The sequence below is a fragment of the Pantherophis guttatus genome, chromosome 2 (assembly GCF_059756535.1).
Source record: "Pantherophis guttatus breed Tessera chromosome 2, ASM5975653v1, whole genome shotgun sequence".
In the NCBI taxonomy this organism is placed as follows: Eukaryota; Metazoa; Chordata; class Lepidosauria; order Squamata; family Colubridae; genus Pantherophis; species Pantherophis guttatus.
The window spans coordinates 230,146,206-230,290,384 of NC_142064.1; the positions used below are offsets into that span (position 1 = coordinate 230,146,206).

The following is a 144,179-nucleotide window of genomic DNA, read 5'->3' on the forward strand; positions in this document are numbered from 1 at the left end:
CATAGAAACAAATGGCTCCTAAGTGTACTAGGCATTTTCGTGCCACCTTGTTCTTCTCTCCTTATAATGTGTATGTGGGAAGTACTTGAGTATTTGATATTGTAGGCAGCACAATCATGCACAAATTTACACTTTGCCTTTGGTTGTCCCAAAGGTGCTTTTACAAGAGGCAACTGGACTTTGTTTTTTTCTTTGAAGACAATTCGCTTCTCATCCAAGAAACTTCTTCAGAGCTGAACCTTCTAAATAAATAAATAAATCTTATTGGGCATTTATAGAATTTGTATTGAATATTTGTATTTGTATTTTAAACTTTTGCAGTCCTGTTCCATTTTTTAACTGGTTAACATAACAATATTTTTATTGTCTTACATAACAAGACTCTGATTTGCTCACAAGCTTCAGCTGAGCATCCAATATACCCTGAACAAGGAAGAAAGGACTATCAGTGAACTATCCAAAGGCCATCTCACAAAGATGTGTATTCAAATTACAAGCCATTTTCACTGTCTGGGATGAAAGCTGAAGCAGAACCTGGCAACTGAGAGTCACCAATAATAGCCAGATCTTTTTAGGATAACACCATGAAATCCCATGTTCCTGATATTAAAGACCTGGTTAAGCAGCAGCAGCAGTAGTGGTACTAAACAAGTTATAATAAAATTGAGAGGAATGCACCACTCAATAAAAGCATGAACAATGGTATAAAAAGGTGTTTCTTGAGAACGCTGGTCCTGTAAATGTCTCTTTAGCCTGATGCTTCCTTTGTGAAATCTCCCATGTGGCATAGGGAGAATTTCATGCATCCAATATTCCAATTTATGCAAACCACCAGTCTGCATTAGTTTGAAAAGATGTAGCTGAAAAATGGAAACTGGAAGTGATTAGAGCTGTTCAGGAAGAGGTCTTGTATGTTACAGGCATAAAGGGGACAACACTTTTCTGCAGCCATGGAAGGATGATATGGTCAGGATTGTTCAGGGGGTAAAGAATTAGCATCAGGCAATGGTGGAAAGGCACGGTTCACTTTCACCAACTGATAGTTAATGACAGCAAATTCTCAACCAAACCTCAGCAACAGCTGCCACATCAACAGCTATTGGCAGAAAGGGCTATTTAGCTGCTGCTGCACCAGCTGTTACCAATTCATCTACTATTGTAGTGTCCTCACTGTAGTCAGTGGGATATGATTGCACTTTATTTATTTATTTATTTATTTATTTATTTATTTATTTATTTATTTATTTATTATTTCTATTTCTATACCGCCCTTCTCCCGAAGGACTCAGGGCGGTGTACAGCCTATTTAAAAACACAAAAACAAAAACAACAGTTAAAATTTAAAATCATTAAATAATTAGGCTCCAATTAAAATCCCAGGAATTTAAAAATACCCCAATTTAAAACGTTATGTTAATAGCCCGGCCTGGCGGAACAACAGGGTCTTCAGAGCGCAGCGAAACACCCGGAGGTCGGAGATCTTACGTATTTCCGGGGGCAGTTCATTCCACAGGGCTGGGGCTCCCACAGAGAAGGCCCTCCCCCTGGGTGTCGCCAGCCGACATAACTTGGCCGATGGCACCCTGAGGAGACCCTCTCTGTGGGAGCGGACTGGTCGGTGGGAGGCTATTGGTGGCAGAAGTCGGTCTCGAAGGTACCCGGGTCCTATGCCATGGAGCGCTTTAAAGGTGGTAACCAACACCTTGAATCGCACCCGGAAGACCACTGGGAGCCAATGCAGCTCGCGCAGGAGGGGTGTCACATGGGCGCAACGAGTTGCACCCATAACCACCCGCGCGGCCGCATTCTGGACCAGTTGGAGCCTCCGAATGCTCTTCAAGGGGAGCCCCATGTAGAGAGCATTACAGTAGTCCAACCGGGAGGTGACAAGGGCATGAGTGACCGTGCGCAAGGCGTCTCGATCCAGAAAGGGCTGCAACTGGCAAATCAGGCGAACCTGATAAAAGGCCCCCCTGGCCACGGCCGTCATGTGCTCTTCTAAAGACAGCCGTGCGTCCAGGAGGACACCCAGATTGCGAGCCCTCTCTGTGGGGGGCAAAGATTCACCCCCAATAGTCAGCGATGGCACCTGCTGACTATATCAGGGCGCCGGAAGCTACAGCCACTCGGTCTTGGAGGGGTTGAGTCTGAGCCTGTTCCTCCCCATCCAGGCCCACACGGCCTCCAGGCAGCGGGACATCACATCAAGGGCATCGTTGGGGTGGTCTGGAGTGGAGATGTACAGCTGCGTATCGTCAGCGTACAGATGACACTTCACCCCAAAACCACGGATGATCTCGCCCAGCGGCTTCACATAAATGTTGAACAGGAGAGGCGAGAGGACCGACCCTTGTGGCACTCCCCATGCGAGATGCCTCGAGGTCGACCTCTGTCCTCCTGCCAACACAAACTGCGAGCGGTCGGAGAGGAAGGAGGAGAACCACCGCAAAACGGTGCCCCCTATTCCTAACCCCCCCAACCGCTGCAGCATGATACCATGGTCGATGGTATCAAAAGCCGCTGAGAGGTCTAATAGGACTAGGACAGAGGAGCAACCCCTGTCCCGAGCCCTCCAGAGATCATCCACCAACACGACCAATGCCGTTTCTGTGCTGTACCCCTGCCTGAAGCCCGACTGGTACGGGTCCAGATAGATAGCTTCATCCAGGTGCCAGGGAAGTTGTCGTGCCACCACGCTCTCAACAACCTTCGCCACAAAACGAAGGTTGGAGACTGGACGATAGTTGGCTAATTCAGCCGGGTCCAGGGAAGGCTTCTTGAGGAGGGGCCTCACTACCGCCTCTTTCAAGGTGGCAGGAAAGGCACCCTCACTCAAAGAAGCACTTATGATCCCCTGGAGCCAGCCTCGTGTAAACTCCCAGGAGGCCAGCACCAACCAGGAGGGACACGGGTCCAATAAACACGTGGCGGCACTAGTCTTACCCAGGACCCTGTCCACATCCTCGGGAGTCACAGGATCAAACTCCTCCCAGATAACATTCTCAAGACCTGCCCTCGTCTCCTCCCGTGGACTCATCCAGTCGGAGTCCAGGCCATCCCGAATCCGAGAGACTTTATCATTCAGGAATTGCACAAAATCCTCAGCACGACCCTGCAAGGAATCTTCCCGCACTCCCCCCCGAAGAAGGGAGTGGGTCACCCTAAACAAGGCGGCTGGGCGGTTCTCTGCAGATGCGATAAGAGCGGAAAAGTGGTTAGACTTTGCCGCTTTTATTGCCACTAGGTAGGTCTTGATATAAGACCTCACCTGTGTCCGGTCGGAATCGGATTGACTAGTCCTCCAAATGCTCTCTAGGCGTCTTTTCCGACGCTTCATCTCTCTCAGCTCCTCAGAAAACCAAGGAGCCAGTTGAGATCGGCATCGGGTCAGAGGCCGCAAAGGCACGACGTGGTCCAAAGCTCAGGCGGCCGCCCTTTCCCAGGTGGCCACCAGCTCTTCAGTCGAGTCGTGTGTCAGGGTCTCAGGGAATGGCCCAAGTTCCGTCAGGAACCTTTCGGGGTCCATCAGGCGCCTGGGACGGAACCATCTAGTTGGCTCCGTCTCGGGGCGGGGGAAGGCGGTAGGAAAGTCTAGTTGGAGGAGCGAATGATCTGTCCATGACAAGGGTTTAATATCTAGGTCCCCTATACCAAGATCATTCAACCACTGACCAGAGACAAAAATCAGGTCCAGAGTGTGTCCCCCTATGTGAGTTGGGCCTTGAACTAACTGGGTCAGGTCCATGGCCGTCATGGAAGCCATGAACTCCCGAACCGCCTCTGACGCCTCACCCGCGGATGGAAGGTTGAAATCCCCCATGACAATAAGTCTGGGGGTATCAACCGCCACCCCGACAATGACGTCGAGTAGCTCGGGCAGGGTCGCTGCCACGTGGCAGGGAGCCAGGTACGTAGTCAGCAAACCCATCTGCACCCCACGGCCCCACTTCACACAAAGGGACTCACATCCGGCTATCTGAGGAACAGTGGTCTCCCTCGGACAAAGACTTTCCCTAATAATCACCGCCACTCCCCCACCCCTCCCCATGGCCCTTGGCTGATGAAATGCACGGAAACCTGGTGGGCACATCTCAACGAGGGGGACCCCCCCCCTCCTGGCCCAACCAGGTCTCCGTAATACCTGCCAGGTCTGCACCCCCCTCCAAAATAAGATCACAAATGAGGGGGGCTTTATTAACCACCGACCTGGCATTACACAACATCAGCCGCGGACCCTGGGCCTGAGACTCTACACAACCCAGGACACGAGTCACGCATTGGGGGCCGGAGTGCGAAATCGCTCGTAAACAGCATATGCGCACCCCCGACACTTGATATGACCCCCTGCGTCCGTCATACCTGCCCCTCCCACTCATTATTTCAATTTCGCAGCCCTTCCTGTCCTCCCCCTGCTCCCTGGTTAAATTTCCTTTCGCGACCCTCCTGCTGCAACTAATCGACCCATCATCCCGCTCAGTCACTATCTGGACCCCCCCAGGTCCGCTTTTACAACCCTCTCCCTCCCTCCCGGGTCCCCTTAAAATTTTCTTTAAAAATTTAACTAAAAAATCCCTCAACCCCCTCTTCGCTACATGGGCACCTGTTCTCTAGTTATCTGGGAAGGAGTTGTACAGCATCTATTGGGAATCCTGGGCAATTGAAAGCTAGATGTTGGCAGGATCCGATCTTGGTTATCTGGGAATTCCTGTCATGGCTGTCAATCAGCATCTCATGTTGAAAAGGTGTTCAGAAAGCCTTGTTGATGTATTCCATTGCACCTCCATGAATATGAGTCAATGGAGCAGTTGTAGCTCCTAAATGTGACTATCCCACTTCCTGAGTATCTCACAGTGCTAAGTCTACAATTAGCATGAGTACTTTCCCTCCTCTCCTGAAACATTGCTGCCGTTATTGTGTTGATTTTGGCTTGATCAGAATTTGTTCAACCTAAATCACAGTTCTAGTTGTGCAAACTCTCCTGGGTAGGGCCAAGCATCAGTTTCATAATTCTTAACATTATTATTAGAGCACAGGGTTTAACATAGGCCTAATCAGCCAATAGCTCAAATATCAAATGTGGCTTTTGGGGGGGGGGGGAGACAGAATGATCTCTCATTTGGCCTCCCAATTTCAATACTGGAAATAGGGCAGGAGGATTCTAAATGCTGAAAATGTCCCAATATAATTTTCTTGCTGTCCAATCCAGAGGTGTCTTTCCTTCATCTCTGATTCTCAGCCTTAAAGCAGACTCAATGCAGTCAGCTGAAAGTTTTCAAAAGTTAAAGAAACATAGTCAAGCAAAAATGTTCTTTGATTTGCCTGGGGCAGGTATAAAATTAAATTTCAACACTTAGTAAGTGGATTGGCTCCAAATGCATGCTGCTTCTGTTAAGATAGATAGGGAAAAAGGTGTGAATGGCCGTGAATTGCTAATGCTTTGCTTTCTTTTAAGAAGGGACAAGGCAATGGCTCTTTTCTCTTAGTCTAATGTGCTAAGATTAGAGCAAGGTGTGAAAATGGAGCTTGTCAAGTACAGGCTGTTTTTAAGAAGACAAATGTTCCAGCCTTGGGAATAAGGAGCCATGACTTTGAATTATGCCTGGTCTCCAAAATTTGCTTTACTTTTTCTGGATTTAGTGGCCTAATGGCCAGTCTCCCAAGTTACAATTATTGTATCACTGCTGCCTTCTTACAACAGTTGTTAAGGGGATATGTGTCCTACTTTCTGCTCCTTCTGCACCTGTTTCTCACAGCCCTGTTGCTTATCACTGCTGCTTCCATCATACTGACATAATTTCCTGTCTCTTGATTGGCACTTTAATTCTCTCTGTCCTGAATGGCCTATTTCACCAAGGCCCTCTCAGAAAACCTAGCACCTAGTCGCGAAAGGGTTTTGAGAGAGAAGTCTTCTCAGAAGATCAACTTTTGCAGCCACAAAAGAGAAATTTTTCCATAAGCCCCAGTCCTCAAGATTAAGTTTATATCAGGGATGGGCTGCTGGGGGTTCGCAACCTCTAACTAAAATTCTGTGCAGTTCAGAGAACCCCCAAATCCCACTCCTAGCTGGTCCCGCCCACCCCACCCCGCCCCGCCCCTCCCAGGAGTCCCCACATGGCCCATTTTGGATGCAGGTAAGTGCAGGGCATGCACGGAGGCCTACTGGATGGTCGGGAAGTTCCGGAGCCTGGGGAGACCGTTTTGCCCTCCCAGAGGCTTGAGGAAAGACTCTGGATCCCTGGGATGGCAAAAACACCCTCTCCCATGGTGCAGGAGGCCGACTAGGCCACACCCAACATGGCCACACCCATCCAGCAACTGGGCAGAGAATCCCTTGCTAAAATTGTTGAAGCCCACCCCTGGTTTATATTATAATGATTGCACTACAATGCAACTTCTTGAATTCCTGTCAGACTTAAAGAAGACTTGCTTAGTTTTGCAACTAATAAAATCAGTGGTCACTACCATGAAGACTGAATTCATCACATCTGTAATCCTTAGTTCCTAAAGCCCTGGGAGTTATATTTGCTCAGGAAGAAGTGTGAAGCATAATCAGGCCATTAAGCTCAAGAGCTCACCTTTATCAATACTACTTGAGGCAGGTTGAAATTTCAAATTGGCACCTACTGAATAGGCATGTGCAAAAACCTAACAGGATTCCCCCACCCCAAATGCTTTCATTTGAGGTTATGAATTAAGTCTGTCATTGGGTCTTTAGATACAAATAAGAAGGGTGTAATTGGCTAATGTTCTTTGCTGATTGTTTTCCTGCATTGTGGTCAGGCTCTTTGTCTCTTGTAATGTGCACCGATGAGCAAGATTGCTAAGCCTTGCATTACCTTCAGCGTCATTCCCTGTCTCAGCTTCTTTTATGTCTTTATCTTTGTTCTCTCTTGTGCTAATGGAATCTTACACTTCTCTGCTAGTCCTGCCAACTCAGCTGACAGCTCAACTCAGACCTCTGAATATAATCTCAGGGCTAAGCAGTCTGGACCCCTCTTTTGGGCCAAATCTTACTTTTATCTTATGCATTACAGGAGACAATGATTGAATGGGTGTCAAGCTAGTACATAAAAATGCAAACCTCATCACTGCCTATAAGAACAGGAGGAGATGATGGTGGCAAGGCTATGAATGCCACCTTCTCTGTGATTTGCCTATCACTTTGGTGCCATGTTGTACTGCCATGTCTGCTTCTGTCTCTGCTAATAAGCCAACAGGCCATAAACAAGCCATGTCCTGAAAAGCTAAGCACTGATGCCAGTGATGAAGAGGGCCTCCCCCAGGGTGACATCCTCCGATACCTCCTATACCAGTGGTTCTCAACCTGTGGGTCGCAACCCTTTTGGGGGTCGAACGACCCTTTCACAGGGGTCGCCTAAGACCATTGAAAAACACATATTTTCAATGGTTTTAGGAATAATTTTATGGTTGGGGGTCACCACAACATGAGGAACTGTATTAAAGAGTCGCGGCATTAGGAAGGTTGAGAACCACTGTCCTATACTATCTTTCTGACACTCCCAAAACCCAGTAATCAAAGATCACAAATTATATTATCAGGCAAAGTCAAGTCAATGGTCATTCTTCAGTGTCATGACAAGTCTGGAATCCCAGAAAAACAAGTTGAAAAGTAAGTTAATTTTTAAACTGATGTTGACATTGGAATAGGATATTTTCTGCACAATTGTGACTTATTCTAGATCATATTGCTGTTGTGCCATCTTTTACATATCACTTCCTGAATAATAATAAATAATAATAATAATAATAATAATAATAATAATAATAATAATAATAAAAAATACCTCAGTGAAATCCAGAGGCAACTTGAGAAATATACTGTTGTCTAAAGATTCTAGTATCTTAACCATTTTTATTCCATTCTGTCAGCAATGGAGCAACTTTGTAATTGCTTTGTAATCCCCATTACTGCTTATAAACAATAACTCCCTTTTTACAACCTGTAACATTCTTTTTCTGCAAATTGAATCTCAACTACGAATTAATCCATTTGCTGTTGAATTATAAATTTAGACGGAATCACACAGGCCTAGAGTTATACCTTTCACCCTAAAGTGGAATAGCAGCATAAATATGTTGGTCAGGCAACATTAGCACTATTTTTTAAGAAGCTTGATTTCCTTGGTTTCTCTGTGGGAATACCTGAGAATTAAAAACATGCTAAGGTGCTTCATCTAGCATATCAGGCTTAACATTTTTGGCATTTTGCAAAAATCATTTGCAAAGACCATCTGCCTTCTGAATCAAGAGAGTAAACTTTACCCCTTCCCTTTCCTAGGAGAACAGTCGTTAAGCTGAATCCATTTCTAATACATTCTATGAACTTTCTGCTCAACTCTTTGGGATATTACAGTAGCCTTTTTCAAATTGGAGCTTCATCATCAGTTTCACTGAAATGGCCTAACTGTTCTGCAGTTACTGTGCTTGGGAGAAAAAAAAAAAAACCCTTAATACATACACATATTAGTATGCAAATGAATCAAGACTCCAATTTCCCAAAGGTGCTTTTTCAAGAGGCAACTGGACTTTCTGGTTTTTCTTTGAAGATATTTTACTTCTTATCTAAAAAGCTTCTTCAGCTCTGAGACGTAAGACTCCAATAATACAAGGCAGTGATGAAATTGAGCTGGTTCTATCTGGCTCGGGCAAATCAGTAGAGCCGGCAGCAGGAAGTTCCACCCTCCCCCTCCCCTCCAAGATGTCATCACGTTCTGTTTTTGACCCTCTGCTCATACATGGAGGAGGCACACATGCTCACATTTGCGAACCGGTAGCAAAGGTAAGTAAATTTCACCCCTGATACAAGGTGATAATGCATTCCTGTTAATATGTGTTTCCCCATTGTGTGTCTGCTTACTATCTTCTCAGCCTTTCCTCTCCAATGGATGTAAATGCAAACATCCTTTCTCTTCTTGCTTATTATCCCAGCATGAGAATGAACATTTGAAAGGGTGGGGAGTTGGAAAAAGAACTGTACGATTTGTTGTTTTATCTGGCTTCTCATGAATTGAGTTCCAGAAATCTGTGACTTCAGTATCTGAGCAACTTTTACAAGTTGAAAGTATATATTAACTACTTGAAAAAAATACAGAGAATAAACTAACTATATCTGCATCACCACTCTACATTTGTTTTGACTTTCATGTACACATGTGAAGGGGGAATTATTATATTATTCTCTAAGCCAGTTTTTTGTGCAATCATGTAAACTATAACACAGATGTTCTATGGACAACAATATACAAATGTTTATAGTGGTGAAATTACATCCCAAATGGCATTGCCATGCTTTAATTTTCCATTAATTTACCAAGCAGCAGAAAAACAAAGATAGAAAAATGGTTTGTAATAGCAATCAATAAATACCAAACTAATGTTCCAAGAGTTTATGGGATCTTTAATTAAATTCTACCCACTATTCAATAGTTTAAAATCTGGGAAATATCCGCTGTCTTTAGCAATGTTCTGCATATATCAAAATAAATTCATGACTACATTGTTTTCCAAGGAAACATCTGGGTAAAATGCATTATAGTTAAAACTCCAAAAGATATATAGCTTTGAAGTCAACATATAAAATGTATCAGGCATTGTTGTTTGGGAAGCAAATTGCTAAATTATATATAATAGATCATATATTATTTAAAAAAACTCTAATATCATATTAGATATTGCCATTGATTAAGCAACTCTTTGTGGCAGCAATTCCTACCACTCTGTTTATGTATTGAAGATAAATAGAAAAATACCAACAACTTCATATGTAATCTCTGTCAGACAAGTCAATGGTTATGTTTATGTAGTTTTCTAGGATGAACTCAAGTACTCTACAGTATTTCCTATTATTAAGTTACTGATATCATTAGATGCTTGTTCATTTATCCATTAAAACCTGTGAAGAGGGATTGTACCAGTGGTGAAATGCTCCTGCTTTGGACCGGATCACCTGATCCAGTAGCGATGGAGGCGGGTGGTTCGGAGAACCGGTAGCAAAAATCCCTGCCTCCCCCCCCAATGCCCAGCTGAGCCGCACAATCATCAGAGACTTTTTTTTAACTTTTAAAAGCATTTTTTCTACAACTTCTTCTGCTGAAAAAATGCTTTTAAGTGTAAAAAAAAAAGCCTCTGATGATCCCATGGCTCAGCTTGGATCGTCAGAGGCATTTAAAAGAAAAAAAAACCCCTTTTTTTCTTTTAAAAGTCTCTGATGATCCCAGCTGAGTTTCCTGATCGGCAGAGGCTTTTTAAAAAAGCCTCTGCCGATCAGGCAATTCAGCTGGGATCGTCAGAGCCTTTTGAAAGCATTTTTTTGCAACCTCTTAACTGAAGAGGTTGTAGAAAAAATGGTTTTAAAAGTAAAAAAAAAAAATTGGCCATGCCTATCCAGTCACATTACCCTCCCCCCACCAAGCCACGGCCACAGAGCCGGTAGTAACACATTTTAGATTTTACCACTGCATTGTACTCCTTTAGAAGACCAGAGATAAAATAATTATGGAACACATATGATCTGGAACAGATATGAAGGAGAATATATGTAGCTCGGGTTATAATGGGTCCTTGGTGATCTCTGAGCTTGGTTGTTTTTCCTTGCAGATGTTTCATTACCCAAACTAGGTAACATCATCAGTGCTAATATGATATGAAGCTTGCCAGTTTAGTTTGGATATTCCTAGAATGATATCACTGGACATTTGTTATTTCCTGTTTTTTGTTTGTCAAGCTAGGTGGGAATATGGATCATTTAATATGAATTAACTATTCCTCAGAATGTAGGGTTGGACTGAGATAATACTAAAATGAGGAGATAAAATGAAAGAGAAAGAGAGGTAGAGAGATCCTAGAAGGCATAGTTGATTGTTAAAAATAGGCAAATGTTTTCATAAGTAAATAAATGAAGTTTATGAGTCAAGAAATGCCTCTTATTTTTGTCAAGCCTCACCTCACACAATTAAATTTAGACCAGTGATATGAATATAATTTTAATCTCTCTTTTTTCATTAGATTACAGAAAATAAATACAACAGATGAAATGACACTGAATTATAACAATATTTGATGGTAGAGTCAAATAAACGAAATTAGCAGAGTGGGAATAGAAATGAAACTCCCTCATTCTGTTTAACACTCTCCGGAGGTGTTTGGACTATAATTCCCAGAAATTCCAGTCTTAGGCCTGCTGAAGTATGTAACTAGATTAAAGATTAAACGCTACTGAGGTATTAGATTTCTTTACTCTCTCTCTCTCTCTCTCTCTCTCTCTCTCTCTCTCTCTCTCTCTCTCTCTGTGTGTGTGTGTGTGTGTGTGTGTGTGTGTGTGTGCGTGTACCTTTCCAGTACTCATGCAACGACCCCTAATTCAGAGACTGTTCAAGTTTATGACTGTGCTGAATGAATGATATGTAGCCTGCCATGCTGACTTCTCACAAGCAAAATCAATGGGGAAATTGGCAGGAAGCTGGAAGTCACATATGATCCTTATTTAAAAACCTGCACATCCTCACTTAACAATGGCAACCAGGACTGCTGGAATTGCTGTTGCTAAACAGCATGGTTACATGTTTTTTTTTTTTAAAAAAATTACGACTGTGTCCACTTAATGATGGAGTTTCCAGTACCAGTTAGCACTGTTAATCAAGGACTACCTGTAGCCTTGTTTTACCTCAGCCATTACCAGAAATGTCTACCTCAGCCACTAGATCAGGGCTGTCAAACTCCTGGCCCATGGGCAGGATGCGTCGCGCACTGGCCACACCTGGTTTAGCGAAGGGGGAAAAAAAATTCCCGATACGTCACGTGACGCCGCCATGACGATGTGAGTTTGACACCCTTGGGATAGATAAAGCTTCTCTCAGAAAAATCACCATGCAGACAGGAGCTGAGCTACAAAATGGTACAATAGTCCAAGAGCCAGCCAATCCAGATAATAAAAAATAGAGCAAACATTGTACTGAAAAAGTAGAAAATGGCCAGAAGCCAAAAATTAATTCCAAGGGCAAGATTAAAAATAACTGGTCACCGAGCACACCAGCTTGGCTTTGCTTCTAACAAAGTTACTCCTTGATGCTTTATCCAACATCCTCAATACAGCTTTTAATTCAGGTCAGACTGCATGTATGTGACCACTCTTCATTCCCAAAGAGTTTTTACGCTTGCAGTCTTGTTATTCTGTACCACTAAGTCCTTGGATCTCTTCCAAATAATACACTTCCAGCACATCTTCTGGCTCGTCCTTGTCTTCTGAGGATGCTTCTTCAAAAGTAAGGAATAAAAATAAAAGTCACAATGTGAAGTTAGACAATCAAGACAAAGAAAACGCTTTTGTATTCTCCTGTATTGTAATCATCCACAGGACATTGCTATCAAATTTTTACTGCACTGGAAAGGAGAAATAGATGTGCCTTTGACCCTCCCCAGTCACAGTTACAACCCTACTTCCCAGTGATTTGATGAAATCATTTCGCAAAATCAAGTAGTGTTATCAGTATTTCCCACACCTCATAGCATTTCCCTTGAGATTACACTATTTCCAGCCGCAGCAATCTCTATTGACAGGCAGCTATTCCCTCAGGATCACTTGAAGCAACAGAATCTGCACGTCAGTGAAAAATAGGTTCCTGTTTGCGGTGAATCCTGTCTTTTTTGTTCAAATGTTCACAAGAGAGTTGCAGACAGAAGAAAATCACGTTTTAAGTAACAGATACCCAGTTTGTGGAGGTAGTGTTCTCTTCCTGTGTAAATATAGCCCAAGATAATTTTTCCCTTTTTATTTAAAAATGTTATTCTTGTGGAAGTGTTTTAAACATGAGAAAGCTAAATTGGATTTCACTCCTGCTTGGCTGCTATTCCTGTGACACAGCTGCCAAAGCAAGTGCTTCCACATGATCCTCCTCCTAGTAAACTATCCTGTGCATAGGCCTAATTCTAGTCCCATGTTTACATCGAATTTCAATGTGGGAGGGGAAAGCACTAGTACAACAGAAATTGTAGTCTTCCCCCACCCGAATACACTTTTCTTGCAGATTGTGAAAAAACAATTCGCTTAATAAATTACTCCAAAGGAAAAGTGAATTGACTTCTCCATTGGAATAATTCTTATGGGATTCACCTCTTAGTTAGTTATATGATAAGCCAACAATAGCTGCTTCAAGGAAAACATTGATATCATGTATAAAAAAACCTGAATAATTCCTCACTCAGAACATACCTCTACTCTTTTTTTACTATGGATTTACTCCATTTAAAAAAAAAACATACCCTCAAATCTCAGCCTAATAGCGCAAAGCCTACAATTTAGTTGTTCTTGATCTGATTTCTTCGGGGATGGGAAAGAATGTATGAAAGTAGTCTATATTTGAAAGTCATTGTTAGTAACTTTATAAAATTAATGTAATTATAAGCACAATTATATGCAAAAAGCACAATTAGTTCCCAAACTTATTAAGGGATGCACAGCCCACTCATCTTGTTCTGCATTTCACCAACTTCTTTGTCATTAACAATTGCACAGTATGGAAGAAATTCTTAAAATGTAGGGTTTCTTTTTAACTCATGGTTTAAAAGAAATGAGAATTTATGTATCTGCTGAATTTCTTTCTGCCATTAGGCAAAAAGATGGTAACTTACTCTCAGGAGGCCTTTAGGATTTTGTTATTATATATCTTTGACTTAAAACATCATCAAATAAACTTCCCTTTATATTTTAACTCATATAGCTCATATTCAAAATAAATGGACTGTTTTTTTTTTATTGGTTGAGTAGTTTGTTAAAAAAAATAATGACTTGATTGCTGAAGGAAAACAAAACTCTCATTAGTCAAACCAGCCGTATAGTATTTTTTGTATGCATCATACAAAGAAGGGTGGCATATAAATCGAACCAACCAACAAATAAATAAATAAATAAATAAACAATTCTGTTCTTCCCCCATTTTGTTTTTTAATGGTAACTTTATTAAAAATTACTTTTACAGCAATAAAAATGAACACAAAGTAAAAAAGAATAAAAAGAAAAAATAGTGCAAAAAAGGAAAGAAAAATAGAAAAAGTATAGTAAAGAAAAAGAAAAGAAATATACAAAAAAATCTTTGCACTTTGTCACAAGTATAAGCAATTTTAATAACATGCTGCTAAAGATAAATTGTTACTAAATCATTGTTTTATATTGCCCAGAGTCATTTTCTGTGAGACTGGTGATCATATAAATTTGATTAATAAATAAATTAAATAACTAAACAAAACTTACCACCTTTTTCTTAAAACACAACAATCTCTTCTTTCCATCTTCCACAAGAGAAGCCACGTAAGAAGCCACAAATGTTCATGTAAACATGAACCCTAAACACCAGGAAAAGGGAACCGATCACCTATACAACATCTTTTCAATAAAATGATATGCATGCAACTTGCCTTTACATTTTGACTGAACATTCAACCCACTACAGCAGAACACAAGCTGTGAAAAGGATAACACTGCCATACCAGTGGTGGGTTTCAAACTTTTTTACTACCAGTTCTGTGGGAGTGGCTTGGTGGGCATGGCATGGCTTGGTGGGTGTGGCTTGGTGGGCATGGCAGGGGAAGGATACTGTAAAATCTCCATTCCCTCCCCAAATCAAGGGAAGGTTACTGCAAAATCCCCGTTTCCTTCTAATCAGCTGGGATTTGGGAGGCAGAGAATAGATGGGGGTGGGGCCAGTCAGAATTTTTACTACCGGTTCTCCGAACTACTCAAAATTTCCACTACCGGTTTTTCAGAACTGGTCAGAACCTGCTGAAACCCACCTCTGTGCCATACATCAGAAACACTCAGAAACAACCAACAGACTATTATTAACCACATGGCATCACCATAGCACAAAAAACAACTAAAACTCTCCAAAATATCTTAGCTAAACCAAAAGACTCTGTAGCCCCACAAGAAAAACTAGGACTCATATACCACATACAGTATAAGGATTCTAACAGTCACTATATATAACAGGCAGAAGATTAACTTCCTTTATGTACACTGAGAGCATATGTACCAAGACAAATTCCTTGTGTGTCCAATCACACTTGGACAATAAAAAAATTCTATTCTATTCTATTCTATTCTATTCTATTCTATTCTATTCTATTCTATTCTATTCTATTCTATTCTATTCTATTCACAGAGCATATCCATGAACAACAACTAGCAATCAGAAGACATGATGAAAACTCTTTAGGTGAGCAACACTTGGACAGACCTAACCATAGTTTGAACTGGAAAATTGTGAATGATCTAGACCCGTGATGGTGAACTTATGGCACGGGTGTCACAGGTGACACATGGAGCCATATCTGTGGGCATGTGAGCATTGCTGTAGCTCAGCTCCAATGCGCATGAGTGCACTGGCCAGCTGATTTTTGGGCTTTCCGGTCCCACCAGAAGTTGGAAAATGGGCTGTTTCCGGCCTCCGGATGGCCTCCATGGGGTTGGGAAGGCCATTTTCGCCTTCCCCAGGCTCCTAGAAAGCCTCTGGAGTCTGGGGAGGGCCTACCGGGCCCACGGGCCATCACGTGTTAAAAGCGGGGGGTGCATGGGAGGGTGCGCGCATGCGTGGGGGTGCTCATACATGCGTGGGGCAGGGCACATTGAATTATGGGTGTGGGCACGCATGTGGGCGACCTCCCCACACTGCCCCCACTTTTGGCATGCGGCGGCAAAAAGGTTAGCCATTACTGATCTAGACCAAGCTAACTTCAAAAATGCTAGGCAATTCCTGGAAGCCTGGTACTCAGACAAATCAACCATCAACAGGCACATAGAGATAAACAAAATTTATACAGTATATCATTCAAAAGAAACAATAAAAAAGCTTTAAAAAGAAAGAAAAAGATCAAACACCTTTTCACCAGCAATCAGCACCCATATAAGGAGGAATTAACACCAGGATTGATACCAGCCAATCAAACCATAAATAATATCACAATCAAAGAACTATCAACTCAGACAAACATTCAAACAGTAAATGACAGCTTAATCAAGGAAGTACCAAAAGAAAACAATGCAGTTGTAATCCTTAGTTCTTTCTGATTCCCTTTAGTGTTCACCTTTCAAAGTCTCATCCTATGTTTTTTTTTTTTTTAAGAATTAAAAATAAAAGCATTTTTCCCAGGGGAAGGATTCTTACAATTAATTCTAAAATCTTATTTCAAATCCATCTAGACCCTTAAACTGTTTATAACTTTCCAAAATCAAAGTTCTAATCACCTTTTTGCTTTTAATTCCAAAGAACACATTTTGAAAGCGCTTAACTTTGTATTTAAAACTTATTTCACTAAGGATTGAAGGAAACTTACCTGGTATTTTCAAATTTGTCAACCCAAATGTTTCTAATAGCTGAAAAGCGGTTAACAAACAATTACCAAAATTGATTAGGAAAGGAAGTATGCAAACCCAGTGTTCCTTTAAAGGCACTGACCATGATTTGAGCAAGGTGGCTCTTCCTTGTTTCCCAGAGGTCTAAACCTGCTAGGTCTTCTTTTGAGGACCAATTGTCTGGGGTAATCTCAGTGGTGAAATCTGGCCGGATCTATCCGGCTCGTGTGAACCGGTAGCACTGGCAGCATGAGGCTATGCCCACTTGCCAGGATATCATTATGTCCTGTTTTTTACCTTCTGCGCATGTGCAGAAGGCTCTGCACATGTGCAGAAGAGGCACGCTCGTGCATAGCACACATGCGTTCCCCCATGCTCCCATTCCGAAGGTAAGTGCATTTCACCACTGGGTGATCTCAAGACCTCTCTGTCTGAGAGGAAGGAATAAAAAAATGGTATTCTAGTCCCTTGTACTTCATTCTGCCATGGTCATTGGCTCTGCTAAAAGCAGAGCCATCTTCAGTTTATTCATTCTCTTCTCTTTTCCTAATTTTTCAACTTTTTCTATTATTTTCCTCCATTTCTAGACCTTTCCATCTAGTGATTTGTCATCTCATCTGTTCCCCTGTTTGGCATGAGCCTGCCAAATATGGTGCATATTTGGGCTCTCTAAAGCTGTGGAATAATTATAATCACAGTGCTACTCAATGCCCAATTCCTACCGTGTTTCCCCGAAAATAAGACATCCCCTGATAATAAGCCCAATTTGAGTGCATGCACTAAAATAAGTCTCCCCCCGAAAATAAGCCCTCCCCAAAAATATTTAAACACAGAGCTGGAAATCAGGTAAGATGGCAAGAGGAGCCCCATCTTGCTCCAGGTGCCCCAAAATAATAAGACCTTCCCCAAAATAAGGCCAAGTGCTTATTTTGGGGTTCAAAAAAATATACGACAGGGTCTTATTTTCAGGGATACACGGTACATGATTAGAAACCAGGACTACTGCTGGCACACAAGACACTCTTGTTCAGAATTTCACTTATCCCTCCCCCACATACATATATATTAAAAGAAATGGAATTTAAAATATTCAAACTATTGTTCTTTCTCAGATGGCTTACTTTTATATAGCTATGCTATGAGGTTTTTCAAAAGAAGAGGGTGAAACTGGACATTTAAAACTGTGGGAAAAAAAATAAGTTGTAACTGGTGTCCTCCCTACTTCTACTTATGTGGCACCCTTGTGAGGTACACATAATACGCACTAGTCCCAGTACACAAACCTGCATCCACTAAATACTGATAGAAGAGAATATTTGTAGCTTAGGGTTGAAGTGTGGGGTCCTTGGTGCATTCTGAGCTTGGCTGTTTGCTTGCAGACAGTTCATTTCCAAACTATGTAACATCAGTTGTTTAGTAATGAAACATCTGCAAGAAAACAACAAAGTACAAGAAAGCACCAATGATTCCATAATCCACCAACTGGTCATAAGAATAATTTATTCTAATTATTGATTAAATTCTGGCTAACCTTTAAGTAACTGATATTCTAGAGCAATATTCCCCATCCAGATATTCTCCAAACACAAAGGTTCTCTAATGTCATGATCAGAGTAATGGTAACTCTAAAAAAATCCCAGTAGAATTAAGGATATTACCGTATTTTTCAGAGTATAAGACACGCCGGAGTATAAGACGTACCTTAGTTTTTGGGGAGGAAAATAAGAAAAAAGCTGATTGCCAGGTGGATCAGCCTCCCGGAATAGGTTTAGGTTAGGTTTAGGTTTATTAAATTTGGATACCACCCTTCTCCCGAAGGACTAAGGGTGGTGAACAGCCAAAATTAAAATACATACAGTATAAAAATTAAAATAAATTAAAACAGAATTAGATCAGTTTGGCTTCTCCAAATTTACCAATACCCCCAATCAGCTGTTCCCAGAGGTGAATTTTGGCAACAGGTTCCTTGGTTGTGAGCTCTGTGCCTTGCTTTTTTTTTTTTTTTTTTTTTGCTTTTTTTTCCTGCCTTTGAAACTTCTGAAACTCTCTCTCAAAAAAAACTTTTTTTCCTGCCTCTGAAAGCCTCCAAAACAGAGCTTCAGAAAAAAAGTCGCTGAAGCTCTGTTTGGGGCTTCTTTTCTGAAGCTTCTTTTCTGATGCTTTTTTCAGCCTCTGAAACCTCGGTTTGAGAAGCTGGGCAGGGCTACATTCAGAGTATAAGACGCACCCAGATTTTCACCCTCTTTTTTTGGGGGGAAAAGGTGCACCTGATACTCCAAAAAATACGGTAGATTATAGAAATTTAAGAAAGTACTTATGTCTCCCTGCCTCTTTCTACAAAAGCAAAGTGGGTAAGATATTTTTTTGTTGTAAACCCAGTGATGCTAGGGATTGCTAACAGAGTGATTTTATAAGAGAGGCTATGCTTGGGATACTTTATGCTCTTCTGGCCACCACCCCTCAAAAAAAAAAAAAAGATAAAAAGTTGGGATAGGTGCCAAAATGTCAATAAAACAATTTAAATGAGCTTGATTAATGACTAATAAAAGACAGCACTTGTGTAAACATATGATCTTTATTGCCATCAGAGGTTATAACATCAGCTAATTTAGACTGTTATACAAGATAACGCAACAAAGCCAGAAAAGCCAGTGCTAATTTTGATTCTTAGTCTTAACAATTTTAAACCACTTTCTGAACTGCGGGCAGTATAGTTTAAGTGCCAGCTGCTGGAAACTAAGAATCAAAGGTATCTTGATTCTTGTGTTTGTGATTTTTCTCTGCAAATTAGGGTGGCTACTGGCATAACCCGGAAAGATTGATCTAATTCAGCAGGGGTTGTATGAAAAAGCAGAGCTAGGTCAAACCTACACTTATAATGAATTCTACATTCAATTAAAAAAAAATCTGAGACTATTGTCAGAAAGTCCAATGAAGTGGGGGTTTTTTTTGTTGTTTATTCGTAAAGTCATGTCTGACTTTTTACAACCCCTTGGAACACAGCACACCAGCCCCTCCCCTCCCCTCCTGTCTGCTGGAGTCTTCCCAAATTCATGTTCATTGTGTCAATGACACTATCTAACCTTCTCATTCTCTGCTATGCCTTTCTCCTTTTACCTTCAACCTTTCCCAACATCAGGGTCTTTTCCAATAAGTGCTCTCTTCTCATTAGGTGCCCAAAGTATTTGAACTTCACTCTCAATATCTGTCCTTCCAAAGAACTATCAGGGTTGATTTCCTTTAGGATTGACTGATTTTATCTTCCTGCAGTCCAAGAGATTCTCAGGAGTCTTCTCCAACACCACAGTTCAAAAGCATCAATACTTCAGTGCTCAGATTTACTTATTGTCCAACTCTTACAGCCATACAATACTAAATGAAGTGGGTTAGATATGAATAGGTTAATTTATACAGGAGAGACTCTGAGAGTCTTTCAGAGTCAGTGGCCAGAATGCATCTTCTTCTTTTGTCTGATAGTGAGAATAATCAACCAATGGAACAGCTTGCCTTTGGAAGTTGTGGAAGCTTCATCACTTGAGGCTTTCAAGAAAAGATTGGACTGCCATTTGTCAGAAATTGTGTAGGGTCTCCTGCTTGAGTGGGGGGTTGAACTAGATGACCTATAAGGTCCCTTCCAACTCTGTTAATCTGTTAAATCTGTCTTCTTCCTTCTTTCTCAGCTTCCTAACTGAGACTTGAAGGTGCAAAGTGATTTAAATGAGTGAAGGCAGTGGTGGGATTCAAATAATTTAACAACCGGTTCTCTGCCCTAATGACCGCCTGGGTGGGCGTGGCCATGGCAGGTGTGGCCAGGGGGGTGTAATAGGCAGTACTCGGCCTCCTGCACCCCCCGGGAGCAAAAACAGGCCACGGGGGTGCTGCCACACACCCCTTGCCCCGTTTTGGGCCTAGTAGGCCTCCCTGCAGCCTCCTGGGAGTAAAACTGGGCCACAGGGGCGCTGCCACACACCCCTTGCCCCGTTTTGGGCCTAATAGGCCTTCCTGCATTTACCTGGGAGCCAAAACGGGGTGCGTGGGGACTCTGGGAAGCGGCAGGGAGGGGTGAGGCCAGCCAGCAATTTAACAACCGGTTCTCTTGAACCGGCCCAAACCAGCTGAATCCCACCACTGAGTGAAGGGTTTCTTAGGCAGAGGGACTTTTGAAACTAGAAACTACTTCACAACCAGAGAAAACAGTAGATTTCTTAGCAACAAAATGTTCCCCAAAAGACAACAACAAAGCATATTACAGGAAAGGATAGGAAAAATAGAGGGGTTTAAGCAGCAATTTGGGGCACATCAATACATTGTTGAATTGAGTGGGCACATCTTGCACTAAGATGCCATGAAAAAACAGGATCTCCTTGGTATATGAATATCTTTCCAATAAAAATGTTGTTCCAGAAGAACACTACAGAAAAGTTATTACAGGACTATGACCAAAACCTATTTGAAAGTATTCCATCCTTCATGTCTTTGCAGAGTTTCTGTTTGCCCATGCACATATTTGGAGTGAGGCTGTCAGAATTGTCAAATTGTGCTGGCTGTGCTGTGGCTAAAGCTTTTTAATGCTTGACGAAGCATGCAATCTGAATTACACAATGTGAATACATTTGTTTCTGGAGATGTATAAAAATGTGAAGAGGGAAATGTATTTAATTCATTATTCCCTAATAAAAACTGTAGAGATGACAATAAAAAATTAAACTATTATTAAATACATAAATGATGCTAATCTCCAGGTAGTTGTCATAAATATAAAAGCTTTTATATCTGTAGTCTGCTTGTTTGCAATTAGTCTGTCTTCCTGGAACAATCACAGTTATTCAGGCTCAGAAGCAAACACTCAGGGTCAATATTGATTTAAAGAGACCTTACAGCTTGAAATAAATTGAGCACAGCAGTAGTATTCATGCTGGCATATAGTCTATGCTGCATGCAGGGAGTCTCGGTGCAGGGAGAATATCACATTAACACCCCAATGACATATTTTACACAGTCTTTGAAGATGGTGTAGATTTATTTCCTCTCCAATATTTCTATGGGATGGAGAGGGAGCCCCACTTCCTATGAAGGGCCTCACCCAACACAGCTATTTATCAGATGAAATGAAAAGTGGCAAATAGATTCATTACTTACCACCAAGCTGATGGGTTAGCCAGTGGAGAATGAATAATTGATTCACTACTGCTAATTGCATGGGAAATCAGATAGGTTTTTAAGCAGGATTTTAGGAAAGAGAAAGAAAAGGAACATTTCTAAGTTTAAAGAGAGAGCAAAACAAACGGAAAAAAAAAAAAAACCTTTACACACTTTGACCATTTCCTCTTTCCATCATTCTCAAATCTACATTTGGGGCAAGATTTTTTGTTCTATATAAAAGAGGCCCCAAAAGTACTTCATTCAAAGGAATTAAACTTTCATAAACTTGGAAGCCACAATTCAACCACTATTCAATGGAGAATGTCTATGGAGATTCTCAGTCATACAGGTCACGGTTGTTCCAAAGGTGCTTTTTCAAGAGGCAACTGGACTTTCTGGTTTTTCTTTGAAGATGTTTTGCTTTTCATCCAAGAAGCTTCTTCAACTCTGACTGGATGGTAAACTGAATCCTTCTTTCCCCACCATCCAGCCAGAGCTGAAGAAGCTTCTTGGATGAGAAGCGAAATATCTTCAAAGAAAAACCAGAAAGTCCAGTTGCCTCTTGAAAAAAGCATTTTTGGTATATTTAATGGAGATAGCAATGATGACTGCAGCAGCAAAATCTTTGAGTTTAATCTCTACTGGCTTTCTCACAGTGCAATTTGAGGAAAGCCTGGCATTTTTAGTGTTCTTGCTTGCATGGCAAAGAACCTGAGAACAAATCTGTCGACAAAGGCTTTCCTTTGTTGAGATCTGCACTGTGTGTATATTTTGTGGAAATGGTTATCATTTAAATGAGATATGAGGGTGGGCAGATGTGGGTTTCAGCAGGTTCTGACCAGTTCTGGAGAACTGGTAGCAGAAATTTTGAATAGTTTGTAGAACCGGTATAAAAATTCTGACTGGCCCACCCCTATCTATTCTCTGCCTCCTGAGTCCCAGCTGATCAGGAGGAAATGGGGATTTTGCAGTAACCTTCCCCTGGATTGGGGAGGAGATTATACAGTATCCTTCCCCTGGAGTAGGGTGGGAATGGAGATTTTACAGTATCCTTTCCATGCCACATCCATCAAGCCACACCCACAGAACTGGTAGTAAAAAAAATTGAAACCCACCACTGAGGAAGGAGTACTCTGGATGAGTATATTTAATTGATCCACTTCTGATTAAGGTTTTATATTCATCACTTGGATGATTATTTAATATCAAATGTTGCAGGGAGAATTATCAGCCTTAGCATTAGAACTACAAAGTTCTCATTACATTACATTACATTAATCCAGTTTCTCCAGCTTGGCAATTTAACAATTGGTGGACTTCAGTTCCCAGAATTCCTCAGCCAGCATGCTGGTTGGGTTATTGGGAGTTGAAGTCCACAATTTTTAAAATTGCCAAGAGTGAGAAAGATTAGTCCAGTTATATGGTCCAGGACACAGCATTCTGAGAGTGTGAAGGTTTGTTCTCTGAGCTTGTGGCTTGGTTTCCGAATGTTTTGTTACCAAAACATAGTTAACATCTCCAGCAGAGTTTAGGAGAAGTCGGTGTTCTTCTGTTTATAAGGGCTTTGTGTGGTAAATAGGTCTTGTGATGGGTCAAGTGTGGGTGTGTCAAGTGAGGGTCTTATAAAGGGTCAGGTGGGAGTCATCAGTGGGGGTCTTGTGATAATCTTGTGATGGGGAGGTTATATCAGGTGAGGGTCATTTGGAGGTGAAGTGCTGGTTGTGGGGAGGGGGCTTGCATGGGCTGGTTGAGAGTAGGTGCTGTCACTTGACACACCCACACCTGACTCATCACAAGACCCATCACAAGACCCTCACTTGGCACACACCCACAATTGATCCATCATAAGACTACTGACCACGGGAAACCCTTATAAACAGAAGAACACTGACATCCCCTAAACTCCACTGAAGAAGTTACCTAGCCTAGTAACGAAACCAACCCACAAGCTCAGAGAATGAACCTTCACCCTCACATCCCACACCCAAGCTACAGATATTTGACACTATTGCACAGCATTCTGAATTAATGGAAACTTCCAAGTCATCCTAAAGGATAGTCCCCTTCTTATTAAGAGGCCCATCATGAGATTTGAAAGCATAAAGTGGCATGACCAGAATATCTCAGAATTATTAATTCAATCCTAGCCACCCTGGAAGTGATCATGGTGCTATGTTAAGTATATAACCTTTAAGCCCTTCATGTAGAGATCTGAAGAACAAAAATGTGAAATCACTACTTGGAGAGCTGCCTATGTGTTTTTCTCTCCTGGTTTTAGGAGAATGAAGATGAACAGATGAGAAGGATATTTCAAAGCTTTTTTTAAAAAAATAAAATTACTAGAAGGATAGGAAAGGTGCGTACCCAGGCTTTCAATGCATATATAAACTTATTTTTGCCGACACACGTTCATATGGTAAAATGTTCACTAATATGGTCATTGAATGTCATAAATCCACCTAAACATACACAGCTGTAATTGGCTGAAAGCATTTTTGCAAACAGATGTTATACCTCAGATGTGTTATTACTACATTTTGTTTTAATTTCACTCTCTCACAAAAGAGGAAAGTGAAAAAGGAAGTATAAATGACAGAAATAAAAAGGATTTGTCAGATCTTGTAAAATAATTTCTCTGAATCAAAATCCACTCCCCTCAAGAAATTCATACCACTTTTAATTCACTCTGAGAACTTAAGACTTCATTGCATTGATTTACTGCAAAGGCGTTGACTTTGATTAATTCAATGAAAATATAAGGGGAAGTTTGGCTTCATTAGGAAGTCAAAGAGCAACATATGTTAGATCCCAAGGAGAGATTGAATTAATGAGTTAAGTCTGAACTCAAGCATAGGAGTTTATGAATTAAACTGGATTTCTTTTATGTATTATTCTACTGTATATGAAAACTTGATATGCTTCTTATAGACAGGCACATATTCTAGGTAGGATAAAAATAAAAATGTGAGTATAAAGCATTCAGAATCTGTTCCAGAAACATGTTTAGCACATAAAATATGTGAAAATTTAACAAGTAACATTCAATGCTAACTAAGGACAGAAGTCACAAATAAATTTAGAACCAATTAATTGTCTGTCTTTATAATAGTGCAATCAAAGAAACAATGGAAAAATGTATTAACTTCCATTAATGGGACATTTCACATTTAGGGTATTCCTTGGTGGTAGAATCTCTAGGCCTGTGATGGCAAACCTATGGCACACGTGCCAAAGGGGGCACTCAGAGCCCTCTCTGTGGACACACGCACTGTTGCCAGCTGCTGTTCTGGTTTCCAGTGTGGGCATGTGCACCGGCCAGCTGATCTTCATGCATGCTGGAGCCCCGGAAACCCGAAGACCAGTTGGCTGGCCAGTTGATCTTCGCACATGCCAGAGCCCTGGAAATCCGAAGACCACCTGGTCTTCGGATTTACAGGGCTCCGGCGGATGCGAAGACCAGCTGACCGGTGCACATGTGCATACCAGAAACCAGGAGACCAGGTGGTCTTTGAGTTTCTGGGGCTGTGGCGCATGCGTACACATGCATTCCAGTGTGGGCATTCGGTGCTGAAAAGATTCGCCATCTCTGCTCTTGGCAAAGTTCAGAAAAGAAGATAACATAGTGTGTTCAGTAGTTTGTTGTTTCTAATTTTGATTGCTATTTGACCATGGTTTTCTCTTGGTGATCTGAGGTCAGCCATTTACTCTTAGCTCAATTTACCTTGTTACTGGCCCCATGTACACCTCCTTCAGCTCTTTATAGGGCAAGATTGTATAAGAAAAGGTTGTACTTTAATAATTCTGGTCCCAGCCATTTTGGCATTACAAAGCAGAATCAACATTTTAAAATAGGCCTAGCTAAGAATTTAAGAACATATTCCTTTGGCTCACATACAGCATACCTGTGTATACATATACCCTATGTATTAACTAAGATTATATTATGGAGATATGCATGCACAGATACATATATAGCTTGTATATATGTATGTGTGTGTGGAGAGAGATATTATATTTGGTATAAGGAGGTAAACTATCAGGCCAGAAATTGGTAGGACGTGAGTTCTAGTCCCATCCTAGGCACAAAAGCAACTTTGGCCAGTCACTCTCTCGCAGTCCCCAATCACTTTAGAAATCTTGCCAAGAAAACTGCAAAGACTTGTTAGGTGGTTGCTAACTCAAAGGTACCAAAAAATAAATAAAAGAGAGACAGACACACAGAGAGAAAATGTTTAGAAAAACTGATGAAGGAACACTAATGTATACTGCTAATGAAATTAGCAGCCATTAAACTTAAGGACAAATAATCGAAAACCAAAATATTATTTCAATAGAAATAAAGCATAAGAAGTAATACTCGTGAGGTAATGCCTTGGGAAAAGTGAATTAATAAACCTTGCTAGTGAAGTTTAATAAACAGTAAATCCTATTTGACAAAATCAGGGAGAGATGTTGTGAGGAGGATAAAATTAACTCACTCCCTACTCAGGGATTTTTCATTTCACTCAATATGTCTTGCTTTTAAAAAGTGCATATCTGTGTTGAACAGAGGGCAGATTAAAAATAAATGTTGCCCTGCCCTGTTTTTCCCCTTGGAATTTACATCTGAGTGGAAATGGTATTTGTTACTTAGTTCTTAAAGTAGTTTGAATCAGTGGTGGGTTTCAAAAAAATTTACTACTGGGTTCCGTGGGTGTGGCTTGGTGGGCGTGCCAGAGGAAGAATACTGTAAAATCTCCATTCCCTCCCCACTCCAGGGGAAGGATACTGCAAAATCCCCATTTCCTCCTGATCAGCTGGGACTTGGGAGGCAGAGAATAGATGGGGGCGGGACCAGTCAGAGGTGGTATTTACCGGTTCTCCGAACTACTCAAAATTTCCGCTATTGGTTCTCCAGAACTGGTCAGAATCTGCTGAATACCACCTCTAGTTTGAATGTAACTTGATATACTACTTTAAAAAAATGGTGCTGGTGTTATGTGTGTACGTGGGTAAAAGGGAAAGGTTTTGTTTAAAATATGTAGACAATTCTACATATCTTTGTCTGGGCCCAATTCATATTTATTTAGTTTCTTTGAATTAGTTCTGAAGAGGTATGGTGGAATAAAGAACAGCAGTGGGGGAAACAGAGAATAGACCCGACTTTGCCCATCTTTCTTGGCATCTGAAAAGGAACGGTGACCAACATGGCTGTATAAAAATGTATATCTTAATTTCCAAGGCAATACATGCTAAAACAATACAATTATTTCATAATTCTCTCTCCATCCATCCATCCATCCATCTATCTATCTATTGATGATATAGATATAGAGAAGATGAGATGATAGATAGCAGTGGTGAAATTCAGCTGGCTCTATCCAGATTGCGTGATCCGGTAGAGCCGGCAGTGGGAGGCTCCGCCCATTCACCTGGACATCAACATGTCCCATTTTTGACCCTCTGCAGATGCGCAGAAGGTTCTGCACATGCGTGGAGGTTCTGTGAGCACACGCTCACGTTTGCGAACCGGTAGCGAAGGTAAGTGAATACCACCGTGATAGATAGATAGATAGATAGATAGACAGACAGACAGACACATATACAGACAGATAGATAGATGATAGAGATAGAAAGCAATAGATAGATATAGATATATAGATACAGATATATTTTTGTTTATGTAAGTTTTCACGGGTATGTATGTGTGTATAGTTAATATTTCGGGTTTCTTCCCGTGTAATTGTGGATATATCCCTAAAAGGTATATTTTTATCTATACACATACATGCACACACAAATAATCTTGGGGGTTTTTTTGGAATGGTTTTTCATCCAATGGGTTCACATCCAGGGTATATACCTGTTTAAATTGCCTAGGGAGTTGCATTTGACAAGCCATAGGCAGTGGGACTTTTCTGCTGTGGCCCCTACACTGTGGAATTGTCTCACCCCTGAGGTGATGTTGACCTCACTACTATTGAGCTTCTGGAGATCCCTCAAGACCTGGCTATGCCAGCAGGCTTGGGGACCCCAGGGGACTGATGCTCTAATGAGGCTATTCCAGGGGTGAAATGCTCCCAGTTCAGACCGGATCGCCCGATCCGGTAGCGATGGCGGCGGGTGGTTCGGAGAACTGGTAGCAAAAATCCCTGCACCCCCCTCACCATGCCCAGCTGAGCCGCACGATCATCAGAGGCTTTTTTTTTTTTACTTTTAAAAGCATTTTTTCTACAACCTCTTCTGACGAAAAAATGCTTTTAAAAGTAAAAAAAAAAAAGCCTCTGATGATTACACGGCTCAGCTGGGATCGTCAGAGGCTTTTCAAAGCATTTTTTTCTGCAACCTCTTGGCTGAAGAGGTGGTAAAAAAATGCTTTGAAAAGTCTCTGACGATCCCAGCTGAGTTGCCTGATTGGCAGAGAGGCATTTTTTTAAAAAGCCTCTCTGACGATCCCAGCTGAGTTGCCTGATTGGCAGAGGCTTTTCTTTTTTCTTTTCTTTTTTTGACTTTTTAAAACAAAACTTTATTAAATCTTAAAAACATTTAAAATATACAAGTTTCTCTTAATCAAGAACGAATTTACATATACAGTACATAACTTCACCTACTAACTAATTACTATTATTATATATACATATATACATACACACAGTGACTTATTACCTATTCTATCCATCTGACAATGCTGTTTTTAATTGTGTTGATTTCTTCTGGATTTCATCTTTACCCATTTTCCCCTCCTCTGATTTGTCCACTGGTACCATCTATTCCATTCCATACAATATTTTACAAATATTGTAAAATATTTTGAGTCTTCCTTGTCCTTTAACTCTAAAGTTAATTTGTCCATTTCTGCGCAGAGGCTTTTCAAAGCATTAGAAAAAATGCTTTGAAAAGTTAAAAAAAAAAGTTGGCCACACCCACCCAGTCACATTACCCTCCCCATCAAGCCATGCCCACAGAACCGGTAGTAACAAATTTTACATTTCACCCTTGGGCTATTCCATTATTTTTACATCCCTTTATCTATTGCTCTTTGTTTTAGCTCAGTTTTTACTTTTTACTGTATTTATTAACTGTTTTTTGGCTGTGTAGTATGCCACCCAGAGTTTCATTTGAGAAATGAGTGGCTAAATAAATTTGTTTCATAAATCAATATTTTTTTTGACATTAGTTAGTTCTGCTTGCCATGACTTCCCAGAAGCAGGCAACAGTAAGCTTCTATATAGCTACCAGACTACAGGTAGTCCTTGACTTAAAGCTGTTTGTTTAGTGGCCGTTTGGAGTTACAATGGCACTGAAAAAAAATGACTAAGGAAGGACAGGTTTTCAAAGTTATGACCATTGCAACATTCCCATGGTTAGGTGATCAAAATTTGGACATTTGGCAACTGGCATGTATTTATGATGGTTGCAGTGTCCCCAGGGTTATGTGATCACTTTTTGCAACCTTCTGACAAGCAAGATCAATAGGGAAGCCAAATTCACTTAACAATTGTGTTTACAACTGCAGTGATTCACTTAAAAACTGAGTCAAGAAAAGTCATAAAATGGGGCAAAATCCACTTAACATCTGTTCTGCTTAGCAACAAAAATGTTGGGCTCAATTGTGGTCATTGTGTCTATATCCAGTGAGCCACGAGCTCAAGACCAAAGGTGGTCCCTATTTTTTCTACTTGCATTTTTTACATGCTTTCGAACTGCTAGGTTGGCAGAAGCTGGGACAAGTAGCAGGAGCTCACCCCGTTATGCGGCCCTAGGGATTCAAACCGCTGAACTACCTACCTTTCGATCAACAAGCTCAGCATCTTATCCACTGAGCCACCACATCCCTTTCTATGGACAAACTAGCTTATTAATATTGATTAGATTCTTGTACAGCTCTTAATTCTGAGGGGGCTCATTGGAGTACTGGAGGAACACATCAGCCTCCATCAGATGACCCCTTCCCCTGTCTACAACTTCACCTACAATTCTTACCCTATCCCTGTCACCACCCACCTGCACTGAAACTCTAGAGTTCTAAGAAAATAAGTTGGTATTTGTACATTTAAAGGCCTTTGACTTATAAAATCTATTTCTCTTTTAATCAGCTTATTGCTTTAGATTATTCTGTGGTAGCTTTTGAATTTACCAGGGAAGCGCAACCAGAATGAATCAATTTTATACAGCCAAGAAATTTTAGGCTGTTAGGTTTCTCTGCAGAAAGAGAGAAGTTAGTAGAATTCTATTAAAATGTGTCAAACTTAAAAATAAAAAATTACTCAGACCGAACTGCTAGAGGAGGTTATTCTTAAGGCCAAATAAAACTTAACGGTGGCAAGAATATGCAGATAATAAGTTGATCATTCTGCATAAATCCATAACTGGCAGCAAGAAAATGACTTGATGGGTTTTTTCCTATCAGAAGCAGAATGCTGATGCTATTAAGGCCACCTTCATATAGGCAAAGCCATTCCCCATAAATATTGTGTTGCACTAAAGCATTATTTGCCATTAAAAAAAAAAAAAAAAGCAAACAGATGTGCAAATTTCATTTCCTACAGCTACCAGGGATCTAAAAATGTAGCTTGGCTTGATAGCTATTAGTCAGCTATTGTTTTCTCCAGATCTTTAAGTGCCCATTGTTCTTCCCACCCTGGATGGACAAAATTTCTCTTGCTCTTTTCCAGAATTCTTTGCCGTTTGACAGCAGGAAAGGGGTGAATCTTTTATTCATAGTTAGGTTTTACAAAGGAAAGGGGGAAACAGTGTGTCATTTCCCTCTTGATTCATCTCTAAATCACAACAAACTCATGAGAAATAAGGAACATCTTCCTGTGAGCTATTTGCATGGATTGGTTAAATCTTCTGACGAAGCCCAAATAGAAGAGAAAAGAACCATCTAAGATGGCAATTTGTGTGTCACCCCAAAAGACAGAAAAGGAAAGATTTTTTTGGTGGGGGGTTGGTGGGGGGTGAGAAACGTTTGTATAGACTATATTAATAAAAATTATAAAAAAGAAAAAAGAAACGTTTGTATAGCATTTGCTGCTTCATGCTTATTGATCAACTTTATAAAAGATTAAAGGTTCTCCTCGCACATATGTACTAGTCCAGGGGTCAGCAACCTGTGGCTCAGGAGCCACAAGTGGCTCTTTGGGCCCTCTTCCGCAGCTCCCTGTCCCATCACTGGTTGGCCCCGCCCCTCACCCCTCATTTCTTGTTTGGACTCCAGTCTGAAGCGACAGGAAGCGAAGGCTGCCTTACGTGCAAATGGGGCCGAAGGCAGGTACAGAGCAGCTTTTCTCCTGCACTCTCCTCCCCCTCCTCCCCCTCCTCCTCTCATGACTCCCTGTCCAGCTGTGGCTGAGCCAGGAGCATGCGCACATGCAGGGAGTCCCTCCTTAAGTGAGCTGCTGCCCGTCCCGCACGCGCCTTTCCTGAGCTTTGGCGCTCACTTGAGGAGGGTCTCCCCACATGTGCGCAAGCTCCCAGCTCAGCCACAGCTGGAGAGGGAGTCACAAGAGGGGGAGGAGGAGGAGGAGAGTCACCAGAGAGTGCAGGAGCCTTTGTGCCACATTTGCATGTAAGGCAGGCTTTGCTTCCTGCCCCTTTGGGCTGGAATTCGCAACCTCCAAGTTTGGCAGAAGAGCTGCCGGGGTGGGGAATGACACGGCAAGGCGACGGCTAGAGCATTAGTGCAGGAGAGAAGCTGCATCCTGTTAAGACCCTCCTAAGCAAGCAGTTGCCTACCCCGCATGTGCCTTTGCTGCACTTTGGCGCTTTCTTGAAGAGGATCTCCCTGTACGTGCACATGCTCCTACCTCAGCCACAGCTGGCCAGGGGATTACGAGAGGAGGAGAACAGTCGCCCAAAGGGAGGGGGAAGACACACACACACACACACACACACACACACACACACACACACAGAGAGAGACACACATATAGAGTGATACACAGAGAGGAGGTGAGAGGGGAAGAGAGGGAGAGAGAAACAGAGATACAGAAAGAAGGGGAGATAAGGAGAGGGAGCGAGACGTAGAAAATGGTTTTGTGGCTGGGTATGCATGGCTGGGAGGGTCGCATGACTGGGTGGGAGTGAATGACATTGAGTTAGCCATGCCCATCCAGGTTTTGTGGCTCCGTGTGTGTTTTTTTTCTGTGGGAAACAGGTCCAAGTGGCTCTTTGAGTGTTTAAGGTTGCCGACCCCTGTGCTAGTCGTTCCCGACTCTAGGGGGTGGTGCTCATCTCTGTTCCAAATCCAAAGAGCCAGCGCTGTCCGAAGATGTCTTCATGGTCATGTGGCCAGCATGACTAAATGCCAAAGGTGCACGGAACGCTGTTACCTTCCTACCAAAGGGGGTCCCTATTTTTCTACATGCATTTTTTTTCACATGCTTTCGAACTACTAGGTTGGCAGAAGCTGGGCCATGTAATGGGAGCTCACTCCATTACGCGACACTAGGAATTCAAACCACTGAACTGCCGACCTTTCAATCAACAAGCTCAGCATCTTAGCCACTGAGCCACCGTGTCCCTTTTTATAAAAGATTACTCACTAAGAAATACAGTACAATTCACCCTAACAGGAAGACTGCAAGACTATTTAGGGGCTTGGTCTGCTATTCAAGTGTGATGGGTAACTTCAAGGTCCTTTCTTAGCTTTTTTGAGATCCTTTCATCTTCTACCATATTTGGACTAGGCCCATGATGGCGAACCTATGGCACGCATGCCACAGGTGGCATGTGTAGCCATATCAGTGGGCATGCCAGCTCAGCTCCAGAGTGCATGCGTGTGCCAGCCAGCTGATTTTCAGGCCTTCTGGGCCCACCAGAAGTAGGGAAACAGGCTGTTTCCTGCCTCCGGAGGGCCTCGGGGGTGTGTGGGGAAGGCCCGTTTTTCTTTCTTACCTGGCTCCAGATCCTCTCTATGCATCTGTGGAAGGCGAATACAGCCTTTCCACTTCCTCGGAGGCAGGAACAGAGAGGCTCTGGAGGCTGGGGACAGCAAAAAACATCACTTCCTGTCCCACCGGGAGTTGAGAAATGGGCCATTTCAGGCCTTTGGAGGGCCTCTGAGGGAGAGGGGAAGGATGTTTTCACCCTTCCCAGATAAATAGAGAGGATCTGGAACCAGGAAGAAAGAAAAACGGGCCTACCAGGCCATCACGTGCCATGTGCGGGGGGCACATGCGCAGGGCAGGGCGCATAGAATTATCGGTGTGGGCATGCACGTGCGCGACCCTCCTCTGCCCCCCCTCTCCTGGCACGCGATGGCAAAAAGGTTAGCCATCACTGGACTAGGCAGCCATTCAAAGAAGAAACCCCAAACAGACTTTGTCCTCTGCAAAGCAGGGCACATGACCATCATAGGACTGTCCTCTCTTTGGTCTATTGCAAAAGCATATAAACATCCTCCTCTCTTTTGGTCCAATGTTTTTGCAAGATGTAGTAAGTTATTTGTGTATCTGTTCAGACCTTGCCAGATGATTGGGCTAGTAACTTTTAGTGTCAGATAAATCAGGGATTTAAATAGATATTTTATAAATAGAATGTTTACTAGCTGTCACCAGATGGATGAGGAACAATTATAGCAATAAAAGGCTTGGAAGGGGCCACTTACTGTAATCAAAGCCAGGCTGCTGTTGTGTGCAGCAATCCAAATTAAAGCATCCCAGCTATCTGGTGTCTGCTTGAACACTTTCAATGGAGAAGAGTCCGCCACCTCTCTATCACAGCACAAGGACCGAACAATTTTCTGATTTTCAAAATGTAGGTTAAAGATAAAGGTAAAGGTTCCCCTCGCACATATGTGCTAGGCGTTCCTGACTCTAGGGGGAGGTACTAATCTCCGTTTCAAAGCTGAAGAGCCAGCGCTGTCCAAAAACGTCTCCATGGTCATGTGGCCAGCATGACTAAACACCAAAGGCACATGGAACGCTGTTACCTTCCCACCAAAGGTGGCCCCTATTTTTCTACTTGCATTTTTTACATGCTTTCGAACTGCTAGGTTGGCAGAAGCTGGGACAAGTAATGGGAGCTCACCCTTAATCAGCACTAGGGATTCAAACCGCTGAACTGCCGACCTTTTGATCAACAAGCTCAGTGTCTTAGCCACTGAGCCACCACATCCCTAAAATGTAGGTTAGAGACCTGATATCTAGTCAACAAAGCTATGTAAGTTTTGACATTTGTTCCATATAAATTCTAAGGGGTATTCTAGCCTCCTCTGGCATTGGACTACACCATGATGTTGTAAGGTAGCAAGGAAGTACACAAAATGGAAGATGCTATTTTTTTCTCCAAGGCACTCTGTGTCCTTTCTTGGATTGGTTATGGTACGGCAGAAACAAGAACCACAACATGTTGGTTATTCCAGCTTGCAGAATTGCAGGATTCTGTTTTCATGTGGCAGCAGGGCCAGATTTAGATGAAAAGAGGCCCTAGGCTATTCCACTTATGAGGCCCTTTCACCTATAGTGAAAGTGTAATTTTAATTTTGCTAACAATTTGAATGTAGGCCCCTCTTGATCTTGAGGCCCTAGGCTGAAGCCTAGTTAGCCTATAGGAAAATCCGGCCCTGTGTGGCAAGCAGAGCAAGATTGGCATAACATCTCTTCCTATCAGCATGGCATATTCATACAACTTGCTTAGAGTCACTCTCAAGTTGGGCAACCTTTAACGCTAATGGCATACAATGAAATTATTCCAGTTTCTTGCTTACCCCATTGCAATCTTTCCTTCCTGCTTCTCAGTCACCAATTCAGCATATCCCACTATGAGAGCCGTGGTAGCGCAGAGGTTAGACTGTAGTACTGCAGGCTACTTCTGCTGATCACCGGCTGCCAGCAGTTTGGCAGATCGAATCTCACCAGGCTCAAAGTTGACTCAGCCTTCCATCCTTCTGAGGTGGGTAAAATGAGGACCCAGATTGATGGGGGCAATATGGTGACTCTGTAAACCACTTAGAGATGGCTATAAAGCACTGTGAAGCAGTATATAAGTCTAAGTGCTATTGCTATTCAACCTCCATCAATCTTCTCATCACTTTCATTTCTCTCCTTTCCTGGCTTCCTAGCTGTTCCATCACTATTAACATCCAAAGCAATTTATCCCACTGCTCATCAATTCCAGATCTTCCCACCACGTTCCTTTCCCTGCCTCCCCTGCTACTACGGAGATCATTTGGAACAATTCTCCATCCCCACTCTTCTTCATATCTTCCCTTCTCTCTTCCTTTGATTTACTACGAATGTGTAGGTGAAGGAGAGGCAGAGCTTGGAAGGCAGAGTCAAGAGAGGAATCAGCCTTGAGTCATTACATTACATTCCCACAAGCATTCCCACAAGCATTCCAAGTCAACCCCTCTTGAATTCTGTTAATGTTTATCTAGTGCCAATTTAATGCTGTTAGTTCTAGGTTCTAATGTACAGATATAAGCAATAAATCAACTTACCTGGAATTTAACATATGGTCCTGAGTCTTCATGCTTGACACAATGATTCAATATGACATATTTAATTGGCCCATTCCACCTCAATCTTCCCAGCACTGTTTTTTCCTTTTCTGTCACCATCACTAATGCTTATAGGTTCCCCCTCTCATCCTATCCTTCAAATTATTTCTCCCCAAAACAGCTGCATTTTGTTTCTAATGTAAAAAGAGTTTTATCCTCTTTTTGCATAGCAAAAAAATAAAATAAATCAGAAATAAATTATAGTCCAGGTATGAATTGCCCAAAACTAACAGTACCATGCAAAAAAAATGTTTCATGCATAGCATGTTTTACATGTCTTTATAAGTTTGTTTGCTTGTCTAGCATAGTCTTGTATCTGGAGCAGCAAAAATGCTGTTGGGCATGTGCTTTAGAAAATAAAACTTTATTTTTTAATGGAATCATGATAATTTTAAAAAATAATTATCCGAACCAAACAGTATGTGCTACTTGTTAACTTATAAGAGATGGGCTTGGATGAAATCCAAAATATCTACTTGGCAATTGTGTCTATCAAATAAATATTTTACATTTACTGCCATTTCTTTTGAAAATGTAATGGGAAGCACATAAGGGAATATTGGGTATGATTTCCTATTTGCTTTTGCCCAAATAGAAGAATTACTTTATTTGCAGCCCACAGCTCAAGTGAATTTTATATTAAACGAACTATTTCATTTATTTCATGATTAAAATAAGTTTAATAATTATGCAATAAAATAAACAACAATGTAGCCCACAGTCATGGTTTAAACGGCAGCAATTAAAATGTAAGCCATTCATCCATACCCATCGCTATATAATGCTTTTCAAGGAAAGCAATGCTATGCAATGCATGAAAGGTAGAATAAATAATAACCCAAAGAAGTTAAAGGCATGACACAGGAAATACAGAATTATTATGTAAATGTGGTTTGTACTTCAACCAATCATTGTCAGTCTCCTTGTTTTTCTACTCTTGCAAACCTCCTTGCTTCTACCTTGACTGTCCCAAAGGTACTTTTTTCAAGAGGCAACTGGACTTTCTGGGGGGGTTTTCCCCACCATTTTTTTCCTCACCATTCTCCCCCCCCCCACTATTTCCTACCACCTAGTCAGAGCTGAAGAAGTTTCTTGGATCAGAACACATCTTCAAAGAAAACAAAGAAACAAACCAGAAAGTCCAGTTGCCTCTTGAAAAAAAGCACCTTTGGGACAACCATGACCTGGATGACTAAGAATCTCCATCGCAAGAGCATTTAGACTTATTTACCACTTCACAGTGCTTTACAGCCCTCCCTTACAGAGTCAGCATATTGACCCCAACAATCTGGCTCCTCATTTTACTCACCTCAGAAGGATGGAAGGCTGAGTCAACCTTGAGCCTGGTGAGATTTGAACTGCCAAATTGCAGGCAGTGGGCAGTCAGCAGAAGTAGCCTGCAATACTGCACTCTAACCACTGCACCACCACAGCTCTAGAAACATTCTACCTTGACTGTACACTGCACTTTGCCTTTCTATGTTTCTCATTGCTTTCTGTTTGAGGATCTCAACAACCTACTGCATTCTATCAAAAGAGTCTTCCCCTTCCTTTCGACCTTCTCACCCTTCTGCCATGCAATTGTTTTGGAATTCAAATCCTTGTTTGTTCTTTCTGCATGACCAGTGTATTTCTTTCATAGTAGTCATTCTCTTGTTTTGATGGATTGCTTATTTAATCTTGATCATAACCATTCTTAAGGAATGGCCTAGAGGTAGAGTTCTCACCTCACAACCATGAGGCTGTGAGTGTGATCCTAGGTAGAGGCAGATATTTCTCTCTCTGGGCATAATGAGAATATATCTGCTGAACAAAACTCCGCATTGGTGACAGGAAGAGATCCAGCCATTAAACATTCTGCTAGCTCCATTCAGTTGCCCAGACTCGACCCCGCAAGAGATTATACGGTCATTAAAATGTTGATGATGATAACCATTCTTAAGGAAGCCATTCCCACAGCACCCAGCTTACGTTTCTACTAAAATTCCAATTGTTGCTTCCATATAACAAAAGCACACTCTTACACTCAACAGTTTTGTTTCATTTGACAAACATTACTTCCTCACAACAGAATATATACAACCCACTCCCCATTCCAGTACTTGCCTCCTTTAAATTTTCTCCATTATCTTTAGTGAATATTCTACTAATGTATTTAAATTTGTCTACTTTCTTTGATATTTCATCATTTATATATACGTTGCCATCATCCAATGCATTTTGTCTGTCAAACACAATTGCCTTGGTCTTTGATATATTCATTCTCAGATTCGGATTCCATTTTTACATCTTACAATCTAATATATTTGTGAGTTCTCCATCAATAACACATCTGCATACAAATTACTCAATCATGTCTATAACAGACAGAAAAATATTCCGTATTTTTTTTTTATCATAAATACATTACTGCTCTTATTGCATTCAGCAACCAACCTTCAATTCCACAGCCATGTAAAACATTCCATAATTTATGTCTAGTCACATTATATTATAAGCTTTATCCAAATCAGGTAAAGGTATAATTAATGCTCTTTCTCACTTTCATACATTTCTCTTTTATATATATATATATTTATTAAAGTTTACAGATACAAAGATAAACTAATACAAAGAAAGAAAAATATAGAGAGCAAAAATACAAAATAAAAAGAAATAAAAAATAGTAAAGAAAAAAGAAATGAGATATAATAGTAAAGAAAAAAGAAAAGAAATATATAAAGAAATGACTTCCTATTTCTTCAGGAGAAGTACAATTTCAGTGTACAATTGAATTACAATTCAGAAGTACAATTGCACTGCACATGTGCACTCCACACTCGCTTTTGGCATGCGACGGCAAAAAGGTTACCACTGGGCCTGGTAGGCCTGTTTTTCACCCTCCCCAGGCTCCAGAGGCTCTCTTGGAGCCTGGGGAAGGTGAAAATGGCCTTCCACACACCCCCCGGAGGCCCTCTAGAGGCCCTTCCGCTGGGCCCGGAAGGCCCGAAAATCAGCTGGCCAGTGCACACATGCTCCGCGTATGCACCTGTGGAACCCGTGCCATAGGTTCACCATCACAGTTCTAGTCTACTCCCCTTCTCAGGCAGGAAATTGTATATCATTTAAGATAGATGGTCATTCAATCTCTTCTTAAAAATCTTCAGTGCTTCAAGTAATTCCAATTTGGCCAGGAAAGGATTTTTTCAAAGACTTCGATAAAATGATAGCAAAGTATATTTGGCAGGGGAAGAAGGGCAGAATTAAAATAAAATGCTTGCAAGATACCCGGGAGAAAAGAGGATTAGGGTTACCGGACTGGGAATTGTACTATAAGGCGGCATCTTTAAACTGGATAAGAGATTGGATAGACCTTAAAAATAAGAGAACACTATTTCTAGAGGGATTTGACCTACAATGAGGCTGGCACACATTTTTGTGAGAGGGAAGAGACAAACATCACGGATACTTCCAACAACACATTATTAGAGGATCACTACATAGAACATGGCAGGAGATTAGAAGAACAAATTATAACAAAATTCCGAGATGGTTATCGACTATGGAGGCGCTGATCTACCCTAATGTTATGGACATGGAGAAAATGAGAAACTACAAAGAATTATTGAACATTAGAGGAGAATTACAATCAAGACAAGAATTGAAAGAACAGGATATAGACATTGATTGGTGGCCATATTTGCAAATAGAATCAAGGTATAAAACAGATCAGGTAAAATTCGGATTTCAAAATGAACCAAATGAAATGGATAAAATTTTACAAGGAACGGATGAGAAAATGATAACCAAAATATATAATTACTTATTAAAATATAAACTAGAGGAAAAAGTGGTTAAAGAAAACATGATAATCTGGGCAAAAAATTTTGGGCATAGTATCAAATTAGACAAAAGGGAAAAATTATGGACCGTAAATTATTAAATGACAATGTCTATTTTCCTATAAGGAAAATCTGCTCAAAATGTTCTATCGATGGCACCTCCCACCAGCGCGCCTAGGAAAATTGTTTCCAAACACTTCACCAATTTGCTGGAAGTGTAACACACATAAAGGAACATATTACCATCTATGGTGGTCATGTCGAAAAACCAAACAATATTGGCAGGAAATAAGGAAAATGATAGAAAAAATTACAAATCAGAAGTTGGAAATGAAGCTGGAAACATTTCTACTTGGAATAATTACAACACAGTATGAGAAAGAGATAAAATATTTAATTATCCACATCTTAACTGCAGCTCGCATACTCTTTGCCCAAAACTGGAAACATGAACACTTACCGACAGAAAACAAAATAATCACTAAAATTACAGAATGCGCAGAAATGGATAAACTTACAAAAGAGTTACAAGAGAAAGATGACACAGAGTACTACTCAGCATGGCAAAAATGGTGTAACTGGCTGGAGAAAAAGTTAGAAAAACACTCACAGGGACACTAAAAAATAAGGTCAATTTAGAGACAAAATTTTGAGTACCAATTAAGAAGCGTAATAATTTAAGGATGGAACATATATTAATGTTTCACATGTAAATACTTAATTATACAGATATATAGATAAATATATATAGATATAGATAAAATATATAGATAAACACAAGAAAAATAGTCTACTGATATGACAATTTTAAGAGTAAGTCGTAAGACTTGATTGATGTTTGTCGTTTTTGTATGTTGTATTGTCGTATTTATGTTTGTTTGTATTTTTTTTAACTAATAAATTTTTTTTTAAAAAAATCTCCAGTGCTGAAGCACTCACAACTTCTGGAAGCAAGTTTTCACTGATTAATTTTCAGGAAATTTCTCCTTATTTCTAGGCTGTTTCTCTCCTTGATTAGTTTCTATCCATTGCTTCTTGTCCTGGCTTCAGGTTTGGAGAATAGGTTGACCCCCTCTTCTTTGTGGTATCCCCTTAAACACTTTCTCTGATTCTACCATAGAAGATCTTATCTTCCCATATCTCATCTCTTATCTATAAACAACTTCTTAAAGCCTTATCATTCAGTACTAATCAACAAACATCAAAATTAACTATTTTAACTTTAATCAAATCAACTTTATATTCCTTTGTTTTTTACTTATTACTATTAACTTACCATCTTCTATGATAATTATAACAGAAGATTTCTTTTTCCTATATATATATCACTTGTCTGTAAAAAAAAAATCAAATTTGTTCAGTCCTGGTAAAAACAAACAAACAAATCAATTAAAAGTTACCAGAAGCAACAGAATAAGTATCTGAATTTTGATCAAATAAACCAACTTTATATCCCTTCCCTTTTCTTATAACAATCTTGATCTTTAAACCCTTTAATTAATGTCCCAGACTTTAATTTTTTTCCTATTTCATTTCCTATTTGTTTCTTCTCAGAAGCTCCTACAAAACTTTAACACAACCCTTTTGTTGACCCAAAAGAGAAAAGTCATCCAAGTCACCCCTCTCGTTTGTTATTTATATATTGTTTTAATCATTATGATATCAACTGGTTTCATTTGAAAAATCCAGTGTAGAGTATATTTTTCATATCATTCTTGTAACCTGTCATTTTTAAAGCCACATTTAAATCATCCTCAGTCTCAATCTTGTCCAGTAAAATCTAAACTTCTCTAAAACTTCCTTTAAATAATTGTTTATGATAGCAGACAATATTGAGATAATCTTAGTGCATTTTTCCACACATCCTTATTTTTTAAAAAAAAATAAAAGTATATTTCTCCATTTTGTATTAATGTGTCTCTTCTTTTTTAATTATAAACTTTAGTTCTTTTTGGTACCCTCGTTGATCTTCACAGTCCCATCTTATCATTTTTTCCCTAATCAACAGCATTTTCCCATGGGAAGTTTTCTTAAGCTTCTTTTCAAAATATTCATATGTTTTAATATAATACTAAACAACTAACAGGAGTTATAAAGTTATATTTTACAGATAAGATAGATAGTAGTTCCCTGAAATCCTTAAATAAATATCAAATTTAAAACTTATAGCTGGGGGAAAAAACCTGGTATAATGATGTTTACATTATTTAGTCATTTTACTTCATTCCTCTTTTATTGTTGATATCAATGCCTTAACATGATATAATTTGTTTTACTGTGTATAGTACAGAACAGTAGCAAAATACCAGCATCTTGGTTATTAGTACACACCTGGAATGCTAATCATGTTTACTATGCCAAGAATGCAACTTCTTTCATATTGCAATCCAGTATATAATAAACAATAGTTGTAATTTGCTACATGGATAGAAATCATAACATCTTTTTACTAGGTTTCTTATCTATGATGACAAAATAAAATTTCTATAAGGACAAAACTTTTAGTTAAAATGCTTTAACTAAATGATGCATTTTGTACTAATTGAAGCTCTGAATTATCTCATTAAAAAAAAAAAGATAGCCTCAGACTGAGAATATTGCAACAATCTACAGCAGATGGAACTAGTAGACTGAAGAATATGCTTTACACCTTTGCAAGCAATGTCATTTGCTTTACCAAAGAGTAGAAATGACAGGATTTTATTTATTTGTCACATTTTTGTATAGTTTCCCATCCCACAAAATACAGCATAGACATCAAATATGAAAACAAGAAGTATAAAAACTACACACACGCACACGCACACACAGACACACACACAAATACTCAAACCGTAATTAGCTTCAATGAAGTGCTTTGCATTATTTGGATGCTTTATCTAAGTGGCCAGAAAAAGTTATTGTTCATGTGCTGAAGCTTCTTCTAGCATTTGTGGATGAGACCCAGAAGCAATACAAAACAAAGCAATGGAGCTGTTTTGCTTTCATAGAGGTTAAGAGTGAGGGTGAGCTGACTTGCAAAGCTTTCACAGTCCTTTATCAAAATGGAGCACTCCATTCAAAGCTCCACTTAGCCAGACAATGAAACAAGCTCCTTGGCTTCAGAGGGTGCTGGAGGGCGGATCATGATGAATACAGGAGGATCTGTGATGTTGCTTTTTTAAAAATCAGGGGGACTGTGCAGAACGGCTCTATAGTTGTTTTCCAGACTAGCAAATGTCACCACTCATATTTACAAGCTTTCACCAATCTTGTTCAACTTCATATAGCCTCTTATTGACGTTTAAGATATCCCTGTATACTGGTTACAATAACTCCATGAAGATCTTAGAAAGCAAAGAGACTAAGGCAGAAAGCCACCCAAAAAGCAAATACAGGGCAATGAAGTGAAACAAAAATATTAAAAAATATCTGCTGCGTTCACTCCTTCAGGAAGATTGAAATAGTCCCTTTCCTTCTCAGTTTGTTCTATATTCAGTTTGGATGCTATCTGATTCCAAATTGGGCAGTTCAGGTCAATAAAAGAACATAAAAACAACAGAATTTATAACATTAACCAAACAAGTACAAAAATAATTGCAAAATATTCACCAGGTAGCCATCCAAGAGGGAAGTAAACTTAAAACATGACAAACAGAGGAGTCTTCTCCAGACTATCTCAAGGCAGGTTTTGAAGGCCTTCCAGAATATCACCAGGATAGAAGCTATATGGACCTAAGGGGGACTTCATTCCAGAAAAGGTGGATTTTCTTGGATCCCAAAATATGGCACTGTTAAACCAAGGGAATCCAATATTCACCAATTCTACCAGATCACAGCAGATGCAGAAACCACTGAAGATAGGCGGCCCCACAAATAGCCTGGCCCTAGGTCATGTAGGGTTTAATATGTGGTAATTGGCATATAAGAGCCAGTGGTTAGAGTGGTTAGAATGCAGTATTGCAGGCTACTTCTACTGATCACTGGCTGCCAGCAGTTTGGCAGATGGAAACTCACCAGGCTCAAGGTTGACTCAGCCTTCTATCCTTCCGAGGTCAGTAAAATTAGGACCCAGATTCTTGGGGGCAATATGCTAACTCTGTAAACAGTTTAGAGAGGGCTGTAAAAGCACTATGAAGCGGTATATATGTCTAAGTGCTACTGCTATTGCTATATTTGACAGCACTGAGGAGTATACTGGCAACCACAGATAAATATGTTACATAGGTGGGCCAAAGTAAGCTTATCATTGCTTGCATTACTTTATTCTGGCAGTTAAGGATACCACACAGATCTGAATTAACCACATTTGCATTACTATATTGATCAGAACATAGTTATCTTTCCAGATTCTTCACTGTTCAGATATAATTCTTGACCCAAAAATTGCATGCAAAACATATACTGTATATGGCAAAATTCACATTAAAATGCATGAGCTAGAGAAAATGTTTATAAAATATGTATTTTAAGATTACTTTGTTTTCTTTCCTAATCTGAATTATATCCAGTTTACCCTCTGGATACCAAGATATGCAGCATTATCTTCTTCATTTTATCTCCATGCTCAACAAACCTGTGCTCAGGGAATGACTGGTCCAAAGATATCCATTGAGCTTCCATGGTGGAAGCTGGCCTTAAATGTGGGATTCTTCAACCCTTAATGAAAATTCCAGTCCTGTAATACACATTTAATGATTTCCGAATACTGATTTTACTGAAGGACTTTTAACTAATTTCAATAAGTACTTCCATTTTTTATTATCATTTCACATGTTTTCTTGGCTTTCCAATGCTTTATGCTAGCTTTAAATTTTGATCATTAGGAGTAATATTGATCAGTCTTTCCATTATGTTGACAGAGTGGCAGTTCAAAAGTAAAGAGCAAGATTGTAAATCTGGAATGGCATTGTCTTTCCATCTTAAAGAATTATCTTGTTTGCTATATCCAAGCATATTATCTATACAATGATGGGATCCATATTTTTGTTATATAATTCAGAATCACACCCTTTAAACTATATTGTTTTTTCCAAGCTTTCAATTTTTTTCAAAAAGAAAAAGATTCTGGATAAGATAAAGTAAGAAGAGAGGATAAAAACTTGAAGAGATGCAAGTTTTACCTACAAAAGACAAAAAAAATCTCATGGGCCAGGACTCACATTGTCTATGCCCGTGATAGTGAACCTATGGCAAGCGTTGCCCTAGCTCAGCTCCAGCACGCATGTGTGCACCAGCCAGCTGGTTTTCGGGTGTTCTGGGCCCACCAGAAGTCAGGAAACGGGCTGTTTCTGGCCTCCAGAGGACCTCCAGGGTGTGGGGAAGGCTGTTTTCACCCTCCCCAGGCTCCAAAAAAGCCTCTGGAGCCTGGGGAGGGTGAAAAACAGGCCTACTGGGCCCACCGGTAATCGTTTTGCCATTGTGTGCCAAAAGCAGGGGGAGCATGGGGGGGTCACGTGTGCATGTGCGGGGGGGAGCAGGGCATGGGGAGGAATTGAATTATGGGTGTGGGTATGCGCATGCGCAACCCCCCCACACTCCCCCTGCTTTTGGCATGCAACGGCAAAAAGGTTAGCCATCACTGCTCTATGCTGAGGAAGAGAGTCCAGCAGAATCTGTGCAATGACAACCTCAGGAGACATAAACTAATAATCACCTAAGGCTAATTAAACATAGGCACCTTCTGAACAGAGCAAAGGCATTCTATGAAGCTTCTTGCCAAGCAAGGGAATAAATCCCTTGATTAAAGGCAGTTGACTACAGTCTAATTTAAGAGGCAGCATTGGCCAATGATCCCGTATTAGTATTAACTGTTGGATCTTCAGTTCTTTTGTAATTCTGCATATATGTATTTGGTTCAAGAAATTTTGATGTCTGGGCTAGCTGACATCCCTGACCTGGATTTTGGAACTCTGGACTGGATTTTGACTATTCTTCTGCACATTCACACTAAAAGTAAAACCATTCAGGGAAGCTTCTTTCAGAGACTAATTCTTTTAAAGAAAGATCGAGGGAACTAAATAAGATTCAAGAAAACACAGAAAAGATTGCACTTTTCAAATACACAAATCACACCCAATTAATCAGGTCTGTTCTCTATCATCATGCAGTGCAGGGACAGAATATTGATTTTAAGTTGTACAAAAGCATACTCTGATTAAATATTAGAAACAAAATATGTGCCAGCAGGTAAAGTGTTAGGATTTGATGGATCTAGCCCAATAATACTCCAGACAGAGTAATATCCTTTAAGAATTCTTTATTGGAGGCCTGGATTATTCCTAGGCCCATTCATCTAGCAGCAACTGACCTTTTATCCTTCTCTTGCAGGTATACATCTGGAACTGCTGGAAGGCCTCGTGGTGAGACCTCTTATACCCAGGGGGAAGAGTCAGAGGTAAGGTGGGGTGATGGGGTGTGTGGTTGTGTTAACCCTTGCAGGACTATGAGGGGTTGTGACATGAGTGAGTTAACATTTAACCTGACAAAAAGAATATTTGACAGAGGAAAAGTATTCATATTCCCTTTACTGGATGTTTTCTGAGATCAGAGTTGCTTTAAGTTGGATTTCTCTACTGAGCTGAGGTGGAATCAACAGCACAGAGAATAAATGCTCTGCAAAGCATCGGGGTGGCTGTGACCTCCTGAGGGCTCAGTGTATTTTGTTCTCAAACAGAAATCACTATAATACACGATAGCCCTCAATGAATGCACTACTTGTCTATGCTTCCACATCTGCCTGCCCTTTTAAACTTAAATTTCTTGGGCTATCACTCAACTCCTCAGGGGCATATTGAACTGTGTAACTGAACAAATAAACAAACGTGTTTACTGTCAAAACCACCAGCATAGAACACTTTATTATAAACATGATACAGAACTGAGATAAACTCAGAAAAAAACACATACTTATAGACGCTAAAGGGAGCTAAAGTTCTTTAAAAATGGCAGAGGTAACTAATTTTAATCCAAGAAGACTTTCATGATGATGTCTTCCCTTGGGATTTTGTTGCAACAATCAAGGGAATTGGATAGTGCTGGAAGGATGATTACTTATTAAGGTACTAGACTCTTCTGCGTATAATAGGTTTCAGTCTTCTTGGAGAAATGGAACTCTAACCATAAAATTTTACTGACAAGTTCTCTCTCTCTTTGGAAAAACAATGACAGTTGATTTCTATCAAGTTAAATGAGACTGTTTAATTAAATTTAGAAGAAAATCTGACACAGCAATAGGTGTTCCCCTTGTGTAAAGTTTCTTCAAAACTGACATGACTCTGGAAGCTCCCTTCAGGTAAATGTGATAGATCAGTACAGCTTCTATAGATCTCTAGATCAAAAGCAGATCACATTTGAATTGCTAGAACATTAATGTTTTGAAAACCTCTTAGATTCAGGATGAATGAGCGCTTCTTTTTCTGACTATTTTTCCCAAACTTATTTTACGAACATGTCCCCTACCTGCTCCAGGAACAGCTTGATCATTAGATCATCCTGTGATGTCAACTTGAATCTGAAACTCAACATGAATCTGAAATCTTTACTTATCATGAGGGGACTGATTTAAAGAGAGAGATGGGAAAAAAAGATTAACGTTTTATCTTATTCTCTCATCCAATTAAAGGTTCATTCTCTTTTCTTGAAATGAAATCTTGGAATTTGATTTTTCTTTCTAAAGAAAACCTAGTAATTCTGAAAATAAAAATGAATTGAAATTGAGCAAATCTGTTTAACCCACAAAGTGCTGTAAACAACCATCCATGGGTGTTATTCTTTTGGGGAAAAAAGCCTTTCCCATCTTTTTTCAGTCCCAGCAAGTTAAAATAAACAACAATACCAGGAAAGTTATATCTGTAAGTCTCAAAGGTCCACCAGATCCTCAAACTGTGCCCCATCCAAATGAAACAAAAGATTTTATGAGAATTCACCAATTTTGAGGCGTCCGTTCTTCATGTATTATAAAAAGGTGTGCAATGATGCCAGACAACCTAGAACACTGTCAACTCATAATATATGATTGGTAGTCTTTGCCTGTTTTCATGGATTACAAGTTATTGTTCTGACCTAGAGTATCAGCCTGGATTGATTTTTTAATGGTTCTCTTGTGATGAAATAGTCCTTTGAATGAACATTTGAATGTGTGCATTTGGAAATCCAGTTTCAAGGAGAATGCAATCCTTAAAATGGACATACGGTAGCCTAAAGTCTACAGTTTGGCTTGGGCTAGGCTCTTGAAAGATCTGATAGACCCTTTTATCCTCACTTTTCTTTCCTTTTATGTACACTGAGAGCATATCACCAAGACAAATTCCTTGTGTGTCCAATCACACTTGGCCAATAAAGAATTCTATCTATCTTCTATCTTTTCTATGTAGATTGGAGACTGGTATACTGATAATCCTCTCTGTCTTTCAATTTCCCCCCTACACAAGTAAAATCAAATATAAATTCCATTGTTAGAAACGGTAAGGTTGGGATCCAGTTCACAGGTTGCTGGATTTGGCTACAATATCCATGTTACAAAATTTCTTATCTGCTGGATCAACCTCCACCAGAGCCAGTTCATTCATGAACTGAGTAATAACAGGCAAGATATAATCATACTTACTTTCTATATTGTGTTGCAGATTATCTATTCTGCATAATGGTAGATATTGATGGACAGTTTCCCAACATACAAACTAAGAAAAGCTTTAAAGCATCAAAGCACTGGAATATCTCTTTCTTTTATAATTTTGGTGACCTCTAATAGAGATCTTGACCTCTCAATATCTTTCAAATCTATACTCTGGACCTTCTAGTTCTGATATCTGTTTCTATGCTTAAGTGTTGTTGCTGAAACTTTCTTAAATATGTAACTGTTTGATGGACAATTGAATGTCAATGAAATAAACTTTTCCATTTCCCTTATATTGCTTGCTGGTTCTTCATTAAATTGTAAACTATCACTTCAGTTTACACTCCTTTTCATCCATCTTTCTATTTTTGGTTGTATAAATTCATATTCAGCCTGCATCATAAAAATCCCTTAACAGAGTTTTTTTTTCCCATTTGAATGGTATCAGCCTTCTCAATCAAGAATAGTCCAACACACATCAGATTGTTTTGCATTAGGAATATGTAGTTTCGATTTAGATAGCCCGTTGTATCCTAAATTGTTCTGAATGAATAGGGGGAGGAGCCTAACCTGTCAGTCAAGCAAATTGCATTTACAGAAGCACCTCTCAGTTTTATTATATTATTTTTAGTACTTTTTCTGGACTTATTTTGTTTGATTTAAATGAATAATTAATCAAGGAGAGAAGCAACTTAGAACTAAGGAGAAAGTTCCTGACTGAACAATTAATCAGTGGAACAACTTGCCTCCAGAAGCTGTGGATGCTCCAACGCTGGAAGTTTTTAAGAAGAGGTTGGATAACCATTTGGCTGAAGTGATGTAGGGTTTCCTGCCTAAGCAGGGGGCTGGACTAGAAGACCTCCAAGGTCCCTTCCAACTCTGTTATTCTATTCTATTGAAATTGAGCTGATTTGATTCAATGAGTTGGTACATTTTGTATTTATGCAAAAAGATCAATTTTCAAATCAACCTGATGAGTTCAATCCAAAGCCATTCCTGATCTGACATTTCAAACTAAGTTACTTTGATATTTCAAATTCCAACAAAACTTGGAATGAGTCAACCTTTTGAATGAAACTGACCAGATTGAATCTGCAGACTCCCATTCCACACTGGAGGGTTGAACCAATTCCCTGTGTGGGTTCCTTGTGGGTTCTGCAATCAGCCAAAGATTCCAGTCAGCACATTTAATATTTAATCATTTTTATGAGAAGATGGAAGGGTACCTAGCAGGGGTGAAATCCAAAATTTTTCCCTAGTGGTTCTGTGGGCGTGGCTTGGTGGGCATGGCAGGGGAAGGATATTGCAAAATTTCCATTCCCACCCCACTCCAGGGGAAGGATACTGCAAAATCTCCATTCCCTCCCCTCCTGGGAGAAGGATATTGCAAAATCTCCATTCCCACCCCACTCTGGGGCCATCCAGAGGTGATATTTGCCGGTTCTCCGAACTACTCAAATTTTCCACTACCTGTTCTCTAGAACTTGTTAGAACCTGCTGGATTTCACCCCTGGTACCTAGTCTCTGCTTATGTGAAAATGAATTATTGGATTTTCATTTTCCAAAAGGCAGCAATGAAAGCTTCTTCTTCTTCTTCTTCTTCTTCTTCTTCTTCTTCTTCTTCTTCTTCTTCTTCTTCTTCTTCTTCTTCTTCTTCTTCTTCTTCTTCTTCTTCTTCTTCTTCTTCTTCTTCTTCTTCTTCTTCTTCTTCTTCTTCTATTTGCTGCAAATACCTAAACAAATGTCATGATTACAGAGTATCGATATTGTACTATTACAATTTCATTGTAATACTAACTAGATTACAGAGTGATTACCTAGCACTTTTTTTTTTAATCAAATGGGAAGTGGGGGAGGGAGAGGGAGGAATCAGTTTAAGAGTTTTGGTGATTTGGCTGGAATGAGACTCCTTTGAAGAGCCAGATCCCCTTATCTGCCACTAGAGGGCATGATGGTCCCAGTAAACGGTGAAATAAAAGTTCATATTGTTACACCAATTGAATTAGCTGTACTGTATTTTTCAGGGCTGGGAAGAACATTTGGCTTCATTTAAGGAAAAAAAGAGAGTATTGTAAACCTTTTACAAATCAAAATAGAGGCACTTTTGCATAATGGCATGATTCTCAGACACTGTGATGCTTCTACTTTGACATGTTTTTAGTCTGCGGTCCTTGCAACCACAGGTAGTCCTCAACTTACAACAGTTCATTTAGTGACCGACGGCACTAAAAAAAAGTGACTTACTAACGTTTTTCACACTTACGACTGCTGCGGCATCCCCACGGTCACGTGATCAAAATTTGGATGCTTGGCCACTGACTCCTATTTATGACGGTTGCAGTGTCCCGGGGTTACGTGATTTGGGACTTCTTGATAAGCAAAATCAACGGGGAAGCCAGATTCACTTAACAACCATGTTACTAACTTAACAACTTCAGGGATTCACTTAACAGCTGTGGCAAGAAAGGTCATAAAATGAGGCAAAATTCATTTAGTAACTGTCTCAGCAAGAGAATTTTTGGGTCCAATTGTGGCTGAAAAATCAAGAAATACCTGTATTGTCTTTGGAATTCATAGGATGGGACGGGAATTATTTTTGAGTAGATATGTCAAGGACAGAGGTGCAACAGCTCTTCTATCACTGCCAAAATATGCTAAAGTCGTTTACTCTGAAATCAATGCACTTGCCTTGTTCAAAAGCGAAGAGATTATCTATTGTGCTGGAAGCTAGTAAGCCTGTAGTAACACAATCCAATTTTATTTACTGGTATTTGCCATTGAACTCTATCCTGATTCTGGCATTGTGCAATGCAAGATGTAAGATAAAAACAGAATGATACAGATACAGGTACAGATTGACAGGGTTGGAAGGGATCTTGTAGACCTCATCTAGTCCAATTCCCCCCCCCCCCCAAGCAGGAGACCCTATACTATTTCTGACAGATGGCAGTCCAGTCTCTTCTCGAAAGCCTCCAGTGATGAAGCTCCCACAACCTCTGAAGGCAAGCTGTTCCACTGGTTGATTGTTCTCACTGTCAGAAAATTTCTCCTCATTTCCAGGTTGAATCTCTCCTTGATCAGTTTCCATCCATTATTCCTTGTCTGGCCTTCAAGTGCCTTGGAAAATAGCTTGACTCCCTCCTCTCTGTGGCAGCCCCTCAAATATTGTAACACTGCTATCATGTCTCCCCTGGTCCTTCTCTTCACTAGGCTAGCCATGCCCAGTTCCTGTAACTGTTCTTCATATGTTTAGTTTCCAGTCCTCTAAAACTGGATGCAGTATTTGTTGTGTTTGTGGGAAGGCAGGCAAAACTCGAGGCGACTCCGTATAACAACAACTAACTGTTTATTAATAACACTCAACAACAGTAATTTGCCATAACAGCTAACACGGGAGGAAGAGAGAACGCTCCCTCACAAACTGACAGCTCTTATATACCCCCACTTGACATCGTCTTAACCAATGAGAATACACCTTATTTCCTGCCAGCACAGCCTCCTTGTCTGGCGGCTCTACTTGCCTTGCACCGATTAGTCAGGACATAACAGTATTCTAGGTGTGGTCTTACTGAGGCTTTATAGAGTGGTATTAGTACCTCATTGAGCTTGATTATATCCTTCTGTTAATGCAATTTAGGAATGCTTTGGCTTTTTTGGCTTCCGCCGCACACTGCTAGCTCATATTTAACTGGTTGTCCACTAAGATTCCAAGATCCCTCTCACAGTTACTGGATGGAAAGAACCTACAGAAGTAATGTCCAGAAAAAGAACACCAACATCACAAAATCATTCATAAAGTTTATGAAGATTATCAGTCAACCAAGTCATAGTTATCTCAAAGGTGGGGGGTTTTTTTCTGCTTGAAAAAGCAACTGGACTGATTTTATTTATTTTTTTAAAAAAGAAGAAGATAAAGCCTTTTTGCTTTCCATCCAGGAAGCTTCATCAGTTGACAGGATGGTGGGAGAGATGGAAGGAGAGGTTCTGACAGTTGAGATTGTATGGTGTGGGGAAGGGGATAGAAGGATAGGTTCTGACAGGATGGTGCCTGCACGTGTGGGAAATGGAAGGATTGTGTTTCTTTGCAGTCATCTGGTCTTAACACTGTCTGAGAGGTGTTAAGTCTACTTGGGGTTTATCTGTGCCGTCAGGGTCATCTGAATCAGAGAAACAAGATTCCACTCCTCTGATTCAGGTGACCCTAAGGGCACAGATTTGCATCCTCCAAATACCTTATGATTCTTGACGAATGTATCTTTTCTTTTATGTACACTGAGAGCATATGCACCAAGACAAATTCCTTGTATGTCCAATCACACTTGGCCAATAAAGAATTCTATTCTGTTCTGTTCTGTTCTGTTCTGTTTTGTTCTGTTCTGTTCTGTTCTGTTCTGTTCTATTTCAAGTCAAGACTTTCACAGCATATCCAGCTCATCACAAAGAAGAGGGGGTCAACCTATTCTCCAAAGCACCGGAAGGCAAGACAAGAAAAAAAATGTTTGGAAACCAACCAAGGAGAGAAGCAAGCTGGAATTAAGGGGAAACTTCCTGACAGTGAGAACAGTTAACCAGTGCAACGACTTGTGGCTGCTACAACACTGGAGGTTTTTAAAGAAGAGATTTGACAACCATTTGTCTCAAATGGTATAGATAGGGTTTCTTGCCTGAACAGGGGGTTGGGCTAGAAAACCTCCAAGGTCCCTTCCAATTCTGTTATTCTGTTAGAGATAAAATGGTATATATAGATTTTTAGTCATATACAGCATATATATTTCTGGTTAAATCTCTGATTTAAAAGGCTGCATAAAAGAAGAAAGGAACTACGGTATGTCAGGAGGGCAGAAACAGTATTAATTGTATTTATAACTGCTGCAAAGATAATCAGAAGATTTGTAAATAGAAATCAAGATAATTTAAGTGAAGATGTAAGTTTAACATAGAGCTATTTAGAAGTAGAATTTGTGTAAAGAGGCTAAATAGATTAGAGATACCGATGCAGGAAAGTTGTTATTAGTATTGAAATTTTGATATGTTTGTTTTTGGTTGTTTATATTTTTTTGTTTTGTGTTTGTGTGTGTGTGTTTTTTTCTTGCTTTATTTTTTGTGTATTATGTTTCTTTTTGTACTGTGTATTTTAATCTTTGGAAATTTAATAAATACTTCTTTTTTAAAAAAAGAAGTGGCTCCTTTAAATATTTTTTTTCCTTTCTTTTTTAATAGAGCTAAACTGTCATTAACTTTTGCTTCTTTCTTTCCTTTTCTATATTATTTTTCTGTAGCTTTTAACTTCGTAAAAACATTATTCAATACACTGTGTGTATTGAATGACCAATAATGTCATTATTATTATATTATTATTATATATTAATAATAATAATAATAAATTATTATTATTATTATTATTATTATTATTATTATTATTATGTCAATAATGACACAAACATACAGTTCTAGTCACTGGCTCCAGTCTTTCCCTATCCCAACACTTAGTATCCAACCTAGAAAAACATGCAGATGATCTCAGGAAAAAAATACAGATGATCTTAGGAAGGAGGGTCCTGAAAATATCCTGGCTATGTGCTACACAGGGCTTTAAAAGTGATAATCAACACTTTGAATTGCACCCACCGAAAGCTAGTTATCAGGGCAGCTTGGGCAGCATTGAGGTAATATAGGCAAACCAAGGGATGGCCAAGACCATGTAAGGCAGGGGTGTCAAACTCACATCGTCATGGCGGCATCACATGATGTATCGGGACTTTTTCCCCCCTTTGCTAAACCGGGCAGGGGTGGGGCCAGCACGTGACACATCTGACCTGCGGGCCGCGGGTTTAACACCCCTGATGTAAGGTGTTATGAACTAGTTGTAAGTTTCAGATGGTCTTCAAGGACATACTGCAGTAATCCAATTGGAAAGTAACCAAGATATGAGTGGTTGTGAGCAAGCATAAATGGACATACAAGATAAATCTGTGCAAAGGCCTCAGATGCGATCTGCTCTTCCAACAAGAGCTATAAGTCCAAGAGGACTTCTACATTGTTCACCAGTAATGGAGAAGTGTTACCCTTGCCAAGAGTCAAAGAAGACACATGCCCAGCTCCAGAGTGGTCAAAAATCTAAGCCAATGTCATTTTGCTAGAATGAGTTGGATTCAGTTAGTCTCCATCCAGACCAGAGGTGGGTTTCAGCAGGTTCTGACCAGTTCTGGATAACTGGTAGTGGAAATTTTGAATAGTTCAGATAACCGGTAGTAAAAATTCTGACTGGCCCCACCCCTATCTATTCTCTGCCTCCCAAGTCCCAGCTGATCGGGAGGGAATGGGGATTTTGCAGTATCCTTCCCCTGCCATGCCCACCAAGCCACACCCACAGAACCGGTAGTAAAAAAATTTGTAACCCACCACTGATCCAGACCCTCACAGTCTTCAGTCAGCACTTAAATGGCATTGCCTGCTTGGTCAGGGGTGGAGATGTATAGCTGGCTATTAACAACATATTGATGATACCGCATTCCATGTTGTCAAATGACCTCACTCAACAGTTTCATGTAGATATTAAAGAGGAACACTGAGAGATCTGAATTCTGAGGTATAAAGTTAGGCCTCTTTTCTCCTCCCCACTAACCTCAACTGGAATTAGCCATGAAGAAAAGAGTGGAACCCGCTGCAAAGCAATACTACCTAACCATTGAACCTGATGCAGGTGGTTGATGGTATCAAAAGTCATCAAGAGATCCAGATGAATTAGATTGGTTGCAGCATTCCATCTGAGACTTTCAGAGGTCATCCACAATCATGACCAATAATATCTCAGTGTTGTAAGGTAACCTGAACCCTGACTGAAGTCTAGATAATCTGCTTCAACCATGGCCCTCTGAAACTGAGTACCCACCATCCTCTCAACTATCTTCCCTAAAAGAAGAGGTTGGAGACTGGAAGTTATTCAACTCTGTCAGGTCTCAGGATAGCTTTTCCAAGACAGTCAGCACCATCCCTTCCACAATGATCCCAAACAATTTAATTTAATTTAATTTAATTTAATTTAATTTAATTTAATTTAATTTAATTTAATTTAATTTAATTTAATTTAATTTAATTTAATTTAATTTAATTTAATTATTTAATTTAATTTAATTTAATTTAATTTAATTTAATTTAATTATTTAATTTAATTAATTTAATTTAATTTAATTTAATTTAATTTAATTTAATTTAATTTAATTTAATTTATTTAATTTATTTAATTTAATAATTTATCATATTTCTATGCCGCCCAACTCCCAAGGGACTCCCAAGGGCCTTTTCATATGGCATTGACCCACCAAGAGCATCATAGATCCAAGACACAAGTGTCCATGTTCATAGCTCTGAGGGTCTTGTTTGCAACGACAAATCACCTTTCCTAGCAGTTTCATGTACTGTAGATATTTAAAAGCAGATGTAAGAGAAAAGTCTTATAATGCTGCTAACATTTCCACATTGAAGAGTGAGCCAAAATATTATTCAGCCATCCATTTATACCAAAAGTTTTATTCTATTTTATTGAACAGCGTATCGTAAATAGACAGTGATGATTATTAAAAAGAAAAAAAAAAGGAAAATGTGCAATTGAAACCTTTCCAGTATACACAGAACTTCTTAAATTATGATAGCCTATCTCTTATATTTCATTTTAATACCTAAACTGCTTGCATATAAATCCAAGGAATCATTTATGAATGTACTTACGGCAGTGTTACAGGCACAAGTCACTGTGGCACCGGGCAGAGATAATCCAGATACTTGGAAGAAACAGCGATATGCAATCCATTAGAAATAGGACTAAGGGAGAAAGAGTTAGAGGCATGATAACTTTTCCTTTTCTTCCAGGTGCCATCTTTATGTAATTCTTTAATTGTTCACAATCACAATATAGGAACATTTTAGCGTGGCAAAAATTCAAGAGTTACAACCACAATTGGGACAAGAATTTCCATTGTTAAGCAAGGCAAATGTTAAGCGAGTCATGTCCAGGGGTGAAATCCAGCAGGTTCTGACAGGTTCTGGAGAACCGGTAGCGGAAAATTTGAGCAGTTCAGAGAACTGGCAAATACTACCTCTGGCTGGCCCCAGAGTGAGGTGGGAATGAAGATTTTGCAGTATCCTTCCCCCAGGAGTGGGGAGGGAATGGGGATTTTGCAGAATCCTTCCCCTGGAGTGGGGAGGGAATGGAGATTTTGCAATATCCTTCCCCTGCCACGCTCACCAAGCCACACCATGCCCACTAAGCCACGCCCACAGAACTAAGAATTAGTTTAAAAAATTGGATTTCACCACTGGTCGTGCCCAATTTTACAATTTTTTTGCCACAGTTGTTAAGTGAATCACACAATCATTAAACAACTCTGGCTTCCCTCATTGACTTAACTTGTTGGAAGCCAGCTGGGATGTGTTATGGATCCAGACCCTTCTCCAGATGCGAGTTTAGAGGAGGAGGGTGAATTTGAGTCTGCAGAGGTAAGCATGGAGCCAAGTATTAGCCAGGATTGAGGATCAGAGAATGCCTGATGGAATAGCCTCAGTCCCTCAGTCTGACGAGGGACAGGATGAGGCTGGCAAGTTGCAGCTTCAGCAAGTTGGCAAGGAGGCTCCAGGTGAGAACTGGGAGCAGCTGCCACCCGTTAGCAATGAGGAACAAATGAAGTCCACACCTCCTGATCCAAGAACAGAGCAGAGAAGAGACAGGCACAATGCAGGTCAGCTAGGCTACTCATGAGGAGGCAACCTTGCCTGTCACAAAGGGCTGCAATGGTATTGCCTACTTAACCCTGAGGACTTGACTGTTGTTAGAGCAACATGCTCTGTGCCTGGTGTGCATTCAAGGTGAGATGGGAGGAAATCTAATAAAATTGCTATTCAAATTAACAAGAGATAAATAATATGTCTGCCATCATTAAAGGTTTCATCTCAAGTGCAGCATATTGCAGTGGAATGGGAAGTGGAAACATCAGTCACTGCAAATTTTTTGGAGTTTAAAATTGACTAGAAGTAGAAATAGTAATAAAAATGTCTTTGTGTCTTATTTTGGAGGAGGCTGGGATGCACTTATTATTTTCTGCCTCTTTGAAATGGTGAATTGCAAAGTTGTTAGCAAAGTTTATTTGCTGGAGAAACTTTTTTTTGTGAAGAAGGTTCATAAACTCTATTGGCATCTTTTGATTCTGTTATAATCTTCTTGAGATATAAAAACAACAAATTTGGGGAAGTCTCAATTCTCCATAATCCCAAACTTTTATTTACAGTATTTCTTCATGGATAAAATGTCTCAAAACCATTTTGATCGATAGCTCCTTCAATGCCACAGAATAAGACAATTAAGGATGATATAAATCAGGAATAAACAATCTCCTGGCAGCATGGATGCCTCCGATTGCAGAAAAAATAAGGCAAACCTCTTAATGCAGAAACACAAGCTGTAACATTCTCACCTTTGACTTTTATACCAAGACTGTTAGGAATAGGTTACATACCAGGAATATAAATTGTATGTCAGGTATGCTTCCTTCAATATCCAGGAAAGGAAACCCCAAACTCAAGCATTTTGAAGAATTTGGTACTTTTACTGAATATGAAATGATTAACAACCCAGTTAAAGCTGGAAGTGAGCAAAACGCACGAAATGCATCTACTAAGCTTCTTCCCCCCCTTGTGTTTATAAATCATCAGCCAATCCAAAGGTCTTCTAAAGGTCAGGTGGCAACACGTCTGGCAGCGTCATTCATCAGGAATGCCGGACAGTTGGTCAGCCATCCCCTTTTGAAGATTCAGTTTCATTTCTCACGAAGTCCCCTCCTACAAAGACATAACCACCTCCTGCTCCCTTCCCCCACTTTGCTCCATACTAATCCCTCCCCGTTTCTTATGGCAGCTGAAGCAGGCAAGCTGAGGCTGACATTCGGCCCCCCTTGCAGAAGAGACGTTAGTCCTAAATAAAAGGAAAGAAAAGAGAGAGAGAAACAGAATATATACAAAAATTATGGTTTATCTGGGTATTTGGCATAGAATTGTTGTACTTTCTTGGGAGCTCAGACATCTCGTTTATTTACCCATTCAGCCTGAGATAGAGGAAAATGTTTCCAGGCAATCAGATATTGGACTTTACCATGGTGTTTTCTAGAATCCAAGATTTCCTTAACCTCAAAATGTTGCTCCCCCTCTATGAGAATGGGAATTGGAGGGGTGCTTTGATCAGCCCGTTCTAAGTTTTTGTCAATAAAATTTCACAATTCCCCCAATTCTCGAGGTGTCATGGGGTATATTTTTGGTTTGGGAAGCTTCACCCCTGGGAGTATTTCAATGGTGCAGTCAGTGGCCCTGTGGGGAGGCAGAGCATCCGATGCTTTTTCACTAAACACTTCCTTGAGGTCCCAATATTCCTTTGGAATTTTCTCTTCTCCCTCAATATAATTAATGGCTACTGCCGCCCTTTCTGGTCTTATGTCGTCCCTTAGGGAGGGGCCTTCCTTTTCCGGAGTTGGTTCTGCCGTACGGATGCGCAGGACCCCCGTTTTCCAATTTACTCATGGGTTCCATTTACGAAGCCAGGGCAGTCCTAGAATGAGGGGCCTTTCCATGCCAGGTGCTACAATAAAGCTGAGCTTCTCTACATGATTCCCCAACTGCAGTTCAAGGGGTTCGGTCATAAAACTAGCTGGGCCCCCTCCTGCAATCGACCCGTCTAATTGACAAAATGCAATGGGTCTTTTTAAAGTTTTCAGTCTCAGTCCCATTTCCTCCACTACTTTGGGGCTAATTCTGCACCTAGTGCACCCCGAGTCCAACAGGGCTAACAATTGCGCGTGAGTTCCTGTGGAGGGCACCCTTACTTCTACGGGGATGAGTAAGGGTTCTTCCGTGTGACTCATCCGTTCGTCAGTGTCAGAGTCGGAGTCCATCTCGCTGTCGTCATCGTTGGTCGGAGTTCCCAACTCACCCTGGTTCCAGGGAGTGAACTCAATGACTTCTCCTTTCAGGGCGGTGCCGCGGGTTTTGGCGGGTATTTTATCGCCTTTCTTTTGGCTGGCCCTGGTGGCTTTTGGCAGTGGTTTGGAGAAACATTCGGCCACCCGGTGACCCTCCTTCCCACATTTGAAACAGGTGAAGGGATTTGACTTGGGTTTGGATTCGGTCTTCCCGCCAGTCATCTTGGGCACCTCCTTACGGTAGAAAGAGGATGACTGGTCCCCCATCCGCCTTCCTCGGAGTTCGCTCCGTTTCAGCTCGATCTCCACATCCTCAGCTACTATGTACCATCTATCCAAATCATCGGAAACCCCCATGCTTCTGCAGTCTCGATATATCTCTTCATTCAATCCATCTTTGAAACTCTCCAAAAGAGCCATTTCTGACCAGCCGGTCATATAGGGTGCCAGTTCACGAAACTCTTGGATATACTCTGCCACCGGCCTCCGGCCCTGCTGAATGCTCTTCATTCTGAGTCTCGCCTTTCGTTCAGCTAAATGGTCTTCAAAACGCCTTCTAAGGGCCCTCATGAACTGGTTGTAATTTCTCAGCAAGGGGGAGTTGTTATTGTGGAGAACCACCATCCACTCAGCAGCTACTCCCTCTAGGGCATTCGCGACGCTTCTGACTTTTGCCGCCTCTGTTTCGTAGTCCTCCCCCCAGTCCTGCATGTGGTTCCACACTTGGGTCAGGAAAAATCCCAAGGCTTTAGGATTCCCATCAAACTTCCCAGGAAGGGGGGGGGATTTTTGGCTTTTTATGTCTGCGGGGGGGCCCCTGCAAGGCTGGGGTTCTCTGGCCGGCTGCATCTCTCCCTCGAGCTGCCGAAGCTTGGGATGTTCCCTCCTCAAAATCTTCCTCTCCCCCGCAGGCTGTCTCTTCGGGCTCCCCCCTGGGGTCTGCTTCCCCCTTCTCCACAGGAATTTCAAAAGACTCACGGTTTTTCCTGCTTTCTTCCACATCACGGATAAGCTGCAAGGCTTGGTCTATCATGAGGCGTTCCTTCTGCTGTTGCATCCACACTGCCTCCTTTTTCCGGGGTCTGGAAATTGTCACTCCCCGGGGTTCTTCTCCCCAGTCCGGCAGTCTCCCCACTCCCTTTGACCATCTAGCCTCTTCCGTCTCCAAACGGACTTTTCCCAACCATTCTGCAGTCTCCTTTTCCGACTGGAGGGCAGTTGAACTGGCTGCCCCCATCTTCTCTTCTCCATCACTCCCCCGATCTGACATATTTTGGATTTACAGTCCCCTCGGTTTTTGTCCGGGATGACTGGTTGTGACTTCCAGCTTAATGTCAGGTATGCTTCCTTCAATATCCAGGAAAGGAAACCCCAAACTCAAGCATTTTGAAGAATTTGGTACTTTTACTGAATATGAAATGATTAACAACCCAGTTAAAGCTGGAAGTGAGCAAAACGCGCGAAATGCATCTACTAAGCTTCTTTCCCCCCTTGTGTTTATAAATCATCAGCCAATCCAAAGGTCTTCTAAAGGTCAGGTGGCAACACGTCTGGCAGCGTCATTCATCAGGAATGCCGGACAGTTGGTCAGCCGTCCCCTTTTGAAGATTCAGTTTCGTTTCTCACGAAGTCCCCTCCTACAAAGACATAACCACCTCCTGCTCCCTTCCCCCCCTTTGCTCCATACTAATCCCTCCCTGTTTCTTATGGCAGCTGAAGCAGGCAAGCTGAGGCTGACATTGTAGTATAAACTTATGGAGGCATCAGTTGCTACAGAAGGTTGCAGAAAATTTTTTGATTGGATTACTATAAAGAAAAGACTATTCCAATGCAATATCACTTAGACTTATACACCACTTTACAGTACTTTACAGCCCTCTCCAAGAGGTTTACAGAGTCAGCATATTGCCCCCAACAATCTGGGTCTTCATTTTTACTGATTTCAGAAGGATGGAAAGCTGAGCCAACCTTGAGCCAGTGAGATTTGAACTGCCGAACTGCAGCTAGCAGTCAGCTGAAGTAGCCTGCAGTACTGCACTCTAACCAGTGCGCCACCTCGGCTCTATGCAGGAATAGGCTTCCTAAGACTGAGAATCAAATGTTACTACAGTAACATAACTTAATGGGAGAGGTCCACACTCCCTCAAGAAATCCTATACGATCTAGTATCGTAGACTGACCTATTCAATGTTTCTTCCCTAAAATTGTCTTGTCTCCCCATCCCTGCCCCTCTGAGTGTGTCATTTCTTTAAAATTGAAAAATAACTGCACTCAGAGTTTTGATATTTAAATACAGGAAATATGTTATAGGGATAAGCAAAGTCTAGTACTTAGCTTGCTATATCCTACCAGGAAAAAAAGTCTAAGATTATGTCAATGGTGAAATCCATTTTTTTTTTACTACTGGTTCTATGGGTGTGGCTTGGTGGGCATGGTGTGGCCTGGTGGGTATGGCAGGGGAAGGATACTGCAAAATCTCCATTCCCTCCCCACTCCAGGGGAAGGATACTGCAAAATCTCCATTCCCTCCCCACTCCAGGGGAAGGATACTGCAAAATCCCCATTCCCTCCCCACTCCTGGGGGAAGGATATTGTAAAATCTCCACTTCCACCCCGCTCTGGGGCCAGCCCGAGGTGGTATTTGCCGGTTCTCCGAACTACTCAAAATTTCCGCTACCAGTTCTCCAGAACCTGTCAGAACCTGCTGGATTTCACCCCTGGGTTATGTACAATGTGTACCTGGGAAACAAGGCAGAAGGAAGTGACCATAGATTATCAATCTCATAGAAAAAAAGAGCTGGCAAAGTGATAGACCAAAAGGGGAGACAGAAAGAATATTTAACTCTCCCTAACTCCCCCCCTCCTGCCTTGTCGTCTGAATGTGTTGAAGTACTGAAAATGTGGACTTCCAGCAGCCATTTTTACTGTCTCGTGCACTAATTCACAACTCCCCTAATTTCTTGAAGGGCTCTATGTCATTTCCTGGGTCAAAGCTTAATGAGGAGTATTCCATTCAATTTCTCTAGCATCTTCCATATACTGGTTACTTGGTTGTTACTATGGGGTTCAGTCTCCTTTTCTGCAACCTTTTGCTGTTTAACCCCTTCAGTAGCTGACATCCTTTCACTATCCTTCCATGTGCATGTTCCTTTCACTTGCTCCCTCTTGGCAATGCAGGAGAATCTTTAGAATGAAACCTCTTTGTTGGATCCCTTAGGAACCTTTTTGCCAAAATGTTAACTTCATTTTCACTAAAGCCACACTTTCCCCCCCCCAAAAATCTTGATCATTTGACTCTTTTTTACTGAACAGTTATTCAATTGCTGAATAATAGTCAGATTCAAAAATCCATTTATCTGGAGGGTACCTTTTTATGAGCAATTTTCCATCCGCAGTTATATAATAATGTATGTCTTTTTCTGTAATATATTTCAGTGAGAGCAGACTTGACTTCAGATCTGGGACATGTAAAGCATCTTGAATTGTCAAACCAAGTACTTCACCTTTGCCTAATGCACCGTGGACTCTTATACAGATTTTCCCAGCTGATCATTTGTTGATCAAGCAAATGGTAGATTTTTAATCATTCAATTCAATCAACCCTTTAAAGAAATTAGAACTTTCAATAGAACACACAAATGCCATTTGTGGCTCATTTCTTTTTGCATTGAAATGCTTCATTTCCTTTCTGGCCTCTTTTTACCCTGCCTAAGGTGAACCATCATTTTTGAAATGCAATTTAACAGGTTTATCTCTTTTTTTTTTCTTGAGGCAATTAACTTGTAAATCACCCACACCATCCACAAATAAAATATTTATTTTCTTTTCACCATGTTGTACAAGTAGATTGAGAAACTGAATCTTGCCCTTAAGAATTACACAGATTATGGTCTTGCAAGTGATTTATTACAAAATATCTTTGAATTTTGGTTGCAAAATTGGTCCTGCAATTTTGCTTGAAGAACATTCTGCCTGGTTTTTTGGGGGCGGGGGAGGATGAATTTGTCAAATGCACCGTATTGTCCACTATAGATAGAATATGAGGATTACTCAGATGTTAACAGAATGATGATAGAATGAGACTGGATACCATTAGCAGCTGTTTAGGGAGGAGAGGGAGGCCCCAGATCACAATATATACAATGGAAATTCAGTCCAGTAAAGATTAAATTCCTAAAATAGGTCAGCTGGTTATTTTCAGATCAGCAAAGTTAGCTTGAGAACTATGACCTGTGTCAGTATTTTGAAGTTGAGATTTATGGCTGAGAGGAACGCATCACATAGAAAGAACAAATACTAATCTCAAGTGAAATGTTTATAGTTTGATTGCTGAAGGTGGTTTAAGAGATGGGAATGAGAGAGAGAATATGAGATTAAATTAGGCACAACATTAATTTGTGCCTAATTTATTACTCTGATGTAAGAGTACTTAAGGTAGACTTTACATTGTGATTAATTAACATCTGGATATGAGTAATTCCAAAAAATGTTCAAAAAAACTCTTTACTTTTAAAGAATTGCATGTACTGCCGAGTAGCTGAAAAGCAATTGAATTTTCTGCAGTTTGTAGTGGGAAACAAATTAATATGAACATGGTAAACACAATGGGGTGGGCAGTGAAACAGTTGACTTGATGGGAAGATGAACAGAGCCTTTGTAAAGCCCATCTAGTTTATGTTGATATATGACAGCAGAGTCCTAGGTTTGAAGAAGCATGGGTTTTGCTGTTTTCAAACTGCTTATCCAATATAGAAACTCTCTGTTAAGGATATTGGTGTTGTGTTACCAACCAGCAGAGTGTATGCACAAGGAAACGTTGCTGAGAGCAATGAATAAGAGTCATGCAAACTGGTTTATCAAAAGCTTACTTTATAGTAGAAAAATAGTCTCATAGTCTTTAAACAAATTCCAAGTCTTTGCCAGTTAAATCAGTCCACTAGTTACAGATATCTTCTTACCAAACAAACATTAGTTGGTTAGCATAACAAACTCACTCTGGTTCACAAACCACAATAGTAGCAGATCCATCAAACAATGATTAGCAGATAACAACTCCTCTCAATGGTAGTTTATCATAGCAGCTTCATCATCAATGGCAGCATATCATAGCAGCTTCATCATCAATGGCAGCATATCATAGCAGCAACTGAACACGTTACAATACCTTGCTTAAATACTCTCACAACCAGTCATTACCTAATTACAGCATGACTCAGCATTATAATGAATACCTTTAAAGTAACATAATACATTTACAGATTAAAGTTACAGTACACATATATTGCCTGGACAACTGTTAGGCTCAAACCATATCCTAACACTCTCTAAGGATAATTTGTTTTCAGTAATTTCTTGGAAGGATTATATATGGATATCAAAAGCTTACTTCAATTATCAATTTTTACAGAAATAAAGTAGTTGGGACTTGTTCAAACGAATCTGGGCAGTTAGACAATAATGTTTAGCCAGAATATCTGATTAGAGTTTTGTGGTTAGAACATCTATTTAACTCATCAGCTGAAACATTATTAGAGGCCTGCTGTCTTCAAAATGAACTCCGCACTCACCAGTGGCAATATTTTCCTGGGAGTTCTCATTTTGTAGACATCCATTGTTTTCATGAGGGAGACAAGAGTTTGATGTTTCATTAACTGCTGGGATAACTTTTCAAATTTGTTCATGGGATTCTGGGCTAGTAAGACCTTAGCAGAAGCCTTTGAGTTGAGGATCTCATTAATCTTTAGTTGTTTTGCTGTCTTTGCTGGTTTTCAAACTTCCAGAAATGGTTCTCTGTGTTATTCACACAAATTGCACCAGCTGCTATTAAATTACAGTTCAGAAGTCTAAATTTATAAAATAAGTAGAATTTTATAGAATATAATTTTTTATTGGCCAAGTGTGATTGGACACTCAAGGAATTTGTCTTGGTGCATATGCTCTCAGTGTACATAAAAGAAAAGATATGTTCATCAAGAATCATAAGGTACAACACTTAATGATAGTCATAGGGTACAAATTAGCAATCAGGAAACAATATCAATATAAATCGTAAGGAAACAAGCAACAAAATTACAGTCATACAGTCATAAGTGGAAGGAGATGGGTGGTGGGAATGATGAGAAGATTAATAGTAGTGCAGATTTAGTAAATAGTTTGACAGTGTTGCGGGAATTATTTGTTTAGCCAGAGTGATGGCATTCGGGAAAAACCTGTTCTTGTATCTAGTTGTTCTGGTGTGCAGTGCTCTATACGTCATTTTGAGGGTAGGAGTTGAAATAGTTTATGTCCAGGATGCGAGAGATCTGTAAATATTTTTACAGCCCTCTTTTTGACACGTGCAGTAAACAGGTCCTCAATGGAAGGCAGGTTGGTAGCAATTGTTTTTTCTGCAGTTCTAATTATCCTCTGAAGTCTGTGTCTGCCTTGTTGGGTTGCAGAGTAAAATATTAGTAAAAGGTAAAATAAAATAAGAAAAGACAATAGCAAAACTCAGATCATGTACAGAACCTGCTAAAAAAAAGTAGTGTCCACCACCAATGTGGGGGAGTCAGGAGAAGGGAATGGATTAAATTGCCACCTATTCACTAGTTTCTAGGTAATTTATAATAATAAATTTAAAATAATAAAGATATCATAAATACACCTGCTAAAATAATGTATCCATATTCAGTTCTATCCACTAATTAAAACTCTTGTTCTAAAGGCTCTGAAAAATGACAAAAGGGTGGAAACCATTCTGAACCTACCATGTTTTCCCAAAAATAAGACCCTGTCTTATATTTTTTTGGAACCCTGAAATAAGCTCTTGGCCTTATTGCCATGCGCTCAAAAGCCCAATTGGGCTTATTATCAGGGGATGTCTTATTTTGGGGGAAACAGGGTAGGTGACAGAATATTTCATAGTGAGAAACTGTCTCTTCTCTTGGGTGATGAATACCCATAATATCTCACCCAGCCACCCAAACCAGCCAACACTAGGCTGGCAGATATTACCTGTAAGAGATTGTTCCAATGATAATACAAGCTTTAGAGTTAGTCACTAGTACCTAGAATTAGACCTAGAAGTGCAATGGCAACAACTGCTCCCATAATATAGGTGCTCTTCTAATTAACTGGTTAGTAATATACAGGAAGTGGGCAGCCACATACTGCAGCAGTTGCAGTACTGAGGTTAACTTCAAAGGCAATTTCTTGTAGACAAAAATGCAATACTTTAATTGTAAGTTGATGAACACACGAGTCACTGTTCTAAGCATCTTCTGATTTACAAAGATTGCAATTGATAGATCAGGCAAAGCTGGCCAAAGGTTGTCCTGGCCATGGCCTCCATTTAATATTGTAGAGGAACTGTAATTCCAGGATCACTGATCCCAGATCAAAGTCATTCTAGCAAGAGCAATTGATGACATAGGCCCATCTACTAAAAGCAACTCCATTTTTCTAGGATTCAGTTGGAATCTGTTCTACCTCATTATAGTCTCTAGACCTTGGGTCAAGACTTCTACCACATCTCCTGTTCAGTTTAGGATAGAGATGTAAAACTGGTTATCATCAGCATATTGATTATACTTAAACACAAACTGATGAAGGATCTCTACTAGAAGCTTCTTGTAGATGTTAGTAAACAATGGGAGAACCCTGTAGAGTAGATGAGAGTTCACAGTATAATTGGATATGTATAGATTATAGCAATAGAATCTTGGAAGTGTCCTTGCCCTTGCATTCCCTCTCTCTTATAACTTTATTTTTTGAAGACTTCAAGAAATGAAAGAGAATTCCTGATTTGCTCATGATAAGAGACCATTCAGGACCAACACTATTATGCAACTGTCTCCATATTCCAGATGTCAACTAGAGACCCCTCACTAAAATGCTCCCTCTCAGCACTCATTGGAAACTTACTAGATCCATAGGAATCTAGACAGACAAGCTTAATCAGTCCATCTCCACCAGAGAAATGGGCCATGGCTGCAAGCCTTAGGGAGAAGAGATAATAACTTGACCAGGACAATGGACTGACCTGTCAGGGCATGGAGAATGTAAAGCCTGCCTGACTCCCTCACCAGCCTGGTGCTGATGTTCAGGAATTTGAGAAAGTAGCTTGCTAGGCAGCCATGGAGACCCCAGCAAACTCCAGCTTTTCCCTACAGTCCCCACATGTGTTATTTATAATAGACTTATAAAAACACTCTGCATAGATCAAAGTACTGTAAGTAAGTTGTTGTTTCAAACTTACAAATAAGTAACATGGGCAAAGATGGAAAACTATTCATTTACTCAGATTAAAAGAAAATGAAGAAAAACTTTTTTAAGGATCTCATCAAGTGAGAAGATACTATATATTCTATTTGTTGGAAGTCCTCCTATCCTAAACCTGGCTAAATATAACAAAAGGCAGGATACAAATCTTACCTTTAGTATTATCAATAATAGTGTTTTGAATTCTCAAGCTACAGGGAAGATTGTGCTCAAATGATTCTGCCCCAAAAGCTACAAGGGATTTGATGAGATATTGCTTCTTGTATCTTTCTGCTGATTAGACTATAATAGTGTTTCACAGCTGATAATAAACCTAGCTGAGCCTGACAATCTGAGGTGATTATTATTAATAACCAAAGAACCTAATTACCAGCCAGCCTCTCTTGGGTGGAAATTCCTTTTAAATCCATAATATGGCAATCAATTATACTCTGTATAATTGAGGAACATGGGGCAGCTGAGCCAGTGGGAAATACCAGCATTCTAGTCCTGTTTTTCCTGATAAAAACATTTCATCTTGTAGTCTCAGAGACTCTTACATATTGCACAGACATTGAATGCATATTTTCCTCATAAAGAAAAATCCAGCCTTCACTGCATCCCAGAATCCGCTGTGACCCAGGAATCTTCTCTTTCAGACTAACTGCTCTCTAACCATGATTTTTGAAAACTGAAAAATAAAGGTTTGGCTTTGCTTGTTTTTTTTTTTTTTAAGAAGTCTGAATGCAAGCATTCAAAAATGCAATTTTCAAATTCAAACAGAATAGGCTGCCAACATAATTATCTAATTTGTTGACACAGAGATTGCAGATAAAATTCCCATTGAATCCTCTACACCTGCACTTGTTTGTCATCTGATCAAAATTTCAATTCCTCAGCTTCACTGGAAGCTAAAAATTGCTTTGTATTCCGCTGGTTTCTGTTGATAATTTGGAATATGACCATACTTAGATTTTCTGATGCTTAGAACATTCCTGGAAAAGATAATGTATTTTCACATCTCAAACATCTTAATTCTCCTTCCCCCCACCCCCACCCAGTGCTCTCCCTCAGTGTTTTCAGTATAAAACTACCAATTATAGGCAGCATGGCAATGAAAATATCAGCTATATCTGTTATGTCATTTGCTGAGAAAATATCAGTGATTTAATAAGGAATAAAACTGCATTTTATAGACCACTGCAATATTATCTCCCCTTTATGTTCTCCACATGTTCGTTCAGGCCCAGAAGTAAATGGAAAGCACAGGAGCACTCCAGGTAATACTACTTGGACTTTTTGATGATTGTACAATTTAATTGGTTTATGAATTACTCTAGTTGCCAATTTATTTATATAATACTTCATTTTCTTTGGGTGGCACAACATGTGACTCTAGGTTTGGGCTGCTGTTGTTCCCAGAAGATGCTATTTGGTGGTAAAGGACCACAACCAGTAATAAGAGTTTCTGTACAGTTTCCTTGGCAACAGTGTCATGTGACCATAGCTTATTTTTCTAGGTATGTTTTAAAAAAAAAATAGTTTAGCACCTGGGCCCTGCTGCAATTTAAAAGGAAAGAAGTACATAAAGGGTGCCTGCTATTGGTAACACTCATTAATATAAATTTATTTAATAAATACTACAATTTTCCTTCTGCATTTTGGCTTCTGCAGGAGGCTTTTTCACTGATGGAAAAGCTTTGCCACAGTGCACCACAGTCTAATATTTTCAATAAATAAGAAGGAAAGGTTGACTTTATATATTTCCTCAACATTAAAAAGACTGATTTAGGAACTTCATAATGCTTTCTCCCGTGCTATCTTTTTTTTTTTAACAAAAAAATTAAATTCTCTGGGAAGAGAGATGACTGAACTAAAGTTGAGGTTCTTTTATACTTGTCTGAGTCCTCCATTTATCATTACTTTTCAAGTTTAGATAAATACAGTTTTAATATACTTCCAAATAAAATGTCAGATAAAAATTGCTTCCAAGACAATTTGAGTGCAAAGCAAATTGCAAGCATAAAATATAAAATGAAATAGCACTCTTGAACTGAAATGTATAATTTTTTAACAGTAGAGTCCAAATATTTCATTTTTTCCCATTTTTCCCAATGTAATAGTTTTCTAGAATTATATTATCTTAGTCCTTTTGGCATAGTCCAACTTTTGACACAAAGCATGTTGCATTTTTCTGAGGGGAAGTTAGCTTTGTTCTAATAGAACCCTACAGATTTAAAATTATAACAATAATAACTATTAACAAGAAGTGCTGAAAGAACAGATTCTTTCAGACCATAGAATCTAAAGGCTAGAAGTCTATTTTGTTCCAGAACAGAATATAGTACCTTGGGACCTCCAAAATTTACAAGGTCAACAGTAACCAAAAACCCCATCTAGCTATACATATACCTTTCAGTGCATTGCAATAATGTACTGGCTAATAACAGCTGAGTTCCCCATCATAATTTGAAAATAGAAAAGTATTTTGACAGATAATGCTCAGAAGAAAGCCAAGCCATGTCTCAATAGGACATTCAAACCCAACAATAGATACTTACCAGAAAAGCAGTTTTCCCAACTTACTTTTTTTGCTTGGAAAGTCTACTTGCAACCCTGTGATCTACCTTAGTTCACCTCCCTGGTGATCCACAGTGGCACATAGCCAGATCCAAATGAGGTCTGTTTCATGTTCATCCTTTCCAAGGGGAAAAAGTAATCAGCAATTGGACTGCATTTATTTCATAAAAGGCTGAAATAGCGTGAGGACTCAGAGCTTGTTTCTAGACATCCTGAACATGTAAGAGGACTTGTCTGCCTTTAAATTTCTGCAAAAGGGAAACTTAACATGAAAGGCTGGAAAAGAAATCTCTACTCTCTGAAGAGATTGACTTTATTGTAAGCCAGGGGTATCAAAGTGGATTTCTTTGAGGGCCAGATCAGCATTGTAGTTCTCCTCCATGGGCAAGGGGGGTGGGGGTGGAATGGGACAGATGCATCCTGCAACACCCTTTGGTCAAAATGGGGCACGGGGACCCCACACAAAGGCCCCCGCACCCTGTTTTGGCCAGCAGAGTGCTGCAGGAGGCTGTCCAGGCCCAAAATGGGGTGCAGGGGGCTGTGCACAACCCCCCATGCCCCATTTTGACTGCCAGAGGCATCATGGGCCAGTCCTTTGCTATTTCTAGGCTGGTCCCGCAGGCCAGATTTAAGCACCCTGCAGGCCAGATGCAGCCCGTGGGCCTCCAGTTTGACCCCCTGTTGTAAGACCATCAGTCTTTTAAAACTGAAATAATATAAATGCCCGAGATGACTCACTCTAGCACATTATTCAAAAAATGTTAAATAGGAAATCCATATGGAGAGAAAAGAGCCAGACCAGAAACTTGCCCCCTAAAGTGATAAGCTCTATACGGTAAGGGAGACATAGCTGATTTGCTCAATTTTCTTGTCAAATGCATGTATGTTAGTACAGTACTAACATACCAAAGATTCATTCGAGAATCCTGAATTTTCATGATTGGAAAAAAATGCTTTATACCTCGCATAAGCATAGAACCTTCCTACAATTCATTAAAAGAGCTGCATATTCTGCATGAATCTGAAAAATCAGATTAAGAATCAGATTCTGCATGAAGCTGAAAAAAATGGTGTTACACTTTAAAAATCAGTTTTATAATCTGACGCATTTAGTAGCCACATTTAAAAGAAAAAGAAAAAAGAACTCAGTCTAAAAGAAACATGGGTGCTTTAATTAGTAACAAGAGGTTCTGCTTATAAGAGGTCTGAAGCACAAACATAAATAACTCTGGTGCCTATGGAATTTCTTAGAGGCCATTTCCATATTTTATTTCGGCTCCTACATGTTAGGTGATAGCTAAAATGAATTAAGAATAGTATTCTGAATGGCTTGCGTATGAGTGAAATCTATACTGAGATCATAAAACATGCCTGTTTAGTTTATTTTCACACGCTGTTCTGGCTCCATCTGGTCACAAAAATGCATTTGATGCCTACATTTGTTTAACTAAACTGTGAGTCATTCTTTGTAAAATGAGTTTTAAGGGCAGCAATTTAAACATAAATGTGGCTGATGAGATGAAAATCCAGATATAGGTCTGGTCAATTAAAACCTAGTCGCCTGATGTGGGAAGAACTATATAGGTAGTCCTTGACTTACAGCCACAATTGAGCCCAACATTTCTGTTGTTAAACAAGACAGTTATTAAGTGAATTTTGCCCCATTTTATGACCTTTCTTGCCACATGGGTGAAGTGAATCACTGCAAGTTATTAACTTAGTAACAGGTTGTTAAGTGAATCTGGCTTCCCCATTGACTTAGTTTGTCAGAAAGTCACAAAAGATGATCCCAGGATCCTGAGACACTGTAACCGTCATAAATATGAGCCAGTTACCAAGCATTTGAATTTTGATCGAGTGCCTCTGGGGATGCTGCAGTGGTCGTGAGTGTGGAAAATGGTCATAAGTCAGTCTTTTTAGTGCCATAACTTCAAATGGTCACTAAATGAACTGTTGTAAATCAAGGACTCACTATACCTACTTTAGTTCTTGGATGCTTTACTAAAACCAGTCCCATCAAAGTCAAATGAAAAAAGAAATGCACACTGCAAAATTCACAGAATAGCTCAACCACAATACTAATTACAACCCTTGGATTTGTAGTAGTAGGCCTGGCCAAACAAGCAAGCAAAGAGACAAACGAACAAACAAACAAACAGACAGACAGACAGACAAAAACAGTAGCTTGCATTAATGCTCTGTATTTTAAGTTTACAAATTAAATTGGAACTTCCCCTGTTCCAAACAGCACAAGTTGCATGAATCATCAGGAACTAACTTGGTATGTTTTTAAGTAATGTGCACTTAGTTTAGTTTTCATTTTAGTTTAGGCAAATCTAGATTGGATCCCCTTCTGTGGTATGAGGTTAATGCGAACACTGACCTTCCCTGCAAGGTTGTTGCATGGCATACCAAGCTTAGACTTCAGACATACCGGAGTGCTATATGAGGATAATAATTATTCCTTTTAAAAAATATCCAAAGAATAAAGGAATAATTAATTACCCCGTGCTCTTAATCCCCAAAAGCTAGCATGCAAGGTAATCTTCTAGCACTACATCACTTGGGAATAAATCCCATTGAATTAATTGGGGCTTACTTCTGATTTGATGCACATAGAACTCCATTGTTAATTCCGTACTTTCTCTGCATAGAAAGGAGGCTTTGGAAAAAACAACCAAGAAAGGAAATTAGCCTTAAATTGATTTTTCTCTTTCTGCATTTCAGATTTCCTACTGCAGATAAATAAAGGAAGATGAGGGTTGTTGGGTTGTTGTTTTTTTCAAACAAAATAAAGCCAAACTCAGGAAGAGAATAAGAAAAAGAAAAGCTACAGAGCTGGAAGCAAGATATGGATTTGTTGCCAGATTAAAACTTCTCTCCCTTCCTCCTTGTTTTTGAGGAAAGAAATTCCTTCAGTTTTATTCTACTGGCTTGCTAAAAGCCCTGATGGAAATGGAATCCTGGAAGATTGCATGACACTGCATGACATGAGGAGCCTGAGTGGCGCAGCAGACTAATGCTACTGTTAAAGGTAGTATTTAGCTTCCAGCTGCCTGCAATTACTGCGAGTTCAATTCTCACCAGGCTCAAGGTTGACTCAGCCTTCCTTCCTTTCTAAGGTAGGTAAAATGAGGACTCGGTTTCTGGGGGCAATAAGCTGACTTTGTATAAAATATACAATAGTATGAAGGCTATTGTTTAATGCATTGTAAGCCGCTCTGAGTCTTTGGAGAAGGGCGGCATATAAATCAAAATAAAAATAAAAAAAAATAAAACTTGTGTCAGAAGCATTGAAGTCCTTCTGGGTTGAAAAGATTAGCCAGTTACAACAGCATTGCCTGGGGGATACTGAGTTGTTTCATGTCCCCTGTAGTGAAGGACAGGAGCTCACCCCACCCCATGGCAGGGTCTCGAACGTGGTTTGCTAACCTCCAACCCAATGTTTTAACCATGTCAGCCACCATGCTCCTATCCTGGGGGGATTTGTTTGCCCCTTCCCTCAAATATCATTTTTCCTACTTGATTTCATAAATTCTTTCATTGGTTACTTGAAAGTGGGGGTGGGTGGGGAGGCATTTTTTTTCTCCATGTCAGGTTTCATTCATTTTAATCAAGGCTAATTGAGTTTTTTTTTCTTCTAAAGGAGAAATTCCCATTGGTTGGGAGTGCACTCACTGAGCTGTGAGATAGACAAAAGGACTGCATTTTGGGAATGTCTATTTTTTTTTTCCTTTGACATCCCTCCTCCAGGGGACTTCACCTTTCCAAGGCCATCTGTTGCATTGCTAGGGGAGACATCTAGAGGATACTTTCCCCAGCAAAGATTTTCTCTTCTGCTGTCACTCCTAAGGGGATTCTAGCCATTCAGAAGCTATGGGGCAATTTCTTCTGGAGAAATGTAATTGAATCATCTAGCCAATTTCTCTGCCCTTGAGTTTGTTGAAGAATTTCAAATGATCATTTGGGCTCAGCTCTGTTTTAGGATGAGATGATCCTCCTGAAAACATATTTACACTTGCAGAGGAGTAGCATTTACCTTTGTGTCTAGTCTTCCCTGCTGTTCCTAGTGATGTTTATAGGTTCTACCTTTCCTTTCCTGATAATATCCTGGTGTACAAGTGCAGTCACTTAGAAGACACTGTCTAGATCAGTAATGGCTAACCTTTTTGCCGTCGCGTGCCAAAAGCAGGGGAACGCGGGTGGGGGTGTTGTGCAGGCATGTGCCCACACTTATAATTCAATTCCCCCCTGCACCCGCCCCCAGCACATGTGCATGTCTCCCCCCCACTACCGCCGCTTTTGGCACGCAATGGCAAGAAGGTTACCGGTGGGCGTTTTTCGCCCTCCCCAGGCCCCAGAGGCTTTCTTGGAGCCTTTCGTGGAGCCCAGAGGCCCTCCAAAGGCCAGAAATGGCCCATTTTCTGACTTCCGGTGGGCTCGGAAGGCCTGAAAATCAGCTGGATATATCTAGCTATTACTTTTAATATATTATATAAAAGTATGCATAATAATATTCCCCCTATTTCTGTTCTGTTCTAGCTCCTAATAAAGCCACTCTTGTGTTACAAAACATTTCTTCTATCCATCATCTCTGCCCATTTTAATATTTCAATTCTTATTCGTTTTTTGACTTGCCTCCCAAATTCCTACCTTGGGTCTTCTTCTCTATCTACACCTTTCCTGTTTAATTTAAGTATTTCTTTCATCTCTATCATCTTTTGTTGCCAAACCTCCAGAGTATCTGTCCAACTCTCCATTTTCTTTTCAAATATATCTTTCTGTTTATCTAGTATCATTTTTTGGTCTTTTAGCATGTATTTTCTCTGAATTGCTTCATATTTTTTTATTACCTTCTCCTTCTTATCTTCTTGTTTGTTTATTTAGTTCTGTCTTTTCCCTTGGTCTCTCCACTCTCTCCTCTATTTCCTGGGCTTTTTTATCATTATTCATTATCCCTTGTGGAGCACTTTCTAACTTCCCGTTTATGTTATTCATTAAGTCCATTATCTTCCAGTGATTCCTTGTCATAGTATCATGAATGCTTTTAAACATCACCACCAATTCTTTTTGCAACCCACTTATTTCCCCCTGCTGAAACATCTTGCCTTCTTTTTCAATAAGTCCAAATATCACTCAGTAGTCTATCAATGTTCTATCACTGCCCCAGAGTCTCAATTATTTTTGCTCTCAGAAAGTCGATCTGGAAACCATTTACTCAGTCCTGATATTGCTCCTCCAGAAATATGGTTTTATTTAAAAGTCACTTTACTTATATGTCTTTCACATTTTCAATGTAAGAGCTCCAGTAGTCATGGAATAGATAAGTATAAAGATAGCACAGCAGTCCTCCAGGTGTTATTTCCACTGTCTCCTCTGTTTTATCAGTATTTTTCTCAGGGTTGTAGGAATATAATGTATTCCATACACCAGTAGATGGTGCCTTCCATTTAACTTCAACATTGCATAGATTCTAGCAAGTTCTGTTTGTATTCTGACAAGTAATTCCAGTATTTTAAAATGTCTTATTGCCAATAAAAATTAGAGATCCAGTCTTTCTGTGTTTTTAAAGGTTTTGTGCTCTCTTCTTAATATCCTTTTCTTTCAGGTCTAAGATTTTTCTCTCTATAATTGTTCAATGCTTAAACAAACTCTTCAAAAAGTCCCTTTTCCAGAGTTTATTTTCTTTAGGGTAGGTTTCAAGTAAAAAAAAAAAGTCACCGTTCATCCACACTGCTCCAGCTCAGCAAGTGTTTCTTCAGTTTCTTTGGCTGCCCCAGCTTCACGACAGCCATAATGGCTGCCTCTACTATTTGTCATCAGATGAGAGGGAATTAACCCTGGATCAAGGAGGACAGCCGCCACTCTCCGTGATCTGCAGGGTACTCCTCCACTCTTCGTCACCCCTACAGGATGACTTTAGCCCCTTAGTCCCTCCAACGAAGAGATCCAGTGAGAGTTTGTGGAACCCCGCTTTTCACATCTGATAGCACCATGTCGTCAGCTGGAAGTCATGTCAGTATTGACTTTTCAAGCTATCTGGAGAGTCCCTGAAGACTTCTTGGCAAGGTTTTTCAGAAGAGATTTGTCCTTGCCTTCTTCCTAGGGCCGAGAGAGAGTGACTAGCTCAAGATCACACTGCTGGCCTTCAGGCCTAAAGCACGACTAGAACTCCCAGTCCCAAGTTTCAAAATTTAACTACTACCAATTGGCTCTTGCAACATCTAGATAACACTGCATAAAGTTATCTTATTTCCGGGTAGGAAAAAACAATAGCGTTATTATTGTCAAGTACCTGGAAGAAGGAGAGGATCAAGTGAACTGGAAATGATTCAATAGAAAAGAGCAATGGACAAGTTTTGGGAATGTTGCAACATAGGTCTGGAATGAATAACCTGGACTCTTTCTTCTCTGACATTGTAAGTTAAGAAGATGAAATTCCTTAACTTAATGTTGAACCATCATTGATTAAAAAGGTGGAATGGGATGATAAATAACTCTATCTATCTATCTGTCTCTAATTTATATGGCTTCCCATCTCTCCCAAAGTGACCCTGGACAGTGTTCAGCAATTAATAACAAATGTTCTGCATTACCTGGAACAAGCTAAGAGCGAGTGAAATTGAGAAAATGACAAAAAATGACACATTTATTTAACCTTACTTCCTGTGCCTTGCTTAGTTTTCACTTTTTAAATATCAAATCTGTTAATGCAAATTATTGAATATATGCCCCAGGGTTTGCAACCTCCTGTCTTTAAAGGAAACAAAATTGCATTATGTCCTCTCACATGGGCTGCATTTTGACTTGTTACATCACACCCACAACAAGAGTTTTCATCTTTTTTTAAGCAATTGGTTTTTTTTTTAATTTTTCCCTTCAAATATGCCAGTTGGAGTCCACAAATAAACAATATAAAACATTTGGATTCCACATTGATACTACTAATTTTATGATGAAAACAATTTGCAATGTTTCCCATCCTAGTAAAATATCATGATTTCCACAATTATATTATTATTAAAACCAATCTATTATAATTTTGAGGAATACCTTTCTTCCAGTGTATTCTCCAAAGGTCATGCCTCAAGCATTTTGCTAGATATTTTTCCTTGCCATTATTCTTGATTAGCAAGATACTTGGGAATAAATAGAAGGGCTCTCATTTATAATTAGCCTGCCTGTCCTGTCTGATTAGTTCAATCATTCAGAATGGCTCTGAATCTTGATGTCCTAGGTTGGGGGAAAGATGTTGAGCGTTATGTTAGTAGAAAAGACATCGCAATTCAAAATGGAAAAGCTGCTGTAATAGAAAGTATTCCTCAAGAATTAGTCAAGAAGTCAGATCTTTGGGAAAATACCAGTGGTGGGATTCATCCAGTTCTGTTCGGTTTGGGCGAACTGGTAGCGCCGACTGCAGTAGGCCCCGCCCACCCACCCGAACGTAATGATGTCCTATTTAGCTATATTTTGGAGGCCATGCACAGGAGGCGGGTGCAAGAGAAAAGAATGTATGTGAGGCCAAGCATGCATGGAAGGTGATATTTGCGAACTAGTAGTGAAGGTAAGTGAATCCCACCTCTGGAAATTACCTTCCAGTAAACACATGGACATGTATGAATGTTTTGATTCCATATATAGGCAGCCTTCCCATGTCCTATCCATACACCCATAAACATATTCATCAACCTGCACCCATATCCATACACTCTGCCTACCTGTCCAAAGGACACCTTACATGTTAAGGGAGCCTAGAACAAGCTCTCACACTGATCTTCTTAAATATCATGCTGCTGCTGCAAAACCTCACAACTCTCAACAACTGAGGAAAAATTGCTTGCAACTCCCCACTACTGTGAAATTAGGTGAGGCTGAAGCTATAAGGAGGCAATTGTTCATCGTGGCCCCTATGAGGTGAAACAACCTTCTCTATAAATTAGATCAGATGTGGTACTGATAGCTTTCCCAATGAGTGTTAAGATGGAGCTCTTCCAGAGGGCCATAAGAATTGTTTATTTTAAGTCAGCTTTTTAAAGCTACATTCTTCATGTCTTATGATATACACACTATTACTTGCCCCATGGATGTTTTATGCTTGCACACCAGCAAAAGTTACATGATTGCAGTGAGATAAAAATGAATTCTGTGGCCTCTTGAAATGTCATGCTGAAGGAAAGTGGCTGGTTCTGTGCCAAGGTTATAGATTATTAATTTTTTGGCAGTCGGAGGGGGGCAGAAAGCAGATGACTAGACATAAGACTTTGAACAAGTAAGCTGAAGAGGGGAAATGCTAGAAGGCATCTGTAGAGTGGTACAAATCAGGGGTGCTATTCAGCAGGTTCTGACAGTTTCTAGAGAACCGGTAGCGGAAATTTTGAGTAGTTTGGAGAACCAGCAAATACCATCTCTGGTCCTAGGAGTGAGATGGGAATGGAGATTTTGCAGTATCCTTTTCCTGCCACACCCAAGCCACACTCACCAAGCCATACCATGCCCACCAAGCCATGCCCACAGAACTGGTAGTAAAAAAAATTTGAATTCCACCATGGGTACAAATAAGTTCTATTGAAATTTGCTTGTGAGATAAGTCACTTTCACAATAAGATCGGTGACATACGAATTTAATATTTATTTTTTAGCAGCAAGGCAACCAGATAAATACAGACATTCCAGTGCCATAATTTTGATAAGGAGAGGGAGAAGAAGTTATAATAAAGTATAAGTAGAAAGTGAGGGAAATTGAGTTGAGGAGGAGAAAATTACGTAGATTATTTCTTACATTATCTATCTGTACGCACTATTCTATACATACTTGATTTTGTCAATATTTTCACTTGCATATAATATTATCTCAGACTATTTTATTAGGATAAGTAACTTAGTGTCCAGAATAAAATCTCTCATTTGGTTGGCTGGCTATGTGTCAGTGTCAGCTCATATCCTAGCCTCCAACAAATCCAATAAACAAATAAATATCAGGTTGAGGCATTTAGTAGGAACATATTTGGTCACGGATGCTACATGGCAGCATCTAGCGTAGCTTTCTTGCTAAAAATATTTGCAATATAAACTGACGTTAACTAATATAATAAAACACAATAAAGACATTTAAAAGAAACTAAAGATGGCTGGGAAGGAAAAGAAGAAAAACTGTCAAAGCAAACTCATCTATAATCTTCACACAGGCATGACCTAAGTGGAGAGGAAGGTCTGCAGAGTTGCCTGAAGGATATAATCATAGCTCAGCCATGAATTTCTGGGACGAAAATTCACAAGTCCATTCCTAACTGTGAGTAATTGCAAAATGATATTTTTTTCAGTCATGGCATATACCTCTGATGATCTTAATGTCAACCAGATCTATAATGGCAACAATGGCAGGTAGCCTGATCCTCAATTGCATAAGGTCTTATACAATTGGTAGCTAAATGAGAGCCAGTGAGTTGCTTCTACCAACATGTAAGCTAAAAGACTAAGGGTCAAATTGAGCAAGCTGGTTGCCAGATTTTGCTCTAGTGCAACATACAAATTGGCCCATAAAGAGGTCATTGTAATCATCTACAATACTTTATTGATTTTTTTAAAAAAAATTTAAAAAAGAAAACATCAAATCTCAGGTAACATCTGAGGTATCGTGCGATTACATATATACATTATGTACACATCAAGTATCTTCAAATCTATCATTATTGGAAATAGACACATCCTTATAGTCTTGTTCTGTTATTCCACCATTTGTACCACCTTTCCCATACTGCCTTAAATTTTAAATTCTCATCGTCTTTAAGAACACTAGTTAATTTTGCCATTTCTGCGCATTCTAGAATTTTATTTATTGTTGTCATCTCTGGAGGGGTTTGTTTATCTTTCCAGTATTTTGCAAAGGTTAATCTGGCCGCTGTTATAACATGTATAATTAATTGTATCTTGTCCTTAGAGAATCCATCTCCCATCATTCCTAATAGAAAGATTTCGGGGGATAGTTTTATATTTTCTTCCACTATTTCTCGTAGCCAAATTCGTATTTTTGTCCAAAACTTTTTTGTCTCCGAGCAGGACCACCACATATGAAAGAAGGTGCCGACCTCCTTTCCACACTTCCAACAAATTGCTGAGGCACTGGGAAATATTTTTGCTAATCATCTACAATTGAGGTAGAGCAGGAGAAAATTTCTCCTGTTCCATTTTCTACTGGTGTATACACACACACACACACACACACACACACACACACACACCAACTTTTCAAGCTGACATGTGGTTTTTTTGGGGGGGGGAGTTCAAAATATGCTTAACCATTATCGTATTATCATGTTTGGTGGACCTGTAGGAAAGTTAAGGCTTTTTGGATAAAAATTTGGTGGGTCATGCAGAATGTTTTGAAGAAAAAAATTCAATTCTCTCCACAATTGTTTTTATTGGGTATAGTTAAGGGTTTTACATCGGGTGAAACAAAACTGATATTGTATATGATAACAGCAGCAAGATTGTTGATAGGTAAATATTGGAAAAATGAAGCTTTGCCCACTATTGAGGAATGGACTTTGAAGATGGCCAGTTTTGCAGAGATGGCGAAGATTTCAGCATACTTAAAAGATTGCTCACAAGAGACTTATGAATGGGAATGGAAAAGATGGATAGAATATGTTCAGAACAAATATCAAACTAGAAAGTATCAAATAGCTTTTATTTAAAAATAATGTTTTAGAAATATTTTAATGTAATGAGGTAAAAAGAAAAATTATATAGGGGAGGGAGGGGTTCAAGTTTATACTTAAGTGTCATATTAAGGGTTTTTTTGTGTGTTTTTTTTACGAGTTATGAGTATATTAAAGGGAAGTCTGGGGGGAGGGGAGGGTTAGGGAGGGTTGGGGAGATGGGGAAGTTTGGGGGGGTGGAGGGGAAAAAAAAAGGGGTGAAAATGTAACTGTAAAACTTTTGCAATAAAAAAAAAATATGCTTAACCATTAAGAAATTAAGATGAATTACACTCCAACCTTGGTTTGATAGGAAGAAGGGTTAAGAAGCAAATTGAACGCTTTAAGTTTCCCAAAGACTAGAAGTATTAAATTTCACCTCAACTACTCCATTGCTGCCATAATAGTCATTGCAGACCACAGATGTCAGTTTGGGGGGGGGGAGAGACAGAGGGAGGGAGGGAGGGAGGGGGATATATATATATATATATATATTATATATATATATATATATATATAAATCTCTAGTCCAAAATACTTTACGGGGATATTGTTGAAGAGATTTTCCACGTATGCTGCTTCAGTCTTTTAGAGAAAAGTCAGCTTATATGTTTCAAAATAAAGACAAATAAATGCATATGGTTTCATTTGCAAATACTAACATTTTTTTCAACAACAAAAAAATTAATTGGTGAAATTGCACTTCTCATTCCACTGGGGATAGCAGCCTCCATTGCTTGTACACTGAAAAGGCTAGTGAGGCATATTTATTTAAAGATACTAGCACAATCAAAATAGCTCTTGGTGGCTCACAAACTTACCCAATACAAAATAAGAACATGAGAACATTACAATTATGTTGCATTACCTCCATCATGATGGAAGAATGAAGCAAGATGGGTCAGAAGGTTTCTGTGAATAATTTTCATTTTTAGCAGAGAAAGTTCATTGAATTTATCTTGAGTTTAACTGCACTGCTGTGACATAACCTAGGGACTTGTTAGATTCCTTGAGGATGTTTTCCAGCTTGTAAGTGTCGATGATGTAGGGTGGCTATGTAGAAAGATGAGGACCACAACTTTGTTGACCCCCTGTGTCCTTCATAACTGATTAGGTCAACAAAATTGGGATTAGCTCCATTTACAGAAGGTGATTAATACAGCCATGAATGTGGAAAGTGTTTTAAGAATGCTTTAAGAATGAATGTTACTGTATAAGTCATGGGTGTCAAACTTGATCATGTCACATAACGTATCATGACATAGCATAACTTTTTTGCCTTTGCGGAGCTGGGTGGGTGTGGCCTGTGTGTGATGCATCTGGCCCAAAGGCATCAGTTTGACACTCCTATTATAAGTCCTTTGTCCTAGAATATCTTTAATATCTTTGTCCTAGAATATTTTTGCATATATCATTTTTGGGTAAAGTGACTAAGAACATTTGCATATTGCAGCTTTAAATGCAACTGATTATTTCTACCTTTCTAGTCAGAATTTCATCCAGGATATGGTCTTGAATCTGCTTGGTCTCATTTTGAATTATGCCATATATTAGATGTGTCATGGCTGACCCTAATTGTGTTTGTTGTTGTTGTTATTGGACTTCTTGGTGATTTTTGATACGGTTGAGCATGGTAGCCTTTTGAGTTCCAACTGTCCCTAGATTTGCAAGTGGTGAGGAGCATATATGTGTAGGTGGCCTTTGGATTATGAGCGGACATTCAACAACCATTTAATTTTGCACAGAACATGGGAGATTTATGACAGGACCTTGGAGATATGGCTATCATGGCATCTTTACAATCATGTGATTGAAATCCAGGCATTTGACTCCCTCTCTGTCTAGAGAGTTGCCTCTAGGTGAGATGGGTGGCAAATAAATAAATAAATAAATAAATAAATAAATTATAATCGCTCAGTGAGCCACAGTCATGAGCTCACAATTTCTGAATTTCCCTACTAGTTTCTTACAAGCAAAGTTAAAGGAGAAGCCAGCAAGAAGTTGAAAGCTGAGGTCGTGTTAGGTGACAAACATGGCAACTGGGCCAGCATTTCTATCCATAAGACACATAGTGATATGACATCACACTTTATGATTGTTACATAACAAAAGCAATTTTGATCTAGGTTGCCATCGTAATCTAAGAACTGCCTGTATTCTTATTCTTTAGTGTGGCAGCTGCAGCCTTTCCCGAGTTGGTCAATGAAAGTTATCCATGCTTTGGTTATAATTTTTATTTATTTCTTTATTTATTAAATATGTTTGCTGCCCATCTCATCTCAAGGCGACTTTGTGTGGCTTGCAACATCAAAATAAAACTATATAGATAGATGTAGTTTTATTTTGATGTATGTATGTATGCATGTATGTGTATGAATATATGTATATGTATATGTGTGTCTCTGTGTGTAATCAATACAATGGCAATTAAAATGCAGATTATAACTAAAACTAAAAGATTGGGAGAGATAGAGCCGATCGCACAGGGGGTCATGTTCCTCATTGGAGGGTATCTCTGTATCTTGACCACCAAGATATGCTTTTTGTGGGACAATCTTTGAAAAGTGTCCAAGAAATTGCAATGGGTACGAAAATGTTGCAGCCAAACTGCTGATCAAAGCAGCAAAGCAACAACACCTATGATGCCTGATCTGAAAGACCTGCACTATCTACTAACCAGCTATTAACTTTTAAAATATTTGTTTGTTTTTTCATTACCCTTCTACATGTTTTATCTCACCTAAAGTTGCAATCGTAAATGACTTAGTGACTGGTTAAATGCAGAACTCCCTTCCTTTCCTGCTGCTCTAATCGTGCTTGATTACCTAGATTACCTAGATCAGCATGAGCAATCCTTCTCAACATATTCCTGCTGCCAGAAGGGCAACTATTAGATAAGCAGCAAAGGCTTTCTCCTGCATGATTTCTGTGTAATGAAATGTGGCTTTGCTCTTGCTCTCCTGCTATTTCAGCAGGCTTTCATTTGTCAATTATTATAAAGCTTGATTTTGCATTTAACTACTGCTGGTGGTGGTGATTTTGTTCTGTTTTACAGTTGTCATTTTTGTTGTTGCAAGCCGGTCTGAATGTTGGAATCAATAGAAGGATGGGGTTAAATTCCACAATAAAACTATTATTACTTTATAATAATATATACATATATAACATATATAAAACTCCCTTTTTATGACCCCGCAACCCCTTAATTTGGAGTAGAGTCAGGACGACTGGATGGAGCTGAGTATTTATTGGCTGGATACCCTTCCTGATGCCAGGCAAAGTTCACAGCAGATAGGAGAGAAACATATTCCACTCCCTAGGATTGAACTCTCAACCTTCTGAGTGAGAGGCGATTGCCTTCACCACTAGCCACCATGCCACTCCCTATACACATCAAATATAAATATTATTAAATAATATTATGCATACTCCTGTAATTATTTTTATATATGCAAAGATATATTGTTCAAACATGCAAAGCTTTCATTGAAAAATTGAAAAATTGAGATTTAGATTTAGATTTAGATTTTATTTGATTTTTATACCGCCCTTCTCCAGCAGGACTCAGGAGATTAAACAGAATTTTGTAAATGCTTAATAAAATATATATTTAAAATCTATTTTCATTAGCCTAAATGTGAAAATCAACATATATCCTTTTTAAAAAAATACTCAGAGGGTCAATTCATTGCATAATTTTATTTGATGCTTAAATTAATATAACTCTATTACTGATGTGCTGTAAATAAGAGCTGATGCATTCCATGACAATTTAAACAAGGAACAGGATTTCTAATTCAATATTCCCCAAAGGACAATTTATACCATTCTAACAGGAGTTTAAATAGCTTAAGGCAGCATCAGAGGGAGGATCGTAATATATGCAACAGCTTCGACCCTGTAATTAAAATTTATATGCAAAAATAATACCTTCTCCCAACAAATAGGAATTTAGTTACACATGAGCAGTCTTCCAGTTGAAATAAATGTACAGTGATTCGTTTTAAATCTAGGCACATCATATATCTGCATTCCAAAGTTACGAATTCAAAACTATAAATGCATTAATACTTAGTCTGAGGAATAAAATAACATTGTAGTTGTGATAATAGGGATAACCCAGTCTTTCTCAAATAGAGCACCTTCCTGAAAGTGCCATGTGGACTGCAATGTCTAAAATTCCTGGGCATTACTTAAAATGGGCATCTGGTTTATTCTGAGAATTGCAGCCCCAGTTCATTAAGTAAATAAGGTAGAAGGTTAAGCAAGCAGATTGGAGACGTCTCAGTTCAACATTCTTATTATATTCTATATTGAGGTGATACATTTAATAGTGGATAATTAATATTTATGGGTCTTGAGTTAGCTGTGCATTCAGTTTCTTCATACTTTACTTATGTAATAGCATTGCAGCAAACTTGTACACACCTTCAAACAATGAAAGCCATTGATTCCATTTCCCTAATAATACAAATCATAGCTCCCATTTTCATAACAATACAAGCTGTAGATTACATTTTTCAGAGCTGAGGATTGCATGTACAGAAACCACATGAATTAGTATTGTTCACCTCCAACCTGTGTATATTACACAGAAAAGGTACCAAATTGGTAAACTACGTACTGTCCACTCATCTATATAGAGCTGAGCTATATAGAGTTCAGCTATATAGAGTTGTAGATGGTTTAGGTTGTTATCATCAAAAAGTAGCTACAATCAAGTAGAGTTAACCTTCCAACTAAAGGAAAGCATTCTAAAATACTGTGCCGTCCCTCTCACTCCGACACACACCTAACTGAGGTTTAGTGAGTTTATTAATATTCCCCAGCATTTCCCTTCACCAAAACACCCAAAACTGTCCCAATTAAATCCAACCATGAGCAGACCAATGCTTGTCCACAGAGCAATGGCCAAAGAGTCCACAAGGCACTTAAAAGTTTCTCAATCAAAATAAATACACCAGCCAAATTTAAATCCACAACGTAAGAGAGTTCATGAAGCAAGAAAAGTCCAGAGTTTCCAAGGCACGATCTAAGTCAAGACACTGTGTCAATCTAGGTGTCAATAAGGCAGGAATCCCTTAATTTTAAGTTTTAGCAAAACTAATTTGCCCGCTAGGATTGTTTCACTTTAGAACAGATATATGTTTCTCTCTGTTGTAAGTCAGTGGTAAACTCTGAAATATAGCTAGTCCTTGACATACGACCACAATTGAGCCCAAAATTTCTCTTCCTAAGCAAGACAGTGATTGAGTTTTGCCTCATTTTTCAACCTTTCTTTCCACAGTGGTTAAGTGAGTCACTGCAATTGTTAAATTAATAACATGGTTGTTAAGTGAATCTGGCTTTCCCATTGACTTTGCTTATCAGAAGGTCACAAAAGGTGATCAGATGTCCCTCAGACACTGCAACCATCATAAATATGAGTCAATTGCCGAGCATCTGAATTTTGATCATTTAACCATGGGGATGCTGCAATGCTTGTGTGAAAACTGGTCATAACTAACTTTTTTAGTCCTATTGTAACTTCAAACAGTCACTAAATGAATTGTTGTAAGTCAAGGACTACCTATTCTCTGTATTATGTCTCTTCCAACATGGCAAATGAACACTGCATAATAAATAGGAATTTACCTTTTACATAATATACTACTACTATATGGAATGAGCTCCCCCCGGAGATATGGAGGATCCCGGATCTACGCACCTTCCGCCGTGCTCTTAAAACCTTTTTATTCCATCAGGAATAAATTGGCCTAATTTTTTCCCTTTTTCCCTTTTAAAACACAAATTTTAATTTGTTTTTAATTTATTGGGGTGTTTTTAAATCTGTCCTCGGCCAAATTGTTTAATTTGGTTTTATTCTGTTTTTAAATTTTGTATTTATATGTTTTTATCTTGTGGCTGTTCACCGCCCTGAGTCCTTTGGGAGAAGGGCGGTATACAAATCAAATAAACTATAAACTATAAACTATAATCTTCTATGTACTTTCTATTTGCACTGTAGGTGGGAAGCAGCACACATTGTGTTACATCTAACTGTTCAATTTAGTAAGGCAATACATGTATCAAAGTTTTATGTTTTGCTGATTTGTTATGTATTAAACCAATATGCAAGGGGCAAGATTAGAATGAAGAGGCATAAATCCAATTTTATATTACCTAAACTAGAGCGGAATCAACTGCCTTTCTTTCCTTAATAAAAGTTACATCTGGGCATAATCTTATGGCCAGTTTGTAACTGAATTTATACTATGTATGTGTGATTGTTTGCTTGTTTCTTTTCAGCGCAAGGTCGGTTTATGAGTGTATTCTTCCTCAAAATAAAAATTTAATTATAATAATGTTCTCACCTTATCCTGTGAGAGAAATTACAGAAATGAAAATCATATGTCTGTTCCTCCCTAGTTAATTCTACCAACAATGTTTACTGAACATAATCTAAGATGCTTAGAAGGAGAACTTGGTCAGAACTCTATTGTTAAATTTGGGGGAGTTATTTGTTTGTTTGTATGTTTGTTTGTTTATTTACTTATTGGTACTGTATAGCCCAGCATTCTGTAAGTCAATAGTATGGAAGGTGCTATCAAAGATCACCCATCATGTATTCTTCCTGTTCAAATTGCTTCCAGTAAACATGGAACTGGACAGTAACTTTCATATGTTCATTTATATTCTCAGGATGCTCAGGATGGTCGTTTATATGGGGTTCTTCCTTATTTTAGTTCCATAAAACTACACTCTTGAGTTTAAGGGTGTGAGAGAGATTGATTCAATATACTCCGGATCAGTGGTGGGTTGCTCCTGGTTCAGCCTGGTTCAACCGAGCCAGTAGCAGTGACGATGTGATGTCACCGAACTGGTTCCCTGTGACTGGGAGCCGCCCACCCACACTTTATTCCTACCTTTATTTCTTCGGTTTGAGCTCAACTGATAGGCGCGGCAGAGTGGATTGCCGCACCTCAGCTGACCAGAAACCCAATGAGCGGTGACTGCGTGCAAAGCGCGTGCATGAAGAGAACCGGTAGTAACACCAGTTGGAACCCACCACTGCCCCGGATCCAATTGCAAGATTTTAACCACTCCACCTGGCACACTATAGTTGCTTTTCCAGCCATTATTCCTCTCTTAAGGAATCTTCAATAAATTATTTATCCATTCAGTACCGAAACAAAAATAATACAAACAGTACATCTTGTAAAATTGGCTACACTAGTGCTAGCACTGTATCAAGTGTTTTCATATTCATGAGGAAATTTACAACAACCGCTTTTATAAACAGGGTGTATTTGTACCTATCTCACTCTTTCCTCTCCTCTTCCCTCCACCCCTGTATATTTGTGTGCGTGTGGGGAGTAATTGTGTCTGTATCCGTGACTACATATTAATCATTTTATATGGAATGAATGGATAATAAATGCATGTTTTGAATTATAAATTATGAAATAGGTGACAAATGCAATAAAAAAAAAGAATGTATTCAAAGCTAAACGATTAAAAGAGGTGCGGGAAAGGAGAGGCCTCATTCCTGGTATGCAATTTGGTTTAGAGTCAGCTTTAAAGAAGATGCTGGGCAATTCTGCACTGCTGCCAAAGAAAAAGGCTGAATTGTTCTTGACAGTTTCTTGAGACAAATTTCAGTTTAGTTTGAAGGGAATTTGAAAACAGGATTACATTGGTATTCAGTCTGGGCTGTGGTTGTTCCCACACAGGGAAGCGCAAACCTTGTTGGTTGCCTTCTGAGTAACAATAGCACTTAGACCAGTGGTGGGATTCCAATTTTTATACTACCGGTTCTGTGGGCATGGCTTGGTGGGCGTGGCATGGCTTGGTGGGTGTGGCTTGGTAGGCATGGTAGGGGAAGGATACTGTAAAATCTCCATTTGCTTCCCACTCCAGGGGAAGGATACTGCAAAATCCCCATTTCCTCCCAATCAGCTATCACTCGGGAGGCAGAAAATAGATGGGGGTGGGACCAGTCAGAGGTGGTATTTACTGGTTCTCTGAACTACTCAAAATTTCTGCTACCGGTTCTCCAGAACTGGTCAGAACTTGCTGAACACCACCTCTGACTTAGACTTATATACTGCTTCACAGGTCTTTACAACCCTCTCTAAGCAGTTTACAGAGTCAGCATATTGCCCCTAACAATCTGGGTCCTCATTTTACTGACCTCGGAAGGATGGAAGTGAGTCAACCTTGAGCCTGGTGAGATTTGAACTGCCAAATTGCAGGCAGCAGGCAATCAGCAGAAGTAGCCTGCAATACTGCATTCTAACCACTGTGCCACTACAGCTCTAGAGTAGACCAATCTTCCATTGCCAGCCCTCTCTCATTCATTCATTTTCTCTCATTCTCTTTCTCTATCTCTCATTATATGATTGGTCACATAGTCATCTGGATGTTCAGACTTGATTTGCCATTTTTACTCATCTATGGAGTCTTTCCCAAGTACCTGGCATACAGTAGGCAGATGTTGTTTTATAACATCATTTGATACCTGCTGACTCCAGATACTGCAACATCCACTACCCAGATATTTTTTTTTGTCTTTTTAATCAACAGTTGTTAAGTTTGGGGTGTTGTGTGGCAAGTGTTTGAATTCTAATATCCCAAAGCAATTTAGCTTTGTCAGTTTCTGTTACTTTGTCTATTTGGTGGTCCTACCAGTTTTTGCTTGCAGGCCAATGGTATTTCTTGCAGATATGCCAATGCACCATGATTGCTACTGTGTCTGTAGTTGTTTGTAGTCAGTCTGTGTGATGCTCTTGCAGCAGCTAATTAGGTTGTCCACTGTTTCTTTAGCTTCTTTGCAGAGGCTGCATTTGCTGTCTGTTGTTGTCTTTTCAATTCTGGCTTTTCATGTGTTGTTCTTAAATCTTAGAACATGGAATTAGCCACCCTGCCACTTTCTTCCACTTTTCTGCTATTAGCCATTGGTAGGTCTTGTTGTTATCTGTTTTGCCTGCTAGGGTTTTTGTGTGTGTGTGTGTGTGTGTGTGTGTGTGTGTGTGTGTGTGTGTGTGTGTTGGCCATGTGTTTCTTTTCTATTCTTCATTTTCTTGCAGGCTCATTTTGCTTCTTCAGTATTTAGCCTTCATCGTGTACTAGCTTCAATGCATCTTCTTCACTTTCCTTCAGATATTTTTCCAATGTCCATTTTTTTTTTCATCTGTCTGATGTACTTGCAACGTCCATGCCTACATGTGATTCTGGATAAGTAGTGTCTATCAATGTTGCTGCATGGATGAAGGACATGATTCATTGATATTATTTTTCTTATCTTCCTATCCAGGAATTTTACTTCTGCTTGAATCCAGTCCAGTATTCCAGCAATGTATCTAATAATTAGAATTGCTCATATGTCAAACCATTTCAAATTTGCTGATTACAGAAGAAATCAACTATGAAATTCTGGAGTCTGACAAAGATGATCACTAACAAGCATCTTCCCCGAGAACAAAATTGATTCTACTAGTACTTAATGCAACCATCATGATTAGAATAGAAGCCAGAGAATTGTAGGAGTGTATATGTTGTCCAAAACATTGAATAAAAAAGAATTTTAAAAGTCTGTGAGTAATGCAACCAAATGTGTTAGAACACAGGTGTCAAACTCGATTGCATCACGGGATGGATTGTGATGTATCGTGACGTTTTTTGCCTTTGCAGAGCTGGGGTGGGTGTGGCCTGCCTGTGATGTATCTGGCCCACAGGCTGCCAGTTGGCAGGCCTGTGTTAGAGGGTCTTGTTTTCACAATTTGTTACTATCATATCATATTCATTTGTTCAATGAAAAAAAAAATCTGAGAAATCTTTGCAGATGAGAAAAAACTGCATTGGGCTGAATAGCCAAATACTAATTACAGAGGAAAATTTTTTAAAAATATATCATTGCCACTATTAAACAAGGATTGTATAATTGACTATTTTGGAAGAGAGTTCATCTTGCTCACAGGGGATGTAGTTAGTCATGGCAAATATTTATATTCTGCCTTTCTTCAGATAAGCCCACTGTGACAAGCATCAGAGATAAAATCAAAATCTAACAAGATTAAAACTCATGTATTAACACACAGACAAAAATGAGCCAAAGATAACATGGAGCATAGAGGTAATGAAATTACATTTGAATGTTTAGTTAATCCAATAAAACAAACCCATCATATCCAAAGGCTTTCCTAAATGAAAACTGCACAGCATCTTCTAAAAGATATATTTAACCATTTTTGAAAGGGATTTCTAAGTTTTGAAACATCTTGAAAAGTCTTGAAAAGACTTTGTCTGATGTAGGACAAGGGAAGATGTAGGAATGCACTCCATCATATAACAGAAAATGTCTGGACCTGAGCATACATAACCCCTACCAATGGTGGGATGCTGCCAGTTTAACAACTGGTTTGGTGAGCACTCTTCATGCGCACGCTCACTTTTGCACAGCACTGAAAATGGAGCATTTAGGAGCTCAGCTGCTCATCTTCCAAGTCAGTAATGGTAAGTAGAACAATGAGGGGGGGGAATCAGCTGTGCCACGTGATTGGGATGAGCTACAAAGCAGGAAATAAAGGACAGGATAGAGCAGGGGCCAGTGATTGTCGGAGCTACCAGTTCTCCCAAACCAGTTGAATACCACCTCTGACCCCTACTCCTACTAATTTTCCAGGATTTTTTTGGGGCCTCAGCATTCCCACATGGAAATTTAGTCAGAAGAGAAAGTCCAGATCAGAAAATGGAATGAGAACCTGCAGGAAGAGTGGGGGAGAGTTTTGGTAACACAGGAGCTTTCCCTGAGAGAACTGCAGATTAAGAGATTGTGCAGTCCTTGAGCTGGATAGTGGAAGAAGAGGTTCAGGGTAGTTATATGTAAAGTTCCTCAGAATATACTGTATCTAATAGGTTGTAGTTGGGAACTCAGGAGAAGATCGGGTTAGTTTGTCAAGGTTCTGTCGATTAGATTAAGCAAATAAAAGATTGAAAATTGAAGTTCACAGTGTCAATTATGGGCTTCAGCCTACAGATGGAGTAAAAAGTAGGCGCTTTACCTTCTGTTCTGTGGAGTAGATGAATATGATTTCCACACACACATATAGGGAGAAGAGGTGGTATTCAGCAGATTCTGACCAGTTCTGGAGAACTGGTAATGGAAATTTTGAGTAGTTCGGAGAACCAGTAAATATCACCTCTGACTGGCCCCACCCCCATCTTTTCTCTGCCTCCTGAATCCCAGCTGATCAGGAGGAAATGGAGATTTTGCAGTAATCTTCCCCTGGAGTGGGGAGGGAATGGAGATTTTACAGTATCCTACCCCTGGAGTGGTGTGGGAATGGAGATTTTACAGTGTCCTTCCCCTGCCATGCCCGCCATGCCACGCCGCGCCCACCAAGCCATGCCATACCCACCAAACCATGCCCACAGGAACCAGTAGTAAAAATTTTTGAATCCCACCACTGATAGGGAGGAGAATAAAGATGTGAGGTGGGTCATGTGGCAGAACTCTGGTTGAGAGGAAATAGGCTTTGTTATCTGCAGCTGATTCTGAGAAACCTGGTTTTTGCTTATGCTGGATAATGAGGAAATCTCTTTCAGAAGTAAAACCGAAATGAGCCATAGAAATGTAAAATGAATTTGATACTTTAAAAATAAATTACTAAGGGATATTTTTCACTTCCACCTTTTATTTCTTTTTGTCCTTTTACATTGTTAGGTTAAAAGATGGTGGATGATTTGAAATTACTCCATGGCCTTCAGCACTAAGTGTGGATTTCAGTCCAGGTGTCCTTGGTTATTACTTTGGTGTGTTAATTGAGAAATTGATTATGTGCCATCAAGTTGTTCTTGGCTCCTAGCAACCATGTAGATAAATTGTCTCCATGACAATGTATTCCTAAACTGCTCTTAAGCCGTTCTACATATCTAAAGAATAAAAGCTAAGCTACCAGGTATAAGGCTGTGCAAAATTTTGAAAGCATACTTTGATCTAATTGATAGAAGACTCGGGGTAGCTACATTGCATCACTTAAGAAAAGATTCATCTGGGCATCTGTAGAAGTCACAACTTTCCCAGCAAGGAGAAACCAGAACAGACAACTTCCTCCCAGCACTTTGAACTAAAGCATTAAAATAAGCACATTACTTCCATAGTGCCAAAGGGGGCCATTAGGTTTGCTCATGTACCACTTTTGTTATGCTAGTTTTCAGGGGGTTTTTTTCAGATGCAATTCCAGGTGCCGTTCATCAGCTTTAAAGCCCTATGTGGCACAGGGCCAGGCTATCTTCAGGGCCACCTTTCCTTAGGGTCGGTGCCTAAATGTCCCATTGTGTCTTTAAGACTACCTACCTGTCCTATCAGGTCAGACAGGATGGGCACACTTCTAGTCTGTTCCCTTAAATATTGCCATTTGATTGGAGCTAGGAACCATACCTTTTTTGTGGCAGCCCCTGCCCCTATGGAACACTTAACCCCCTGAGGTTCAGCAGGCCTCTACCCTCCTGGCCTTCCGTAAAGCTTTGAAAGTCTTGCTTTTCCTTTAAACACTGGCATAAGATTAAACAACTGCATATTAGAAGGTTGACATGGGACCAGGTTTTTATTACTTTCAATGTTTCAATGTGTTAAGTGTTACAGTTTTAATATGTGTTTATATGTTGTTTTAACATTTGATTGGGAACCCTTCAGAGTTGGTTAGAAAATGGGCGGTTGTCCCAAAGGTGCTTTTTCAAGAGGCAACTGGACTTGGTTTGTTTATTTTATTATTATTTATTATTGGTTCGATTTATATGCTGCCCTTCTCTGTAGACTCAGGGCGGCTTACAATGCGTTAAGCAATAGCTTTCATACTTTTGTATATACCTGCTTAGTAGGGCTTTTGGCCCCCCCCCTAAGCGGTGTTCTTTTTTATACAAAGTCAGCTTATTGCCCCCACAATCCGGGTCCTCATTTTACTTATCTTGAAAGGATGGAAGGCTGAATCAGCCTTGAGCCTGGTGAGATTTGAACTTGCAGTAATTGCAGGCAGCTGACAGCTAAGTGCTACTTAACAGCACTTTAGTCTGCTGCGCCACCAAGGCTCCTTTTGTTTGTTTTTTAAAAAGTTTTGCTTCTTATCCAAGAAACTTCTTCAATTCTCTCTAAGAACTGAGAAGCTAAAGGTCTTCAAGGAAAAAATAATAACAACAAAAGTCAAATTGCCTCTTGAAAAGGCACCTTTGGGACAACCATGACCTGGATAACTGAGAATCTCCATAGACAAAATGGGTGGTTATATAAATATTTTTTAAACAAACGGACAAGCAAGCAAGCAAGCAAACACACACACACACACACACACACACACACACACACACACACACGTGGCACAATGCTTCACATGCTCTTACTTTATTGTTTCCTTTTTATTATTTGGTTAATCATCAGAATGACCCTAAAAAAATAAATGCACACTCATTTAAGAGTCCCCAGATTTGCCTTAATAGCTTAAGGTTTTTAGGACAAATCCCTTCAACTTTCAGGTTTCTTGAAATTTGCAGGGTCTTATTTATTTATTTGTTCCATTTATCTTTGTAAAGGATAGGTAGTGGTTTATATTTCTGACTATTTTTCTTATAAAAAACGTATGCATTATTATAACCATGTTTCTGTTGCTGCTACTACAGCCGTGTTTCCCTGAAAATAAAACCCTGTCTTATATTTTTTTGAACCCTGAAATAAACGCTTGGCCTTATTGCCATGTGTTCAAAAGCCCGATTGGGCTTATTATCAGGGGAGGTCTTATTTTGGGGGAAACAGGGAAGTTCTACTTGCACATTATGATTCTTCAATTATTATTCTATCTACTCTTTTCTTGGCATCTTCAGAGCAGCTATCTGAACAATTATTGGCATTGTCACAAAGGAAAAGCTTGGTTGGAAATTCAAAGCAGGAGCACATTACAGTATTTGAAGATAACATCAGGGGAATCATATGTGCTTGTTGACATAAAGATGAAATCTTTGTTTGCCTCCTCAGATTGGCTCTGCTTAGGCAGGAAGCCCAAACAAAGGATTAGCACTCGTATAAGAGATGAGAGTAGAGCATATTAACCACCTTCCATTATGCCCATATTCTCAGATCCCCTTGCAGTGACAAGTCTATGCACCTTGATCCTGAGTTCATTACAACAGTTTTCTGTTGTGTTTTCCAATGAAAATCCCTGGAAAATGACTAAAGCTATGCTACTACAGTACGTTTAAGAAGACAGGTTTTATGAGAAAGATTGCAGAGCCACAACAAGTTACGGATTAACTAGGGTTTTGCTACAATGAACATGACTTCAATTATAACTGCCACCTGCTGCACAGCTGTGTTTTCAACCCAAGCTTCTTTCTTTTTTGTCTTTATAATTCAGTGACAAAAGAGGGTGGCAATGACCTTGGGGCTGAAAAGCAGCAACAACAACAAATATGTGGCAACGAATTTCAAACTTCTAACATTCTCAAAGAGTTATATTCCACCAGCAAGGCTAGCACTGGATCCCTAAATTGGCGAAGGCTTTTCTTTTCAGGAGATATTAAATTAAGTATATTGTGTAGGAAGATAGCACCCATCCCTCTCCTAGGAAAATGAGATATTTTAGGAAATATTAAAAGGGCAGAATATTTCCTCTAAAGGGGAGACAGAAATTCACCCCCCCACACACACACACCTTTGTCAATGGGCTTCTAAGGCCTGGGCCAGACGATTCTAAATAACAAAGATCTGCCTCCTTCAAGCAGAGCCATAATAGGAATTGCCCAAAGCCCTTTCATTACATCATCACCCGACAAGATTCAACCAAGCTTGGGACAACCTACAAAGTTATCCTTGCATGGCCCCATGGGATTCTGACAACCAATCAGAATACAAGCTCAAATTCAAAAGCCCAGAGAGGGTATAAAACTCAGTCACTCTCAGTACTTCTTCCCTTTTTTTTTCTTCACCCAAGTTCTTAAAGTATGTGATCCTGTCCACTATTAAAAACATCTTTCCAAGCAGCCACCATATTTCCAGGGTCTTTCACCCCACTTGGAATTGAATCCAGAAGACATTTCTTCTAACAATTGAAAAAATGTAAGTAAAAGTTTGTACAACTGATTTACAGTAAGTGCAGGAGATTCATATTCCCACTAAACACTGAGTAGATTGTGACCCACCATTTTTCTTCAGTGTTGCATTTTCTGTGACATTTTACCCCTAGGGTCAATTTTCATTTAACAAAATAACAGACTAACAGAGCTGGAAGGGACTTTGGAGGGGTCATCCAGTCCAACCCACTGCTCAAGCAGAAATACCATTTCTGACATGTGGCCGTCCAGTAATGTAGCGCTCCATGGCTTAGGGCCGGGGTATCTACGAGACCGCCTTCTGCCGCAAATAGCCTCCCACCGGCCAGTACGTTCGCACAGAGAGGGCCTCCTCAGGGTGCTGTCCGCCAGACAATGTCAGCTGGCGACCGCCAGGGGGAGAGCCTTCTCTGTGGCAGTGCCCGCCCTCTGGAATGACCTCCCCCTAGAGATACGCATGATACTAGACCTCCGGACTTTTCGTCGGGCCCTGAAAACTCATTTATTTCACCTAGCCGGGTTGGCTTGATCCCATCCGTTTCGGTTTTAATTTGAAATTGGTTTTAATTGGGTTGTTTTAAATTGTGGGCCGAAATTATTTAATTACCTTTTAAACTGTTTTTTAAATTTTGTATGCTCTGTTTTATCTCAGCTGTTCACCGCCCTGAGTCCTGCTGGAGAAGTGCGGTATACAAATCAAATGAATGAATGAATGAATGAATGAATGAATGAATGAATGAATGAATGAATAAATAAATAAATAAATAAATAAATAAATAAATAAATAAATAAATAAATAAATGTACTAGATTACATTTTTACGGTTACATTTCTGCAACGTCTTTTATTTTAAGGCAATTTTTAAGGCACAATGTAGGCTGTGATATATTCAATGACATATACATTCTGAAGAATTATTATAAACCTCAGACTCACGTTTTTGTGGTAATTGCCATATGTCTTCATCTATCACAACCTGTTTGTCAGACAGGCAGATGCTTCCTAATAAAACCTTAAAATACTTACTAACAATATTAATGAGCTGAAACAAAAAAGGTGCTTGATTGATAGCAGCATCAGCTTCATCCAACACAGGGTAATCAAGAACAGTTTTGAAAAAAATGCATGCCGTTCAATTTTTTTTATATTGTTTTTTTTTTCCAGAAAACTAATTTGTAAAGTACATAAAATGTCTAAGGAACTTTAAAAAAAAAAACCTTTAAAAATTAGACCAGGATGTGGGATTGAGACAATATTGATTGTGCCATTGGATGACCTCTGCAGGAGCAAGATGGGGATAGTGCATCCATCTTTGTTCTTTTTGATCTCTCAGTGGCCTTCAATACCATCAATCAAGGTATCTTTCTGAACTGGCTTTGGGAGTTGGGGATGAGAGGCATTATGTTGTGCTGGTTTTCCTTCACGATTGGTTCAAATCAGTGTTGATAGGATGAAAGAGTTCTAATCAATGGGCTCTACTTTGTGGGGTGCTGAGGGCCCAGTTCTTTCTCCCTCTTATTTAACTTTATATGAGTCATCTGAGTGAGGTGATCTGACAGTTTGGGGTGAGGTATTATCAATATAATACTTTATATCTCCACCCTGCCTGCCTGAAAGATGTTGTGTGTCAGCATTCCAGAAAACCCCCCAGCTCCAAGTAAAGACTCTAAAGCAAGGATTTTCAAAGTTTTATTTACTAGAATAGATAAATTGGCATATCTGGGAAAACCCGAATTTGAGAGGTCCAGGTTTTCCCTCAGTAAATCAAAACCCCCAAAACCATGCCGTCAGTCCTCAATCAATCACATGCTCCAATCAACCGCCGTCCATCTCGAGACATCACTCCAAGCACTCCTTCTCCAGATGCAGGATCAGCCTGACCTTGACCGACAGGAAGAATACTATTATGTCTACAGACAACCCCTCTACTAAATCCCCCCTCCTACTTTCCCACACGTGAGAAGGTGGCAGCATGGAAGCTTCCAGCCTAATAATATGGCTTCCAAAGCTGACATTGTGGATGTCCTATCTCAGTGACTGAAAGCTGAAGAGGCTTCGGCTTAACCCAAGAAAGATTGAGTAGCTTTGGGTGCTTGGGCCTTCCAATATTACATTTTTTCTAACTTTGATCCTGGATGTGGTAGCACTTCTACAGATAGACCTAGTGTGCAATCTGAGGATCCTCTTGGATCCATAGCATTTGCTGGAAGAGCAGCCATAGTTAAGAGGACCTTTGCATTCTTCAGGTTGTACACCAATTGTGATGATTCCTAGAGCAGGAAGCTTCAGCTGGTATGGAATGGAGTTGAATAGGTTTTAAAATGTTAAAATAATTTAAAATTATTCAGCACATGTAACGCCTCTGCTTCATGGGCTGCATAGGCTGCCAGTGGATATTCAGGTACAATTTAAGGTTCTTCATGCCTTGGAACCAGGTTACCTGAGGGATTGCCTTCTCACAATTGTGTCTTCTTGTCCAATCTGGTCTGGTTGATGGGCATGTTCCAGATCTTATCATCCAAGTAATACCACAATATCAATATCAATATCATTTGGGATCCAGGAGATGGTCCTTTTCTGCTGTAGCACCTGCTCTTTGAAACATCCTCCTCAGATTAGGATGGCCCCCACCTATTGGCCTTTTGGAGGTCTTGAAGACCTGGCTCAGCTCCTTTTGTAGGTGCATTGTGTTGTTGTGTGGAGCACATGTGGCATCATTATGATGTTCTTTTTGTTCTTTTGACTAAAGTGTTGGATTCTTCATATGTCTCTAATTCAAAACCCATTGTTTTAAGACATAAGAATTAAACGGGAAAGATGAATATACTTTTTCTTGTAGTCAACACTTTAAAAACTACTGTAAAATCCTTGCCAGTAATGAAGACGTTTGGAAATGTGTTCTGTTTATATAAATGAATCCCACTTTATTTTACTGCTTGCCTTTCAGTGTACTCCTAAGGCAATTTTTACTTTCCATTAATTATGGTTATCACTAAATCCAAAAGAGACAAATGTGTCCACGTTAAATATGGTTTGAAATCCTAAATTCTTTACAATTTGTTGTTCATACATTTAATTTTAAGCACTGATAATTTGTCTTCAGATGAAAAATAAGCTGCAATTAAAAAAAAAAAAAAAGAAAGCAGCTGCTCCCAGTCTTACAGACACACATGAGAGCTGCACATATAGAATAATTGATTGATTTATAACCTATCTTTATTACTTTATTACTCAAAAAGGTTAACACACACAATACTCACTCCTTCTGTTTTACCTATAACAACAATCCTGTGAGATGAGTTGGGCTGAGAGAGAGTGACTGGCCCAAAGACCCAGCTCACTTTCATATCTAAGGATGAATTACAACTCACAGACTCCTGGCTTCTAGCTTGGTATCTTTATAACTAGTCCAAACTGGCTCTCTCTAAATCGGATTTAGAGTTGTAGGGTCATTAGATGTACTTGAATATTTGCATTGACAGGGTCCGTGAATGGTTAATCTGATTTGGACTGGACGTGTCATACAAACCAGGGGTGAAATCCAGCAGGTTCTGACAGGTTCTGGAGAACCGGTAGCAGAAATTTTGAGCAGTTTGGAGAACCAGCAAATACCATTTCTGGCTGGCCCCAGAGTGGAGTGGGAATGGAGATTTTGCAATATCCTACCCCCAGGAGTGGGGAGGGAATGGGGATTTTGCAGTATCCTTCCCCTGCCATGCCCACCAAGTCACACCATGCCCACCAAGCCATGCCCACAGAACAAATAGTAAAAAAAATTGGATTTCATACTGATATGAACCCTGCTAACAACTCTTTTCCCATTTTGGAATTTTTCACCTCTTGAAATTTTATAACTTTATTTTTTATAATTTTAGACATTTTATTCTTAAATTATTCCAATTCCAATATTAATTTTATTGATTATATTACACACTGCCTGTGTGTAATACAGTGTGTAATACTCTGAGGAGATGGACAGTTAAGAAATATAAATATATAAAGGTATTTATAAATAAATAAACCCAATAATTGTGCTTTATAAAATAGGGCTTTATGGCATAGCTTCATAAGATATATGGATCAGCCTGTCGAACACCAGGGAAATCAGGAGATTCAGGCAGTTCAAATACGTATAAAGATTTATTGAAAGCTTAAGATCTCTACAAGAATCTGACCAACTAGCAGTGAAGGGAAATGAGTGGGAGATAAGAGAGGCGTTCAAGGTGGGCTCAACTTAGATCTCTTGTGGGTACGCAAAGACTTGTAACTTATGACAGATGCATTTGACTCCTCCCTCAGGCTCAGCCTGGTAATCTCCCACACAGTCTTTGTATTCAGTAGGACGCTGTATCCAGTTTAGTGGATATAACATTAATACCCAAGTAAGGTAAAGACAATTGCCAGATGATCTTTTGGCAACCAAAGTAAATTTGGAAGTGGACTAGTAGTTTAGTTGAATCAGTCATACTCCCCATCTGATAATTATCATAGATGGTACTTCTGAGATATGCTAGAAAAAGTAGCATACTTAACCTGTTTATAGCCCCCTACCATCTGTCACAATATCTGCTTAGTTTGTCTATCAAACATAAAACTTTCCTTTTGACATATTTCAGCTCTACTATTATAAAATAATTTTGATGATCTGCATTCAATGAATATTAATGAAGTAAATTATCTCCGAATCCTTCCAACTGTGCTAAAACTACAGGAATCAACAGGCCTCATTAGACTCCCATGGAGCAGAAATGTTAAAGTGGCTTTTCTTTTAATTTTAATTAAGATTAATTGGATAGTCTTTTGATTTTATAAAATTCAAAAAAAAAAAACCCCACCCTTAAAACTCATATTCTTTGAAGTTAGAAGCAAGGTAAGTCTTGTGAAGTTTTTTTTTTAAAAAACTCAGACTGAACAATGAAAATGAATTATATCTAAGCAATGGCTGTGGTGGACAAATGGCATCACATCTTCTCATCGATCTCTGCTGTTCTTGGACAGCCTCCTTATTTTCGGCAAGATGATTTCTCCCAGAAGCATCTTGCATCGGATACTGTATGTTAGATATATATGACTTTTGGAAGTCAATGTGTATAAAACCAGGATTTAGCATCACTGGCCTGTGTCTCTCCCACCTCCATCACCAACACCAAATTTCTTTCATTCTTGGCAACTGATTTGATATCTTGAATTATTTTTCCTACCTAGTTTTCTTGGATTTTTTTTTCCTTTTAGGAATGGACAAATAAGCAATGATTTGTCAGGAGGAGGACAAAATTTAGCAGCCTAGAGAGAAGATTGTCAAAGGAAATAGACTTGCTGTGCAAATAGGAAAGGGGATCATCTGAAATCTGATTCATTTTGTTAGTATTTCAGGTTTCATGGATTAAAATTGCCTTTTTTTGTCTGGCTTTTTGTAATGAGAAAGCATGCATTTATCATTTGCAACATTTCTCAATGCATATGTTTTTATATGTTACTCTTTCTTATGTATGCTTGCTCAGTACATGTTACTCTTTCTTACGTATGCTTGCTCAGTACAATTAACCCAAAGACACAGAAAATAGAATGATAGATGTCTATGGAGATTCTCAGTCATCCAGGTCATAGTTGTCCTAAAGGTAGGACAACTATGGTTTTTCAGGTTTTTCAGAGCTGAAGAAGCTCTCTTGGATGAGAAGCGAAATGTCTTCAAAGAAAAAACAGAAAGTCCAGTTGCCTTTTGGGGAAAAAAAACCCCACCTTTGGGATAGAATGATAGAGTTGGAAGGGACCTTAGAGATCTTCTAGTCCAACCCCACACTTGAGCAGGAGACCCCATACCATTTCCAAAAAATGGTTGTCCAGCCTCTTTCTGAAAGCCTCCAGTGATGGCACACTCACAACTGGAAGGCAAGCTATTCCATTGATCAATTGCTCTCACCATTAGGAAATTTCTCCTTATTTCTAGGTTGCTTCTTCCTTGGTTAATTTCCAATCATTGTTTTGCTTTTTGGTGCTTTGAAACATAATTTCACCCCCTTCGTCTTTGTGCGAGCCCCTCAAATATTGGAACGCTGGTATCATGTCACCCTTAGTCCTTCTTTACGTTAGACTAGACATAAAATGTAAAAGTAAAATGTAAATATTTGCTTTCCTAATTCTTGCTGGTTTGTCGATTTTAGAATGGAGAATAATGGACGTGAAAGAATCCATTCATTCTAACTTGTCCACTTTGTTAGCATCCATCTCAGTTGTGGTTCCCACTTTCCTGGAAGAACATTTCTCTTTTTACCCTACTGATTTTTCAGTAAAGCCATTAAAAATGGGTTTTTCTGAAAAGCCTTGCAAACTGATTTTTGACTAGGAGGACTTAGATGTTGTTGCTCTTTGAAGTCTCAGGGTGCTATTGCTTTTTTATTGTTTATTACTGTTATTTTAATCTATTTTGGGGGAGCCACTTAGGTCCTTGTTGGATGGAAGGGCACCTAAACTGTAGCAAATAAAATGATGTCCTTTAACTTTCCTTGAAAATAATGATAGATGTTATTTTGTGAAGCCCAAATTACTGGTAAAGCAAGAAGAACATAAATCTCAGAAGGTATCTTTAAGGCTAGTATGGAGTGAAAGCATAATCTTCAAAAATACAGAATTGAATTTCCAGCCAGAGTTATCGTGAATTAATGAAAAGGGATTCCCTTTGAAACACTTCCAACAACTGTCACATCTGAGCTTTGTGGTGTCATCTCCGTAAAATTCTTCTTCCCATGCTTCCTTCCCAACTCTTTCACATATTTATACCTTTTATATTTAATACTTGTAGGGCAGAATCTATTGAAATCGCCAAGGGAGATGTAAAACACTGTGAAAAGTAAATTAAAATAAAATACATTGATTAATAATTCCAGTGGGAAGATGATGAATATCCATTGTATACCTATCTTTTCCCACTGGGTACCAGGTAAAATCTAAATGTATTTTGATCAGCTATGCCCTGTAACTTTTATTTTCAGCATGTCACTGAGCTTATGAATGTGCAAAAGAAGAAAAACCATGGTTCTGAGAAATAAATCAACCTCACTGACTCTTATTATATTCCCCCCAGCAAATCTCTTGATAAATTCCTCTGCATCCCATATTGTATATTTAGGATTTGCAGGAATCTCTCAAGGCATTATTAGAGGATGAGACAACTGGGTAAATTATAATGAGATTGTTTGAAACATGCTGGCAAATGAGACAGATGTGAGCCTAAAGGGCAAACACATGGTATACTGCATATTTTTTCCTCATGAAAAACACCTGCAAATGCCTCCTTGCAAGAATACAAAATATTGAATAAGTATCTGATAGTCCTTGGGGTTTAGCATCCTTGCAATCAAAATAAGCTATATAAATTCTATTAACTAATCATGTTCCCCAACTTCTAAATATGGTTATGCTTTGATGCTTACAATTAAAATTTTAAGGGGTTCACGGGGGACCAGAGTGGGTTTGGGGGGTAATCCACCAGGGTCAAGGCCATCCCTGAGAGGGGCTGTGGCATTAGGGACACAGGGTTGGAGGTTAGGGAGGAGGCCGGAGCTCGACTTGGGGAGGGCTGTTCTATCAGTACTGTGAGTGGGAGGGGCAGATATGGTGGAAGCAGGGGGCCATATCATGTGTGGGGAGTGCACACTCGCTATCTTCGAGCGATTGCGCACTCTGGTCCCCAATGCTTTTCTCGTTCCCCAGATTGTTCAGGTCCTCAGGGCCGGAGCCTCCAGCTGATGTTGTGCAATGCCAGGTCCATGGTAAATAAAGCCCCCCTCATTTACGATCTTATCCAGGAGGGGGGTGCGGACCTGGTGGGTATTACAGAGACCTGGCTGGGCTCGGAAGGGGGAGTGCCCCTCGTTGAAATGTGCCCGCCGGGTTTCCGGGCATTCCATCAGCCGAAGGCTCAGGGAAGGGGTGGGGTGGGTGGCGGTTATTATTAATGAAAGTCTATATCCGAGGGATATATCTGAGGGAGGCCACTGTTCCTCAGATAGCCGGATGTGAGTTCCTCCTTGTGAAGGGGGGCCAGGGGGTGCAGGTGGGCCTGCTGATTGCGTACCTGGCTCCCTGCTATGCAACAGCGGCCCTACCCGAGATGCCTGACGTGATAGCCAGGGTGGCGGTTGATACCCCCAGGCTGATGGTTATGGGGGATTTCAACCTGCCATTGGTCAGTGAAACGTCTATGGTGGCTCGGGAGTCCATGACCTCCATGATGGCCTTGGACCTCACCCAGTTAGTTCATGGTCTCTCACACACGGGGGGACACACTCTGGATCTGATTTTTGTCTCTGGTCAGTGGCAGAATGTTCTAGAAATAGGGGACTTAGTCACTGAGCCCTTGTCATGGTCTGATCATTCACTCCTCCAACTGGACTTTCAAACCAGTAAATGTTGCTGCAGGGAGACGGAACCAGTTAGATGGTTCCATCCCAGGTGCCTGATGGACCCGGATAGGTTCCTGATGGAGCTTGGGCCATTCCCTGAGGCTCTGGCTCACAGCTCGACTGAAGAACTAGTGGTGGCCTGGGAGAGGGCGGTCACTGGGGCTTTGGATTGCATCGTGCCTTTGCGGCCTCTGACCCGGCACCGTTCTCAATTGGCTCCTTGGTTCTCTGAGGAGCTGAGAGAGATGAAGTGCCAGAAAAGATGCCTGGAGAGCGGTTGGAGGGCCAGCCATTCCAAATCCAACCGAACACTGGTAAGGTCCTATATTAAGACCTACCTAGTGACGATAAAAGCGGCAAAATGTAATTATTTTTCCGCTCTTATTGCATCATCAGATAATCGCCCGGCCGCCCTGTTTAGGGTGACCCGCTCCCTCCTCCACCTGGGAGCATGGGAAGACCCCTTGCAGGGCAGGGCTGAGGATTTTGTGCAATATCTGTATGACAAAATTGCTCAGATTCGGGAGGGTCTGGACTCTGACTGGATAGAGCTGGATGGGATGATGGAGGTGGGTCTTGAGAATGTTAGCTGGGAGGAGTTTGACCTTGTGACTCCTGAAGACGTGGACAGGGTTCTGGGTAGGTTGAATGCGGCCACATGTTTATTGGACCCGTGCCCCTCCTGGTGGGTGCTGGCTTCCCCGGAGGTGACACAAGGCTGGCTCCAGAGGATTGTCAACGCTTCTCTGACTGAGGGTCTCTTTCCCGCCGCCTTGAAAGAGGTGGTGGTGAGGCCCCTCCTCAAGAAGCCTTCTCTGGATCCGGCTGTTTTATCAAACTATCGTCCAGTCTCCAACCTTCATTTTGTGGTGAAGGTTGTGGAGAGTGTGGTGGTGCGACAGCTTCCCCAGTACCTGGATGAAGCGGACTATCTAGGTCCATTCCAGTCGGGCTTCAGGCCTGAGTATAGCACGGAAACGGCTTTGGTCACATTGGTTGATGATCTCTGGAGGGCTCGGGACAGGGGCTGTTCCTCTGTCCTGGTCCTGTTAGATCTCTCAGCGGTTTTTGATACCATCAACCATGGTATCATGCTGCATCAGTTGGAGGGGTTAGGGGTAGGAGGCACCGTGTTATGGTGGTTCTCCTCCTTCCTTTCTAACTGTACGCAGTCTGTGTTGACAGGGGGGCAGAGGTCGACCCCAAGGCACCTAGTTTGTGGGGTGCCACAGGGGTCGGTCCTCTTGCCTCTCCTGTTCAACATTTATGTGAAGCCGCTGGGTGAGATTATCCGTGGCTTCGGGGTGGATTTCCATCAGTATGCTGATGACACTCAGCTGTACATTTCCACCCTGGGCCACCCCAATGATGCCCTTGAAGTGATGACCCGGTGCCTGGAGGCCGTATGGATCTGGTTGGAGAGAAACAAGCTCAGGCTCAACCCCTCCAAGAATGAGTGGCTGTGGTTTCCGGCATCCTGTCATAGTCAGTTGGTTCCATCACTGACTATAGGGGGTGAGACTTTGGCCCCCTCAGAGAGGGTTCGCAACATGGGCGTCCTCCTGGACTCTCAGCTGTCTTTAGAAGACCATCTGATGGCTGTGGCCAGGGGGCTTTCTATCAGGTTCATCTGATCCACCAGTTGCACCCCTTTCTGGACCGGGACGCCTTGCGCACAATCACTCACACCCTCATCACTTCCAATCTGGACTACTGTAATGCTCTCTACATGGGGCTCCCCTTGAAGAGCACCCAGAGGCTCCAGCTAGTCCAGAATGCGGCCACGCAGGTGATTGTGGGGGCGACTCGGTGCTCCCATGTAACACTGCTCCTGCGCGAACTGCACTGGCTCCCAGTGGTCTTCCGGGTGCGATTCAAGGTGTTGGTCGCTACCTTTAAAGTGCTCCATGGCATAGGACCTGCATATTTACGAGACCACCTTCTGCCTCCAATAGCCTCCCACTGACCAGTATGCTCCCACAGAGAGGGTCTCCTCAGGGTTAGACAGTGTCGACTGGTGACCCCCAGGGGGAGAGCCTTCTCTGTGGGAGTACCTGCCCTCTGGAACGAGCTGCCCCCGGAGATTCGTCGGATTTCCGACCTCTGGACCTTCCGCCGCGCCCTTAAAACACTATTATTCCATCAAGCAGGGCTGGCCTAAAATATTATTTTAATGGGGTATTGTGTTTTAGATGATTGGCCAAACTATCTAATAATTTTAAATTGTTTTTAACTTTTAGATTGTTGCTTTTTATCTTGGCTGTACATCGCCCTGAGTCCCTTTGGGAGAAGGGCAGTATAAAAATGTGATATTTATTTTATTTTATTTATTTATTTTATTAAATTTGTATACCACCCTACTCCCGAAGGACTCAGGGCGGTGAACAATTTATTTATAAATAAATAAATACAATTAAAACTCTTCAAAGGTAAAAAAACAAGTCAAGTATAAGGCCATGGGTTTGTTTTTCTTCTTTTCCTCTCACTCTCTCTTAGCTAATAAGGATCTGGCTGAAATTCTGCTTCTTAGGAGCAGCAACATTAAAGTGGTCACATAATATGCACTAATTGGGATTGTCATAGATATGGTGAGCTCAAATGCTTTTCCAATTAAATTGAGGGTTGGCCAATAGCCACTGCCAACAGATGTCTCTCTGAATCACTTATAATCCAGAAGGAATATCACCTTGAGGCAAGAGCAGATTCCACCTCTCCACCTCATTTTTAGAGGTAAAATGGATGTAATTAATTCCAAATGAGATTTTTTTAACCTATAGTGAATGAGATCGGCAAACTGGAATCTTCTAAGCTTCAGACCAAGTTATAAATTCCACAACCACTTAGAGATATAAATTGCTGTGGATGGAAGTGAGCCCAACAGTATAGTGTCATGAAAATTTACTTAGAATGAACCCGATAGGAGTTATTTCCAGAGAAATCTGTGTGGTTCAGCCTTCTTTTCTAGCTCCCTCAAGCAATGAGCCACAATTCATTAAGTCTTCACCATATCCCTAACAGATGTTTATCTAATCTTGTCAAAGGTTCCAGTAATAGGAAATTATCTTGTCTTCTTGACTTTTTGCCATGGTCTAAATATACCTCAGAGATATGAAGATGCATTTTCTTGGACAGATTTCTTTTGCCAAAAATAAAACCATCGTTACACAAAATCACCTCACAAAGGAATCAAGGCTGCTATGTCAGTAACTTGTTCGTTTTACAAGAAGGTCTTGCATGTTATTTATAACGATAGTTTCATTATTTCTTTTAGGCATTTGATGTACCTTCTTATTTATGCAGTTAAGACCATGAGGTGGATAAATAATATGCATAAAGAGTATTCAAAAACTAATTAGAATGTATTTCACATCTTTTATGTTAAATTAGAAAGCTAGCCAGAGAATGTTCTTTTTATTATTGTATTTAATACTAAAAAAAAAAAAAAAAAAACACCACACCACACCCTAGAATACATCCTCTTTTAATGAAAAGGGATGTGAAATCTTTAGATCCATTTTTTACATATGTGATTTACAAATATATCATCTTTGCACTTTCCCAACCTAAAGTAAAACACAATTCACATGTGTGCTAAAATCCAGTGAGTCCCCACCCCCAAAAATGTGGTAATATAGTTGCATCTTCAAAAAAGGCCTACAAAAATGTGGGCACAGTGTTGGGAAAAAGTATGCATTAAACTTTAGATGGGGAAATTGCTTTATATATTAAAAGTGCACCCAGAACATGCATCAGGAAAAAATGTTTATGGGATTTTTTTGGAAATGTAAAATTGAGCGATTTGTCTTCTCATTCTGTTTGCTGCAGTTCAAAGATACCCTGCTGCCAGTTGGTGGAGAACATGTTCTCCCAGCATCAATTGCTTGCCTGATGCTAAAGTAGCCTTAAATTAGTTTTAGGTGTTCCTGAAATGTGGAAGTGGTATTTTCCCTTTTATTCCAACAAAATACTTTCCATGTGAACAATCTAAGGTACTTGAAGAATGAGCCTGGGCTGATACAATCAGAGTCAATGTTTTACATAAGTTCTTTTGACCTAATGCATGGGGGTCAAACTCGTGGCATCATGTTGCTGTCACGTGATGTTTCACAGTGTTTTTCCCTTTTGCGGAGCTGGGGTGGGCGTGGCCTGCACGTGATGCATCCAGCCAGTGGGCCACCAGTTTGACACCCCTGGCCTAATGGGCCTGCTGTGAGTTGGCTCATCCTTTCCTTCACTAAATTCTTTACCTGCTCAGTCATTTACCTGCTCAGTCAACCTCTCACTTGCACAAATTAGGGTATTTTTGTGAAAGGGGGGTCAAAAAGGGTGGACATAGGAATATTGACCTCAACAAGTATAAGATTTCAATGGGATTTGCCTTATCACTGGTGAACAGAAGTATTTGCCAGTTAAAACAGCATTCTGTGATATCATACTGGCCACAGAAATGTCTTTGGACAGCACTGGCTCAATGGTCTTATTTATTTATTTATTTATTTATTTGTTTGTTTGTTTGTTTGTTTGTTTGTTTGTTCAATTTATATGCCGCCCTTCTCCAGAGACTCAGGGCGGCTTACAATGCGTTAAGCAATAGCCTTCCTACTTTTGTATATACCTGCTTAGTAGGGCTTTCGCCCCCCCCAAGCAGTGTTCTTTTTTATACAAAGTCATCTTATTGCCCCCACAATCCGGGTCCTCATTTTACTTACCTCGAAAGGATGGAAGGCTGAGTCAACCTTGAGCCTGGTGAGATTTGAACTTGCAGTAATTGCAGGCAGCTGGTGCTAGTTAACAGCACTTTAGTCTGCTGCGCCACCAAGGCTCTTGAAATGGAGATGAGCACCACCCACTATAGTTGGCAATGACTAGCTGAGTAAAATCAACAGGGACTCCTTTACCTTTTTTACCTATAATGTTTGCATGACAACTCTCCTCTCCCATGTCACTTCTAGTTTTTCCTGATGATGTTATCTAGTGTGAGTAATGAAACATCTGCAAGAAAACAACCAAGCTCAGAGAGCACCAAGGACCCATCATTTCAACCCTAAGCTACAAATATTTTCCTCTATTGGTACAGTTTGCCCTATCAAGCAGTACATTAACCTTCATTTGTTGCATTGAACAACAACATCATTCACACAGATGGGATAAATCTTTGATATTTGTGTTTATAAGTATAAAAAGAAGCAGATATAAAATAAAATCCAGATGGGGAAACTATAATTCCCTACATGATAGCTATCCTTCCAGTCAAAGCCAAGGGTGGATTGTTTGCCATTTAAGCAATTCCACCAACTCATCCATTCACATAATTTTCATTCTGCTTTAAAGAACTTGGATGCTTCTTGGATGTTTCTCCTTCAATTCCTTCTCAGAACACTCTCTCCCCATAAATTTAGGTTTCTCTATCTGGGTTACACACTCTCTGTCTCTCTCTACTTCCCATCATCATCCCAAAATGTAGTTGTCAGAGCAGCTGATTAATCTCTCCTATGATTACACCCCTGTGAGTGTATAGTAGTGTGTAGCTCCATTTATTTGTTTGATTCATTTGGTTCCTTGGAGAGCTGCACAGAGGTGGGAAAGGCAAAGGCATGATTTTGTATTCACCTAATTAGGGAAATATAAATCTTCCAAAAGATTCGGAAGTCAGTATTCATATACCCTTCCCTTCTTTCCCATTATAACTCCACCTCTGCAAGAACAGTAGTGGTCCATTCTCCAGGCAGGGGTGGTATTGACTTAGCTTCGCTATCAGTTTGCAAATGTGAGCGCGTGTGTGACACCTCTGCAGTACCTGCACATGTACACATGTGCAGTACCTTCTGCACATGTGTAGAACATGAAAAATGGGACATGATGATGTCCGGGTGGGTGGGCAGAGCCTCCCGCAGCCGCTGCTACCGGTTCGCCCAAACTAGATAGAACCGGCTGAATATCACCACTGTCTCCATCTACTTTCTCACCTCAAGCATGGCACTAATAGTACAAAGGAGAGGGGGGGGGAATGAAACTATTTCGTGCTCTCTTGTGTGAGTACAGTAACAATGACTAGTCTTATTGCTGAGGAGAAATTAAAGTGGACTCTGAGAAAAGTAGTTTTTATATAATGCCATTTCCTTTCAAGAATTAGAGCAAAACATATTTAAAATAATTATGGCGAGACATTCTCTAGTTAACAAATTCACCTACTTCTACAAATCAGAACGGTGTGTTCTTAGCATGCACTATCCTCCTCCCTCACTCCAATTATTAATGGCTTTCTGTATGAGAGTATAAGAAATCATCAAAATGACCTTGGAAAAGGCATTCAGAAGCACGTGGACAAAAAAATAGAACCATGCATTAAACCCAGAAAAGGGAAGGGGAAGAATTAGAAGCAGACTGGCTCCTACCATCTCCTTACAGTAAAAGAGAAGAGGGACGGAAGGGAAAGAAATGGCAAATCTGCAACAGTAGCTAGGATTTCTTCTCCATATTATCCCTTTCTCTCCCTCCAGAGGTATGCACAGATCCTACCTTTCTGCCTTTTCATAAATAGGCTAAAATGGTTTTGTTCCATTAGGCCTTTGGCCTAAGTGATTGGAGGTACCAAGATGTTTTTTCACAGAAATTCTATTCTAATATTTGTGGTAATGTTTTTGTTCTATTGTTGTCCCAGGAGTCTGTCAGGAATGGAACATGTTTAGAAATCTTGTAAAATAAACACAATAGATAGTTTGGCTGAGAATGGAATTAGAATGATTAGAATTTGTGTTAGACTGTATCATGCAACAAGTAGGTTACTACAAATTAGTATATCAAAGACCAAGGTAGTTCAGTCTGAGAATATGTAGCAAAGGAGGACAGGTTGTACATAAATGTCAAAAAAAAAAAAAAAAAAAAGAAAGAAAGAAAAAAAAAGAAAGAAAGAAAAAAATCCTACAATAAGGAAATAAGTTTACATATTCAGATACAGCATGATACAATTTTAATACAGATTTAATAAAAAGAATGAATCTTAAATCCTTAGGTAAAGGTAAAGGTAAAGGTTCCCGTCGCACATATGTGCTAATCGTTCCCGACTCTAGGGGGTGATGCTCATCTCCGTTTCAAAGCCAAAGAGCCAGCGCTGTCCAAAGACATCTCTGTGGTCATGTGGCCGGCATGACTAAATGCCAAAAGTGCACAGAACGCTGCTACCTTCCCACCAAAGGTGGTCCCTATTTTTCTACTTGCATTTTTTATGTGTTTGTGAACTCCTAGGTTGGCAGAAGCTGGGACAAGTAATGGGAGCTCACCCCGTTAACGCAGCACTAGGGATTCGAACCACTGAACTGCCGACCTTTTGATTGACAAGCTCAGCGTCTTTAGTCACTGAGCCACCGTGTCCTCTTAAATCCTTACTGAATATTAAAGTAGCCAGGAAGCAGCACAGAATGCCTTCATCCTATCCTGATTTCATTGGAGTAGAAAATGACAGGGAGAGAAGAAAGGTTTTCAAAATTCTGTTATTGTAGATTAAATTAATAAAGTTTTAGTCAAATTTGTGAGGTGTTTCTTAACCTGGCCCAACTCAAACAATCAATAGTGAACCATTATGTATAAATAAGATAGTTAAAAATACAGCAAGCAGATAAATGTATTTTTCTTGGTAGAATGTTTCCTAAGAATGAGAAAAATTGATAAGAGAAATTTTAAATACTGTTCAAATACTGGTAGAAAGGTAGCGGATTCCTTCTATGAGGCACCTGTGTTTGCTGAATAAAAAAAAAGTGTAGAAAAGTGATTATATGGGAGTAAAAGTGAAAGAAATTTTACAATGAGTTGCATGCAATAGGAAAAAAGATTTAAATATGCATGGAAGAAATAGAATGAATAGATAGTGAATGAATGAAACTCATATGGAAATGACAAAACACCTCTATGAAGGAAGAGTGAATAGGTCAAAAGGAAACAAAAATTAAATTAGATTTAGTGTGTTATCTCATGACTTGGCATAGGTAGTATTTCTTATTCTCTTTCTACATTTTGCAAAACAATGGCTTATCCTGAAATAAAATTGTATCATGGGTATACATGTTACAAAGATTTCTAATGAGAAAAGTACATCAGGTTGGTGCACTATAACCTCTTTTATTTCTGCTTTGTTTATCCTCATTTCCTTCCAAATCTCTATTGATTTCCTTTATTAAATTATATGCTGTAGGAAATCAGATCTTTTATTTTTGTGATGTGAGATGTTATCAGTTTAGAATGAAAAGCCCTGCTGTATTTTGAAGACAAAGATCTTGCATTCCTATGAATTGGAATTCAACACTCAGTCTTGAACTATAGACATGCAACCGAGATAACAAAGCAAATACCATTTCAACTGAGGGGAACAAAGACAATATTTATTTGATATGATCCTTAAAAAAACAATGAGGTGAAAAGTTTAAAGAGTAGACATGGTAGAAAGCAAGTATTTTATTTTATTTATTTTATTTATTATTCAAATTTCTATACCGCCCTTCTCCTTTCGGACTCAGGGCGGTGAACAGCCAAGATAAAAACATCTATACAAACATCACAGTTAAAAATAAAGTTAAAATAATTTATAAATTTGGCCCATAATTTATAAATGTGTATGTCTGACAAGGAATAGAAATTTATAAAACATTTAGAATAGAACAGAACAGAACAGAACAGAACAGAACAGAACAGAACAGAACAGAACAGAATAGAATAACAGAGTTGGAAGGGACCTTGGAGGTCTTCTAGTCCAACCCCCTGCTTAGGCAGGAAACCCTAGACCACTTCAGACAAATGGTTATCCAACATCTTCTTAAAAATTTCTAGTGTTGGGGCATTCACAACTTCTGCAGGCAAGTTGTCCCACTTATTAATTGTTCTAATTGTCAGGAAATTTCAGGAAATTTAGTTCTAAATTGCTTCTCTCCTTGATTAGTTTCCACCCATTTGCTTTTTGTTCTACCCTCAGGTGCTTTGAAGAATAGTTTGACTCCCTCTTCTTTGTGGCAACCCCTGAGATATTGGAGCACTGCTATCATGTCTCCCCTAGTCCTTCTTTTCATTAAACTAGACATACCCAGTTCCTGCAACCATTCTTCATATGTTTTAGCCTCCAATCCCCTAATCATCTTTGTTGCTCTTCTCTGCACTCTTCTAGAGTCTCAACTTCTTTTTTACATCGTATATGGTGTTGATATAAATTAGATTTAGCTGCATTTCCTTTTCTTGAACAATTTCTTTTAGGATTATTATTTTCTATTTTTTAATACTCTAAAATGCTGCTTACTCTTTAAATAGAGTTTACATTTAAATTAGATTGAGTCTGTCATCTGCACCTCTATAACTGTCTGGTTTGGCTCTGCAACCCAACAAGACAGACACAGACTTCAGAGGATAATTAGAACTGCAGAAAAAACAATTACTACCAACCTGCCTTCCATTGAGGACCTGTATACTGCACAAGTCAAAAAGAGGGCTGTGAAAATATTGACAGACCCCTCGCATCCTGGACATAAACTGCTTCAACTCCTACCCTCAAAACGATGCTATAGAGCACTGCACACCAGAACAACTAGACACAAGAACAATTTTTTCCCAAATGCCATCACTCTGCTAAACAAATAATTCCCTCAACACTGTCAAACTATTTACTAAGTCTGCACTACTATTAATCTTCTCATCGTTCCCACCACCCATCTCCTTCCACTTATGACTGTATGACTGCAATTTTGTTGCTTGTATCCTTACGATTTATATTGATATTGTTTCCTGATTGCTTATTTGTACCCTATGACTATCATCAAGTGTTGTACCTTATGATTCTTGATGAACGTATCTTTTCTTTTATGTACACTGAGAGCATATACACCAAGACAAATTCCTTGTGTGTCCAATCACGCTTGGCCAATAAAAAATTATATTCTATTCTATTCAATGTAAGGTCAGTATATATTTATGGATGGACAGACGGACAGACAGACAGATAGATAGATATAGACAGATACATAGATACAATACATACACACACACACACACACACACACACACACACACACATATACAGAGATAGATAGATGATAGATAGATAGATAGATAGATAGATAGATAGATAGATAGATAGATAGATAGATACAGATACACGTGTGTTTGTGTAAATGAAAATCAAAGAAACTATCATTACCGACACTGAAGATTAATAGAAATACATCAATAGATATCATATCCTAGATTGAACATATCTATAGATTTTATTTATCAATTATTTATATTTGTGGAATAGAAAAAAGCAAAGGCAACCATCCTCTTTTGAGATGGAACACAGAAAAGAATGGAACACAGTCAGAAGACAGTGAACTCTCTAGAATTGGCTTTCTTATCAGTGTGTCATCTAACCAGGGAAAATACTGAGAACTAACAATGTCTGAAGGTAAGCCATTTCAAGGAGGCCTTGTAGATGGCTTTGATCAGGACCCACAAGAGTCCTCCACAAACAAGAAAAGTGGAAGCACTGCCAAGGCTCTGAGAGAACTTTATTTAGAGGAAGTACCATAGGGAAAGGGAGCATGTTAAGGCAAGCTTATGCTGTGAACAGGATTCAGGCAGAGCAAAATGTGTTGCTCCGCTTATTTACACATTTGCTGTTCATAAATGGTCCTCTATTTGATGGCCTTCCTGAACATTGGGCTAACTGTGTCTTTCACTTGAATTGAGAATACAAGAGGGGAGCAATGTGTCCTGAATAAAGAAAACAAGGGGAAAAGTCCAGGTGCCTGTTTGCACTGGTGTTCATGGGAGGCCAGAGGTGTGTAGAACAGGACTTCAGTAATTTAAAAAGTAGCAGCTCTCAGTTCTCATTATAACCTCCCCTCTCATGCTACAATGGTATTTAGTCAAATACCCATGAATATGGGTAACCCATGACAATCCAGAATAAAATATTGCTCATGTAGGATAAACTCACATAGGTGGCAGCATCTAATTGACCCAGTAAATCAGACTAGCCTGATACTGGAATAAGAAAATACTATGCAATGCCAAGATGGTAGACTTAAGGAAAGTTGAAAAAAAAATTTAAAGAAGGCAATGGGATATTACAACTATATTATTCCCCCCAAAAAACTGTACTGGATGTGTCTATAAAATTACCCTAAACTGTTCTTTATTCAAAAAATATACTTTTTCAAAAATCATATAGAAAGAAAAAGCTAACTTCCTTAATGTCACTGAGACCTGTCTGGGTATGATCTATAGCAGGGGCAACATTTATTCATTTCCTCTTGGACAGATATTGAGTTTAATCCCAGCAAAAAATAGAAGGGTAGGGTTGAGAGTTTGCATGGCATGCTATCAACACACCAAATTTGTCTCCTTTAGGTGACACCCAAAGGTGATTTTGTAACTAGTGTTGGGTTGCAGAGACATAAGCGGGGTCTTATTAGTGTAACACTAACATCTTTCTGCCTAAAAGTATATGGTCTTTGAATAATTCAAGTCTGGGTCAGAATTATTCACTCAAACCTAGATTAACAGATTAACAGAGTTGGAAGGGACCTTGTAGGTCCAATCCCCCACCCAAGCAGGAGACCCTACACCATTTCTGACAAATGGCAGTCTAATCTCTTCTGATGAAGCTCCCACAACTTCCAAAGGCAGGCTGTTCCATTGGTGTTGTGGCCCGTCAGCGGCCTGTGCAGTTAGTAGCTGATTCTGACAGCGAGGAGGCTGGTGTGGTGCTGTGCCAGCAGCCTGTGCAGTTGGCACTCGAGGTGGACAATGAGGAGGCTGGAGAAAATGTGTTGCCGGAGGCGGGGATTCAGCCAGGGCCTTCAGAACCTTCAATAAGTGAAGACGAAGAAGAGGAGGAGCCTCTTCTTGATGCATGAGCGTGCAGAGCTGTGAAAAGGCAGGAGGGCTCCTCAGGAGGAGGTCTCGAGAGTAAGGCTTGGGGCTAATTGGCCACTCCCCTAGCCTATTTAAGGAAGGACGACGCCTGATGCAATTTGCAGGAAACAAGTTCATTCACATTCCTTCGAGTCTTGATTACAGAAAAGTTTCATTTCAGCTCTTGTTTTTCTCTTATCAGTTTTCCTGCAAATTGCTTCTGGGCATTCTGCCAACCACAGTAAGATTATGGTTATCTGAAATACTGTGCCTCAGAACTGACTTATTATTCTTTGAATTCTTGTCGGCTGTTAATGAAGTTAAATTAACAGCCCTTGTTCAGAAAAGACTGATTTATTGTACTTGTGTTTGAACAACTACTAAGAAAGCTCATTAGCAGTCTTTAATTAGTAAATTAAGATTTGTACGAACTTTGTGTGTGCTGCGTTCTTTAGGGTCCGTAGCTGGGGCAGAATAATTGGTTGATTTTTCTCACTGTCAGAAAGTTTCTCCTCATTTCTAGGCTGAATCTATCCTTGATTAGTTTCCATCCATTATTCCTTGTCTGGCCTTCAAGTGCCTTGCAAAATAGCCTGACCTATTTCTCTCTGTGGCAGCCCCTCAGATATCGGAACACTGCTATCATGTCTCCCCTGTTCCTTTTCTTCACTAGACTAGCCATGCCCAGTTCCTGTAACCATTCTTCATAGTTTAAGACTTCATGATTTAAGACTGAAACATAGTTTAAGACTTCATGATTACTATGATAACTATGGGGAAAAACTTAGAATGAAGACAAAATACATACAGTTGAGAATTAGTCTCTGACAGAAGGAAAATATATCAATGATTGACAGACTGAGAGTCATCCCATTATCATGAGATGTCACCTGCAGCTTTGATTTGAAGTACCTCTGGATGATCCCTTCTATCAGGGAGGAGGACAAATTCAAATCACCCTCCTTTGAAGACTTGCAGAATCAATGACTTTTGAATGATTTAGGTGGTGATCTGCTGAGGCTATGGTTCTGTGGAATAATGAGATGAGAATGGCTTTGATACTATCGCTCCCGAGTAACTTTCCAGTTGCGAGAAGGCAAGCTCCATGTTTTATGAACAACTCGGGATTGAAGCAAACTATTATATTGCTGGAACATAGTCGGTATAAATCTTGCAATGAATACAGCAGAGCACGGGTCAGAGCCTATAACTGTATCTATTGTATATCTCCAGCAAAGGAGGCAAGATAATTTTCTTTTCCATCATCATTACTTCCTCATTAAATCACCCAGCAGAGATTTTCTCAGTCAGTAGACTCCTGAAAGACTAGTCTTAAAACCAATTCGGTGCCTTACAGTAATTGGTTTGTGAAACACTTTGAGAGTAAAGTGAATTAGAGACCACAAGGATTGCAGAATCTATTGCACATCTCATCTGTAACTGGATCTGTTTCCTTGATTGCTGGACCCACCAAATGGGTAACGTATAAGGAAGTCATTCTTATAATCTAGTTACAAATATAGCTTTATTAGCTAACATACTTGGCTGTAACGACGCAGCTACATTTATGCTTCAAATAATTTGACTCTGTCTGCAGCCTTGTACTGAAATGGCTTTGGCTGCCTTAACTGATGGATTGTACTGGGAGAGAGGCGGGGGAGTGCTACTATGCTGATCCTCCTACATTGCTTAGTATTAAGTATTTTAACATTAATCATTGTAGGATATTGCTGAAGTTGGATATTGGAAAACAGTGTTGCAGTCCTTCCATTGATGTGGAGGATTGCATTCAGTCTCATGGTACTGGCCTCATGGGGGTACCGAGGGTTCTATAATTCTCTTCCACTCCATCCCATCATTTAGGCATTTGGAGTGTCCTGTCTCTGTTTTCAGTCTCAATAAAGAGAATTTTGATAGTTGCTGGAGGTAACGATGAATAGGTACCTCGCATAAAGACTTTCTTTGAGTACAATCTATCACTAGATTTACAGGTGGACTCTTTAAGCTGGCAACTCTATCAGGACAGAACAATCTTATCTCCCCATACCACATCCAAATAACTTCACAGTTGGATTACTGCAGTGGTCTATTCTTGAAGACAGTTTGGAAACTGGAAATGGCATTGAGTGTAGCTGTACAATTGTTAAAGAAAGTGAATAAGACTAATCCTGGAAGCAGTGCACTTTCTGCCTTACATGTTAGTTGATGAAGCCTATTTAAGTCTGAAAGGCCACTTTCATTTATGTCATCCGACATAACATTAATTTATTTATTTTTATTTATTTAGTTAGTTTGTCAAACATGTAAAAGATAACAGGTATAAATATAAACATAAATATGAACATAGTAAATGGGTACAAATAAATGGAGACAGTAGGACAGGGACAATAGGCACACTGGTGCACTTACAGTATGCATGCCCATTACAGACCTCTAAGGAATGGGGTGAGGTCAACAGTAGACAGTCTAAGGTTAAAGTTACGGGGGTTTGGGGATGTAACAACAGAGTCAGGTAGAGCATTCCAGGCATTGACCACTCTGTTGCTGAAGTTGTATTTTCTGCAATCGAGTTTGGAGTGGTTTACCTTGAGTTTGTATCTATTGTGTGCTTGTGTATTATTATGGTTGAAGCTGAAGTAGTCATTGACAGGTAGTATGTTGTAGCAGATAATTTTGTGTACTATGCTTAGGTCACACCGTAGGTGGCATAGTTCTAGGATGTCCAAGCCCAAAATTTCAAGCCTGGTAGCATAAGGTATACTATTGAGAGTAGAGGAGTAGAGGACTCTTCTTGTGAAATACCTCTGGACTCTCTCAATTGTACTAATATCCAATATACAGTGTAGATTCTAGGCAGATGAGCTGTATTCTGGAATTGGTCTAGCAAAGGTTTTGTATGCCCTAGTCTGCAGTACAATGTTACTGGAGAAAAAGCTTCGCAAGATTAGGTTGACAACTCTTAATGCCTTTTTGGCAATGTTGTTACAGTACATTAATGTACTATACATTAATGTACATTAGTGTACATTAATGTACATTAAACATGTACATTAATTTCATCTGGAAGATTCCCACAGGATGAAGACCAAAGCAATATGCCACCGGATCGTGGAACTTTCTTTCAAGGGAATTTTCCTCCATGGAACAGGCTAATTCTCACACTTTTTTTTTCTATCAGACATGTCTGTTCAACCATTTTTTTTATAGAATAACAAAGCCTCAGGATGCTAGAGCTTTTTTTTTTTTTAATGAATTTTTCATTTCATCTTTCTGTGGTCTTACAGATGGATATTTTATTCTTGGGAAGTTTATGTAATTGTTTTTATCGAAAACATTACTTACTTATTTATTTTGTAGGCAGCTTTGAGATGCTCCAATGGTAGCATCAAATGAAAATTTTAAGGACAGATGATCAATTGCCTAACATTTGAATCATATTCTTTTCAATGTTTGGTTACAATATAATTTACCTTTGGATAGAAATAATTAAATAATAATAGCTTTATTGTTCTTTTATATGCCTGCACTTTGGAACAGATGAGTAGTATAAATTCATCTTCAGGAAACGCATTTCAGAAGCTCATTTCTTTTAATTTCCCTTGTGCAAAAATATTTATTATTTTCAGTATCAGAGCAATGTCACCCCATTTCAAAATCACTGGTAGATATGCCCTGGAGTGCAATGATAGTATAAAATTGATGCTGGTACCCATATGGACACAGTAGGGTGGGATATCATTCATTGTGTAGAGGTCCCAGTAAGTAGTTTATTAACTTGCCCTCTGAGACTCCTTAATGGGGTTAATTATTTAGCTACCTTAATTTACAATAGATCTATGTCTTTTCCTTGCGGCACATTAACTGAAAGGAAATGAGCAAATTCTATGAAATATTCATTCATTCAAGAACTACCACAGATGTTTGTAGAAGATGGTAAACTTTCTATTACAATCTCCTACATAAAAAGGATAAATACTATGGATTTTGGAATATACGTTATTCCTGAAATGTTAGTTCTAGGATTGCTTTCATATCTCCATTATTATACGTAAAATTCAAATTTGTTGTTCTCTGTTTTTCAGATTACCTTCTCTGCAGTTGTGGCCATAAGAGAAGCAGAATCATAATCACTCATGAAAAAAAATCATAATCCAATGAAAATGAAACTTGGGCTTCCAGGTGGAACTCAGCTGCTAGTGAGACTTTGTTGCAATTAGTACAATTAAGGATGATATTCATAATTTCATTCATTGACTTCTCCTGCCATTGGGCCATGTTCAGATTTTTTTTTAAAAAATGTTATATTTTCTGTTGATTCAATAACTAAGCTATAACTAAATTAACCAACAGGAATTAACACAGGACAAGTGTGTCTTCTTACTATAATTTTCTGTGTTCTGATGCACCTCTGCAAACTCATTGGGGCCAAGTAGACATGACTAAGTGTGCCTAAGAGGACTCGGGGATCTCCACCTAAGTATTCAGCAAAGGTTGGTTGGGAAGTTCTCTGCTTGAGAGGCTGCAAATTTACTGCCTGGCAGACTTGGCAATGTTGATTATGGGATTATCTTTGAGTAAGGGGTAAATGTTCTGGCTTGATATAGTGCAATTTTCTAGGAGCCTCGTCCTAGGATTGTAATAAATGCTGACAAGAAAGAGCAAAGAGATGTAATGTACAAAAAAACCCCCCTAAAAATGTCATTTGTCTGCCTTAAAACAAACTATAGAAAGGCAATTTATTAATACACCCACAATAAGAGAATAAAATAGCAATACCTTTCATATTCTCTTCATGTACTTTTTAATAATCTGCTAAAGTATATCTCAGTTGATTTTAAGAGACAGTATGCATAATCACTATATTCAGTGAATGTATTAATTCAGTTTCGGTTGTTAAGGTGCACCAATTAGTTTTATTATTCAGAGCATAGTTGCCATTCTTCCTCAAACACTAAAAGGAATATAACCTGTTCAAAGGTGTGTAGCAAAGTTCTATTACTCTTACAGTATAATTATTCTCTTCATTTGTTTTTTTAATTCTTGAAAATTATTTTCTATTTGTTGAAAAGAATCAATGAGTAGAGCTATAGAGCAAAATTAGTTCTGTAGAACTCTAAGCATTTGCTGAAAAGCCAAAAATTTGTTTTCTTTGTTATGCCCACTGCTAACTTCCAGATAAAACTACTGGACAGTTGTAGACTGAATCTTACATTTTCTCTGCTCTTCCTCCTTTTCTTCTTAAATGATTTTTATGGAGGAAGAATATTAATGGTGCTTATGATATGGCTTGATTAAAAACTTCAGAAACCTTAGTTGCTGATGTTGCTATTTAAGAAAAGAAAAAATACCAACCCAGTTAAAGATGAAATGAACTCACTACACATTAACATTTTAGGCATCATTGAATAAAAATAGAGAAGAATTGGACACTGTCAAGGAGAAGGTTGTGTTCGGGTTCATATTACTATATGTGGTGGACGTGTGCAGAAGCCAAAAGATATTGGACTAAAATCCACACATGATTGGAAAAAATGATAAAAAACACATAGATTTTAAACCAGAGATTTTTTTATTGGGGATTGTACCTGAAATATATAATAGAGAATTGAGATATCTGATTGTGAATGTATTAACAGCGGCTAGAATTGTATTTACTAAAAATTGGAAAAATGAGAAAATACCAACACAAGATGAAGTTATTAAGAAAATAATGGAATCTGCTGAAATGAGTAAATTGACATTTGAAATTAGAGAACAAGAAGATAAACAATATTATAAGATATGGGATTTATTTTATCAATGGTTAGATAAAAAATATGGAAATGAAATATGACAGAGATTTTTATAATACAAGAATCGTAGAACTATATAAAATATAACATAAAGATGTATTATTATTGGATCGATTCAGGATGATGAAATGACTGTTATAATATAAATTAACTCAAATCTTAGAATATTTTGTACAAAATGAGGGAAGAATAGCTATAGTCAAATAAATGATTAATGAGGACAATAATACATAGATATATATTAGATCGATAATATGAGAATTTAGGTAAACTGTAAGCTATGAATATGGTGAAGACGCACCAAGAGACTTGTAACCAACCGACACACTGTGTGTAATTGAAGATGGTTTTATGTTTTTATGTATGTTTGTTTAAAAATAAAAATAAAATTTTTCAAAAAAAAAAGGAGAAAATTGTGTTGTTTACTACTCAAGATGTGAAAACTTGTATCTTATTATATCTTATAACTCAATAAAAAACGTTAAACCAAAGATGTGAAAACAAAAAAGGACGAGTGTTGCTATTGTGGTCATGAAGCAAGTACCTAGGTACCATGCAGTCAATAACTGAATATTATTAATTAGATTTCATGGGAAAGGTGTTAGTTATCACCTTTAAAGCGCTCCATGGCTTAGGACCTGGGTACCTACGAGACCGTCTTTTGCCACCAATAGCCTCCCACCGACCAGTTCGTTCTCACAGGGAGGGACTACTCAGGGTACCGTCAGTCAAATTATGCCAACTGGCGACTCCCAGGGGGAGGGCCTTCTCTGTGAGGGCTCCAACCCTTTGGAATGAACTGCCTCCTGAGATACGAAATATCCCTGAAAGCATCTCCGTGCTTTCTGCCATGCCCTCAAAACCCTGATGTTCCAACAGGTGGGGCTAAACATATGAACATGTGAATGTTTTTAAAATGTTATCTAATTTTAGGTTCTATTTAATTGGGCCAAACTATGTTATAATAATAATTTTAATTAGCAATTTTATGATGTTTGTGTATCTATATTTTTCTTGACTGTACACCGCCTTGAGTCCTACGGGAGAAAGGCGGTATAGAAATATAATAAATAAATAAATAAATAAATAAATAAATAAATAAATAAATAAATAATATCACATTCAGACCAAATTATTCTTTAATCTCTGCATAAGAAGGGAAAGTTAATGATTTTTATGATTAAGCTGAATCCAAAATCAACAGAATATGCACACACAATACACTTGTGGCTGGAGACAGACAAGTCAAAGTTAGAAATAAGAAGGAAAGCACAATTTGACTGTACGGCCTACAAAACAGAAATGAAGCGAGAAAAAGAACTATCACTTTCTACCAATCCAAGGATTTCTTCGTTGCTGAGCCTCTCAGCAACCAAAAGAAGGCCGATATACATCGATACCATCAGATAGAATACACAGAAATCCAGCTGACAATATTATCGTACAAGGAGATGGAAGAACTCGATTATAACAGCAAAAGCATGTCTTGCACCTGACTGTTTGGGCTTTCATGTGAGATCTGTCAGCAGCTCTTTCAACCAAGCGTATCTTTTCTTGGCACTTCTATGGAGGGCAGCCGCATGACCCCAGGTAAAGATGCAGCAGATTTTTCTTCACTTTGAATCTAAAGCAAAAGCATAGCCTTAGGTTGTTTTAAAATTGTACTTATTTTTCTCTGGTAAAAAAAGAAAACGAGTCCTCTGTAGTCTTTTCTCAACCAGCACTTCCTCCTGAATTAATCTGTTTCTATCTGGATCTTCCCAGAGAAACTTGATGGTTGCGGTAGTATAGATTTTATTTTGTTCATGCTATTTTCGGCATGCTATTATAGATCTGAAAATGTGTAAAGCTTAGCATTCAACTAGATCAGCTGGTAAAATCATAGAGGCTAAAGTAAAATACCAATTAAAATCAAATTGCTGATTATTCTACCGTCCACGATTTTGTATATGGTAAGTCAACCTTTCTGTACCTGTGAAGGGTCAGATATCTGGACTTCATGTCCTGGATTACTGTTCTGACCCAGCCTTTCGCAAGTAGTGATAAAACATTTATCTGCAAGTAAAACAAACCTCTTTTTACAACAGGGCAGTAACAGTCATAAACAAAAAATCAAACGTCCCAACAAACCTGGGTTTTTCCAAGAAATCTGAATTGATTGATTGCTTATTTATTTATTTTATTTTATTTTATTTTATTTTATTTTATTTGTCAAGAACATATTAGGTAATATATATAAGTATAAGCATGAATTGAATACATAAAATAGATACAAATAGAGGAAACATTAGGACAGGGACAATAGGCATACTGGTGCTCTTATGCACGCCCTCTTACAGACCTCTTAGGAATGGGGTGAGGTCAACAGTAGACTGTATACTAAAAAAGAATGGTTGTCTGTGACAACCGGCCACTTCCAAACCCTTCCTATTTATTTTCCAGCCAGGAAGGGGCTGGCTATTGTCTGCTTCTCCCTGAGAGCCAGCTTACTGCTTTCCTTTGTTCTCCTCTCTTTTCCTCTCTGCACATACACGCATCTGGGGATAGGCCCCATCTGTTCCCCTCACTCAGCTCAGGCCCCGAAGACAGCTACCTACCCTACCTCTGTCTCTGATGCTGCTTTTTTATCAGAGTCTTCCAAAGGCTCCAAATTTGGCCCAGGCTCTCCCTCCATCTCCTCCTCGTCTGACTCTGCAGTTATCTCTGCTAGGCCACAATAGACTACTCAGAAATTATCATGTTGGATGGGGACTGCCACACAACTTGAAGACACTCAGTGTCAGGAAAGCTGCTGTGCTTTTCTACTTGTTCTTCACTGTTATCTTTAATTGCAGTGTAAATTGACATTTTTACAAATAGCCATTGCTCTGTCTCGTGATTGAAACTAACAGTTCTTCTGGGATTATTATATGTTCCAGGGCTGGATGTACCACGCCCACCCCAAGTTTAGCGAAGGGAGAAAAAGTTGCAATATGTCACGTGACAACGACGTGACGACACGGGTTTGACACCTCTCCTCTATTGTATTTCATTTATAATATATATTTTTTTTAAAAAAAGAAAGTATGTTGCATGGTGGAGAACTCTCTAAATTTTGACCATATTGCTTGAAAAATGTCTTTTTGATTCCTGCTTGAAAAACATTCTTATTTTAGCAACAAGCAACTAATTCAAAAGTTGACAGCAATACAATCTCTTCTCCAACAATCAAGTGTAGCTTTCACTTTCTGTAAGGATATGGTAATTGTCTGGGCAACTCCATGCCTGAAAAATCTTTAATTTCTGATGCCTTGGTATATTTCAAATACCAAGAATCTTGTCAAGAAAACTGATGTATCTTAAAATAGAGTGATCAGTCCAGAAGTATAGTAACATTTTTTTTTCATTTTAATTGGAAATATGCCAATATTAGAGTCATTTATCCTAGCTTCTGAATTTCATCTCAGGTGAATGCAACCAACTTACGAGCTATGAATACTTTACTTTACATAGCTTATTTCTCCAAGGTCTTCTGTTCATTTTCCCAGTGCATACTCGTGTACTTTATCTAAATGTGATTTTAAGAATAACGAGGGTTATAACAGCCAAAATTGTGGCCTTTTACCAAATGTCATAGTTTTACAAGCAGAGCAGCAGAAGTGTCTTAATCATGCAAGCGATTGGCATGTAAAATCTCATCTACATTGTCAAAAATGTAAAGTAAAAGGAGATGAAACATGAGTCAATATTTAGAGTTCTGAACCTTTATAAAAAAAAATGTTAACAGCCCTATTAAAACATGTTCTTCATTTCACTGTTATGAATAAGTTTTGTTCATGCTGAGACTGTGGCACAGTTACATAATGTTTAATATCTTTTAAATTCGAGGTATTGCCTATATATAATGTACATAAAATTTCCCATAGCTTCATGATTTTATTATCCTGAATAATCAACATTTTATTCAGCTGAATAATCAACAGAATTATTAAAGCATGGTATTCAGGAAATATTTTCCTCTTGCATTAGGCAACTAAAAAAATTAGTACTGAAATTTTGTCTGAGGCCTAGGCTGCATCTTTCATTTCTGTGAAAAATCCATATACCAACTCAAACCCAATTATTTTTCTTGAAGTACGAAGGATTGTAAGAATATGTGAAAAACAAATCTTGACATGTGCAAAGTTGTTAAAAATCAATATAGCTGCAGTACAGTTAAATGAACCACCTTGATTCAGAAATTTCTCTTCACTCTTGCCCTGTTATCTAGTCAGGACATTTTACAAAATATTTGTGTGCATGTCTAAGTGTGCTGTACAACAATATAACTTCTAGTGGGCAAAATTTAACTTAGTAAGTTACTGTATAGTGGAGGACTTTAGTTCACTTCCCCATTGTTGACATGAAGCTACACAAGAATTTGGAAGAGAATATGGAGAATTATGGAAGAGAATATGGGGCCAGTTATATAAATAGATTGGTCTCCTTGCCATCTCAAAAAGGTTTCAGGCACACGAAATGGTTCTCGTTCAAAGTTAGAAGTGTCCAAAGTTATTGAGAGCCAAAGGAAAAGGGGAAGAACTAAGAGATAAATTGCTGTTGTGTAAGGAATGAAAACCTACTGATTTTCAGAAGGGGTAGGCAGAATGCAGAAAAAGGTAAATTTTAGAAAGCAGTGCCTTTAGCGCATATTTTCATATCTTCTTTTTTTCCCTCTCTAGTTTACTTGCTTGGACCACTATTGATAACCAAGACCCTGAGCCTTGGCTAGGATTGCAGAACACAGAATAATAGAGTTGGAAGGGATCTTGGAGGTCTTTTAGTCCACACCCCTGCTCAAGCAGGAGACCCTATACCATTTCAGACAAGTGACTGTCCAGTCTCTTTTTAAAAGCCCCCAGTGATGAAGCACCCACAACTTCTGAAGGCAAGCTGTTTCACTGGTTAATTGTTCTTAGTTAGTCACTGGTTCATTTGTTCTAGGTTGCTTTTCTTCTTGATTAGTTTCACCCCCTTTTTCTATGTGGCAGCCCCTCAAATATTGGAACACTGCTATCGTGTCACCTCTGATCTTTCATTTCTCTAGACTAGACATACCCAATTCCTGCAACCATTCTTCATACGTTTTAGTCTCAGGCCCTTAATTATCTTAACTGCTCTTCTCTGCATTCCTTCCAAAGTCTCAACATCTTTTTTATAATGTGCTGAATTACGATGAATTATGCAATCAAAATTCATCTCCTCTTGAAACTTTCACCTAAAACTGGTCTTCATGGCTCTTCAGGAAGCTCTATGTCTTTCTTTACAATTTCTTCTAACCATAAGTACATCTTCTGTAGTGTTTCGTGAATGAACAGCTGTTTTTAGAAGATTTGATTTCTCTGTGTTCTTAGGAATCTTTGTACTAAAAAATCTTAAGGAATCAGAAATGCCCCTTAGTGAAATATATCCAGCAGAAGTTTAGAAATAAAGGGACTCTGGATTACAAATATATCTATCCTGTCAATGGGATAACCACTCCAAAACCTGAGTAGAAAGGCATAATATTTAATGTGATTATAAAAGGAAAAAAAAAAAGAAAGTTCAGATTCCAAAATGGGCCAGATCAGGACATGGACTTGTGAAAAATTCATTCCATAAAAAAATCCAGTTGGGCATGTTTTTGAGTGTTATTGACTGTTTCATTCTATGACCCTTTCGGTGTCCATCCAGTTATGGGACCAGATTGAAGCATAAGTAAGCAGCCCCATGATTCTATCCCTATCTCTGTCTCTGTCCCTAACTTATTTCAGGGTTCAAAAAAATATAAGACAGGGTCTTATTTTCGGGGAAACATTATATATATAATATAATAATCTCTATCTCTATTGCTCTCTATCTCTCTTTCTCTCTCATCTCTCATCTCTCTCTCATCTCTTTCTATCCCTCCCCCTTCCCTCTCTCTTTCTCTTTCCCTCCTTCTCTCTTTCCCCTGTCTTTCTCTCTCTTTCTCTTTCCCTCCCCCCTCTCATTTCTCTGTCTGTCTGTCCATTCATCCATCCATCCATCCATCCATCCATCCCTCTATCTACTTCTACCTCTACCTCTACTTCTATCTATCTATCTATCTATCTATCTATCTATCATCTATCTATCTATCTATCTATCTATCTATCTATCTATCTATCTATCTATCTTCCTATCTACCTACCTACCTACCTACCTATCCATCCATCCATCCATCCATCCATCCATCCATACATACATACATACATACATACCAGATGTGGGTTTCAGCAAGTTCTGACCAGTTCTGGAGAACCGGTAGCAGAACTTTTAAGTAGTTTGGAGAACTGGTAGTAAAAATTCTGACTGGCCCCGCCCCCATCTATTCTCTGCCTCCCAAGTCCCAACTGATCATGAGGAAATGGGGATTTTGCAGTAACCTTCCCCTGAATTGGGGAGGGAATGGGGATTTTACAGTATCCTTCCCCTCAAGTGGGGTGGGAATGGAGATTTTACAGTATCCTTCCCATGCCATGCCCACCAAGCAACACCCACAGAACCAGTAGTAAAAATTTTTGAAACCCACCACTGATACACACACACACACACACACACACACACACACACACACAAACACCCAAAGACGACTTGGGAGGAAACTAACACAGATAGTATACATAAACAACCTACTTTGTTACCCAGAGGAAAACGCAAAGGCTTCATAATACCAATCATGATAAAGAATTCCAGAGTCTATGCCCTGCATGATTTCCCAATTTCTTTCAATCTCATCTTTCTTATTACCTTCTACTTTTGGTATCTTATAGTATTTACTATTGGAATGTTATGATTATATTACTTCGTTGTTTGTATGCACATTGAGAGCTTATGCACCAGATACAAATTCCTTGTATGTCCAATCACACTCGGCCAATAAAGAATATTCTATTCCATTCCATTCATCTGTATCAAGGCTAGACTAGTGTAGGTAGTGATATTTTGGTGTTGTTGTTGTTGTTTTTTGAAATTTTGATACATCCTGGTTTCAAATTCACATATAATTTTAAATGGCTGGAATCGCTAATTAATTTACAGTATACTGAATGCCTTTGACATTTTTTATTAGGGATTGTTTTCTTTTTAAAGAATGTATATTTTCATATTTATTCACACTGATATACATATATCTCCTGCTGAGAACAATGCTACACCTAATTTGCTCCAGTAAATTAGCCCAATTAAAAATAACTCAACGAAATTGATACTGAATCTTCAATTACATCTTCAATGAGAAGACAAAGCACCACATGCAGCAGTGACTGGCTCATTGTTTGTCCTCTGAAACTCTTTTTAAGAACAATTTGTAGCTGTAAGGCTTTCCCCCATAAACTCTTTACAGCCTGATTGATCTTCTGAACCACATATTATTCATTTTGTGTCCTCCTGTTCAGTGACCTATACTTCATATTCAGGTACAATCTGTTATTCTTGTCACCAATACTCCACTAATATTGTCTAAATGTTCAAGAAAATTCACAGGAATTTTCTTTAGAAAAGTAAAGAAAAATAATATTCTTTTCTGGGTGTCCTGTTGAAAGTTGAATAAAATTGTTAAAATCTATACGGGTTTGATACATTTTAACATTATATCCAGCATTATCTTCTATCATTTTAGTTTTTTACTTCTTGTATTAATTTAAATGAGAATTTATCTGGATAAATTGTTAATTAATTATTACTCTGAATTTTTGCTGCAGTTTTATGTTCTAAGTGCTGTAAACTACATAAAATCTAGTTAGTTTCCATTAGTGGAGAAAGTTCATAGATACATAAATAAATATAGACAACCTTTCAAATGTAGTGGTAAATGTAGTGTACTTCCCATACACAAAGTACATTAACTACCAAATTTATGATATTCTCCCACTCCCATCCCCAATACATATGAAATCCTTAAAGTGCTCTTATAAGAAAACATTTACATCAAGCTGAATTGACCCTGAATGGCAACAGGGAGAAGACTCAATCAGAAATGTGTGGCCCAGTTAACCACTGACAATATATCAGAGATAGTATGGATAACATGCTATCCTAGTAAGAAGTGATAAATAACAATAAGGTTAGAAGGGCGAGTATGTCTAAAATATTCTGACATCATACTGTAGTTTCTATAATGTCTGCCTTTTGTTTTTAATCTTTGCTTTTCTGTGCCTTGCCATCAGGAGTGGGTTCTACTTACCTTTACTACCGGTTCGCAATGGGATTGCACGCACGCGTGAGCGAAGCAAGCATGTGCGCCTTGCTTCTGCGCATGCGCAGATCGCCGATGACAACATCCGGGGTGGTGGGCGGGGTCTCCTGCCGGTTTTACTACCAATTCTTGTGAACCAGTCCGAACCGGGGGCAAAGTATCACAGCTTTGCTGAGAGCCCAGTATATACTGTATTAGTGCTTGCATGCAAGCAAATGAAATTATATTGTATTTTCAAAGAGATTTGGTTGCTTTAGGTGAGCCGGATTTTCACCAACACAGAGAGAATAAAGAAACAGGTAATTCAGCTGTTCGTTTTATTTAGAAGTGCTTTTTGACCTCCAAACTCACTCACTCAGACTCTTTATTGCAAATCCTCTTTCCAATAAAAGCCTGGTGGATTTGTGTCACATCTCTGATACTGAGAAGGCCTAAGTTAGCTATTGGTCATTAAAAAAAGAATAATCATTGTGGTTATCAGAGGATGTCTTAGAGCTCTGTGACAATCAATTAGGCAAATGTTTGTGAGGGTGGAGGTGTTGATTCAGCTGAGAAGAAACTGTGGTTCTGAAATATCCAGCAGTGATCTACTACAGTATTGCCCGTTCTATCTCAAAGCATCTGTGATGCTAATACTGCATTTGTTTGTCACATCACCCTACATCTCAGATACTATAGTGCAAAATAGATGCAGAAACCTAGGCGTGCCTTCTTTCAGATTTCAGGAAAGAATGACCCCAACACCATTTTCATGGAATAAAGGTACTTTTACTAAAATCGAACTGAATGCACCCAAAGGAAAGCAAGATCTGAAGCAATAGGCGCGAAAATCACATATAGAAAGCCTCCCCTCCCACTGTCCAGCGTAAATCATCCAATCCAAAGGTCTTCCAGAGGTCAGGTGGAATCACACGTCTGGCAGTGTCATCAATCTGGAATGTCAGGACCATTGATTCGGTAGCCAGTTCAAAGGCACAGGACTGCAGCTAAGTTTTGCTTTCGTTTCCCCTTTCCTCTCATCCTCCAGCATGATTCCCCGACCAGCAACTCACTAGCTCCCCCTCCCCCCATTACCATGGCAGCCGACAAGCAAGCACTGAAAGAGCGGAGGCTGACAATGACCCTTAGATCAGGGGTCTCCAACCTTGGCAACTTTAAGACTTGTGGACTTCAACTCCCAGAGTTCCTCAGCCAGCAAAGCTCCACAAGTCTTAAAGTTGCCAAGGTTGGAGACCCCTGCCTTAGATAACAACACAGAATTAAAACATGGTAGGTAAGCTTTTATTGCGGTCAGAGACCAAATTAAAATAGACAAAGAAAGGGAGCATATTTTACAAATATGGATAGATCATGGGACAGTACACCATCTACTGCCTCAAATACAATCTGTACTGTCAATACTAGTGATCCTCTGCCATCGGGATCCAAAGTGGGCAAAAGTATTTTAGAATCATGGAGGCAACCTCAAGGTATCCGAGCTAAAGTGTTTTGCCTACTTTTGTTCATACATTTCACATTTCTATATACAGTCAGCACTAGTTGTGATCAGAGTATATTTTCTCTTTTTTTTTAAAAAAAAAGGTTTTTTTAAAAAAAATATGTCAGAAATGGGCAGTTCCTTTAAAAGAAAATAAAGGTTTTAATACAGGGGTGTCAAACTGACGGCCCGCAGGCCAAATGCATCACGTACAGACCACACCCACCCCAGCTCTGCAAATGGGGAAAACATCATGAAACATCATGTGACTGCAATGTGATGTGGCGAGTTTGACACCCGTGTTTTAACAGGTATTGTTGCTGTCTTGCTGTCATAATAGAATATCATGAAGAGGCATGATAAATGTGGCAGGGTGGTGTATTCCAAAAGCATGTGAAAGGGTAATTACTTGTAAAATTTAGAAGTGTGCAAGGAGTGGCAATCAGATTTTTCAGCTCTGAAAGCTGATCAAACCACTTTTTGAAAATGTAGGGGGATATACTAGCTCAATTGGTGTAAATTTGGATTTTGATTGGACTTGGAGGGGATTCTCCATTATTTAGAATGTGAGAAACAAATGAATAAACAGCTAAAGCTTTTGGTTTAAAATTAAAATGAATGAAAATTTCAGAAAAATGAGCACATTCTAGGAAAGGAAGCACGATCACATATAATATGTGCATGCCCATGACTGTTGAGCTCAGCAATGTTACATAGAATGCAAAAAGGGAGTAAGAAATAGCACTAGAAATAAATTAAATCATGAGATTTAAAAAGGAAAAGGAAGCACGACCACATATAATACATGCATGCCCATGACACTACTGAATGTTGAGCTCAGCAATTTTACATAGAATGCAAAAAGAGAGTAAGAAATATAATAATAATAATAATAATAATAATAATAATAATAATAATAATAATAATAATAATTTTATTTATATACCGCCCTTGTCCCGAAGGACTCAGGGCAGTGTACAGCCAATTTAAAAACACAAGACAAAACAGTGATTAAAAAATAAAACAATTAAATAGATTTGGCCCTGTTTAAAACCCCGAAAATTTAAAATACTCCAATTTAAAATTATTATGTTGATAGCCCGGCCTGGCGGAACAACAGGGTCTTCAGTGCGCAGCGAAACACCCGGAGGTCGGAGATCTTATGTATTTCCGGGGGCAGTTCATTCCACAGGGCTGGGGCTCCCATAGAGAAAGCCCTCCCCCTGGGTGTTGCCAGCCGACATAACTTGGCTGATGGCATCCTGAGGAGACCCTCTCTGTGGGAGCGAACTGGCCGGTGGGAGGCTATTGGTGGCAGAAGTCGGTCTCGATGGTACCCGGGTCCTGTGCCATGGAGCGCTTTAAAGGTGATGACCAACACCTTGAATCGCACCCGGAAGACCACTGGGAGCAAGTGCAGCTTGCACAGGAGGGGTGTCACGCGGGCACAACGAGTTGCGCCCATAACCACCTACGCGGCCGCATTCTGGACCAGTTGGAGCCTCCGAGTGCTCTTCAAGGGGAGCCCCATGTAGAGAGCATTACAATAGTCCAGCCAGGAGGTGACAAGGGTGTGAGTGACCGTGCGCAAGGCGCCCCGGTCCAGAAACGGATGCAACTGGCGAATCAGACGAACCTGATAAAAGGCCCCCCTGGCCACGGCCGTCATATGCTCTTCTAAAGACAGCCGTGCATCCAGGAGGACACCCAGATTGCGAGCCCTCTCTGTGGGGGGCAAAGATTCACCCCCAATAGTCAGCGATGGCACCTGCTGACTATATCGGGACGCCGGCAGCCACAGCCACTCGGTCTTGGATGGGTTGAGTCTGAGCCCGTTCCTCCCCATCCAGACCCACACGGCCTCCAGGCAGCAAGACATCACATCAAGGGCATCGTTGGGGTGGTCTATCACTAGAAATGAGATTGAAAAAGGAAAAGGAACCACAGCTAAAACTAGTTTATAACAATATCATTTACCTCTTCATAAGTATCATTAGAATGCATAGAATGCAGTTCTGCAGGCTACTTCTGCTGACTGCTGGCTGCCAACAGTTTGCCAGTTCGAACCTCACCAGGTTCAAGGTTGACTCAGCCTTCCATCCTTCCGAGGTCAATAAAATGAGGACCCAGATTGTTGGGGCCAATATGTAAAGCACTGTGAAGCAATATATAAGTCTAAGTGCTATTGCTATGGTATTACAAACTATCTTACTTCCACAATGTCCATAAACCACTTTGTACATTGCCTTTTTTTTTCTTTAGATGTCTCACACCTTTTTTTGTGATGATTTTATCAGTTTCTTTCAACCATGTTTTTCCTTCTCCTTCTCATGTTCTTGATCCATTCACTCTTCAAAATACAAGAGAAACCTCTTTTTTCCAGGCTAATTTTAGGGAAGGAGTATCTGATATTTGTGAATGACCATTTCATTTGGAAGTATTCATCACAGTGATTGATGTTACATAGAACTGTAAATCCTTGCACACAAAGTCCATTTTACCATAATCTGGTACGTCAAGATTTCAGTGTGTTTATTCTGCAATTTGATTCTCATTCTTATTCTTTCTTTCTTTCTATATATCCAATCCAATTTAACATATTTCATTTAAAATAGTCACCTATTATGCCATTCAATTCACTTCTGTTCAACACCCATTCCTATTTGAGCCTGTTTATAACTCTGGTGGGAATTTAGTTGAACCTTCCAGAGTTGTGGCTTGACTGTCAGAAAAAAAATCCAAAAAGCAATGGCAATCCACTTCTATGTTTAACAAGAAAACTATACAGATATGGACATATAGCCATCCAAATTCAGACATGATGCAAGGGACACATTGAGCTTCAGAGTACTTAAGGTATATATCAGAGGCAGGGCCCTATGGAAAATGTGGAATTAGGGGCAAGGGAAACTAATACAATTGTTTCCATCTCAGCTACATTAATACTAATCAATTCAATCTAGGGGAAAGCTCTTTATGAAATCAGAATGCAGCTCTAGTAAATATATAATGCTATATATCAATATCAATAAATGATACAAAGGTAAAGATAAAGTAATATAACTCAGTTAATCAAAATACCAGCTTTTCCCATATAATTAAACTTCTAAAATCTGATTTGTCCACTGTCTCTGCTGAATTCAGTCTTGCAATATAAATTAGTAACCCTCGTGTCACTAATTACCAGAATTTTACAGAGGATGAACATTTCTAATTAGTTCTGTATTGCACATGCTTCCAATTCACAAACTCCTTCTGATGAATGGTGAACAGCTGTTACTGATAACACCAATGCGTTGTTCTTCTTTTTCATTTCAAATTGCATTCTTATGAAATTCTGCATTTGGTTGAGATGAGAAGAAGAAAGAGATTAAGAATTATTTGGGCATGTTAATCTGCATCAAGAAAAATACAAGAAAATAAAAATATTGGTGGGGAATAAAAGGTGAATGACCTTTTTTTGATTAACAAGTCTATTGTAGTTCTTACTATTCAAAGATATATACTATTGTAGAGAAAAGACAAATAAATTACAATTACTAAAAAGTAGATTTATGGATTTTACACATTATGGAATGAGATGTCCTAAGAAGGAACGGTTGTGGCACAGTGGTTAGAATGTAGTATTGCAGGTTGATTCTGCCCACTGCCAGGAGTTTGATTTTTTTAAATCCAGTATAGTAAACAATATCATCTTCTTCCATCCTTCTGAGGTCGGTAAAATGAGGATCCAGACTGTTGGGGGCAATATGCTGAATCTGTAAACCACTTAGAGAGGGCTGTAAAGCACTTTGAAGCTTTACTTCTAAATGCTAGTCTAAATGCTATTACTAGAGCACCAAGAACTCCATAGTTCATAATTATATGAACTACATATAATTACTTCTATAAATTGTGAAATTTAAAGTGATGTTGGAAACATATTTAATAGCTGATTACATTGCTCAGAATTTTAAAATTATAAAAATGTAGCTGTGCCGTGTTTTAATTTCTAAATGGAAAAAGCAACAACAACATGTATTAACTTGTAAACACAGCTCTATACAACCCAAATGTTACCTTTTGATATTTCTCCTCTTCTGCTGGTTTACTAATGACCTGAATCAGTTTCATCCAGCTTGCATTAACATCAGCAACATATATTTAAGAAATTGATAAATCAGCATACAATGTTTACTGGGCTGGTTTGGCACATTTCCATTTCTTTTCTTAAACAAAAGAGTTCTAGAAGAAACAAAGATGGTGATGTGATGACTTATTTATGTAGTGCTTAAGCACTGATACTTGGAAGATTGCTAGAGCACTAGAAAAAGATTCTTTATATGGCTAGTGTATTCATGGATGGCCTACAAAAATGTCAGGTGATCAGTACATTATACTAACTGGATTGTTGATAATGTTTCTTAGACCTGTACTCTAAATCCAAATGCAGTAAGGAATAATATAAATATATATATATTGGTGACAAGTTTAAAAGTTAGTGGTCTTCTGAAGAGTGATTAAAATCAAACTATACAACTGGGAGGGATTTTATCACAAGTATTGCCAATTAAAGTACCATGAATTAAAGAACCAAGAGCTAAAGAGCTAAAGCTAAAGCTACTTGAGAAATCTATCAAATTTGTATAAGTATTGTATATAATTTTACTTGTGCCATACAATCCAACAGATCATTCAAGGGCGGTCACAAATCCACATTTAAATATTGTAATATTGAGATATAATTTCTTTTTTTATTATTTTTTTTAAATTTTTATTATAACACAATGTGACAAATACAGAACACACTATATATATATATATACACACACACACACACACACACACACACACATACATATATATACATATATATATACACACACACTCTTTTAACAGCTATTTCATGGTGGTCATATTGAGATATAATTTCAATAGTCAGAAAGGATACATTTTGTTCCTATCCACAAAACAAAATGTTGAGCAAGAACATTATTTTTCTGATGAACCCAGGTTTTTAATTTGCTTTGGTTCCTCAATTGCAATCAAGACTGTTAAACAAGTCTTTTGTTATTGATTTTGCACTGCAGTATTTTTTTTTGATGCATTTATTATAGTTTAATCAAAAAATAACATGTTTCACGTATGCTGCCTTTAAAAATATCAAAACCAAATTATTTGTTCAAACATAAAAATAAAATAAAATTTCAGAATCTGATTTAATCACTGTTCACTAAATGCAGTTTGTGGCTAATTCTAGTATTAGGATAATATCCACAGCAATTTGTTATGTTCTTTCCTGAAATTTTTGCCTTTCTGGTTTTAACTTCTTTTCTTGGCAATTCCACATTTTTTCTGACATTCAGCTTTCTTTCTTCTGTTTCTTGATCTTTGACAGTCTCTTTTCACATTCATCTTTAACAGCCCATTTATTTCACTCTTCAGTTCCTCTGGCTCCTTATCAATCAGATTCAGGACATCAAAGTGATTCCTAATACTCCGCTGGGAAATGGTGGTTAGATGTTCAAGAACATATGGTGGAAACTGGTTGGCTTTGTTCTTGCACTTCAGTTTGATTTGGAACTTGCATACAGACAGTTTTTGAAACAGACCATGTTTTTGCTGTTATAACTGAGTTCTTCCATCTCTTTGCATCAATAAGGTAGTCAAACTGATTTCTATGTACTTCATCCTGTGAGATCCATGTATATAGCTGTCATTTTGGTAATTGGAAGATTGTACTAGCAATGAATAAATCATTTGAGTGGCAGAAATTGCTAACTTATTCTCTTGCTTCATTTCCATTTCCTAGCTCATAAAAGCCAAGTCCATTTTCCTCTTTAGTATTTCCAATTTTTGATTTCCAGTCTCTTGCATACATGTTCTATTGATTTCAGATTAGCTTGGCTATAATACTTATTAACCTTCCCTTCTTCTACATCAGTGACTGAAGCATAATTATCTGCAAAGTCTAATTGATCTTATTTGGCTATTGACTACATTGCTATATCTCTTCTGGATGTTATATCCAGAAGAGATATATCATCCATTACCCTCTTCTTAGAGACAAACAACCTACTCTCTAACAAGCAGTTTGGCTTCAGAAAAAAACTGTCCTGCAATCTGCAACTCCTACACTGCAAAAACATATGGACTTCACAACTCAACCAGGGTAAGGCAATAGACACAATTTATATAGATTTCTGTAAAGCCTTTGATTCAGTAGTACATGACAGTACTTCTAAAACTAAAATCTTATGGCATTTCTGGATCCCTGCATAAATGGATAGCTACGTTTCTATCAAACAGGCAACAAGTAGTCAAAATAGGGAATACCCTATCAAACCCTGCACCAGTTAACAGCGGCATCCCCCAAGGAAGCGTTCTAGGACCCACACTCTTTATACTTTACATAAACAATCTTTGCAATCATATTATAAGCAACTGCGTTCTCTTCACTGATGATGTAAAACTATTCAACACCTCTGACAATGCTGCTACACTACAAAAAGACCTTGACTATGTGTCAAAATGGTCAAACAATTGGCAACTCCAAATCTCAATCAACAAATGTTCTGTCCTACATATTGATAACAAAAAAACTCAAAACATTAAATACAATATGGGTGGATATGACCTTATAGATGACCCTCACTCTGTTAAGGACCTTGGAGTACTCATCTCAAATGATCAAAGTGCCAGAGCTCACTGTAACAACATTGCCAAAAAAGCATTAAAAGTTGTTAACCTAATCTTGCGTAGCTTCTTCTCCGCTAATATTGAACTGCAAACCGGGGCATAAAAACTTTTGCTAGACCAATTCTTGAATACAGCTCATCTGTCTGGACATTAATCGGACATTAATACAATCAAATGAGTCCAAAGATATTTCACGAGAAGAGTCCTCCACTCCTCTGCTCGCAACAGAATACCTTATGCCACCAGGCTTCAAATTTTGGGATTAGACCATTTAGAACTTCGCCGTCTTTGGTTAGACCTAAGCATAGCACATTAAATTATCTGCTACAATGTCCTACCTGTCAATGACTACTTCAGCTTCAACCACAACAATACACAAGCACACAATAGATACAAACTTGTGGTAAACCGTGCTAAACTTGATTGTAGAAAATACAACTTCAGTAACAGTCATTAATGCCTGGAATGCACTACCTGACTCTGTGGTTTCTTCCCCTAACCCCCAAAACTTTAAACTTAGACTATCTACTGTCGACCTCACCCCATTCCTAAGAGGTCTCTAAGGGGCATGCATAAGTGCACCAGGATGCCTACCGTGCCTGTCCTAATATTCCCTTTAATTGTATTCATTTTATGTATTCATAATTATGTTTATATCTGTTACCTATTACATGCTTGACAAAATAAAATAAAGAAAGAAAAGAAAAGAAAAGACTTTGAAAGCAACACTACTTCTTCTTGTTCTTTTAAATCCAATGTAGGAAACAATATGATCTTCTGCCTTTCCAATTCCAGTCCATTTTTATTTATTAATGGCTAAGATGTCAAAGTGTAGTAGATTTATTTTGTCTTTCACTGTGTTGAGCTTTATTTTCATTTGATTTTTAAAAAGAAACATAATTCTTCAGTTCCTAAACTTAAAACATGCCCTAACAAACATCAAATGAAAGACAAATAGGATAATATGTCTTAATTCAGGAGTGTACATTTTCTTCAGCTTGAAGGTCACATGAGATTTTATGCCAAGAGTGCTAACACCAAAGTGAATGGAAACAGTACCTATTTTTGGCGGTTTGGGAGAGCCACAAGGTATGAAATATGTGCTTTAAATATTTTCAAGTCATAAATCACAAATTTTGCTGTAAACTTTCTCCAATTGCAAAAAAGCCACAGGACGCTACTTGATATTACTGGTATGTACATGCAAACCTTAATGTTCTCTTTTCAATGGCATACCAAACAATCCTTTAATAATTGGTCAAACCTTGTATAACTAAGCTATTGCTAGCTGTACTTCCAGCTTCACTTTTCCATGTTTAAAGGCTGACATATCTATACAATAAAAATACATGAAAACCTGCCTTTGATGGGGAGAAACATCAGATAGACGGAAAGATAGCATTTCTATGGCTACCCAGTTTCTAACTCCGGGCAGCATGAAATAATCCAGTGAACAAAGATGTCAAAACCAATATAAACACTATCAACTATAGAAGATCAGCCATTGGATATAGAGATTTATTGCATACTTTCAAACTGCCCCAATTCATTCTGCCCCAAACAGCTGAGGAATGAGTCAGATTTTTTCACTACCTTTTTAAAGGTCAGCGGGGTGGGTCTAACGGTATGGTATATGGGTATGGTGGGAAGATTGATAACTACAGAAAAGAATGCCTCCCAAGTTTCATAAATTCCACTGTTTCTGTCCTGTCCCACTCACACACGCACACACCACAGGTGTTAGGAATCTTTATTGAGGCTTCCCAATCCCTGAATAGTCTTCCCCAGAATTACCCCACACTAGCACTAGTGCAACCCCCAAGGATTGCATGAAATACCCAGCACAAATTCACCGGGGGGGGGGGCAAGGTAAATCTGCAAGGCAAAGGCAAGTCCACAAGGCACGTCCAGTGTTCAAGAGGTATGATCCAAAATCTGAGGTACAGAATCCAGGTTCAGTAGCAAGGCAAAAATCACAAAGGCTGAAAAATGCACAGAAGGGGAATGGACAAGTTGTTCCCAGTGTCATTTCCCTCCATGCACTAAATAGCCGCTCCCTGGTGCAGCCCATCAAGAGGGATGAGACTGCCATCTCACGTAGCCTGGCTGAGCATCATTGCTCCTGCCTCCTCTCAGCCCTACTTGTTCTCAAATGGAGAGGAGAAGGCAGTTCTTTCTAATCTCTGCTGGCCAGCTGCACTGCCCACCCTCTCCGCTCAAAGCCTCTGGGCTTCCCAGCTGTAATTGTGCCTCTCCTGTCCCTAGTTCAGCCAGCCACTCATCCAGTCGCTCTTCTGTTGCTGCTCTGCTGTGGGCAGCCTTGCAGTGCTTGTTTTAGAGCCTCCAGCAACCTCCAGATGTACCCCAACATCCCTGGAACCAACTCTCTTCACCCAGGGTGGCACCCAGAGAAGTATCTCAGGTAGGCAGTAAGTTTTAATACTTTATATTAAAGATTCATCTTTATAATTAGTTCAAAGTTCTTTTGATGAGCATGGCAAGGCACTTGCTAAACATGTTTTTTCATGTCCTTGTAAGATGCAACCCATTTCTTGCTAGGAGTTTTCTTGTAGGTTAATCAATCCATGGTTGAGAAAGTCAAATTCTTTTCAATGAAAACATCTAAATAGCCATTTGTTCACCTCTAGAATATTGCTTTCCTCTTCTTGAGCAGGGGTGGGATTGAAAAATTTCAGCAACTAGTTCACTGCCTGGTTGCTGTGTGGGCATGGCCATGGGGGCATGACCTACCCAACCTCCTGCACCATGTGGGGACATTTTCACCCTCCCTATGCACTGGAGGCTTTCCTGGAACCTCTCAGGAAAGTGAAAACAGCCTCCCCCGGGGACCAGAGGCCCTCCAGAGGCTGGAAACAGGTATACTTCTAGTAGGCCTGTTTTTTGCCCTCCCCAGGCTCCGGAGGCTTTCCTGAAACTTTCAGGAGGGTGAAAATGGCCTCCAGTCACTGGAGGCCCTCTGGAGGCCAGAAACAAGCCCATTTCTGGACTTCCAGTAGGCCTGTTTTTTGACCTCCCAGAGCCTCTGCACGTGCCCTGCACTTACCTGGCATGCACTTACCATGCTGCATGGAGACTCCTGGGAGGGGCAGGGCAAGGTGGGCAGAGTCAGCCAGTCCTTGGAACAACCGGTTTGGTGAACCAGATTAAAATTAACATCTGGTTCGACTGAGCCGGTCTGAACCGGCTGAATCCCACCCCTGTTCTTGAGCCATTTCCTTTCTTTGGAACAACCTATACTCCCCGATTCTTTACCTTCTTGCCCAGGTATTCATAGTCTTACTGTTTGCTTCAAGGTGTCTTCTTCCAATATCATTGGTCTTCATGTATATGATCAGGGTAGAGGGATAATTTGTAAAACTGAAGAAACCCAGTCGCCTGTCATTAACTCTTTAGTTTCTAATTTAAATTACTTTAAACCAAATACATAAAAAAAATGAAGGCAAATCTATAGGAAAAGAACAAAATATTGATGAAGAATTATTCATGTCTTTAAGTTTGTTTGCAGACAGGCACAATTCAGAAATGAGTGTTACAAGGAAAAAACAATATTGACGCAGTCTTTCGAGATTTTATATTTTTCCTGTTGGGAAAAAAAAAGTATTAAAGAAAAGGATATCATAATGAAAATCATTTATCAGAAATGTACATAGGGAATTCATAGCTATGTTCCAGTTGCCCAGAACTATACCTACAGACTGTTCTTATGTGGTTTGTATAGTTGATTTGTTATTTGCTAGCTGATTATATCCATTTCCTGTATATGTGAGCTCAGTGGACCATTGTTACACTTTATGAGTCATAAACATCAGGTTTAAAATATGAACATGCTGCATGCATTGCCAAAATACATTATGGAGACATTATATTTGATTTGTTCATTTTTCTACATCTATATTTTATTTGGCTACATAAATTTCCCTGTATGAAAGAAAAATACTTAAGGTGCTATTATTTTAAGATTTTTTAAAAAATATATACAGTATATAAATGTAATCAGATAATAAACTCAATTGAAAAATTGACCTAACATTGTAGCAGAGAATTAACACACAAATGCTGAAAGTATAAATCCATATTGCAACATCCAGTAACTATACGGTTCCCAATGGTACTCACAGTTCTATAAGGAATTAAGGATTGCTGTATAGAGAGAATAAGGTGTGTGTTGCTGCAAATGCGTTAATGGCGATATGAGTGGAAGGGTTCACACATGTAATGAGCAGGCTTTAGATTTCATGCGGAATGTTTTCTAAATTTGTTTGTGCCATTGTTCATCCCAACAGACATTGAAGAAAGTGCACATCGCATGTCTGTACACTGTCTAGACATTCTGTGCAATCTCCATTGTTCTTATGGGGATATCGTTGTATTTTATAACTTCTCTAACATATTTGCTGGTCAAAATGCATTGTCTCCAGAAATATTAATTTTGTATTATTTCTAATTCACTGGCTCCATGCTATCCGTTATGTTTATGTCACCGTTGGCGCTGCCTTCTTCCAATCGAGTGACAAATGGTGGCTTACCAATGTACCAATTGCAATTACCTGCAGCATCTCCAATGAACTATAAAACTGTGGTGGCCTGACTGCCTCAGCGCTAGTAACAATTACATTACCACAGATGAGGGGTTGTAATATAACTCCTTTCCCTTGGCAATAGAGAGAAAGAGAGAACAGAAAATATGCTAAATGTTTAGGCTTCTACTCTCCCTCTTTCCTGCCATCCATTAAAATACTTTGTAAGAAACAAAGTTTTGTGAACTGTTCACTTCCTTTCTTCTTTCCTTCCTTCCCACCACCTTTTGCTATGTCATTTGGAAAATTAGCTTCTGAATGGATAGAAAATCATCCCTCCATGCACATAAATGCAATTCCTTCCCCTCAGTCCTTCAGGTAGTGTTGATCAGCAACTCTCAATGAGGTTGATGTGACTGTGACAGATGTCCTATTGATTAGCAGATTTAATTTGGCTGATCTAGCTGGCTAGATGGGTGTCCTCTTTCTTTCTCACTGCTAAGTGTGCCCATTCCTCAATGGCGTGCCTAGAGGAATAAGACAACCACAACAGAAAGGAGTATATCACTCTTCAGTCAATGCTCTGTGGTAAACGTCTCTCCTACTACAACCTCCAAACAAGCTCAGTGCCCATTTATATGACTAGCAACTCTAGACATTCTCTTTTTCTTCTTTTCTCAGCACATCAGCTAAACTGTTTCTTCTGCCATTATCACTCAGATCAATCTGCAGGGTATTGGCAGAAAAGTCAAGATGGTGTCTGTGATGATGCAATCAAAATTATGCTTGTGGCTACCATCTTCACTACTTTAACCACACCCTTCAGACACCTCTGCTGTGCTGTTTCAGGTTTCAAACATATACATAGTTGTTAGGAGACAGCAAGCAATTTACTCAAAGCTAAGTAGACAAATGGCCAACAAGTAATGAAGCATAAATCAGAGACTCTGGAGATAAGGCTTGCTTGAATAGATTTCACTTTCCTCAAAAGCAGACTGAAGAATAATCAAAGTTCAATCTGGAGTTTGTCAAGATTCATTAGCCAGTCCAAGGTCAGAGTTCAAGTTTTTCACCCAAATGGAAGCAGCAATACACAGGAGGTCAAATGGTTGTTTCCAGCAAGGAAATGTGGGTCAGCACTACGTCTTAAATAAAGCTACAGTCAGCGGTTTTCAGTTAAGGCAAGATAGTCTTGCTTAATGCCTTTTCTTTTGTTCTATTCTATTTCTCTGTTCCACATTTTGTCATTTGACTGCTCCAGATGTTCTGAGGCTACCTCTGCTTGTTTAGAAAGCAGAGGGAATGGTCTTAAAGGATAGGAGGAAGAACTGCTGCCAAGTTAAGAAAACGGATAAAAGAACTGAGTCCAATCAGACAGGCTAGTTTATCGTTCACACAAAAATAAAGGGAGGGAGATGCATTCAGACTTCCAAGATTCTGTTACTATCAGTTTATAACAGAAAGCTGTATCCACTACAGGATTTTAGTAAGGCATTTGACAAAATATACCACAGCCTACTTCTTGGTAAAATAGAAAAGTGTGGAATAGACAGCATCACCACTAGGGGCAGGTTTCAAAACCCGTCGCTACCGTTTTGCTTGTGGGTGCGCGCGCCCTCACGGGTGGGTGGACAGAGCCTCCCGCCACCGCCACTACCGGTTCGCCCAATCCGGAGTGAACCGGTAGCAACCCACCACTGATCACAACCCAATGGATTCATAACTGACTGACAAACTACAATCAATATGTAGTCCGCAATGAAGCTACACTGATGTTGCGGGAAACATGCAGTGGGGTACCACAATGTTCTGTCTTAGTTTCAGTACTCTTCAAAGTTTTCATTGATTTTCAATGATTTAGATGAAAGGATAGAAGGAAACAAAATCTGCAGGTGACACCAAGCTGGGGGTAACAGTTTTAGAAGATAGGATCAAGATCTAGAAGGATTTTATAGTTGAACATAGGGTCTTTTCCAACAAAATGCAATTCAGTGTCTAATGGAATAGAATAACTCCAAAATCCTTCCAAGCTTATGACTATATGGAATAATAAAAGCAGCACATCTATCATCCCCCAGCCAATGAGTCCAGGGCCATTCCTCCAGGAATCCTTCAAGGTGCTTGCCACTTTGGATTTCATTAGGTCAAAGAGATCTGAAAGGTTAGTCAGGCAAAAAGCACTTTGACCAGAGGCCTTCCTTGATGGAAACATTTCCTTTGCTAACTGTGGCCTATTTAAAA

At 39.4% G+C, this 144,179-nt stretch overlaps 1 long non-coding RNA gene across 2 annotated transcripts; it reads left to right on the top strand.

Annotated features, from left to right (window-relative positions):
* Window positions 1-8,604: 8,604 nt before the first annotated feature.
* Window positions 8,605-120,567, top strand: LOC117673919 (uncharacterized). 2 transcript variants are annotated; one of them, XR_009621611.2, is made up of 6 exons: window positions 8,605-8,800; window positions 45,122-45,188; window positions 67,852-67,887; window positions 71,915-72,309; window positions 78,373-78,476; window positions 119,321-120,567. It is a non-coding gene; the product is annotated as an uncharacterized LOC117673919 (long non-coding RNA). The 2 variants fall into 2 exon arrangements; XR_009621610.2 differs by lacking the exon at window positions 67,852-67,887.
* The last annotated feature ends 23,612 nt before the right edge of the window (window positions 120,568-144,179 follow it).